Genomic DNA, 144179 nt, shown 5'->3' with positions numbered 1-144179 from the left:
TTAAAAATTAACTTGTAGCAGCTTAAAATATATTAAAAAACTTGTTTTTGGGTTAGTTATTCTTTTAAATAATTTCCTAGTAAATATCTACAAAATTTTATCAGCTCAATATTTAAAAAAATTCCCATGATTTATAAAAAAATCAGATGATGTATCCTTTGTAAATAATGCAAAATTAATTTTTTTCTGATAACAAGGATTAAGAAAAATAAGCATGTATAAGATTGGTGATTGTAATACCTTTATAACTATGTGGTTTGCACGTATTGTTTTTCTTGTTAATTAATCTATCGTGTTTCCGTTAATAAATTCACATATTGTGAATATAGAATAGGAAAAATGCAATTATAAAAATTACATAAACTATACCAAATATAAATTTTGTGTTAATCGCTTTATATGTTGAAATAGTACTTTAGTATACAACGAGAAAAAGCTGATAAAGAGGTTTGTTTAATTACATTAGTCAACAGAGCTATGTAATGATGATGTGGTTACTATAATACTACGCTCTACTACTTGTCAAATAAAGACGGTATCCAGTTCAGTTAAACTTACTAGAAAGTCATTTATTTGTTACGTAATTAACGTTTACGTGATTTTAACTGACCCTTACACATATTCAAACACCTAATTTATAATTTATTTAGAAAAGTGGTTACTTTAAGATATGATTGTCTTCTTTTTCTAAAAAGTTATCAAAAAAAGTAACTTTTTAATTTAGACACCAAAAATATTTGGAAAACAAATTTTTCTTCTTATAATCTTATTTTAATATAATATTATTATACGAGAATAATATACATGCAGAAGAATATATTTGAGAAATAATTTTAGAGATTGAAATAAAAGAAAAATTAAAAATATTTCCGAAAACTCTTTGCTACAGAGTTAAGGCTAGCAAAACATTTCTGCCAGATTTCAGTAACCCCGGTGAAATGAAGGTTTTAATGAAATTTTAATGCATTATATAAGGAGTAAACTTGATATTTTCTGATAATTTTTAACCTGAAGAATCAAATAAAATTATTCCAAGAACTCCCGCAGGTTTTATGATATCCAACGAAAAATAGAAAAATTTGGTGGCGAAAAACACGATTTTTTTAGGTTTTAAGTGCAACAAATTTGTTAAACGACTAATAGTTGAGTAAAATTTATTAAGAAACCTCATTCAGAATTCAATCCTGGCAAAACTTATATAATAAAATCGATAAAAAAAGAAAAAAAAAGAACTTTTATTATTAAAAACAAAGTAGAAGAAAATTTAACAACGAATGTTATGATTTGTAAAAATTAAAAACAGCTGTAAATAATAAATCCTTTCATTTAGAACAACGTGTCACGAGGAGAAATTGTCTAGAATTTTTAAATAATTGATTTCAGAACTGAGTTTTTTATGTCTTCTTTGTCATAGCAGTAACGTAAGTGAACCCAATAAAATACTTTGGGGGCAATATTGGCTCTGAAGAAGCCGATCAACGATTAAAAATATCGATTTTTGGAAAGTTTTAAAATTGTTTTTCGTTTATCTAAAATTTAATATTATTATATGTTTAACACTTTGACTCCCGTGAGTATCTCACAGATACACAGTAAACATTCACTGCTAGCCCATGATTATATCCTGGATACTCAGGTAGAGGCACACTTCAACGGATCGTGTATTTAGCAGCCACACAGTTAGCATTGTTTTAAATGGTTCAATCTGTTCGTCTGGTCCCTGGCAATAAAAAAACGAGTTTGGGTTCTAAAAAATTCAGCAGTTGGCTATTGAAAAACAGCTGCTGCAATTGTGTTTTCTTTGTTTACAGTCAGAACGTCTAGTGCTATTCTAACCTTTATAATTCGTTATTTCTTAGTTAAACAGTTGTGATTGTTTCGTGAATTGTGTGGTATATTTTATGTTTATAAAATGGATGAAGAAGAGATAAGAATGGAATTAGACTGCTCTTATGACAGTGATGATAGCTCACTCAGTATTTTTTGCAATCTAAGTGATACAGATGATCCATCAATTCATACCCCTGATATGACTTCTGGAAGTGACAGTGAGTGTACGGATAATTATTCTAGGTCTACTACAACAACTAAGAAAAGGAAGATGCGTTTCATGCTATGAAAAATTTTCAATAACTCATGATAGAAGTTACGCTCAAAAGCATACATCACAAGTTCGCACGACCTGCCCTTCATGTCCAAAAAAAAAATTCATGTGTATAAAATGTTTTTTGATTATCATAAGATCATAAGCGCTTCAAGAAATTGTTTTTGTGACATAATACAAAAGAACGCTTTTCTTTATACATTATTTCCTAAGTGTTTCTAATTTTGTAATAAAACTGATAGATTTGCTTTCCATGTATCTTATTGTTTTTTTCCTTTCATATTACAATCTTTTATTCCATAAAACTTGTAACCGTTTCACTTTATGTTTTCATACTACAATTTCTAACCAATTCTAAAACATAAAAAAAATTTTCTTCATTGTTAGTTACATCAGTTGAGTATTTCAGGAATACTCACGGACTCTGGTGACATTTTCATTGCAAAACTCTTATATGGACCGTGAGTATCTATAAAACACTCACCTATAAAACCAAATATCTGAAGAAAAAAAATTTAATCTGTTTTTGTATCAATTTTGGAACACTAGAGAGTCCAAAACTGAGTTAAAAAATTTCCGGGTTCTGGGGAAGATTTACCAAATATATCCCTGGGAGTCAAAATGTTAAATAAATTTTCTATAATAATATAAAATTTCATCATAATTTACTCTACATCCCAGAGAACCTAGGTGGTTTTTTATTGGTTTTACGTTTTTCTGTGGTACTTGTTTTAGTTTCTTCCACTTAAAATTTTAAACAAAAAATCAAAAAATCTCTTGTAAGGTATTCATTTTTTTTTTGTTTATTTAAACATGTAACAATAATAATAATATTACTAATAATGCCCTGAGGTAGGTAATCCCCACGTCCGGAACACAACATCTACGTTCCACGTCCAGAGCGGCAACAGCTGTACTTATGTACAATACTTATAGCTGGCTAACGGGGCTCCGAGTACATTCCTCGGATATATTTCTTTTTTTGACCTGCTTTCATCTTCAGGTCACAAGACGGATTGGATTTTTCGGCCACCTGCAGGATATGAACAATTAATCGATTAGGAAGTGGATACATACCATATTTAGAGCTGGCGATGTGGGGGTCAGGGTCAACGTTATTGCAGGTGTAACGGAGACCCTTCCGTTGCCCACATGCCCCCTCCGATGGTAAGCATGTAGCAATGGTGCCTATGTATGTCGGTGCATGGATCTCTGAAACCTTCGGTGAGTAGAAACCTGGCGTCAGTGTAGAGATTGCGTATCCGCTTTCTGCCAGGACATATGCCGGTTCCACCGGAGTACCGGATCGGACCTCCAAGGTTAGTAGCCCTGGAGTGGGGGTGTACCCCGGTGGCTAGCCTTGCTACAGAAGGGATCAACACCAATGGAAACACTTGAACAAATAAACGTGGCAGAGGGTGCACATAAACACCCTCGTTTAGAAACCTCCGATTCACCACAAGCGAAGAGGAAAAAAGTAAAGAGAGTGATAAGATAAGAAAAGATGCTGATAAAATCAGTAAAGATTTAAGAAGAGCTTTGTTTGGAAATAATGTTCCCAAACCAAGACTTTTGGTCATTACGAAAGAGAATGGTAACTTCCAAAAGGTAAGTCCATTCTTAATCGCTAGAGAAATTGCTAATTGTGCTGGTGGTTCTGTCAAGGAAATCCGAAAGACGTTTAATGGATTGCATGTCAAAACTATCAACGACATGCAAAGCCAGGTAGTCCAGGCGTTGAAGAAGGTCTCGATGAATTTGCGGTATCTGTCCACCGCATAGCACACTAAAGAGGAGTTGTTGTTTGCCGTGATCTTCTTAACTTTACAGAAGAAGAAATAGTACAGGAAATGTCTAGTCAGGGAGTGACACATTGTCGCAGACTCACTATGAGGAGAAATGGTGAGATTCTTCCTTCGGCCTCGCATATTTTTTGACATTCAATAGGCCGAATCTTCCTGAAAAGGTACGTGCTGGCATCCATCGGCTTGATGTACGGGCATTCATTCCGCAGCCGATGAGATGTTTTAAGTGTCAACGTTTTGGACATACTGCAGCTAGATGTGAAGCGCAGGAAATTTGCGTATGCGGAATGAAGCTACATGAGGGTGATCCATGTAAAGACCCTCCAGTCTGCATTAATGGTAAAGGGCACCACAACTGTCGATCTAGGAACTGCCCAGTATACAAATTAGAAACAGCCATTCAGAAAATTAAAACGCTTCAAAAAGTTAGTTACCCTTAAGCGAAGAAAATTGTCAATTTACGAACACCTAGACCATCGACTACATATGCAGAAGCAGCTGCTGCTCCTCTCACATCTAAAACTAACGTGAAGCAGTTGCTTAATACGATGGCACCAAGTCTTGCGACAATGATAGAAAAAATCATTGATTCCAAGATTGAGTCGACTCAGCAGACACAACAAAGTAAACATGAGAAGGGTCATTCCCGGACTGATGCCATTGTCATAAGACCCGTACCAGCGCAGTTTAAAAAACCGGCAAAACCTGCGATTATAACGCCATCAATTGACGTAATGAAAAAAAGTCTTGAATTATTTGGCAAAGAAAAAATGACCACTCCGTCTTCGAGTAAGAAGGCTAAGGAAACCTTGAAAAAAGTTCAGGAAAAATCTGTGTCTACCGAAATGGAGGTGCAAGTCATTATTGAGAAAGCACCAGACACAGACGATATTATAACTGTACCTATAGAGCCTCCAAAAGCTCAGAGAGCAGCTACAGTGAGAGCATCTATGTCAGCCAGCCCTAGCACAGCCTTAGAGATTGAATCCAGCTCGTAAGCCGCCGAAAGTGCATCGCTTGCTAGTTTACATTCCATAGCAACGATGCTAACAGCACCAACAAAGCTTTCAACACCTGATGTAAGCCGGCGAACGTCATTGGCATCAGAAAGAGAAGAGGATGCCATGTCCGAGGCCTCAGATACACTCTCATCAGAAGTTGAGGCCGTTCGCAGAATGGAGAAACAGTGCAAGAAAGGATGGCCGAAATGAAAGCCTAGACGGTGAATATTGGATTTGAACGCGTATTAGAATATAAAATTTTGTACCTTTTTTTAATTTTTTTTGAAGTGGGACGGGGCTAATGACCAAAGTAGTCGATGCCCCTAAAAACCACAAAAAAAATGATTTTACAATAAAATTTTACCATAGATTATCCCTACCCTCAAAAAAGAAATCTTCGGTAACTTTTTCATGTATCATTTTTTTTTTATTGGAATTTGAAAAGTAGAGATATACAGTGAAAAAATGAATGAATACAACGTTAAAAAGAAATATTTTTTAAGCCAAAAAATAAAATATTTCCTACTAATCTGCCCTTAAATCTTTGTAGAACAGTATTAATTTACAGAAGGGCGGGATTTAGCCTTATTTATAGAAAGAGCTCCAGCTTATTGACAAAAAGCATTGCCTCTTCCCCTTCCAAACTTGCAAGATGTTCATCTTCTACTCTTGAAATGTTCTTTAATACGCCTGTCCATTTTCTCATAACTAATCCCGGCTTCGAAATGCCTTCCAATATCTTTCTCATTTCAACAGAAAACCTATTTCCTGTAAATAAATATTTCTGTTAACGAGTAATATCAACAATATAATTTCTTCCACTTCCTACAATAAAATATTTCGTCCTAATTAAGGAATTTTACGAGTATATTAATTAAGGAATTTTACACTCTTTGTGAATCCTTTTTTTTTTTTAAAAAAGGGGGAAAAATCCTTTGAATATATCGTATTTCTTATGAATTGTGTGTTATTAAGGTATATAATTGGTAAAATTAGAACTTAGTTAGAAAAATTTTTTCCACTTTTTATTGTACATATTGATATTTCTAATGATGCAGTAATTACAAACAAATCAAAACGGTAATTAATCATTCACCTACTCTTGAGTTCGATTCCCGGTATTATTTTTTGTACGTTTATTATCATGATTACCGTAATAGTTAAAAAGAAATTTCGGGGATCTAAAGGACAATATTAAGAAATTACGATATTTACAACTGAATTTATATTTTTCTTAACATTTATATTTGAATATTTTTATACATCATAAAATTAAAGGGAGAGGATGAACAAACATGTTATTTACTAGAAAGTTTGAGGCAGTTCTTACGCAAGTGATTCATTAATTAAATATTTTTGTAACAAAAGTATTTTTGTAACATATATAAGCTAATTAACTTAAAATCAATGATCCAGTAATTTATTGTACTCGTTCTTAATACAAAAAAAAAATACATTTAAAGAATTTTGGGCCGGTTGAATGTTGACTACTCGGAATGTTTTATGTTTACAGTTTACTAATGGTTTTGTTTCCACAGTACATTCGTGCTCTTTCTGTTATCGACCCTTTTCCTTTAATCAGTTTTTCCACATTTTGCTTCAGGATGAGTAAGATACGCCCATATTGAGGATACCCAGATTTCTAGATCTGTTATATTATTGGTGTGATAATGAAAGAATACCTCTGTGTTTTTCTGATAGGAAATTAGCACCTATTATATAAAAATGTAATAACATAATTAGTACATTTTTTTAAATAATTTTAAAATAACTAAAAGAAAGAAATAGGTTTCATTAGCAGCTACTTTTTTTTTTTGTTATAGATGAGTCTGAAAAATGCCATTTACGCACCCCCCATAAATGGGGGAGTGTCGGACACGCACGGGTTCGGCTTTATGTTATTAAGAGCCAATGTGTACCCGGACCCTACCGACTAAAACTCATATTTCAACGTTTTTCCTCCACCGGGGTCGGTCCTGCAGTTTACCAGTGTGCCTGATAAGGGGCCCGAGGAGAAGCCTATAAAACGAAGAAGAGTGCCTAGAGTGATTTGAGCGATGAGGCTGCGTCGGAGATGGAAAAATTAATTAAGGAGATAAAGGGACTTCAGAATCTGTCTAAAAGTCATCCCACGACTAAGAAGACTATTACTCTGTCGGTGAACAGAATCCTTAACCTCGCCAAGGATGTTAAAGAAGTCATTGAGAATTTGGTGGTCAAGAAAAATACGTCTGACAAATATACGGAAACGGTGAGAACTGATCTGGATACACTGCTGAGCATGTTAAAGTCCGGCATCATTGAGGAGTTTAAACAAGTGCTTACTGGGACACCTCCCAGTAAGCACTTGTTTTAACTTGATTAGGCCACCGCCTAATCAGGCATATGAAAGGGTGTCGGAGAAAAAGGGGCTACCAGACGAAGAGGATCCTCAACCCAAGGTATACATCCTGGAACTTACTGGAGATAGACGGACCCCCTTCGTGACTCATGTTTGTGGGGTCTGCTCTGTGCCGACGCTGAAGCTCAACAAGAGTGCTTTAGCCTCTGGTTCCCTCATTCGCAGTGTGGGTTTTGTAGGATACTAGGTGAAGAACTCACTTCACCTTTGTTTTAGCAGTGGGCGGTGAAGGAAGACATCGTCGACAGTATTCTTCTGAGTCTTAACAAGATTTATGCTGTGGAGAATCGCCCGTTGATTTTCTCTACAACTAAAGGGAAACTAAGGGGAATTGTAAGGAAGACATTGGATTATTAGGCCAGACGACGGTTGATTGACTGCACGCTGTACCTCACCGGAGAACTGGATAAGTCTGTTAGACTTATCGTGATCAGCCTAAAGCTACCACTGTGCTTGTACGACAGGAAGGAACTACTTATGCTGATTTATTACGCAAGGTTAAAACTTTTGTTGGGGATGCTATGGCTAAGCGTATACTCTCAGTACGCCAAGGACAGGGTGAAGATATCGAAGTCCGGCTGGTTGAAGGACACAAGGTGACTGCCAGCCTTAAGGAAAAGATTGCTACTCAGGCTCCTGACGTCAAGTTCATTGATAAAGGACTATCAACCAGGAGGGCGATAGTGCACGTAATAGATTTGGCGCTGAGGCTGACATCGTGTGGGAGTTATAAATTCTTGAGAATTTGACCCCCCCCCCACTCGATATTTTTCTGAGGGGTCCAGGGTAGTAGGGGGAATTTGGGGTGGGGGAGGTAAAATGTATTCCTCTAAATCTGAGGTCGGATTTGGAGGGGGTAAAAATTTTGTTGGGGGGTAAAATGTGCGGTCGGGTATGGATCGCGTAGATCCAAGATGGATTTAGGATTGGGGATACGGATATGGAGTTATAAGGAAAAGAAGTTCCCCGGCCAGATCAGTAACGCTGTGGAACTACAGAAAAAATTCTGTACTCACTGGCTCAGGAAAATTTTCAAAGTCCTTATTTACCAGAAAGATGATGACTTCCTGCAGCAACTTGTCGATCGACTTGGAATAATATTCCAAGGTAATAAGGTAATAAGTTATGTAGAACCAACTTCAATGTATTTCTTATGGCAAATACAAACCCGTAGAAAAAATAAAAAAAGCTGTATTAATCCATGTCCAAAATTCACGAAAATTCGCAGGCACGTTCACAATTTACTACCCAACAATGTAAAACCAACAAACTAATAAAAAAACACCAAAAAACCGAACTAAATAGCAAAAATTGCAGAGCGGAACAACAGTAGTTCTACACCCTATGAGTACTCCAACTCGACTTATTAATAGCTTAAAGAAAAATATAAAATTAAAGTTTATCGAATTAAGTGAATTATTTTATGAATTAGACGTATTCTAAAGTGGAGGTACATAAATAAATGATAAAGAGAAGCCAACCTTATCTCTTTTAGCTAAAGGCAATGATTTAAAAGGAACTAAAATGGAAACTTAACTAGAAATATCTAAGCTTTAAGTAATTTTAAGATTAAAAACGTTTTTATAAACTTTAAACAAATCGTATTACTTCTTATAAATATGCATTTCTGAACTACATACTAAAATCTAAATATTATGCACATAATTCAAAATATCACTCACTATATGACATGCTATTGTATGACACCATAATGTTACGTAACATGATTCTTTGTTATTCTAAACTATTTTAAATTTAATAAATTAAAAATTATGAATTATTAATTTTGATTAATAGTATATTATTTTGTATATTTCTTAAAATTGAACATTAATTTCATCAGTGTAGTAATTGTTTTAACATTTTTTCAGCTGATTTTACAAAGTTGTTTTTGTGGGTAATTTTGTAATTGCAATATATTTATTACAAATATAGTGTTTACTTTATTGTAGTATATTTCTTTATCTGAACTAGTTTACATAAAGAGGAAGAGGGTTTTTTTTTGTTCGGAATAAACAAAAAAAAAACTCCCCAATCTTTCGCAACTAAATTTTTACCGATATTTCTTGGCATAACTGTGAAGTAGATATATCTTATCTCGAAAAATGTCTAAAAAAAAAATAAATAAATATATATATATATATATAAATAATCTAGTAGTGGAAATTTGTCGATTTAAACGCAAACTTTAATAAATTATGAACTATGAGTGTCTATCCCTGTGTGGGCTCGGTTTGAACTAATTAATTATGAACATCTAGAAATCAATTTCAAAATTGTTTAAGTTTCATTCTGAGTTTCTAGGGTTAAAATTGATTTTTGAGTTTTTTTGAAACCCTGTTATTTTTTTTAATCTCTCAGAAAAAATGAAGAAATCAATTTGAATTTTAGTGAGTGTAATCTTCATATCAATGAACCAATTTTTAAATTTTTGAAACCTTAAAAAGGGATGAAGAAAGGTAAAAACATTTTTGGACAATGATTGTAAGTTTTTCCAATGCTGAGTAAAGTAAAAGAGACATTTAGTAGATTTGGGCTTGCAAATACTCTTCACATATATATTTAAAAACCGTATTCGGTTTTTTTTAAATTCCGATTTTTTTAAGCGGTGCGAAGGTATACGGCGCTGTGGCTCAACCACCACAACCACAGCCACCGTTATTGTATGTATGACTGGCTTCAACTGCCTGTGGTTAGTTGACTAATAAAGATAAAATAAAAAGTTTGATTGCTACGGGAAACGCAGTAACCATATAGCGTGCGTGAAGCTTAGACGGGGAGCTAATATATATATATATATATATATATATATATATATAAAATAAATTCACCCGTTACGTAATAAATCTGCCCATTATGATCGCACGGGTATTTACATTACGTCTTACGAATGCATTATTTGTGAAAGATGGCATTAAGTTTTTTCTTTAGAAAAAATTTTCTCATCGCTGCATGTTTTTGGGATGTAAGGATGTATCAAAATTAAATGAAAGTGGGTAACTCAAATCGAAGGATAGGGTGAGGGTGTCGGATGAAGTAAATATGTAGGGGTTAGAAGATTAGAAAAAAGTAGAAAGAAATTATGATAATTAATACATATATATACATAATAATTAATATACATGATAGTTATACGAAATACAAAAAGAATTTATTTTTTCTTTCGTGATAATAGAAATTCTATTAATTGAAGTAAACAAGAACTTGAGACTACCTCCAAAAGAAAAGAAAATAGTTAAACGAGAATGAGTTTAAAAAATAAACCCGTTTTATATATTTATTTTAACTATTAAAATTAGCAAGTATAAAATAATTTGAATTTTTTCCATTAATTAACAACTGTCTGTTTGTTTCTTTATTTTTCTACAAAATAGAACTGTAGAGTTTCGTAAAATTTCAAACCAGTAATTGAGAAAGAAGGAATAAAGTACAAGAAAAAGGAGTTGGTATGAAAATTACAACCTATCTTTGGAAGAACTGTTGGTTTTTTTAAAGAAAAAACCACTCATGGGAAATTTGAGATGTAAATCTATTACTTTTAAGAGACACTTTTTAATTTAAGAATATACCTCAATGATTAGGACTCAAACGTTTGTGTGTATCCTGATTATTTTGAAAAGTAATTCGAAAAAAATTGAATAATGAGAACTATTCTCTTATTTGAATGTTATTCGAATTAATTATGGTATAATTAATAAATTTAAGTGGAAATAACCGAAAGATTTCTTAGAATTAAGTCAAAAATGAATCAATTTTCTATCAATCAATCTTTAATATACACATATGTATATTGCTGTTTGATGAAAATGTTAATTTCGTTGTGACATTTTCATTAGATCCAAGCTGAAAGTAAAGTTGGCTAAATAAGGTTTACGAGCACTTACTGTCGGAATTAGTTTACAGGTTGATTTAGTCTGTAGTTATTAATCGATCCAAGTTTTGTAATCGAATCGGATTAAACGTAGCGTACGCTTCTTAAGCTAGCTGAAAATTTCACCCGCCAGGATATTTCTCATTGACAGCTTTTCACAGCGGAATTCCAAAGTTAATTGGAATATTTTCTAAAACCTTATCTCACTTCACAACGTCATTTATCCTTTTCAATTGCCATTAGTATATCAGTCGATTTTAATGCATCAATTTTCCTCGTCATAAGACACGAGCAGCTTTTGTGACCACTGTACGTTACGTTTAATTTACTTACAAATTTAAAATATTTTCTTCCCCTTTATTGCTAATCTTTCCTCTACGATTGGTATTATAGCTGCCTTACCACTTTTCATTAACTTTATCTAATGCGTTAACGTAATTGAAATAAGTCATGCCTTATCATCTACCTCTTATTTTGCAAAATATCTTACTTCGTTTCACTTTATCCTATTGCTATTGCTCTCAATTACTTTAATAGATTAGCAAATGCAGTTTGTATTACAAACTTCACAGAAACTAAGATATTAATTATATGACTGTATATTTATGTTTTCCGTTATCTTATAAAGGTTCAAGAACTGCTTAAGGGTTTAGTTAAATTATTTTAAAATTTTAATCAGTTTTTTATATTTTCTCTTCTCTACCTTTGTTTGCTGCCAAAACCATTATTTTAACATGTTATATAGCGCTAAAATTTGATACGCACACGCACAATAAAACCATATAAGTGTAATATATACAAACGAAATTGTAAAAATTTGTTTTTCAAGGAACTAAAAAACTTTTAATAAATTCTTTTTAAGTTGATATTATCTTGAAAAGATTTGTACTATACTTAAAAAATATAAATGCTTTTTTTTATTAAATATATATTTAATATAGTTTTTCTACCCTAAAATGAAACAAAGAGTACCTGAAATAAAAGTGCCTGCACATTGGAAAAATGGACTATTAGTTTCTGATAAAAAGTGTAACTTCATTAATAAATCAACTTTTTATAAGTTGTCCTAGAGTTAAAAAACAATAACTATTATTTAACTATAACATTTTCATTTGACTCAGACTTGGAAAAATCGGAAATAAGAGAAGAATCGTATAATATTTTTATTTTTCTATGTTATATTTTTCTGTTTTATTTTAACAATTATTTAAAATACTGGTAGGAATTCAAAACTACGACAACTTTAAGAGATAAAGTCATTCAAAATACATTTACAAGATGAAAAATGAGTTAAAATTAAAAAAAAAAAGAAGAAATACAGACAAATTACTATAAGTAATGTAAATAATACAGAGTAAACTAAGCTATCAGGAATATGTATTGTTTTTCACCTAAAATTTTCCAATAAATTTTTTTTAAAATTTACGTAAAAATACTTTGCAAATTAGAATGACCTTTGGCTGTTATTACACTTTTTAAAATTCAATACTGTAGTAATTGTCATGGAAAATAAAACTTTGTCTTGATTCTATTTTTGTATAATAAAAAGATATTAATTAATTGAAATTTATCAGGAAAAAAATAACTTTGGGTACACCAGAAGTATTTTATCAACAAAATAAAGAAAGGATAATCAAAATCTATGCATTTCAATGTGGTAAATTTCAAGCACAATTAAAAAAAAAAATACATTCACGTAATTGAAACGTTTTTTCTTTGAAATTAATTAAAAATGATGCGATAGTCTACAAAGTTATTTAATTCTTAAAATTGTAAAGATAATTGCGTTTACAAAGATAGTTATGTTTGTAATGATACTTAGGGTTCAGTAGGCTTCGCTTGGATCCTTCAGTAGAGAGGAATAGTGACTTTTTCAATTTTTTTTTAAAGATTAGTATAAATACAAGTAATAACTGAAATTTAAAATAAATTTATAATGATTCATAGTAATTATTTTAAAAATAGTTTGAAATTTTTTCACAAAATATACATTATTTAAATAATAAATATCCTTTGAAAAAATATTGATTTTACAAAAGTTCAGAAGTTGTATATTCGTAAATAAAATAATATTGTTGTTTTTTTGTTATACATAATTGTAGCCTGGTTTAGTGGTTCAAAGAATTTTTTAAAATTATTTTTATTTTAATGGACAAGATCATAAAGTACCAAAAGTATATCAGTAGGTAAATTTTCAGCTTTCCTTAAAACCTTAAAAGTTAGGGAATATCGTAGTTATTTTTTTTTGTTATTTATTGCAATTAATAATAAGCATTTGAAAAATGCAATGAGCTTCATTTTATAAACTCCTATTTAAATTGCTTAAAAAATTAAAATTTAAATGATTTATAAATCTAGTAAATAAGTACTTAAGGGGAAATAAGTTATTTCAAGTTTATTGTATTACTAAACTTTTGCAATTAAACTAATTTGTGATATTCATTTATTAGAATGTTTTCAGTTTATTAACGAAGAACTTTTGTTTAGGTTTTAATGAATTAAAGTATTATTAAAAGCAAGTTTTATTAATTTTAAAAAGAAACTTTAATAAATTTTAACGGCTTTCCGTGAATGAATTAAAATCATACTTTTGTTTATAACAGGCCAAGGGAGTTTTAAACGAAGCATAAAAGTTTGTTAAAATGATAAAAGGTGTTTCTCTAAAACGAGTGAGGCGATAAATTGTGAGACTAAACAGAGTGAAAAACTGGATTATAAAATAATAAACCTTTCTCCCTGCGATAAATACATTTCAACCGGTGGTAGATGCTAAGTAACGAGAACTGAATTGTATTTTGGCGGGCGTAAAATATTACAGTAAAAATTAATATCAAGCGGGAGAAAGAGACGGTCGTCCCATTGTTCCCATAAATTGCGGTTTCCCCCTAAAAACTGGCCCACAAACCAAACTCGCAATTATTTATGGTCGAAGAAGGTCTCACTGCCTTATAGAATAATTTGCGGCTCACTTACGGTGCAACGTTTTTCCACTTTTCCTCCAGAGCTTCAGTAATATCGAGGAAAATTGTTATTTATTCGTGTAGTTCGGTAAGGGTAGGCTTTTTGTAACGAGCTATAAATTGTGGGTCGACTTGCTCGGCTTTTTGTTTTCCCTCTTGAATAGTCACTTGTTCCGACTATAATCGGTGCTCTTTTTCATTCTACTCTCTTCCTTCGAAACGGCCAAAGTTTTATCAAACCGAGCCAACATTACCCCAACAGATGACCATTAAAACTTTACTTCCCTATACTACTTGATCCCACCTTTTACTAAAAGCTCCTTACTCCATTTATAAACACCGTATTACGGTTTAAAATGAAATGCGCTATTTAAAATAACTTATTTTTTCATGTACCTACTTTTTATACTTCCTATTAATACTATACATGTGAACTCGCATATTTTAAAGAAATATATTCAAAAAAAGAAAAATAAACTGAGTAATTAAAACAACGGTATTATATAAATATATGGTATAAATAGTTGGTTTAGGAAATATATTAAGTGTCGTCTTTAATATCACTTAAGTAGTGTTAAATACTAATAAAATTATATACCCTAATTAAATCATTTATTTAAGAATCAATACAAATGAAAATAAAAAAATTACTTAAAAAAAACGCAAATAGAAATCCAATACTTTTATAGTATTTTTTTTTTTTTAAATTGTAACATTTAAACGTTGATGTTAAATTAAATATTACAACTAAAACTACCAACAACTTTGTAACCTTAATTTTATAATAAAGATTTCAATTTGAAGAATAATCAAACAAAATGTTATTTTATTCTTAACTTTCTGGGTGAGTTGTTTAAAAGTCGGTTTTATGTAACTAATTTTCTTTTATTTCTGTTTCTTTGTACGAGGTAAAGGAAGTATAGTGATCGCAAAAATTTAGATTTCCAAATTTCAACGAAAATATCCATTTTGACTAGTTTCGGCGTGACGTCTGTACGTACGTATGTACCTCGCATAACTCTAAAACAATTAGCTGTAGGAAGTTGAAATTTTGGATTTTGGACCTTTGTAACATCTAGTTTTCCACCTCCCCTTTTGATTGCAATCGACTGAACCAAATGTGTTCGAAAAAGCTCAAAATCTCAAAAATATTTGGATTTTGGACTTTTTCTTAACTGCAGTAATAAGCTCTAATTGAGAGCTTTTCAAGGATAAAAGTGGTACTTACTTTCATTGGTTCTAAAGTTATAGCCAAATAAATTTTTAATTAATGAAATATTTGGATCTTACGGGAAGGAACATCGGGTCAGGTATAACATTTTCACACACGCTACAAATCATTCACCTCATCCTGTGAACCAATACCAAATAGTGGTCCCGGAGGTTAAACAAACAAAAAAAGAAATAAAAAAAGAAAGGTTAGCAAAAATGCAAGGGTAGGTTAACAAAAAATACATGCTTGTTTGATGATTGTTGATTAAAAGGGCAGAAAGTGAGAAAATTATAAGAATTTAAAAATATGAATACGTACTCGTATAAACGACGTGACTTCTACTGAGTTTGATAATTAATTTTTTTTTTTTAAATTATTGATCTAATATATTTTATTCAAAAATGAATACAAGTCATGAAATTTACTAAAAAAATTCCTATAAATTTAGGTAAAAGGATACAATTACCATTTTCTATAAGTATTAATCAGTATTATTTCAGCTATAAAAAAAACAACAAAAAAAACTATTAACAGTTTTTAGGAAAATTTATATATATATATATAATAAAAATTATAATGACTAAGGTCCCTGTGCACCCTTAACGCAAAAATTGTTGAACACATTTTAATAAAACTTTACCAATTTATACGTTAGAGGCTTGTCGCTATCTTTAATGAGAATTATTACGATGTTCCAAAAGGGGTGATTAAGATATTAAATACATTCATTAAAGGGAAAAATTTATCGTTTTATTTAAGTTTGCTATTTCTGTTATCATCGTAACAGAAAAAGTGTGTGTAGAACTTAATTTCAAATCTACACACTAATCATCCAACCTAATTTGTGAAATATTCAATATTTTAAATATTTTATTAGTTTATTATTATTGCAATTAGCTTAAATAAGAACATTAGCGAACATGGATGGGGTTTGATTGTTTATTTAAACGTCGATATTTATTTTTCAACAGTTAAAAAATTATGCCTTCAAAATTGAAAAGTAACTTTTCTTGTTATTCAAAGTTTGCTAAAAGAATGAGAGTATTATCAGTCCTTTGAAACACCTGAAGTGCGTGATTTTATAGATTTATATTCATTATTATATAGAATTACGGTATAATTATTATTAGTGAAATTAATACGGACAAAATTCGAATATATTGAATACGAGGCTTCACGTGTCAACTTTAACAGATTTCCATAAATTTTTGGATTATATAAAAATGCATATTGTACGGCATAGAGTTAACTCTGAATAATGTACAAGATGTATTTTGGATTAAGATTAATATTATTAGGATTATTATAATTAAAAAAAAACAAAACAATTGCAATTTGGCTAAAAACGTGTTTTCCAAACTTCCTCACTTTCGTACCGTATGTTACGCAATTTCAAATAACGCATTTGTGAGGAATTTAACTGCAACTAAATTTAACTGGAAATTTATGGCTGCTTGAGTCTGGGCGTAGCGCTCTCTGTCAGCTCCCAATCGAGAATCACGCACGTCAGGTGTTTCACAGGACTGAATTACTCTCATTCTTTTAGCAGGCTTTGAATAACAAGAAAAGTTACTTTTCCTACTTGAAAGCACATTTTTTAAGTTTTGACAATCCGATATCGACAGCCGAAATAAACAATCAAAACACATAAAAGTTCGCTAATGTTCTTAATAAGCTAATTGCAATAATAATAATAAACTAGTAAAATATTTAAAATATGAAATATTTCACAAATTAAGGTTGTGTAAAATGGGTGTAGATGAAATATATAGATGATATGGGTCTATAACAAGAACCATTTCAAACACTCCAGTTAAGAACCATATACTTCGCCACGGCTTCATCTTTTTCAGTAAAATCTGTTTATCAGAAAAAAAAAAAAAAACATTTCATACTTAGATGAGTACCATAACTTCTTTATTCCTTGTGCGAGCACTTCCTTAACTATTATCTCAATGCAATTTTCAAATAAATATTAAATAACAGCGAGTAGATATTTACTGAAATCCTCTGTCTAGGTATCTGAATTTATTTTAGAGCTTCTAATTTTCACTTTACTTCTGAATTATTCATATTAAACTATTAACACATTTATCAGGTATTTTCCCCTTTTTTTCTGAGTACTATAACAGCTTATTCATACAAAAACGTTAGCGTTGATAATATCCACAAATAAAAACTCCAGCTCTTTTCTATGTTTTATTATATTTTCTATCAGCAACTGTCTATAAAATAAATAGTAATTAATTTTTTTAAAGATATTTAAGCAGCTGTTTTAATATATTTATAATTATTAACAGCTTTTAAAATTATTTTTCGTATTTCATAAGTTATTTGATAATAATTAAACAGAGATTTTAACACTTTTTGTGTTTTTTCTTTAAATGTAACGTAATAATAAATAAAAGATAATAATCATATATACAATAAAAAAATAATAACTTAAATTTTTATTTATGTGGCTGATGTAATATTATTTGTAATTTAGTTAGAATTTAATTGCTTAATCCTCAATATGTACCAACGAATAAATTTGTATTATTCAAGCAATTGTGAAGAAATTTGTTTAAATATTCATCTACTTCTTGAAGATCATAAAATCGTTTTAAATATTTACGAATTATTAATAAGTTTCTCACTAGAGAACAAACTGAACGATGGGATTGTAGAAGTTACGGAGAGAAGGAATTATAAATTATTGCAACACTATACACAATTTCACTTTATTTAATATGGTAAAGTTTTATCTTTATTCATTAAATTTCATTAAATATATGTTATATATGTATCATTACTTTTTATTAATAAACAATAATGAATTATGCATATTAAATATTGTGAAATTACCTTTTATTAGTTTCAAAATTACCAATTATTTTTTTAATTTATTAATAATGATTTGATTTTATTTTTACACAAATAATCTGAACTAAAATCTTTTTCTTTCATTTAGTAAGTTATAAAAAGCGTTAATAAATCACTATGATAATTAGTTACATATTTATATTTATTCTCTTTCAACTACTTTTATTCACACACATTTTACGTTTACATAAGTTTTACGATAATTATTTGCGAAATATAGAAATGATGATGAAAAAAAAAATACAATCAATAAATTAAAATATTAGTAGTATTAGTTTAAAAAAAAAAATATATACACATATATATATATATAAACTATCTTTTAACATAAATGTAAAAAAAATATCCCTTACTTTTTTTAAATGATATGTGATATTAAATTATTAGTCAGTTATTATTTTAATAGATGTAATAATGGTCCTACTATTTTTCTACTCCCTTTTTCTGTTTAACCTTCAGAACGTCGTAAAGTATTACTTCAGAGGATGATATGCATGTAAATGAACTGTAGTCTTGTACAGTCTCAGGTCGACCATTCTTGAGAAGTGTGGTTAATTGAAATCCAACCGCCAAAGAACACCGGTATCCACTATCTAATATTCAAATACTTATAGAAGTGATTGCCTTTACTTGGATTTGAACCTTAGAACGCTCCACTTCGAAAAATCAGCTGATATAAGATGACGAGTTCCCCGCTAGACCAACCAACACGGTGGGTCCCACTTCCTTTTTTTTAACCTCCGGGACCACCGTTAGGTATTTCTTCAGAGGATGAGATGAATAATTTATAGCGTGTGTAAAAATGCCATGCCTGACCGGGATCCGAGATTCAAACCCGAGACCCGGAGGTCTCGGGTCTCGGGACCTGTTCGATCTGTTCAAAAATTATTCGTGTGCATGCATGTTGGTAGATCCTTTCTGGATCTTATTTATTGTCAGCATTCTTTTCAGAATGAAATCATACATATAGTAGGCATTTTCATAATATGAAATATAAAATTTAGGATTTACATAATATAAAAAAAAAAAATAATAAACATAAAATAATGATGCAAAATATTTAATAGAAATTATTGGAAAAAAAGATAATACAGATTAAATTTATAGAGAGAATATTTATTAAATTACTTTACCAACTACTTCTCAGTAACAACTCTCCAAAAGTTAATGTTTGGTGTGTTACCATGAATAATCAATTTTTTGGATCATTTGTTTTTTTTGAGCAGATTATTTCAGGTATAGATATTCGGAAATGTTACCCAACACTTTGTGTTTCCTAATATTGAAGATACGGAGGACGTAATTTTCCAGAACTGAGTCCTTTCACAATATGCAGAAATTGTGCAGACTGCGCACGGCAGGTTCCCAGAAGGCCGGATATTTAGAGAAGATTCCATCGCTTGGCGACCAGGAAGTTCCGAATAGACGCAGATGGATTTCTTCTTTTGGAGCTGCGAAAAAGACATCGTATACCAAGAAAATATCGAGTCACTATACCACCGGCGGCGGCGAGGGATTGCTTCCTAAAGTCGTCCTCGCCAGAGTGTTAATTATTAGTTTGATGTATTATGTACTATAAAAGTTGATCATACTAAGCTGCAGTGAGAATAAAAAAAAGTTTACACTTTGTACTTTCATGAAATACATAAATTTGTCTTTCTAAATGTAAGAAAGTAAATTTAATTTAAAAACGCGGTGTTCGGTTTCAAACATCTGGTATTAAAAATAAAGAAAAAATTTAAAAACATCTCATTTAATGGTTTTTCATTTTCATATACACGTTTCTAATATTACAATTTTGGACATACATTTTCTTCACGTAAATTTTAATGAATAATGAGGTAGGTGAAATAATATAAAGTACCCTATCAGCTGATTGAAAAACTAATAATTATAAAATTTTGATTACCAAAATAGCCTATATACCTAAGGTGTGATTACTTATCATTAAGTACTTTTGTGCCGGCTTTCGTGGCGCGAGTGGTAGCGTCTCGGCCAATCATCTGGAGGTCTGGAGTTCGAATCCCGGTCAGGCATGGCATTTTTACACGTTTTACATTTTCACTTCTTTCACTTTTTCACTCATTTCATCTCATCATCCGATGTAATACCTAACGGTGATCGCGGAAGTTAAAGGAATAAGAAAGGGTATTTTTGTATTTATTCTACTACAACCTTTTTGTTTTGCATTTCTTTTTTTTTATATTATAATTTATGATAAAAGACCAAAAGGATTTATTATTCTTTCATTTATGCATTAGTAAAAAAATTAAAAACGATTAATTCCATTTTTTTTTAAATTAAATATCACATCATGGGGTATTTAATATTTCTGAAATTCAAATTTGTTTTGTCACTTCATTAATTATTTATGTTCAAAGGACATGAAGAGGTTATGTTCTTGTGTTCAACACTCGTCAGAAGATTCCTTCATCTTGAATTTCTTCTCCTTCATTGCGTCAGTGTTCCATAACTGAATACACTTAATTACTCCTTGCCTGAGATACCATAAACTCTCTTATAAATCCATTCGTATGATTAATCACCAACCAAATAACTATGAGACACATATATATATAACCTACTGAATATTCAAAGTTAGTACAGCCTTTTGACTACTATAAATATAATGTGTATATAAAAATTTCTTCACGTCTATGCTTGTTTCTCTTCCATTAGTAAAATACTCGAAGTAATAAGATTTTCTGGGTACTTTCAATACCATTCGGAAAATTGCTACTTCCGATATAAATCCATTAGGAAATTGAAAATAGTTTTCGCTTTGTTAAAAACATTATTTAATACTGAAATATGTTAAATTAAAAATGAAATTAAATTTTTAGAATAAAATTTAGAAACGTATACTGTTTCTAAATGTTATTCTGATTATTTTATTAGAGTATAACTGAAAAAATATATTATTTTTATTGAGATATAGTACTATATAATTTTTTTACTTAAAAATATTATATATATTTTATATAATATATATATTAAACAAAAATTATTAGACTTTGATAATTCGGGTAATACTGTTAACAGCAATAAAGTTTATTTCTATAATTTTTTTTTAATCAAATTAGAATTGATACTCGTTATGTGTAATTTACTCAAAGAAATATATTTAATGTACGGGTTAAAACTACCAGCCGTTTATATTTAAAACTAATAAATAACTTCAATTAAACAATAAAAATTATAAATGACAACAGCAAATGAGAATGGATGATTAAATTATAACAACATATCAGTTTTGTATTTAGACTGCATTATCGACTACGGTGTACGTTAGACTTTACCACTCCATCTTCATCGAAAACCCTCCTTATTTGATAACACTTTCAATTACTTTGTATAACTGTAGTAATTAAACTTTTCTTTATTTTCCTGAAAAATTGAATCACATAAAATGTTAAATTTTACTGATTTATTTTATTCAAAATTAATAATTTTCTAAAAATATACAAATGTCTGCTTCATATTAACTGTAAATTAAAGATTGATTTGTGTAAATTAATTGTGAAAACAAATTTTTAAACAAATTTTAATTGATCGTAAATATATGTATAATTAAAAGCACACACACACACACACACACACACACACACACACACACACACACACATTGCATTATATTTTTATGTTTAATACCTTTCTAATAATAGTTACAGGATAGTTTAAACATTAGATCGTTTTATTAAATCTATACTATAATATAAAGAGGAGAAGGGTTTTTGTTTGTACAGGATAAATAAAAAAAGCAACTCCATCAATCGTATCCAATTTTTACCTATGTTTCTTGGCATAACTTAAAGGGTTTTAGATATATTTTACCTCGAAAAACTCAGTGGAAATTTGCCGGTTGAAACACAAACTTTGATGAATTGAATTAATGAACTGTAAACTGTGAGCCTTTATCATTGTGTGAGCTAGATTTGAACTGAGTGATTCGAATCAAGCGAATGAATAATATTAGAAAAAAAATAGATTTACGTTAAAAAAAATAAATTAAAAAAAATTTCTGTTTAAAAATAATGGACTTCGTGGGGACTGCGTGTGTGAGGGGATCGTAGAGCAATGAGGTGATGCGAGCACCTTTATGCTAAACCAATCACAACCGTCAACCGGTAATAAAGGTGATGACCCTGGGGCGCTGTTTTTGGGGGTGCTCTTGTAATATGTCTACAAACAATTGTCGATTTTCAAAACTCAAACGGGTTATTTATTAATAGGTTGAAGGCTAACTTTTGCATGCTTCAGGTACACTTTCGATTAAAAAATCACGGTTATCAAAAATGTATATATATATATATAAATATATACATACGTATATATATAAGTCTATCTGTTTGTTGTTATCGCATCACGCGAGAACCAAACGACCGATTAGTTTAAAATTTTCAGGATATTTTGTGTTATCCCAGGGAAGGTTTTAAGCTATCGACCGAGGCCCTAGCTCCCTTGAAGATTAAGGTATTAAAAATATCCATTATTTCTTCACCCCCAAGGAGATGAAGTCGTGAATTAAAGATATTCTTTAAGAAAAAAATAGATTAATCCTTTTAGTTCATTATTATATTTCTGCCACCATGAAAAAGAAATAAGGTTATTTTTCGTTTCTTTCTTCCCAGAGTTTGCAAGTTTTTCCCCTGGAAATAAATCAAAATAGCAGAAAATATTGATATTAAAAATAACCAGGTTTAGAGAAATAATCCAGTAAACCAGTATAACCATTTACATTAACATTTTTAAAACCATTTATATTTATTTATTTTATAAAAATAATCTAACCAAACTTAACCTATACTCACGTTGCTCGCTAATCTTGACTATTTAACAGAAATATTTTAAATAAATAATAAATTCAGTAATTATTGGAATTATTTAAATAATCAAAACATTACTGTTAAATAGTCGAGGGTAGCGAGCAAAGTGAGCATAGGTTGGGTTTGGTTAGATTATATTTATGATTATAACAAATAATTTTTTTTTTTTTAATGAGTAAAAATGTTAATATGGATAATGTTTAAAATGACGGGTAAAAAACAGCATGTTAGTGTGTTATCGGGTTATTAGTTTATTTCTCCTGACTGTTTATTGTTAATATCAATACTTCCTGCTATTTCGAGTTATTTTCAGGTGAAAAACTTGTAAACTTTTGAAGGGTAGAAAAGAAAAAGTACCGAAATAAGTTATAGATTTTTCGTCTTTAAATGTCTGTGTACTTTAATTACCATAATTCATATTATTGTATCTTTTGTAATTTTGTTTCTTTTTCAGGTTTCTATGTATAAAGACTGAATACTATAATTATTATTTATCAGCATTATTCTCACATGAGGATAACCTACAGTGCGGGGTCCAGCGGGTAGAGCCCTTTGAGTAGATGGGATTGGTAACCGCGGGTGTCTGCGGGTGTCCAGGATGCCGGTTCCCCCAGAAATTTGGGAATGGCGAGTGAAGAAAGTTCTGCGGCCATGGGGTAGGCTTATTGGCCCCGGGAGGCCCCGAGGAGCATGTTATTTGGCCCTGGAATTCGCCTGGGCTGACCTGAGCCCCGAGGGCCCAGGTTCTGGTTAAACGGGCCGGCTAGTTAGGATGTATAGTTTTAACATCATTATGCCTGACAGGGGTAACGAGCTCGAATCCCGGTCATGCATGGCATTTTAACACGCTACCTGTCATTCATCTCATCCGCTGAAGAAATACCTAACGGTGGTCCTAGAGTTAAAAAAAGCAATCCTTTTCGGCACGCCGAAAGGCGGAGGTAGATTTCACCGATGCTAAGTAGTGTATAAAAAAGATTTCCACCTTAAAGTTAAGAAAAAATTCAAATTTATTCAATACGACAATGGTTGCATGTGAAAAAAAGTTTCTCATGTTTTGGATACGACAAGCCCCATCTTCTTACAATTCCAACAAAATTTTGGTCATAACTTTGGTCACCCTTGCCGTAAGGGTTGGTCATAATGAAATTGTTTCAGCAAAGTTTTAGGTAATGTTTGTAGAACTAGAGACCACTTTAAATCGATTTGATTCTGTGCCTGTTAAGGGAGGTATTTGTCTTCAAAACGACATTTTTTTCACCCCCTGAGCCAATGTTTGGTGATATCAAAAGACTTTACTTATATAAGTTTTAGGCTCTTATCCAAAGAATAGTAGAAACTTTAAACATGTTCGATATTTTACTTATAAAGTTATAGCGATACATTTTTTTCGAAAAAGCTCCCCCCATATTTCCACCCCCATGGTCCGAACTTGACCGAGATCCTTTCTTTCCAGTTTCGAGTGTTATATTCTTCCTAAAATCGTTTTTGTCTACTACAATTATTGTTATTATTATGATGACTATGACTACTTAACTTATTATCATCTATTAGTCCACAAAGTGAGCCTTGTAAAACTGAATATATTTTATTCAGTTTTATACTTCATTGTACGAAGTAAAGAAAGTATTATGATCGTGGAAAATTTCGGTTTTCAGATTTCAACGGAAATATACATTTTGATCATACCTGATTCCATTTTTACTAGTTTCGGCGTGACGTTGTACGTACGTACGTATCTAGCATAACTCAAAAACGATTAGCCGTATGATGTTGAAATTTTTTATTTAGGACTTTTGTAACATCTAGATGTACACCTCTTCTTTTGATTGCAATCAACTGAACCAAAAGTGTCCAAAAAAGTCCAAAATCCAATTTTTTTTTGGATTTTGGACTTTTTCTTAACTGCAGTAATCAACCCTCATTGAGAGCTTTTCAACGATATTTCATAGTAGTTCTTATTTTCATTCGTTCCAGACTTATAGCCAAATTAAACTTTAATTAATGAAATATTTGGTTCTTATAAGGGCAAGGCACATCAGTTCGGGGCAGACTCCATATTCTTTTCTTTTTTAATTTTTTTTTTATTTAAATGTATTGAGTTTTTAATAATTATTAACCTCTGATTCTAAAAAAAAATACGATAAATAATAATTCAATAATAACAATAAAAAAAATATATATATAAACATCAGAAGTTATTAATGAAATAAAATTTTATGTACTCATTTAAAAAAAAATGTGTATATGTAATTTAATAGGCATACAAATATGTATTTTTGTGGCTACATCAGATTCTTTTTCTTTAATTTTTGTATATTTCTTTATTTGACTTCATTCTGTATCCGCCTTTCTTTTTTATTCGGCCATGAATCGCTCTTAAATTTTTTGTTTCAGTTTTTAAAAGTGATTTCAGATTTTTAGTGTTGGAGGTTTCTATCCATTAGGGGCTTCAACACTGTATTATAATGTCTCTATTTTGCATCAATTGGTAAATCTTTCTTGTTTTATTTATTTTTTTTTAAAACTTTCAATCTCTGAAAAACTATTTTTCTGCTTTCAAACGCCTTCTTATTCGAACTTCTTGAGGTTGTTAATTTTCCTAGATATTTAAATTTTTCTGTGTATTATTTTTTTCAATATTGGTTTCTATAGATTTCTTTTATTGCTTAGAGTTTGTTATTATTCCTATTTGACAAAAGGAGATTTGTAAAACAGCTTTTTCGGCATTTTTTTAAAAATATTTGTCGTTTGTTTATTAATTATTTTCAAGATGTCAAATATTGAAGAATATGCAAAGGATAATTTAGAACATATGATGAAGTAGACAGGCTGAAGTTATAAGATTGGTATTGAATAGAAAGAGATGGAAAATAGCGTCAAACCGGTCTGTCAAATTAATGATGATTAAAAAAAAGAAAAGAAAAAAGTCAAGTATTCATACTCTGTAGTATAGTTTGAAAATGTACGTAAATATTCGTTTGAGGGTAAACCTTTCACTAAATAGGGTTTTTATTCTGTACTATTATCTTTTTTAAATTATCAATTTTAGAAACAACTTGAAAGATACTTAAAAATTAAAGGAAATTTTTTATCTCATGGCATAAAATTTCCATCTAATTTTGTGGAATCTCTAATATCACATGTACTGTAATAATAGAGAATTTGTTATTGAAGAATTGTGATTTAAAACAAGTTATTATAGGTGGTTTGATTTTTATTTGAGTTGATGAGAGCACTTGTGATTTTAGTGGTAGAATATATAAATAAAATATAAAGAATTGAAAAAATAAAAATTTATTTCATGTATTTATTTAAATATACTTGAAAATTAATTTTTTTCCAAAAGGGAAAATTACATCCGCCAAAATTGACATATTTTTGTTAAATTTAATCGTTTAAAAAACTAAGCAACGACCAACATTAGGAACAAGAATTTATTGTCAAATTTCTTTTTTTTTGTAATTACTAAAGGTTATTTATTATATTAAGTTTTATATATAAACCTTTAAGCATAGTTTTCTGAATGATTTTCTTAAAAATATAAATGTAAATTCTTTTTTGTAGTATCTCATTTACCGGTGTTATTTAGAATAATTAAGTCTTTAAATCACTTAATTCTTGTTTTTTATAAATAATTAAAAATTGTGTAATTCTTATTATCAATTGGATACTTTGTGGAATTTTTAATATTTTATAGAAAGAGAAAGTTATTCATTTATTTTAATAGATAAATAGACAATTAGAGAACACCGGTACCCAAGATCTAGTATTCAATCCCGAATAAAAGCTAATACCTTTATTAAGATTTGAATCTAAGAATATTGACTTCGAAATCAAATGATTTACGAAGACGAGTTTACCAATAATTAAACCCGGTGGGTTAAATCGCTTTTTAAATAATTAAGAAAAAAAATAATCTTATATTATTAACTTAATCTAAGATATATATTTCATCAAGGATTTTGGTAATTATAATAATAAACATAAAATAAATTTTATTTTAATGATTTTATTATACCAAAATAAACAGCCAAAATGTTAACAGTATAGCCAAATTGTTAACAAATGTAAAATCTTTTGTATAATTTATTTTTTTATTCAGCCAAATATTGTAGCCAAATCTGTTATTGTATCAAAAAATTAGCAGAAAAAAATTAATTACAAAACAAAATATTATTTATAAAGAAATAACAAAAAATCTACAACAGGCCATAGTAAAAGGAATATAAATTACTTAAATTATAGTATATTTTAAATGTACAAAATTATGAGCTTACCAATACTACCTACCACTTTTAAATTATTCTGTTATATATTATTATTCTATTATTCTATTATATATTTATTTTCTTCAAATAACTTTTGAGCAGTTAACTAGGAGAAAGTTTACACTTTGAATAATAGCATTCAATAGCTTATTTATTAAAAAAAAAACAAAAAAAAAACAGTATTTTATATAAATTTAAAGAAAAATATATTCAATAATTTTGAATATGATTTTTTTTGTAGTCGATTTTTATCTTGTTTTTTTAGTTTTCTGTTCATATTATCTAATAATTATTTTAAATTTCTTTTATCATAGAAAATTAAAATATATTAATTTCATTATTTATACTTTTTTTAATGTAACATTTGTATTTTTTTTTGAAGTAATTGTTTGTTTATAACTTTTAAATATGTTGTATATTTAAAGATTGGTGTTTAATGAAATCATATAATACATAAAAATTAAAAAATCTATGGCACATAGTTTTTTCTAAAGCTTTCTTTCCTGTACTTTTAAATACAAATTGTATAAGGTGAAATGATGATTCAAATAATACATTGTATCAGAATAATTTATTTTACAAATTATAAATTTATTTTTCATGAAGGAATATCTTTGATATTTTAACATATTTAATAAAACATTCTAGAAATTAAAAACGTAAAAACCAAATCTTACAGTTTTTTCAACTTACCATCTAATATAACTATATTTCTTTTGTTATTATGAATCAAAAGAATTATTTATAATTAAAAGTATCTTTTAATTACGTAAAACTTTGATGGAATATATTTTAAAAAATTGTTTAACTTTTTAATTTTGAAAATTGATTTTTCAATAAAAGTGGTATGGAGAAAAGTGTCTGGTAACGTAACAATATCAAAATATAATTAGGCCTGCTGTATAATAGTATTCCACATCTTAAAATGATAGTGTTAAATGTTAAGAGAAAAGTATTTTAAATTTGTATAATACATAAGTAATTTAAAAACAATAAATTAGTATAAAATCCAAATACATAAATTAAACAATAATGTAAACATGCGTAAAATATATAAATTTATTCGTATAGAAATATATTGGCCATTGTAAGTTGTGGTACAAAGTTTGCGGGTTTTTTTTTTTGTTTACTAAACCTGTTTCTAAATAGAAATTTTTTAAATTTAGCTACCAAAATATGATTTGTAATTTTCTTTTTCTATTTAACATTTAACAGTTCCTTGATTGATGTGAATTATATATTTTTTTGTATTCATAAACACCCAGTTGCTGTTGTCATATCATTCAATATTTTATTTATTCAATTTTATTAATTTATTATTTATATTAAATTAACGTGGCTGTGAAAAAAATATGTTTATTACATGTTCCATTGAATTGAAATGTTTTAAAATGAATACTATTGCAGAATATTGGCCAAAGAAAGAATGATTTTAATCGATGTACAAAAATCGACATGTTTATTATCAAAATAGAATATAAAATCAAATAACTACCAGTTTCGTTATAATTAATCAAAACAGGATTTACTGATTAATATATTATATACTATATAGCGAATGTTCTTTATTTTGGAAATTTTTGCTATGTTTAAGGTTGGATCTTTTATGTATATCAAGATGTTTTGTCTCCTGAATGATATGATAACTGCAAATGTTTCAGCGTATTATAATTATTATTAATATTTAAATATATATATATAATGTAACTGTAAACAAATTATTAATATTAACAAAATAAGTGTACTTTGGTTTTTTTTTCACAAAGACGCATATTAATTTTATTAATTTTTTTAAAATTAATTTTATTTTTTGTTGCCATCCTGTCCCTTTTATTTATCACTATTTTTAATTACAATTCATTTGTTACAGTATCTTTGATGTATAATTATCTTTTTTTAAGAATTATAATTTAGGTAGTTATTTTTTACAATATCTGAAATATTATGTGATATTTTTTTGTAGAAAAGTTTTATTTGTTTTATTGCATATAAATTTAAAATTGTTATTTTTTTTTAATGTTAATTTTTTGTAATTTACATTAGTAAGTAACACATTATTTTAGATTATATTATTATAACAATACGCAAATGAAAGTGTTGTAATTTTCTTTATCGATGTTTGCTTTATGTAATGTTATTAGTGTAGTATGCAGAAATACAATCCGGGATTTTAAATTTTCAATAATATTTCACATCATGTCTATCATTTGTTTTTCAGTATTGGATTATCGTGGAATAAGTATATGGTTTTAATTAAAAATCCAGGTAAAAAGGTTTCACAAATACATATTTTTTTTATCAAAAAATACATATAAATTGAGAACTCAAGATAGAACTTATAAACGTTATATACGAATTAGATATCATATCATGCGCCAAATAATTGTGAATTAGAAAACAAAAAAAAAGTTTTTGTTTTATATTATTTTTTTATCATGATAAAGTTAACATTTTATATTATATATCTATATTTTTTGTATTTCTGCCAGAAATAATAAAATTATGTTAATTTTTCTAATTCTAATCTTTTTTGTTATTGTTTACTTATTCCTATTTTCCGATAAATTTCTACGGATAATTAGATAAAAAATTTACAATAAATCAAATTTTTGAGGGAATATTTTTTTTCTGTAATAACAATAAATTTCATTCACAACTTGAAATTTTCTGTGTTCATTTTTAAATTAATTAATTTCAGCACAAGAGTAGTAGGCGTCAAACATAAAAAATTAAATATATATAAAATTTTACTTAATACATAAAATCCTAGTATATATGTAATTGTTAATCACGTCTAAAAATACTTAAATTTTATGACATAAAACTTATTATTTGTGATTTTTTATAACTGGCTTCAAAAACATGTATTTCACTTAAATTTCTAAAGTTTAACTGTTTATACTACAATCTTATCATGTATTATATTTTTTAATTGCTGTTTTAAAAAAGGAATTTTATAATTTTAAGAGCAAAACGGAATTATACTGTAATGTATTTTATATATCTAGTGGGTTTTATTGTACATTTTAAGAATTTATAAATGATCGTATAGCTGAGTTTTTTCATATTTTCTAGATTTCTTGTCGTAAAATAAGTTGTTAAAAAATTAAATGTACTTATTTTTAGCCTAACTTTGATTTATGTACGAGCATATATTTATAATTTCATTTCCGTATGGATCTTATAAATTATTTTATCAATTTTTACACCAGTTTAAAATTAATAATTAAAAAAAAGACATTGTTAGACTATTTAAAACAACAAAAAAAGAATATCGTTTATTTAAATCATTAAATCCAAGTTTCTAGTAAAACTTTGGTTTTTTGAATATTTTTGATAGAATTGTTAAAATATTTTTAGTTTCCATAGTGGGGATATATTTAGATTTATATCTTGTGTGCATAAAGTTTAGTAAATAGAACGGTTAAGAAGATAATTCAAAATAATTTAATTTTGGTTGATTCACCAATTATAAACTACGACATCATATTGTTTATTTTTTATGAATGAGTTTAATGAATGATATATGGTATTGAACAAGGAATTGTGCTAGTAATTTCTTCTTTTAGTTTGTTGATTACACCGATTAATGTAAGTCACTATAATTATTTTTCATATAGTGTTGATATATTTGCAGCTTTATTCAGAAGAGTTGTAACATAACTAAAATTGAAATCTAAGGTTTAGGATAAGTCTAAAGTACAAAATGCGTTTACGCAATGAACAGACTTCAGGATCCCTCATCCCTCAGGAACACTGTGAGCTTCGAACAATAATAAATGACGGGATTGTAGACAGAGTTTCGGTTTCCAACAGACTGTTTCCTTAAGCACTCCGGGGAATTAAGAAAATTGAACAAATATTAGAACTTGGGAAAGTTTATATTGCTTCGGCGCGCTGCGCGATAAAATAAACATGGCTCGCTCCTCGTAAAATCAGCAACAAACTTCCTCCAAATCGAAATTGGCCGGGCGAGACAACTCTCCCCCCCTACGTATAACAGTCTAGCCCCCAGCCACTCTCTCGTTCATTTATTGTTTATTTATGGCAACCGGGGTCTCTAACTTTCTTGTTCTGCCTTTAATGTAATAAGACATCTCTTACTAAAATCTATCTCTTTGCTTTAAATTATGAAGTTTAAATCACTGCTATTATCTTGTATTTATCTCATTAAAATCTCTTTTATTACTGTAGTATAATCAAACTTTACTTGTTATTTACATCTTTATGTTGAAGATTTATACTTTGTACTGTAAATTCATTGTAATAAACTCTTATCGAGTATTCAGATACGTAAATTAAATTCTACTTATCTAAAGGATATCCATCTCGCAAAACTCAATCATTCAAGAATACTAATTATATTAATTTTCATATATAGGCAAGTCTAACCATAAGCTATTACAAATTATTCCAACATTACATTTATTTGAGTTAAGAATTTAATTGTCTAATATAAGTTTTTATTAAATATTTCCTATAAAATTTTATTTATGACATATATTCTCCTAAAACTCTCACGTAATCATTAAAGAAGGAGTTTTTTTTTTAAATTTAAATTAACTATTATTTTTTCACGTTGTTAAATATGTTTGTTTCATTTTTAATTTAAATACAATAAAACTAGCTCTTTTACATTAAAAAGTTATTTTACAAAAAAAAAAATAATAATAATTTTAGTAGCCCGATTTTAAGTAATTATCTTTTTAATGCTATGTTAAATGTATTTTTGTATTTTATTACGTGTTGAAGATAAAAATTATAATAGTAGTTTTGTAATTTTTTGGCAAAAATACGATTTTTGCTAAATTTGTTTTTTGTTTATTTAGTTTTTAATTTATTATTAGTTAATTTTTTTCTTATAAGGAAAGTATTATTCGATAATTTTAAGATTAAATGTATAATTTATTTTAAATTGGAAGTTGACATCTATAGATTCATTTATTTTCAAATTACTTATTTAATTTTGCACGTATTATTTTCGATTACAATATATGTTCCATATATATGTTTCCAGCTGTTTAAAACAATTTTATAAAAGTTATTTTTAAAAAATACATCGTTTTAATTTTAGCATTTTTTATGTAAAAAAAAAATGACTCCAGAGTAGTAAAATTGATTGGTATAATTAAATACCCTTCGCGATAGACGAGATAAATTGTTTCAATATCACCTACCATAGTTCTATATTACTCTTATCATTTAGCTCTAAATTTTTTTGACCACAGTGAAAATGTTACAAGATTAAATCTTTATAGAATTTTATACGGTATGGCTTTAGAATAACAGTTAAAAAATTTAACAGTATAAATTTCAACAATTTAACGAAAATTACTACGTAATATAATTATTCTAGACTTTGCATAGCTGGTCAGTGCAGATTAAGACCGTAAGTAATCACGTGAGATAAGAAATACAATATTAATAATTGTGTAATAATATTGAATTATGGCTAATGATTATTTTTGTATTAAAATATTACAACGATGTAAACTTCTGGATAAATATTTTTAAATTCGTTACGAAATTAAAATTTTGTACGGCTTTAATAATAATGATTTATGTTATACATTTTTTTTGGCAATATATTTTGCAGATTTAGCTCTTATTACAAAGAAGAATGAGGGTGGTAGCAACGAGTATATATGAGTGTGCCTGTGTTATAAAGTAGACTACTGGTCGGTATAATGTTAAAGGATGTAATGCCTATATTGTACATTCATGAAGAAAGTTAGCAGTTATGTGGCTGCTATCATTAGCTCGTCTCCCATCCATAAGTAAATTAAGTTGCTATAGATAGTAAGTTATTGTATGGACCGAGTGAGTAGTTAGTTTGCTCAAACTTAATCATATTTGATTACATAAAACATCGTCATTTGAAAGTTTTGAAATTGTGTTCGGTGTAGCGGACAATTTGAGAGAAACTGGTAGGGTATGTTGAATTGTGTAGGTAGGTAGAAAATAACAGTAGTAATGTGTTAACTTTTATGAGTGTTATAAATGTTTTATCAGGTAATGTAGTCTATATTTACTTCTGTACTGTTATCTATTTTGTTCTCATACAAAGTTTATTCAGGTGATGATGACTTATTCACGAAATAATTTCTTTATTTTGTAAATAATTTTTACGTATAATATAAACTTTTAATTTTGCTTATATTAAATTTTCATCTCCGGTAATTTAGTTATCGACTTTTACTTTCACCAATATTAAATACTAATTTTTGGTTTCTGGCAATTAATCTGTGAAGAGATTACGTGTTGTACAGTTCTAAAGGTAAAATGTTATAACCTTTAAATCATATTTCAATATATTTTTTTATTAATTAAAACAAATATACAACCGTTATATTTTTAAGTAGATTATTTAATTTTTTATAAAAAAAAAAATTCTACAACAGATGAAAACTTAAAAACGTATGAGTTATTAAAGGTTATAAATACAAGAAACCCTCTCCGCGCATTTATAACAGAAATATATCTAAAATTGAAATTTATAATGAAATTTAAAAAGTCATACACCTGTTTACAGAAATTAGTAATTTATTGAGAAAATTTAAATTAATTAAATTAAAATTATTATTAAAATTAATAATTATTAATTATTATTATTATTTATAATTTTTTTTAAATATAATTACGTTCGCTAAGAAGTTATGCGGTTTCCCTCAAATTATAGACAGTGGTTAAATAATCATGTAAACATTTTTGCAGTTAATCTCCTAGGCCGCAGGGAGGGTGTCCGGCAATTGAAACGCGTGCATATGTTGGACTTGAAGGAATCTGAGTGACTCTTAAACAGGTTCAACGCCACATACGTACTGAGCATCTTCCTATCCTTTGATGGGGAGCTCTTTGCGTTTATTTCAATGAGATTGTCATATTACTATTTGTTTGTCTTTATTGTTTAGTGATGTTATAATTTTTCTTTTATTTGTTTTTTATTAGATCTTTGTGAAGTCTTGTATCTATGCAATCTTATTTAGTGCGCGTATGTTTTTTATGTATATGAATATTTAAGTATGTTTTATTAAGAGTGTTCGTTGGAAACCCTTCATTTACTTCTGGTTTCTTATTCGGAAATAATTGTAAATAAACGAATTGTAAGACAAAAAAAAAAAAGTGTAACAGAAAGTAATAAACATTACAATTAAAAAATATGCACCCGCTTTCTTATGTTGATGGATACGCTTAAACTTTAAAATAAAAAAAATATTTTGATTTAATTCATGTAATATATGTTTAGTGTTTATCATATGAAAAAGCATTAAATAAAATCGGATTTAAGAGCAATTTTGATGTAATTTTTATGTATTTTAGTGATTATAAGTATTTTTATGTTTTAATTGTTTCGTTTTAATAAATTTTAAGGCTATATTAATTCCAAATAATAAAAAAATTTAATTGTATTTTTTATGGATTGTACAAAATACGGTTATGTAATGATTGATGTAAAATTACTGTTTTTTTTTTTTATTTTATAATAGTGTTTTGAACTTAAATTTAAATTTTCATTGATTATTCATACAATTCATGGGAATGTGTGCAATTTTTATTTTTTTAATTTATTATTTTTCTTTTTACTTTTTATAATCAAATATAAAAATGTAGTGAAAGTAAGTAATTAAGTTCATTAAGCAAGCCTATTCAAAAAAAATAATAATAATAATAATAATAATTTGCTATTTTCAACTGTACAAATTCAACTGTATAAATGGAAAATTCATGTTTATTTTATTTTAAGATTTTTCTGATTGCATTTTTAAAAAAAAGAATACTAATTAATAAGTAAATTTATTTACTATTTACATTTATTTATAATTATTATTGATGTCTAATCTTTTAATTACTTAATTATGTTTTATATTTTTCTGTTCAAATAAAAATTTATAATTTTAAAATTAATTCAATGTATAAAAGATGTTTTTATGATTATTATTGGATGATTTATTACAATTAATATCAATAGTTTTTTTGTTTTTAATTACAAGCATAAAACTAATAAGAAATGAACATAAATGTATGAAAAATTACATTGCTGTTACCCACATATAACTACCGTAATAACCTCTGCCGTTATTAACGAAATATCTTCATTTGCAATATGCTAATTACTAATTCAGATACTCCTTAAAACTGTCAATTTTTATTCAAAATTTTTGTATTTTTTATTTTTAAATTATTTATCAACATTTTGTTTTTTTTAAATTTTACATAACTTTTATTCGTTATAATAATTTAAAATGAAAATTTATTATATCCAGATTATAAACAATAACTAAAATAATATTTTTTAAATCTTCTTTTTTTCAATACCAGTTTGGAGAAATAACATTTTTGTATTAATTATATATTAAACATAAATTTCGTTGATCTGAATTATTATTTTTTTTAATGTATTACTTTATTTCTATCTTCTTAAATTATCTTAAATAGTTTCAGTTTTTTATTAAGTTTAATATCTATATATTATTAAGCACATATGTCATTCTTCTTCTGCTTTATATTTATCGATCAAAATTAATATAATCTTATAAACAATTATATCTTGTAGATGTATAATTTTTGTTGCAGTTTAGAAGATTAGATTGAACAGGTGAGAACAGGGTTTTGTAGTACAACGCAGGACCAATCGCTCCCGGATCAAGGAGATCTAGTTTTTGCTCTTTACATCGGTTGTGATAATATCGGTTTGAGACGGTAGTGTGCCGGTATCATTAGGCTTGTTGTAAGTTAGAGTCGTCAGATCCCTTTGTGTCACAGAGTCGCAGTCAAAGTCATTAAAGAAGTTGCACATCTCGTCAATAATTATTTCAACACAGACAAAGCGGGAAGAAATTATTCCAGCCATAAATTACATGTGGAGTCGGGACCGGCGTTGAAGTTTCTTCCCGGCAACCATTAGTCAAAAGATTGAAGTAGCGAAGGTGGGTGGCACGGGGGGGCACGGTGGAGCGAAGAAGGGGGAGCGTCATGTGAAGAAAATTGCTTTCCCTGCACTGCTCCGGCAGGGTTTTAATAAATGACTTTGAAAGGCAATTACACTTTCTTCCTCTCGCTCTTACGATATCTTTCTCTCTTTCCTTCTCATCCGCCACCTCCTTCGTCTTTTATCATCATTTCTCACTAGCACGCCTTCTTTGACAAGCCCTGCAAAAACACATCCGTCTGCTGAGAGGGCGTTATATATGAACACCAACCTTCTCTAGACAGATCCCATTCCCGAATACATTCACACTTCCCTATTATGCATGAATAACTTGCGCCATTAATTCAAATCCTCTATATATTATTCTGTACTTATTTCTTCGCATCATCTGCCCGAGTACCAAGCCTTACCGATAGTCTTACTATTCGCTGTTACGTAAAATCCACTGAAAACCGAAAATTGTTACTTTCATGAGTTATAGGGTATGATAAACGTTATTTCACTTGAAATTTCTATTCATATGCCTAACACAAAGTTTAGTAGATATTATTTATTCGAAACGGTTTTATCAAACGATGTAAAATGTTTTTAACTAGAAATTTCTCGTATCAAAATATAATTTCTAAGAAAATTAACGAACGAGTTTTCATTTATACGTAAATCTTGTTATGGAATGACAAAGACTATATTACGATTCGTTTGTACTTAAGTTTAACTTATACGTAGAATATATTCCCTAAATAGAATTTACTTAAGTTACAAAAGTAATCAGTTACAAAAGAGCGCCCAAACATGAGTAGTATTTAATAGATGTAATTAATAAATGTATTATATTATTTTTCAACTTAGTTCCAAAAAATAAATTACATAAATATAATTTAATTTTATGTGTTTGTATGTTTATGTACCTTCGAAAAAATATTCCCTATTTTAAATTAAGAAATTGAAAAAACAACGTACTGTATGATTTTAAAGAAAATAATTTTTTCAAGATAATTTTTTAAATCATGATTTTTGAATTAGTTAAAGCAATAATAATTCGTCTTTTATCGGTTTAATAGAAAAAATATATATATAAATTTTATAATTATAGTTTACTTGCTTGAATATCTTCTATATGTTTTACAAAAAAGCGATTCTTTTTTTAAATTAATTAATTTCAATATTCCAAATGTAAAACCTATCAAATGTAATAATTAAAAAAAAATATATATAGCCTTTTAATATAATTTATTTACAAATTATAATTTAATTTTTATAACTGTAAAATTTTACTATCAAAATTATAATTTTTAAGACCAAATAGTTTATAATTATTATTATTCTTTAATAACTGATTATTTTAGATAGTGAAAAAACAATTTTTTTTAATATCTTCTAGGAATTGATTTATTTTATTACCAGTCCAATTAATTAAGTGATATTAATTATTAGTTAAATATATATATGTTTTTTTTTCACACGTGTAAGGAATCTAATAATGTTTAATAACTGATACATGTTTTTTCCCCTATTTTTTTAACTTCAGTTCTTCAATACTATTTTTTTATTCTTAACTATATAAAATATTTTGTTTGTAAAAACGTTTTCCAAATAAAATAAATATTTTAATTTTCGTTGAAGATATTTTAAACTATTAGAATACTTCATAGCTATAATATTTAATTCGATGACGGTAGTATTTTGATTAAGTGGGTGATTAGTTTTTATCGATTATTTTATCTACGAATAACTTGGTTGTAGTTAAAGGTTAATTGCTAATAGATGATATGATGTATTCCTAATTTTTGAATGTTTTTTTTAAATATTTATTTCATTTTATCATTTCGGAATATTTGTTTCGTGATATATCATGGCACAACGGTGAAGATTTTTGACTGTAGACAGGCATCTTGACTGGAAATGATGAATTATTTCAAGATTTTATGAGACGGTCGTTTTTCCATACATCCCTTACATTAGATTCGTTTTTAATATAAAAAAATAAGTGTACTAGAACTTTATTTTATAAACAGGATTGTAATTTATAAAATAATTGACGTAATTTTATTAAAAATTGTATTCGTCAATAATAATTCGTTCTTTTATTAGAAGAAAGACAATAAATTTTTTATTTGCACATCTCTTTTTTTGTTATGAAAGAGGGCACATCAACAACTGTAATCATTAGCCCTGCGGAAATTGGTAGCGTATGAAAAGATGCCATGTCTGACTGAGATTCGAACCGCTGACCTCCGCGTGAAATGCCAAGACGCTACTACTCAGCCACGGAAGACGGCTATTTATAAATGTTAATTATATATATCGGGATTGTAATTTTATTGTCCAGAGAGATTTATCTTTGCCTAGTATATATTCTAATACCCAAATTTAGGTTTTTAAAATAGCTACTTATAAATACAAATTTTAATTGAAATTTGTATTTATTAATTAAGTTAATTTTCTCGATTAGTAGTACGTCTTTATATTTCAATAAAAATTGTAATTTATTTAATAATGTAATAGTTTTTAATGATGTATTCTTTCTTTAGTAACTGATGCAAAATTTTACTTTTAATATGTTTTTTAAATCTCTTTTATATTATAGATTTTCTACAAACTACAATTTCTACTGGAATCATATTGTCACCTTAAGAACACTGTACATTTCTTATAATAATAAAATATCGATATTAATAATAATATTACAATTTTTGCTTAATTTGGAACAATTACATTCATTTCAGTATTTTACTCAAGTATACATACGTACATATATATAATATAAAGCTGTTAAATATAAATCACAAAATTCAAAGGAATATTTTTAAAAGAATTAAAATGATTTCGTATTATTTTATATTAAAATGGTACTAACAACGTTTTAATTTCTTAAAAATAATAGATTTAATTTTTTTTAAATTAAAAATAGATGTAAATGTCGAAAATTATGCGACTTATAATAAATGCATTCTTTTAAATTTTTTTTACATTTTTATCAAGGATAATATTTTTTCAATTCCTTATACAAAAACAATTTTTTCATAATTTTATTTTAATTCTCATTAGTTATTAATTAAGATTTTTCCCCTAGTAGGTTAATATGTAATATTAATTACTAATCAAACTGTAAAATATTAAAAAAAAAATTATATGCTATTTCAGTTCAATGATAACTTACCTAATAGTCAAATAAACATAACAGATAAAACTTATTAAATTTTACAGAAAACTTATATTTAAAACTTACTAAAAACAGAAAAAAATTTACCTCAATTTTTGGAATTTTTCCTGAATTATTTTATCAAAAATCATACAACATTAACTTTTATCAAACTGGTTAATTTAATAAATTTATGTTTTGTAATATTTTTCGAATTAAATCTTCAAAATTTATTTATTGTACAAACTTATTGTATTTTTTTAATACTTTTTCAAACTAGGTAAGTCAATTTTAAAATTATATGTTATTTATTGGATATAATAAAAGAATTTGGTTTTTAATTAATTTTTATGATTTTACTTAGACCTACTATCTTAAAATTACATGTAATTTTATGTCTTTTTACATTACAATAAATAATGAACGTAAAATGTTATTTCTACTACAATTGTACTTGGATTGAACAGAATAAACTTCTGTTGCGTATAATATTATTGTGTTGTAGAGCTTACAATCTCTACATGATGAGTGTGAAATGATAGCATACATTCTTCCTGTAAATGTGGTTTTTGGTTTTTGTATCATAACTGTTTATGTTCATGCGGTATAAATGTTATGACATTTGTTTGTAGATGAATGAATACAGTATGATATTCTGTCCCCTATTTTGTAGTTATAATAAATCAAAAATAATAATAATAGAACGTAAACCAAAACATGTCTTGTGGTTTTAACGCTATACCCAATAGAAAATTGTTCCTAGTACTAGCAATTGAAATCGTTTACATAATTTACTACATTTGTTTTTATCTGTTTTGCTAAAATATATTTGTGATAGTTTTAGTTGGCTAAAAATATTTTTTTCTTATATTTCCATTGATTGTGTTTAAATCCTGAATTAATACATGTAGTTATTATAAATTACAAAAATCTGTTACACTTTAATATTTTTTCCAACCTAGAAAATATGTAAAAAAATACGTTTAAATGAGAATTGATTTTTATGATTTCTTACAGTTTTATATAAAAAGAATATATTTTAATTGATATATAATATAAAAGATTTTTAACGTATAAAATGCGTGTTGTTTTATAATAAGATATTCACGTTTTTAAGCTCTATTTTCAGTAAAGTAAATATATATATTAAAAAAATAAAAATAAAAATTATTTTTAATTTTTATTATTTTTAATTAAAATTAAAATGCTGACAATAGATGCATATTTTTAGATGATAACTGCTAGAGAAAAATTATTTTCATTAATAAATATGTTTTTTTTTACAGGTAAAAATAATTTTTATTTTTTGGGGAAAGTTTTTTAAAAATTATTAACATTTCATGGGATATCGTGTTTTTCTTTTAAACTACATAAATAAAAGTTTAAATTTTGAAATTCTTGCTGCACTTTTCATATAACTAAAATAGGTTAGGTAAATGGCGGATAGATTAAAAAAATATGTAATATAAGAAAAAAGAGGCTCATCTTCGGGTTTCTTCAAATAATAACAACTTTTTAATTGTAAAAATCCTGAGAATTGTAAAATAAGATTTTTATAATGGATTATTTTATTTATTTTAACAAGTAACTTATTTTTATTTTTAGAATTAATTGTTAAAAATTATTTAAGGAAAAACAAACCTTTGCTTAATCTTTTAATCCCACTGGAGTATTAAGCTATATGAAATATATATTTTCTAAGCTATATGAAATTTATTCTAATGATATTATTTTCACAAAGACCGTTTTTTAAAAGAATTAGTAATGATGTTTGAGTTGATCATTACGTATATTGTGTCATTGTATATGAAACATGGTGAAATCATAATGCATCTAATGATGTTAGGCTTGTTCCTCTGCAGACGAGATAAGTGACAGGAGGTTTGCCAAATCATAGATAATATTCTTTATTGTAAATAGGTTTTAAGAAAAGGTTTTATATTGTATGCGTTTTTAAAAATAGTAATTATGGTGTTTAACAGTAAAAAAAAAGAAGTTGTTCTTTTCAGTAATGTCTGTCATTTAAGTCCCGTTAAAACTACTTTCCTAGTTTAACACCATGTTTTTTCTTTTACAATAATAAAAAAAATGTTCTATTCAATTAAACAATTATTTATAAAAAAAATTGAAGCTTTTAATTTTGATTTACGTAATTATATTTTCTATAAATTTTACTTAATTTACTGACCTAATTATTATTTTGTATATTATAATTTAATCCATTACCTTTTTTTTTAATCTGGAATATTTGTTACATATTTCCTAATTATTGTTTTGTTATAGTCACCAAAAACTGGAATCAATTACACTGAATTAACTTATTTTAGGTTTAACTATAATAATCGTATTTTGTTTTTTGAGATTAATTTCTTTGTATGGATATGGTTTTTGTTTTATTTTGTTTTTTGGAGCTACTTGATTTTGTAAAAATTAATTATAGAAGTTTATTAAATTTAGATTATAAAGTACTTTTTTTATTGATTTCATTTGGAAACCTTAAGATATAATTTTATTACTACATTTTCTGTTACTAAATCCCCTTTTTTTTTCAGTTACTAAATCCCCTTCTTTGGATTATATTAAGAAAAAATATTAAAATATAAATATTTAAAGCTATTTAATCTTTGTTTTGGGGTGAAATACATTATTATAAAAGATAATCTACTGAGTTAAAATGTTAGACTTGCTTATTTTAGAAAGGGTTTTTGTACTTTAATAAGAATTCTTATCAATAACATTAATAGGAACCAGTAGATATTCTGGTAGAAAATGTAGCTTAAAATAATTTTTAAATGTTCATCATTTCGAATATAATTTGACCAGTACTGTTTTTTTCTTATTGGAATAGGAAAATTGTAAAAAGTAAACTGTACCTTAGGAAAATAAAATTTGAAACATAATCTTTTCTTCAGAAATTATATCTTTATGAAATATATACTAAATGCATTTAATTGATTTTAATTTTATATTTAAAATAGTTTTAGAAATAATAATAATAATAATTTTCGAATAGTTTTATGTTAAGAATAATTTTTATTTGCCAGGAACTTAAATGTAATTACATAATTTTTGTTAATATCTTTTGTTACTTTAATATTGATTAATATTAATTTTTATGTTTTAAATACTAATTAATTTAAAACCCACGGAAAATTTCTTTAACGATTTTACCAAATGAACAGTAGTTTATAATCTGTAACCATTGAATTAGTTGCTTTTAAACTTTGAAAAAGTTATCGTGACAAGTTAAATAAAGATAAAATGAATAATTTTATATTTATACAAAATATAATCATATTATCTTATAATATAAAACAAATGAATAAGAAAAAAATTTCCTATTTTACTGAATCCAAAATAAGATGTACGTCTGTCTATAGATGATAAAAGCTGGAAGTTTTTTTATAATTTTTCTGTTGTAAAATGGCATTTTATGTTTTTTCCACTAATTAAACTTGTTGATCTTTTGAAATTTATTTTTCATTAACTCTTTTTTGTACGAGAGAAAGCATACAGAATCATTTTTTCCCAGGATCAGAATTCTATTTCATGGAGAATATTATATAAAAAAGTAGTAAGGGTATTATTATTTATATTGGGATATGTATGATACATTTTGTGAAGTAGTGTGAATTTCAAGCAAAATGAACTTATTTCTAACAAACATTAGGAATTCCATTCATAGATAAAAACAGCTAATTTTTTCAATATTATTATTATTATTATTATTAATATTATAATATTATTATTTTGTTACTGTTTTTGGAAGATGGATATCAACAAATATTTTAGAAATCAATTGTAATTGAATGATATATTAATTTAGAATTAATTTACGTAATTTATACCACATTTTTATTTCTGTTATTTCTACTAACTTATCAAGGTTATTAAATTATTTTTTTTTAAATGCCGAAAATGTAAAAAAAGGATCTTGTAATTTAAAAAAAAGAGCAACAAAAATTTGTTATTAATGTAATTTTTATGATGAATCGTCATTAATCACCGTTACTATTTATCACGATTTAAATTGATCCTTTTGAAATAATTTTTTTTTTTTTTATTTTAATTTCTAAGCATACAACTTTTTGCAATATTTTTTTGGTTTTTTTTTGGGGGAAAATAATAATTTCACACGCACGCACACACACAGACACACATACACATTTGCTTTGAGATAAAAGACACATAAAAATGCATTTTATTATTTTTTTTATTTTTGATATATATTCGTATGTACCGTGATAGTTTCATATAATCGATAAAAAGTCATTCAAAATTACAATATTTTTAAAGATGAATATTTTTGTTCATACTACGGGAATGACAATGTGATCAAAGTTTTATTCAATAATTAATTTTTTTTTATCTTTGTTTGAATGATTGCCCACTATAAATATATATAAATTAAAGAATCTTTTTACTTAAAATATATATATATATATATATATATATATTGTAACGATATCCATTTTATTTGAATTGTTTTATTTTAAATATTTAACATTAAATTGTGTTTTTAGTATTTTTTAATATTATGAATTAAAAAATATAATATTTCATAAAATGAATTAGCAAATTTTTAAAATAATTATAATCACAAGTTTTTGGATAATAAAAAAAAAATATTTATGAGATATTCCAAAGTTAAAAGGGGTATAATTGGACAAGTTGTCAACTTTGACTAACAAGAGAAGCTTTCGTCTTCTCATTTAACTTGAACGATACAAACATACAATAAATTACATAAATTCAGTTTATATTCTGTGCTTCTACAAAACAACCTGCAGCAACACTACCACCCTCCATTCTCCTCGTCATTTTGCCAACCTCACTAGCAAATCTCAACTCTTGCTCTAGGTAATTCAGTTGTGTAATGTAGTAAGAAAACGAATACATACAGGTTTCTGCGTATGTAAACTTCTAAGTGTGTACGTGTGTGTGTTTGTTTGTTTGTGTGTCTGTGTGTGTGTGCGTGTGCGTGTGTGTTTTTATACTTTTAACATAGCATTTAATGAAGCATTTTTTTAATAATTCTTTGACCTATAATTTTATGGTGGAAAAAAGTACAAATAATTCGTTCTGCAACCTATTTCTTTTTAATTATTTTCAAAAAAACAGCCTATTTAAAAGAAGTATACAGTTAAGATAAAAATAATTTGGTTCTTTTTATGGCAAAATACTTAATTTATGGGTTGTGACATTGCTTATAGAAGGAAGGCTTTATTATTATGAAAAATGCTATTCAGGCATATTACAACAACTAATATTAATCTTTGTTATGCTTTTTTTATCCTTTGCTAATTTACAATACGCTATTAACTAAATGTATTTATTGAATGAACTATTTTAGAATAATCATATATTAAACACAAAAATAATCATAGAAATGATAATTAGTATTAACTACCTAACATCTTATGATATTAAAATTGATTTTAATTTAACTACACACAAAGATATTCGATCAGAAAAAATTTTTTTAAACATATATATATATATAATATTAAAAAAATCAATTTTTCTCATTATTTAATAACGTAAATCCCCTTATTTCATAACCCACATTTTTTTGATATGCTTATAATAATATTAATTTTTATTAACAAAAGTAAAAATTTCACTTATTGATGATAAGTATATTTTTGTTATTGTGTGTGAATGTACCAAAAAAAATAATTTTCGTAGTATGAATTATCTTAATTTATATATATATATTTAACATTTTTTTATATAACTTTCCATCATTTTTTTATCTTGTTTAAAGGTTGAAATAGTTAGTCAAAAAAATTACATAAATATAAATTTTATATTCATTCTAATTTATATAATTTTTTCAAATATATCCAAATTTTTAATATATAAAATTTTATGAATTTTAATTGGTAAAAATTATTTCGAATAATGGTATTTTATTTATAAATATAAATGTTTTATTCTGTAATATGTTCTGCTTTTTAGAATATGAAATTGTTAATTTGAAATTTTTTATTTATTATTTCTCGAAAGATTATATATTTTTTACAACTTTGTTATTAACCGCCTTTTTTTTAACAAGTACTTCGACTTTTAAAAATTTTATATTATTAATATTTTTGAAGAACTGGTATATTTTATATATATATTTTTAATTTTAAATATGCTAATTTAATTAAAAATGTCATTAAAATACAAAAATACACTTATAATAGTATTTATTATAAGTACTATTATAATAAAATGTTCTTGTATATTGTTTATTTCGTAGCCCATATTTTTTAGGACTTTAATTATCTCTGATTATATAAATATATTTTTATTTGTCTACACACACGCGCGCGTGATAAATGTTAAAATAAAAGTAATTTTCATAGTAAATGTGGTAGATTTGCTAGTTATAAAAAGTAATTTTTTTTCAATAGTTAGATTTTCGTAATAATTATTTATTTTATTTTTTATAAAATTTTAGGTTATTGTTATAAAATAAAAGATCACCTAAAATTATTAATAGAAACAATTATGTTTAACGAAAATAGAAATAAATATATAGCACATTCTTTAAGTTTTTTTTTTACAATATTATTTTTTTGTAATTCGAAATAAATTATACTTTGTTCTTAACATTATTATATATTAAATGAAATTAGATTCAAAAGTAATTAATTATTAAAATTATTTTATATAATTATATAAAGATTTTAAATTAAATAATTTAAAAAATGTAACTTTATATTTTCTACGTACATGTTATAAATTCAAAATTTTATTAGCATGAAACTTTCAGTTATTTAAAAGATATTAATAGAAAATAATAATGTTAGATATAATAAGTGTATATGTGAAATATGTATGGAATTTCTTTTCTAGATTATAACATTATAAAAATACTTTTTTTATTATATTATTTAGATAAATTCTTTTTTTTTTTTTAGATTTACTTTCTTTAAAATGAAGATGCAAATTTAATATATTTATATTTGACACACAGACGTACATAGAAATAATTAAGCAATGTATTACTTTAATCCGTAATTTAAAAACAGTTAACGACGAAACTATTACTTAGTAATTAGAATTTGTTAGTAATTTTGTAATATGTGTATTGTGTACCCTACTTAACTTTCCTTAGAAATATTTTTAAGTTGCATTTAGGTAAATATATAGATTTGCAATGAAATATTTACGTTATTATATATTTTATTTTAAAGTAAATATTGATAAAATTTTTAATAATCTTTATGCATTTATTTTTTAATAATTTACCTTTCTATAAAAATTGAAATTTTATTTTTCAAGTTCAATATGTAATTAATAAACTGAAATAAAATACTAAAATATGTTAAATTTTAGTTTGTACTGGAATAAATATGAAACAGTATTAAAAGAAATGATTTTTTATATTTTTAATTAAAATAATTGAAAAAAATTATTAATCTGATTTATTCCTAAAATAATCATAATAATACTATTTTAAATGTTTTAAACTAAATTTCTTCAGATACAGTCTATTATAAAATAATTAATATAGGCCAATATAATATAACTTATTTCTAATTAATTTAATTTATTTAAAGATAATTTTTAAAGAAATTGTTTTATTAAACGTATTTTTAAATTAGATTTTGGTATGTGGTAGATGATTTTCTTAATTTTATTTTATTACTATTTTTAACAAATTACATTTTCTTTTTTAGGCCAGTGTAAAAGTATTTACAAAAGAAAATTAAACTTATAATAAAAAATACTTCTTCCCTAATTTTTTTAGTTAATCTAATGAAAAGAAAATTAATAGATTTACTTTAAACGATATAAGATTCTATTACTTTTATAATAAACATATTAAAATACTTAATTTAAAAATTTTCTTACTAAAAAAAGAAAAAGAAAATTGGAAATTTGTTTAAAATCAGCTGAAATTATATGATGTCATTTTAGGGTAGGCATGTTAGGTGTATGTTTATGCAGAGAAGATTAGTTATGTTGTTATTGACGTGTAGGAAATTAGGGGTGGTACAACTGAAGCAATGTGGGGTGTTGCAGTCACTCTGAGTTGTTGCTTTAGTTGATCAGTAAACAAATGTCCTCCATATTATACAGGTGTACTATTGTTGAAATAGTTTTTGTTATTTTTGATGCTGATAATCCCTGAAAATATAAAATAAATAATAATTATTGTTTTATTTATAACATATATAATATAAAAATATGTTTCTTAAGAAAAAAAATTAACATACAAATTATTACATAATCAATGATTTGTTTTGTGTTACATTACGGTATATTTTACAATGTGCTAAATAAAACAGGCAATTTATAAATTAAATGATATAAATGCGGAAAATAATCAGTCATCAAAATTTCAGAATCCAGATCCATATTTAATTAAAATATAAATATGCTACTTTTAAGAAATATGCTTATTATTTTTGTTGTTATGATTCAATTAACGGCACTGTATTTATAAATATTAAAAGAAACCCAACATCTGAAGCGAAATTTTGTATAAATTCTGTAATTGAGATACAACATTTTGAATGGACTCTTAAAGGTTAACAGTTCACGTTAATAGAGAAATTTGAGATAACAAAAAATGTTGTTGATCATATAGACGAAATGATAAAATATATTTTAGCATTTTCTTCCAACTTAGCTTCGCAAATAGCATAAATATGGTTTTACGTAGGGTACACAAAACACACACACACACATATATATATATAAAAATAATAGAAAAAAATGTTCACTGTAATTTGAAAATAAATAAAAAAAACAAAAAGAAATAATGTAATGTTACCGTGAAAGACGGATTTCGGGCAAATGTCGATATTGCCAGTAAATGTCGACACATACCTGATACGTCGGTGAAACACAGATAGGAACAAATAGATAAAGAAAATGCACTCAAACACAACCGTATGTGTGTGTGTGATTTTTTATAAATTATGTAATCCGGATTTGAGTTTCTGCCAGCTAATTTTTTTTTCACCACGCTACAACAGAAACAACCATCAGCAACTGTTATGTTATTACACTTCATCGTTTTGTTGCTGTATGAATAAATAAATAAATTTATGAAATATTATTAAACATATTTTTAATTTATTCATTGTATCATTATAAAAAAGTAACAATTAAACTTCAGAAATTAATTTATTCGACTTATTGTACGGATATCTTAAGCATTTTACAATGTATAAAATACCAATTACTGGGCTGTATAGATCAGCTTCACAGAAAAAATGGTTACTGTAATTTCTGGCATAAGAATTACCTTATCGAAACTTAAAATTTAATTTTAAAAATTAGGGACTACTTATACTCCTCAGGTAAAATAAAGATATTGTAGTTTTTCATGATAATTATATTAAAATAAAATATATTTATTTAAAATAAAAATTTTACTCTAAATACTTCATTAAATTTTTTTTTTAAATTAAAAAATAAGGAATGAATAATATAGCTTTATATTTTCGTACATCATCAATATTACTAGTGAAGGATCAAACATTTATTTATTTATAAAAATTTTTAATATACATTGTCTTACTGAGGATTATTAATTGTCCGTTTAAGCATTAACGGTGAAACACTCATCGTCTAAATAAATAAATAATTCATTTTAGCACCTTAATTATTAGGAAAGAAAATAGTTTTCTCCCAGAATCTATATACTGTCCCAATGTTATTAAATCGAGTTAAAAGAGTACAAACTCAATTTACCGACATGATAAAAACTTAAATGAACTATAAATATGTAAATTAAAAAAGATATCCTTGATTTTTAATGTATCACTAACAAGTTTTTTCTGCAACAGCTCACTGAATTCCATGTTTACGAGTATATTATTTATTGGTCATTTTTTTTTTACCACAATTCCATATGAGAAGGAATAACCAATTTTAAGTGGGAAAGCCTAAAGTTGAGTCAAATCATTTTTAAGGGCATTGATAAATAATTTTTTTTTTTAAATTCAGTTAAATGAAGTTGGTGAAAATATTCAAGAGCAATTATTTAAGAGGTACTGTAGACCACTTTTAAACTAAATATTAAAATACGAAATATGACAATTTTGGTAACAATTATAAATTTCCTTTTTTCTTAAAAATATTTTATTTTCATAGCCCTTTAGAATTACATATCTTTGCCCTAAATTTTCTTTTTAAAATTTTTATGTTCCCCTTCCCCTCCAAACTGGGTTGGTCAAATGGTAAACGCGTCATCGCAAATCAGCTGATTTCAAAGTCGAGAGTTCTAAGGTTCAAATCCTAGTAAAGGCAGTTAATTTTAAACGGATTTGAATACTAGAGCGTGGATATCTTCTTTGATGGTTGAGTTTCAATTAACTTCACATCTCAGGAATGGTTGACTGTACAAGAATATACTTCATTTACTTTCCTATATATCATCCTCTGAAGTAATATGAAGTTATTCTTTCAGTGGTTCCGAAAGATAAATTGAAAAAAAAAATTACCCCTCCCTCTGTGTTCTTGGAATATGATGTTCTTGTAAGGTTTTTTAAGGTTACCATACTTTGTTAACACCAATATGCAAATAAATAAATAAATATATATATATATATATGCACACACACACACACACACACACACACACACACACACACACACACACACACACACACACACACACACACACACACACGAAATGCCATAGAATAAAAAAAAATTATCAAGATATTTCTGGTTTTATGAGTTAAACTGTGTAATAATGATTGCAATCTCAGAAATGTTTAATGTGCGTGTTTACGTTAGCGAAACGTTCCTACAGATACTGCCGCAGCCTTGAAGTAAGTGATATGTATATTTACCAATAAAATGATGTCAATAATTTGAAAAATGAACGAATAACATAAATTCACTTACGAGAAAATTATTTTTGAAAGGAAACGAGAGTGAATAATTTGTGATGAAATCGACAAAAAGAAGAATAACGAAAATTGTAATTTGGAAAGATGGAATTGTACAAATTACCAGTTAGTAGATTTCTTTGTTTATTGACATTTAAAAGGATATAATATATAAAGAAGATATCAAAAGCAGACTTGCACAAACTGAGAAAAATATTTAAAGAAATAACAAACAGAAATCTACAAATATAAACCTTGGTTATGGAATTATAAAGAAATCATGATGATTTACTATAGAGTGTTGTTCTTTAAAATGTGTTAATAAAGAATAGTAATGGACTGATTGAAAAAACTTTAAGGAACATTAGGAAAGAGCTGGGAAAATATTGTATGATATACCCAGCGACGCCGGTCAAGTTCCTTGTACAGCTTTATCATTACAAAACGTTTTTAAAATGAAAATATTCTCACACCCGAAAAAGTTTTTTTTTGTTTTTTTTTTAAATTGGCTCTAAAATTTTTAAAAAATTGTAGACATTTCTTGGTAATCCAATATGTGATGTAAAATTTTTCAAAAAAATATTTAGACGAAATGGAGGTAGTGCAAGAGAATAAAAAATATGTATTTCAGTTTTTAGAGGTGAGGTTGATTTAAAAAAAAAAATGATTATTTATAACGAATTGAAGGTAAAAAATTTGATTTAATAAGATTTTATTTAAAATACCACTGAAGAAAATCGAGACAAAGTCGGATATTGGGCGCCTCCTGGATTTCCCTCAAATAAGTATGTTACTCAGTTTCTTTCAGGACACGGTGCTTTTAAGGGGAAGGTTGGCGCAATTCGGCCTGGTGGATTTAGGTTTATGCTCGCAGTATGGGGTACCAGATGATGCCTGCACCGCGCTGTATGAGTGTTGAAAGTGCATTGGTGCACGGCCCCGATTGGGCTTTATTTGCTTCTTGTTCCTTTGTTTTGTTTTTATTTCTTTTATGTTTTTGTTGTTGAGGTGGGCTAAAAACTAACTTTTACTTATTAGGGTAGGTTGATTTCAGTTCCTTCACTCGATATTTATGTATTTCAGTCTTATTTAAGTGTTCAATTGAGATTTAATGTTATAATTTGTAATTAAAAAATTATTTATTCATTATATAATATCCAAACAAATTGTGTTTTTCACGAGTTCACGTTAGTTAATAGTACACCGAAGAGAATCCCGCTTGTGGCATTCACATCGGTAGCATCCTGGCAAAGGAGAGACTGAAATATGCCAATCGCTGAGGTTTTTGAAGATGACCTCCGGTAAAGTCCATCAGTGCTAGGTACGGAGATTGTGGCGTGGCGACCAGAAACGTCACATAGTGGGACTCTTCCCCTTCGGGATCAGGATGAAGCAAACTTAAATTGGTTTCTTCGCGATATCCTCCACCCGTTTAACGAATCTTGAAAATTTAATATGATCATACCCCCGTCTATGTTTGACCCAAATTTTAAGAAAATCGTTTTTTTTCAATTCTGAGATATAAAGCTCAAAGCAGTGCGACACATATACATTCTTCCCCACATAAATACATATGCTTTTTTAGTCTAGATGGATCTTAAAACGTAAAGATTTGCAAAAATCCGTATACCCTAATTTTTTACATGATCATCATACTTTCCCTATTGTAATGCATTTGTTATTCAAAAAAGAGAAAGTTACCAATGAAATCTTACAAAAATAAGACTGGTGAACGATATATAAAGGAATCCAGGCTCAGTTAATTTGGTTCTAAGGGTAAAGAGTAAAATTACAAGAAACAAGACCGAATACAAGTATTAAAGGACATTAACAAAACTACCTGACGTTAAAGAGAAAGTATTGATTGTTCTTATTTACCATTAATTATACATTTGACTTCTGATTATAATAATAAGTGATACTGTAAAATATTTAACAACTATCCACAAATGATAAGAAGAAATTTCTCTTAAATTTGCATAGGAAAGGACCTAATTATGTTTATTCTATATGCTTTAAGAAATTATTAAATGTTCATTATTTTCTGTACATTTTAGCCGCACATTATTACATAAGATTTAATAATTTTCTTTTCACCAATATTTATATTACAAACTTTTGTCAACTAGAATAAATTTTAAATTAAAAAAAAAAAATTATTGTATAACAGGAAGACGTTTTAAATGGAAGTAATATATCTTACATACAATATTTATAGAATATAACGTCCGTTTATATAATTTTAATAGCTCCAAACCAATAGATTATTCGGATATAAGCTTATCAAAATTATTTTACCTACGTTTAAATTAATTGAATCAATCTATATTTCACGTTATTTTAAAACAAGTAGGCTTCAGATTAAATTAATCCTATTCAAAATTTGTCACTCATAACAGAATACATTTACTAAACCAAACATAATACACTCATCTATTTATAAATATTTACATATATATATATATATATATGCATACATAAATACATACATACTAGTATGTATAAGAGGTGCGTTTGGATGTAATATATACGTATACATACATTTATATATTACATACACGAAAATGTATCACCAATTTTGTCTATATATATACAGACAAAATGGACACAAGGCGATGGGAACTCACAACTGTTCGCGGGTCAATTCTGCCAATGGCTACATATATATATATATATATATATATATATATATATATATATATATTCCTATACAGTTGATCTCATTTTGATAACGGATTTAATTTGCATTATTTCCATCCGGATCATCTATATTTGATATCCTGAGTCTGAACGTTCGTGCCTAATGCACTGATTGACAGCACCCCTCTTTCTACTTCTCCTCATCAACCCTATTTTCTCCCTTTATAAATATATTTTGTCCCAATAAATTGAACAAAAACCCGTTTATTTCTCATTAAAATTCGTACGTACATTTTTTTTTTAATTATTCTGAGAAAAAATTGTTAAATTAATTGCGATTTGAACTTCATATAGGACATTAATATATATGTATATATATTCCAGCATGTTGAAGTATATTGAAAATAAATATCATAAAAAACTCTCTTCGCTTCAATTTAATTATTTCGTATGTTTGTACTTTAAAAAGCCTCAATATTAATATTTGGTGTACGGGTAGTTATTTCCAGTAATAACTGATGTATATATTTTTCAATTCAGATAATTCAGTTTGAAATCGTCTGTTGTCACAATGAAGAGATAAATGATATCACTTTTACCGTTTTAATTAAAGCAATCTAAAAAAAATTAATTGAATATTTTTCCCTCCAAAAAAAGCCAAACAAATAGAATTTTTAAAGAATATGTAATATTTAATAAATGTCTCGTTTCATTGTTATAAGTAGATTTAAAGTATAAGATTGTTAATTATTTTCCTATTTGTAAGCATAACAAAAAATAAATAAAAATATTCCTCTTTATAAAAAGGAAAATAATTTTTTTTTTTTTAATTATTTGAGCATAAATGATTTACGATGTGTATTTATAACCCGACTCGCTATTAAATTTATGTAATATAACTACATCAAATAGGGAAGGAACTATTATTATGTAGTTGATTAATCAACGATAATTAAAAGCAAATAAATCAAAGTAGAAACAAATTTAAATATAAAATAAATACATCGAAAATGTAGTAAATATCCCAGTGAGGAAAAGTAGAAAGAACTTTTGCGCAGTTCTGAGCAAGAAGATAAAATTTTCATTTCCGACGCCGTCATTATTTCGCAAGCAGAAACTCACTGATTTTCAGAGTGCAACACTCAGTATATGTGCAGTTAACGAGTAGAACCTACACACAAACATTAATTTTAAACACGCTCACCAGTGTGACTCACTGCATAAGCGCGTAATAAAAATAGGAAAACTACTGCACAGACAATATAACCTCAATTTGAGGTTATGTTGTCTGTCAGGAACGACTTAACCAATTTTCATCAAATTTTAACATCCAAAACTCCAGATGCACTACAACAGCATATTTATATTTCAATGGAATTGAACAAGTAGTTTTGTAGAATTTTGAGCCACAAATTTTAACATGGGTATATATAAAAGTAAATTACATTTTAAATGAATGGTATTTTCGTACTCCTCATACCTCAAAACGTAAAGAAAATTAAATTTCACCTTCCGATCATACCGTACGAATGAAAGTAATACCGTAATTTTCATCGAAAAAGATTTTTGAAGAAAATTGTTCATTCAGTAAAAAATGTACTAGACAGAAAATTATAACCGTTTTACAAATAGATTAAGGAATATTAAAAGAAATACAAATAAATAAATAAAATTTGTCAGTTCTTCAAATTTACTTATTTAAATTATTTTTAAAACAGTTTCAAATATAAACTGGATAAAAAATATTTTAAATTAATATTTATGATTATAAGTTCCATTCTAATAATAAATTTAACGGAAATTACTCGATGAAATATTGTAATGCTATCTTCTAACTTTCTGCAGCTGATTAGAGGTAGTATTTCTTATTTAATGTCTTGGAGGCAACCAAGACGGTGAAGATATTACGGATGAGAATGCTAATTTTCTAGTGCCTGCCAAGAACTATTGGGTAAGTGACATTTCTGAAGATCTGATTTTTAATACGAAGTAAAATATGATTGAAATGATTGACTGGAAGGTTTAAGGAAAAATTTTTAAATTTATGAAGTACACTTGCAAAAAGAATATAATAAAATATAAGTTTAAAATTCGGGTATTATTTAAAATTAACGTCAAAGATTGTATCATTAGTTAATGTTACTCTTAGTAATAGAAAAATTTCATGGCGAAATAGAAACGAACAAATTTTTCACAGAATATTCGTCAAAGTAAAAATCATGAAACTGTACCACAGAACTTGTATGTCTATAAAAGTCTAAAAAAGAGTATGTCTAAAAAAGAGGAAGTTTGAACAAAATTGGTTTAAAATTACTCATACATTTATTGAAAAATACAAATATGTAATCAAATATGCAATAAGTAGTTTATTAAATATAGCCGAAGAGAATTAAAAAATGTTAAAAAAAGTTTTCATTTTAAACCTAAAAATAAATGAGCAAAATAATTTTTTTTTTCAATTTTATTATGTATTGCGTAGAAATAGCAGCAGAATTTTAAAGCTAAAAACATTTAATACAACTTAAATGAATGATTTTCGAGAAAGACTAGGAATACAGACAGCAGTAGAAAAAAATCAAAATCAAGTGTTATTAGACATTTTATATCAGGATGATTAGAATTGTCAAATTTTTCTATAATTTCATTATTTATATAATCTATTTTAGTATGAAATCATGTCACTTCCATAAATCTATGAAAAAAAAAGATTTTTGGCAAAAAAAGAGTTTTTTTATTGTGATAAAAATTTTAAAATAGTTACAAATTTTATTACTTTTTAAAAAGTTTGTTTGTTTTTAAAAAAAACAAACTTTTATTGAAAATTTAATGTTTGTCTTACTAATATAATATCAAATAATGAATTTAGTAAGTTTTAAATGTTATTTTTTAATTTTTAAAAAAGTATTAAATGTTAAAAAAAAAAAAAAATTACTTTCTTATATATTAAAAAATTGTTTTTTCATCACGTCAATTAAGATATATATTGCGGCTAAAAATCATATGAAGCCGTATAAGCTTTCAAGTGAAAAACTGCTAATGATTATCGCTCCACCACGAAATTTAGTGAATTAATTTTTTTTATTATAATGATAAATGTGGTAGTTGTATTTTATGATGCCAAAATCCCTTTTTCATTTCTGAAATAAGTAAAGACAACGTTTTTTAAATTCAACAAAACGTTTTCGTGTAGGATTACTTCAGTGTTCGTTCATCAACGACATAATAATTTAAAAAAATTGATTTGCTTAAAGAAATATTTATTTAATTCTTAAGAATAGAATTATTTTATTTAATAAATGGTTAGAAAATTTACAAAAAAGTTCAAGATTAAATTAACAATTGTCATTGAGTTATTAATATCAGTTATATATTGAATCAGTTCTTTTGTTGTTCTGATGGTGCAGAACTTTTATACAAATAAAAATAAAATTTTAAATAATGTTTATTAGTGTAATTTCATCTATAAGTGTGATTTAATCTTTATAAATGGCACCGGTTTGAAGGTTTAGGTGAATGAAACAGTAAAATATCTGGTATTATTCTACGTGTAAGGTAATATTCTCGAAATAAAAGTAATGTTTGGTAATAAAGAAGGTACCAGTTCAATCTGCACTACCAAAATTTTCTTTCTACATTGAAGTTGCCGGGCTCGATTCTCCGGAAGGTTCTGAAAAATATTTAATGAGTCAACCCGAATAAACTTATTGTTAATTAATATATTAATAGTTATTTCAATAAAAAGAGAGAAAATATTTTGTATGATTTTCAAATATTTTTTAAGTCCTTATAATACATATGGAATAAAATTATTAAAAAAAATATTTTCTGTGGTCTAGTGATGAATAAAACAGTAATATATAGCCTGTATTTTTTGGATGTATAGATAAAAATATTATATATATATATATATATAAACTTATATATATATATATAAATATAAGTATATAAGTATAAGCAAATATAAGTATATATATATATATATATATATATATATATATATATATATATATATATATATATATATATATATATATATATATATATATATATACTTATATTTGCTTTTTATAATTTCAATGAATAATTTTTTTAAAACAAGATTGAACTAAAAAGAAAAAAAAATTATTTTCCACTACGTTTTCAATAAAATCTTTGAAGCCTATTTTTTGAAGACGACACCAAATTTTAAATGAATTTACGAGTGCACGCTATAAAGATTACAAAATTTATTGCGTACATTAATTGTAAATATATATATATATATTAATATTTAGCTTATAGGAATGTGATTTTAATAAATATAGTGTAATTATTTATGATACGTTAATTGCATATAATCTATTATGTGTACTTAGTAGTAGCTGTAATCTTTTAGGATCGGATTTGTTTTAAAATTTAAGATCAGTTAGGCTGTTAGGCTCGTTACCAAGTACCGTTAAAGTACTTATTGAGGCGTTGTAATTAGTGTAAGTGAACGTTAGTGTAAAGCGTATGTAAATGGAACTAAGATCGATTATGGAAGTTATTATCAAATCTTACACTTTACCCCTTCCTTCTTTAATGTTAACTCTCTTCATCTCTTAATTCTCTTCGTTTTATTCTGAACAACATATAATCTAACTAATTATATACAATTTTTATGAAAAATAATTATAATTACAGACGATTTTTCCTGTAAAATTTATTGAAATAATTATTTTCTATTCTTTAGAGCAGTAAATACACTTAAGTGTGACACGATTGCTTTATACTTATATTTGCTTTTTATAATTTCAATGAATAATTTTTTTAAAACAAGATTGAACTAAAAAGAAAAAAAAAATTATTTTCCACTACGTTTTCAATAAAATCTTTGAAGCCTATTTTTTGAAGACGACACCAAATTTTAAATGAATTTACGAGTGCACGCTATAAAGATTACAAAATTTATTGTGTACATTAATTGTAAATAATTATGATATTTAGCTTAATAGAAGAAATCGACTTGGGAATCCAACTGTAGGTTATGTTAAACATTTCATTTGAAAGGAATTCGTCGTTTTCTATATGTGTAAGAGCCGAGTACAGTTTTTAATGATTCTATCAAAGGCGTATTGAAAAAATATACTTTTTTCATTTCGATGTATTATTTTTTAAACAATTTTAAAAGAATTGTCTTTTTGAAGTCATTCAATTTTTTTTTTTAATTATAAAATTGATTATTTTTAATTTTTAAGTTAAACGATGATATTTTTTGAACGATGATATCTCTACAAAAGAGGATGCGTATAAAAGTAGAACACGATTACGTAAGTTTTCTAAATCATAAATACTTAGAATGGAACATTTCTCGTAATATATTTTTTTAATGGTCCAGTTCCACTCAGTATTTTCCAGGTAATTATTTTTATACGGATTTGAATACTAGATCGTGGAAAACGGTGTTCTTTAAGTGGTTGGATTTCAATTAACCATACCTTTCAGGAATGGTCGACCTGAGATTGTACAAGACTACATTTCATTCACTTCATACACATACCATCCTCACTCATCCTCTGAAGTAATACCTTAAGGTGGTTCCGGACGGTAAACAGAAAAAAGAAAGTTCCACGCAGTAACGTATTAAATCTCAGCGTGGTGCTACCACTGGATCGTCTTGTATTGTTTAAAAAAAAAAAATTATCCAAATTATTCGAGTTGGTGAATAGTTACATCGGGTTAAACAAACATAAAATTACATAAAAGTCAAATTGAGAACCTCCTCTGGATGAGATTGTGAAGTGCTTTGGGGCAATGAGTTTCCTGTTCCTGTTCTATGTAGTTATAAGGTGTCTGGGTCCAGCTGAGCCACAACGATCAGTGATCAACAACAACAAGAACAATAACAAGGAATAATTTGTTTACAGTTCATTGCAAAAAATGTGTTAAAAACAAGCAAAAATTGTGTCACATCAGTTACCATCATCCAAATGGTCCGACCGACCCGGATAATTATTATAGTGTTAAATCATTAATTTATGGCAATCAAAATCTATCTAATTGTCAGAAATTTCACGATCTCAAATTGTCTTTAAGGGAACGTGCCGCCAGTGTCTTTTAATCTCTAGAAGGATTATCCGAAAATTATAAAATTGCTCGGACCTCTTAGTGAAAAGGTTTCAAAACAAAAGGTATTTAATCAACAAACACGTGCTCAGCCATTGTCAGTTTAAATAAATTAGACAAAAAGTGTAGTTCTAATTTTAGAAAATTAATTGTCGATGTACAAAAACACATGCGTGCCCTTCATACATTAGCCCAACCCACTGAACACTGGAACACTCCAATAATTCAGTTGATTATCAGCAAGTTGGATAAAACTACTCACCGTCAGTGGGAATCAGAGATAGATTCTAACAATGTGCCCGTTTTATCTGATTTCATAAAATTTCTACAGAAGATATGTCGAATCACAGAAGCTGTTGAATCTAAAATAGCACCCTCATTAAAACAATCTCAAACCGGAAATTCCCAATCAAATCTCAAACAAAATTCTAAAATGAATATATCCACGTCTAATTACTTATCTTCTGTAAAGAAATGTTCATTATGTGACAATTCCCATCCACTGTATTTGTGTGATAAGTTCAAATCATTATCCATTAATGATAAAGAAAGGGAAGTGCGTAAATTAGGACTGTGCTTTTATTGCCTTTCTTCTAGTAATCATAAAATAAAAAATGTTCTGCAGGCTCATGCAAACTTTGCGATAAACGTCACAATACGTTATTGCATTATTCAGAAAAGACAAATAAATCTTTGCATCCTGAATAAAATACATCAATTTCCAAGGCTGAATCCAGTAGTCAAAATCAATCAAATGTGTCCACATACGTATGTCATGCCAAGGTGTTCCTTCTTCAGTGTTGTTGTATACTGCTCTAGTGTCTGTTCTCGATCATCGTGGGGCTCCTCATCTCTGTCGTGCCCTATTAGATTCAGGGTCATATTCAAATTTTATGACTGAGAAGGAGGTCAGAAAACTGAGCTTGCCATTTGCAAATGTGTCTGTAGAAGTGAATGGAATTGAAAAATCTACTATCAAAACTTCTTAAGTTGTTAAATGTGTCATTAACTCAAGATTTAATACATTTTCATACATTTTCCTTCACTATTGATTGTGTAGTCCTAACATCTATTACCCACTGTGTCAGTTGAGAAATCAGACATGAAAATTCCACCTATTATTCAGTTAGCAGATCCGCATTTCAATCAATCGAGTAACATTGACCTGCTCGTTGGAGCAGAGTTATATTTTCTTGCTACGTGACGGAAAACTAAAACTTCACGATTCATCTCCAACCCTTAAAAATAGAGTGCTTGGTTTGATCATTTCTGGCAAGGTAACGATCAATACTATTTCGCACATAACCACAGTTTGCCATCTACCTACACTGGACGACATCAATAAAACCATACAAAAGTTTTGGGACATAAAAGGCGGTTGCCCTGAGAAGCAGTACACTAGAAACGACAAACTGTGCGAAGACTTATATATAAATACAACTTTCAGGGATGATCTTGGAAGATATTGTGTGCAAATTCCTTTGAAAGGTGATATGTGTGAGCTCGATGAATACAAGGGATTCCGCATTCAGAAGATATTTGTCATTAGAGAAGCGTTTATCTCTTAACCTCCATAGATACTTTCACAATACATCCAGTTCATGAAAGAATATGAAGAGGTAGGACATATGAAGGAAATTACAACGACTGAAGCTAATTCATCAAAGACATTCCGTATCATGCAGTCTTAAGGGAAGATTCCAAAACCACAAAATTACGGGTAGATTTCGATGAATCGTCAAAAACAAGCTCCAGTGTTTCATTGAATGACATCTGAATCGTTGGTCGAACAGTACAATCAAATACTGTCAGTATTGTATGAAGATTCGGAACACACCCATATGTTGTAACTGCTAATATAGAATAAATGTATCGTCAGATTAACGTCCAATCAGCTCAACAAAATTTACAATTAATCTTTTGGAGAAACCAGCCAGAAGATCCTACTGAAACATTTAAATTGCTGACAATCACTTATGGCACGGCTAGTGCTCCTTACCTAGCAACTAGCATTGGACGAAGAATCCTTCTTTCCAGTCGCATCGAAGGTAGTCGTAGAGGATTTTTATGTGGATGATGTTATGACTGGAGCCAAGATAGTAAAAGAAATAAAACAACTACGGCGTGATTTAAATGATCTGCTTCATCGAGGCGGTTTTCATCTTAGAAAGTGGAGCGCTAAGAATCCAGACTTTCTATCTGACGTTCCATTAGAAGACGTGGCTAAGGGTTACGTTGAGATTGATCAAGGCATTAGGATTAAGACACTGGATCTTATGTGGAATATAAGACAAGATGTGTTCAAATTTTCCTTTCGTGAAGAAAACACAGCTGTAAAAGCAACTAAACGCACTATTTTGTCGGCAATTGGAAGGATTTTTAATCCCCTTGGAATCATAGGTCCTGTAATTTTAACCGCAAAATTAATCATGCAAAAATTGTGGTCCTATTCACTAGAGTGGGATGAAAGAGTACCTGATGAATTACTTAAAGAGTGGACCCAGTTTCAAGAATCATTGCATCTGCTATCAAATATTCATTTCCAAAGGGCCAGAGTCCCTAAACAAAAAGGTGTTCTAAAGTTAGAGTAAGTTAGAGGAAGTTATTCGCAGATGCTTCAGAATCCGCATATGGTGCCTGCATATATCTCAAGAGTAATGACCATGATGGAATAATCACTGTTAATTTACTCACGTCACAATCTCATGTCGCAACATTAAAAAAAATTTCATTACCCAGAGTTGTTTGGCTCGTTGTTGTTATATGAACTATGCAAATCAACTGTTAATGCATTAAATCTTGAAGTTGATCCAATTTCATATTACACTGATTCGACTCTAACATTAGCATGGATTAAGAATCTTCTCACTGGACAACATTTGTTGCTAACAGGGTATCTAAGATAAAGTAACACCGATATCAGTTCGTAGAAGCATTTCGTAGAAGGGTCAAAACAATCCTACTGACTACCTGTTGAGAGGCTTTATGCCAGATGACATTACAAAGGCGGAATTGTATTGGAAGGGGCCTTAATTTTTGTACATGACACAGGACTCTTCAGAACAACCAGTTAGTCTACCAACTGGCGATCAAACTCTTGAGCGTCGTCGTTCAGTGTTATCATGTGTTACAGCTGAAAACCAAATAATCAATTTAAATAATTTTTCTAGTTTTACAAGGTCTCAAATTGTAATAAGTTACTGTTTACGCTTTATTAATAACTCTCAAGCACAAAATTTGCGCCTTCGCGGTCCATTATCAGCTTCTTAACCTCGGTTAGTAGAGCGTGCACTGGCGAAGATTGTGTAAAAGGAATCGTTTCTAAATGAGCATAACGATTTGCAGTTAGGAAAACCACTAACCAATACCCGCAAACTCTTTTCTCTAAGTCCATTCTAAGACAAAAACAATGTAATACGAGTTGATGGAAGATTAGAGCACTGAGATTTAACTCCAGATGAAATTCACCCCATCGTCTTACCAAAGAGTCATACATTTACTATTTTGATTGGCAGACATTTGCACATCAAAACGTTTCATGCAGGGCCACAGTTATTATTAAATATTATTCATAAAAAATATTGGCCGATCAATAGCAGGAGTTTAGCTAGTAAAATCTTCCGTCAATGCATCACATGCTTTAAGCTAAATCAAAAACTTCAGACACAAATTATGGGTGATTTACCAAGATCAAGAGTTCAAACACCACCTCATCCTTTCTATACCACGGATGTAGACTATTGTCGTCCATTTCACGTTAAATTAACTAAATTAAGAGGAGCTACACTAGTGAAATGTTATATTACACTTTTCATTTGCTTAAGTACAAAGGCTTTACATTTAGAACTAGCAGAGAATCTTATTACAGAGTCTTTCTTGACAGCACTTCGAAGACTTATCTCAAGACGGGAGAAACCCAAAGATATGTACTCGGATAACGGTACTAATTTTGTTGGTGCTCAGCAAAATTGCTAGAACCAGCTAATTACAAAAGAACGAGGAATTCAAGAGTTCTGTCTTTACCTCTCTATCCCGAGAAGGAATAACGTGACATTTCATTTCACCCAAGGCTCCAAATTTTGAAGGTTTATGGGAGTCGTCAGTCAAACTTGTCAAAACACACCTAAAACGTAGCATGAAAACATCAGTTTTAACTTACGTTCAGTTTGTAATATTGTAGAGGCGTGCATAAATTCACCCCCATTAGTTCCTTTGTCAGAAAACCCAACCGATCTTGCTCCTTTAACTCCTTCTCATTTCTTTCTTGTGATGTACGCACAACTAATCCTGAACCTTCCATATCTGATCTTCCAGCAAATAAACTACCTCACTGGCAAGAAATCCAACAGTTGTTGCCACACTTCTGGTGATCGCGAGACTACTTGAATGGCCCACAGTAGAAAAGAAGTGTCTTCACTAATTCTAAGTGTCTTCACTTCACCTAATTTAAGGATTGGTTATCATCATCATTGGTAGCATGGTTATCATCAAGGAAGACTTTCTTCTGTTACTATTTTAATATTTTTTAATAATTATAATATTTTTAAATTCTAATTACTATTATAGTGTGTGTGTGTCTGCCCGCGCGCGCTTGTGTCCGTGTTCTTTAAAACAATAGTAACAATTATAAATAAAACTAAATTTTTTATCAAAATACTATAGATACTCAATCAATTAAATTTCTTAATTATTGTTTAAATATATAAAAACATCTACTTTCTTGTAAAATAATTTCTTAAGACTAGGTTATTTATTAATCCTACATTTATAATACCTACATTATTAATTTATATTTCTTTAATCATTCCCTGAAAAACATTCTTTACATAGCTCCTTCTTTCTTTCTTCTGTACTTTTAAAATAGTTTTCTTTTCTGAACTTTAATTATAAAAGCCAACTGGAATTTTTTTGTTCAAGAAATAAGAAATTTCCAATATAAAGCATTGGAGAATATCGATGTTTGCCAGATATCGGTGTTTTACTGTGACGTATGTAAGCTTGCATAACGTACGTACATCATTCTAGAACTTCTAAAATTTAAAATTGTGTATTGTGGTTAACGGAAGTTCTGAAACGTTGGGTTTAACCTGGAAATTTGAAGGATAAATAAATAATTATTTTAAACCTTTTTTTGAATCACAATTCATTAGATATTTTCAGATGATCAGAAGGAATGTTTAATTGTTTTCTAAATTAAAAGACTAAAAGATTTGTTTTATTTGGATTTAATGTCTGTTTAATCGAAAACTATTTTTCTATATACTTTTCGTTGATGTCAATGACTCGCTAAATTTAGTAATATAATTCTTATATTAAAATAATAATTAATTAATGTCGATGAGATCTATTTACCCGTTTTATAAGCCTAATGTTTTAACCGTTATATTTTATAAATTCCGTAATATCTGTTTTGTTTATGATTGTGTGTGTGTGTTCATTTTGTTGAGGGATTATATTCAGTGATTTACATACGGTTTCCATGGATACAGGGATTAATGTACGAGTATATCAGCATCGTATATGTTTTTGATTGAGTTTTAGTATAACACTAATTTTACTTATTATTATTATGAGGCGGTTTTTTTATAAAAAAAACATTCCATATTTTAGAGGTGCAATACAACGGTCAAACCGTGATGAATATTTTGATAATCCGTACAAGATGTATATTAATCATGTATTCAAACAATAAGTCATGGAAATAAATAACATCATATGCATTGTTTAAGAATTACATTGTTTTATAAATGTTAACGTTGATGGTTTTTTGGGGTGAGGTAAAAGGGGTTGGTTGCAGAATTGTACGGCAAATAATTAGTTAAGCTCGATGGGCTTGGAAATAGGACAGCGTTTAGACTTTGCTATAGAAAATGTGTACAAATGACGAGTTGGAGTATGCCATTTGTTTGCTAGAACATTTGTCAACTACACTTAACGAAATGAAGAGTTGTCAGCGCTAGTGTAAACGCAAAATGCATTGTGGTTATTGGTACTAATGGGTTTGCAGATTGTATGGATACTATAACTAAAGTACTGTACCCGACACTCATATACTGAAAATACGCCATCTATACCTGTATTGCACCAGAGTAATTGTTATGACTTTTGAAAACAACAAAAATAATACCGTAGATATATATGCATAATACTTCTATATGTGTATAAATAAATTTGAATTTTTTTAACCGCGTATGTAAATGGTATACCATCAAATGTGTTCATTATTAATGGCGACTTCTATAAAATATTACAGAAGGCATATAACTCTCCTTTACAATATAGACCTTATTAAAAATCTAAAGTTACAAGCAAATGTATGATTCTATACGAAGAATTAAATTATAGAAAGTTTCGGTCTTCAGATATTTGTATTTCTATGATGTACTTCCTGATTACTCCATTTCAAGTAACCTCTCTCATAATCACAACATACTAATAACGTCATACATTTTTATCCGCTAAATATATTTTTATATTTCCTCTTCTTCATTAATTTTATCCTTTATCCTAATCTTTTGTGCCTTAATATATCAATCAGATACCTGCTTTTCCTTCTATCTTTTCCTTCTAATAAGCAAGCAGAAAAGGCCGATCTGTTTGCTTCACACCTAGAGGTAACGTTCCGACCCCACGATGCAGAGGGCCCCAGTGTTGTGGATGTTAACGACTTTCTTGAGAGCCCGATGCCAATCAGCTTGCCAATTAAACCGATCTCTGCAAGGAAGATTCGGAAATTAGTCAAAGAAGGAAGACGATTAAGGGAGGCCCTAGGCTTCCACTTAGTGACGCACAAAATGCTTGTCATGCTACTTCTTAAAGGCGTCGAGTACATCAAGAATTTTTCTGCGGATGTCTTATTTCCCAGCAGAATGGAAGGCGTTGCAGATGGCGATGAATTTGAAGCCAGGGAAGCCTGCACAGGAAGTTTCTTCTTACAGACCAATTAGCCTGTTACTGGTCTTATCTAAATTGTTTGAGAAGCTACTACTGCACAGGCTTAGGCCAGTGTTGGAGAGTAACGGGATAATTCCGGACCATCATTTTGGGTTCAGGTGTCGCCATTCCACAATCGAACAATCCCATACAGTCATCAGTGGGTGTCTAGAGGAGCAGAAATTCTGCTTGGCGGCGTTCTAAGACATCAAACAGGACGTTAATAAGGTATGGATACCTGACTTACTCTACAAGTTAAAGCTACAACTTCCTCAACCCTACTTTCTAAACTTGCGAAATTATCATGAAGGGCGTTTTGCTCACGTGAAATGTAATGACGAGTTTTCAAGGTTCTTTGAGATTAGATCTGGTATCCTTCAGGGCTCTGTGCTGGGCTCTGTGTTGTATTCCATATTCGCTGCGGACATTCCGGTCCTTGATGATTGCATCGTCGCCACGTTCGCTGATGACACTGCTATCCTGGCCGTTAACGAAAACCCTGGCCTAGCCTCAAACCATATTGTTTGTAGCCTAGCCTACGTTGTTTGTAGGTTCTGGCCTGGCAGAACCTACAAATGGCGCTGGATCGTGTGTGCATGTGGCAAAAATGTGGAGGATTAAGGTTAATCAAGGTAAGTCGAGTCATGTCATATTTACCACGCGGAGAGGTGACTGTTCCGGTGTGTACTTCGATGGTGTCTTGATCCCACAAACGGGGACTGTGCGGTATCTGGAACTTCACCTGGATCGGAGTTTGACCTGGAAGTATCACGTGTGGATGAAGAGGAAACAGCTAAACGCAAGGTACAGGGAACTTCATTGGCTGCTACGGAGGAACTCAGGCCTCTCGTTAGCCAACAAGATCTTTATTTATAAGGCTATCCTGCGCCCAATCTGGACGTACGGTGTAGAATTGTGGGGAACGGCTAGTACTCGTAATGTGGAAATCAAGCAACCATTTCAGAACAAAGTATCGAGTGTAATTACCGAAGCTCCGTGGTTCACGCGGAATGATGAAACTCAGGTTTATCTGGAGTTCCCATCGGTTCCTGAGATTGCACAACAGCGCAATATCAAATACCTGCTGAGGCTTGAGAATCATGCAAACCACTTTGCAATTAATCTACTCGATAACAGCAGTTACGTCCGACGGTTGAAACGTGCCCATGTACTCGACTTAGGGTCTGCGTAACAGTTTGGAATCTAACATCGTCAAGTTTGGTGGTGTCGTATCTAATTTCTTGTTACTTCTCTTTCTCTTTCTCTTTATTTATGATTAATGTTTGTTTTGAGGATATATGGTGCTAAAATTAATGGTTTGTGATTTATGACTGAACTTGAAATTTCATATTTAACTTTAAGTTTGCTTGCAACTGTTTATTGTGTATTATTTATTTGCGGGGTTCCTTAATGACCTTCTTATCACGTGCTTTTGTCATGAAACTTACTTATGGCTCCGCAGGAGAGCCGAATATAATTATAATTGTTACTGAGCAAAAAAACTTAACACATTTCAGGCTTCTCTATTTTCTTTGTTGAGGTTTCCATGTAGTTCATGTTTCGTTGTCATAATGCTCTATATTTTTTTTCATACAAATATTAAACAAAATTTTAATTCCTACATTTATTTGATTTGGACAAATATTTTTTTTTACAAAAACTCTCCTTGATGGTACACGTCTACTTTTTTTTAATTTTCTTTGTTTTGTCTTTTTTTTTAATATTACCAACTAAATAAGAAAATTTTCCTCTTTCTTTTATGTTCAATTCTCCATCTTATAATTATTTGTTTATTTTCCTTCTTTCTGCAGGATTTCATTACCTTACGTTTTTTGTTTTTCATTTATATTTAAGCAAAAGATTAATATAATTTTTGACTTGTCTAAGAAATTAATATTTTTAGGCAACACAGCAATATCATCGAAGATTATAATCATCTTCGATGATCCTTGGTCTAATATCATATTACATAAATCACCATCTATAAAATAACAATGGGTAAACCTTGGCTGGTTTTGTCAAATTATCGAAAGTTATCTGCACCTTGAAAAATATTCTATTTCATACTGCATTATATATTTTTAAATAGTATATATTTTATAAACACCTTTATTTTACAAAAAATAAAATAAAATAAACATGACTTAAAAACTTCTGATAATTATGCTATGCATTTCATTTAGTTACTTTCGTATAGAAGTGGTTAATAGTTTTATTAACTATCATTATTTTAATTCCATAGACAGAGAAAAATACCCAATTAATATATTAAAATTTTACTTCAAAAATAACGTAATGAATACTTAAAAAAACTGTAATTAAAATTCTTTTCCCATAAAATTATATAAAATACAGACAAACGTGATATAATTTTTTAATTTTTTTATTTTAGAATAAAAAATGGAATCATAGAACATATCAGTGAGCTGATATGCAATCTGTTTTTATGAATTTGATTAATTTTTTCGAGGTATAATTACAACGAAGATGGCAGGGCTTCTAGTATTTATTAATATATTTAAAAAAAAAGTTATTTAATAATCGTTAAAAAATGTCTTGTCATTTATCATTAGATGATCAATCTATGTTTTAAAAAATGAATATATATAACAAAAAAGAAACAATCTATAAAATAATAATTATGAATGTTATTTTTATTAATTAGTAAACACTATTAGTCAACAAACTAATAAACTATTAAAATTAAAACGCGTGCGTTGGTGCGTACACACACTACGGAAGCCAAGCTTCTTATGCAATATTATATTAATTATTGATGGTGCAAAATAACGTATCCGCAATATACACGAATATAAAATTTTTTATTAAGAAGAAATATGAACTAACAATAACACATACTACAAATAAGACAGAACGCACGTACACGCGGGTATATGAAAATTGTGACAGAGAGAGGGTCGAGAGGAGGGAGTGAGCGCGCTTAGCTAATACGTGTTTAGTATCGATGTATATAGATAGTGGGTGACGCTTTTTCGTGACGCTCGTTTTTTCTCAGTTGACTCGCCATCCCGAAGCCTGCGTTAAGAAGCTTCGCTTCAATAAAAACACACACATCTTTTATTCTTCATTTTGTTTCGCCACTTACTTTTGTTGGTTCTTTGCTTTGTTTCACTGTTTCTTTGTTTGATTGGTAAAATTATTTGTTAATGTTTTATTTGTTTTTTATGTTCTTAGCTTTAATAATGTTCCTTGGACTCATTGTTTTATGCACTTATTAATGGTTGTTATATATTTATGTATACTGTAGAAGATATATATATATACAATTCTTTGAGGGATTTCAGTGGAAATTCCTCTTTGCATGTCATTTTTTTTTTTTATTCAATTTTACTTAAGGTTCCAGTAAATTGAAACCCATTTTAAATTAAATGCTGCATAAAAAAAATATACGAGGTGCGACAATAAAGTAATGAGACTGATTTTTCTTTGCATGATGTGGCAACCCTGCAGCTTGCGTAGGCACACTATCTTTGACCTTGGTCTATAAGCTACTTCTAGTCCAAGCGGCACATTGATGCAACTGCTCAGTCATGAGTTGGGCTGTAATAAGTGAACACATGTTTGTGTCTCTGGTTACAGAAATGAAACCATTTCTTTTTGCGTTAAATTGGGTGAAAACGCGACGACAACTTATGGTTAGCTTCAGAAGGCTTTTGGAGAGGAGGTTATACCAAGAGCTCAAGTTTTTCGGTGGCATAAAATTTTCAGTGAAGGCAGAACGAATGTTGAAGATGAAGACCGCAGTGGACGACCATCAACCTCACGGACAGATGTCAACTTGACCAGGGTGCGTGAAATCGTACGATTCGATCGAAGATTATCCGTCAAAATGATTGCAGAAGAACTCAACATCAATCGAGAATTGGTTTGTCTAATATTAACTGAAGATCTTGGTATGAAAAAGATTTGTGCAAAAATGGTCCCCAAAAATCTTACACAACAATAGCGAGAAACATGGAAAAATGTGGCAGCCGATCTGTTACAGCAACGGAAATCAATCCAGATTTGTTGAGCCGTGTTATCACTGTTGATGAAGGTTGGTTTTTTCAATACGATCCAGAGACAAAACGCCAAAGTTCGCGATGGTGCTCAAAGGGATCACCTAGACCAAATAAGCTCGCTTGTCAAAGTCAAAAGTGAAATGCATGCTTGTGTGCTTCTTCGATTCCAAGGGAATTGTTCATAAAGAGTGGAGTGGGTGCCTCCTGGACAAACAGTTAACCGATATTTCTACAAAGAAATTTTAGAAAGACTTCGTAAACGAGTTCTTCGTGTCCGTGCCAACATTGTTGATAATTGGATTCTGCATCACGATAATGCGCCATCCCCTACTGCTCTGTCAGTACAGCAATTTTTAACCTGAAAACAAATTTCAGTACTACCACAGCCACCTTATTCACCAGATATCGCTCCGTGCAACTTTTTTCTATTTCCAAGAGTCAAAATGGCGGTCAAAGGACACCATTTTGAAACAACACAAGATGTTCAAAAAGCTGTGACGAGGTTCTTGGAGGATATTACAGAAGATGAGTTCCAGAAATGTTACCATCAATATCAGAAGCGCTGGAATAAGTGTGTGCAATCAGAGGGGAACTAATTTGAAGGAAACAACATTTAGGTAACTGATTTAAAAAAATAATATTAAAACTTTTTCGTTAAAATGCAAAACGGATGTAAAAAATTACGGTTAAAAAATGCCTCGTCTGACCGTGATTTAAATTTATTATCTTTAAATACCTTTCATCGGAAAGGTGTAGCATAGATATTTTTTTTGTTTTTACTTGCATATATTATATATCATTCAAAGACGAAATCCGTAGTATAATCGATAAAAAAATATGTATTTTTATACTGTCTATATGTGTTAATATTATATCTTATGTTACTACACTCGGTGTAGTTATTTTCAGTTAGAATAATCACTAATAGGAGGTTGTTGAAACAAAGGTACAAATATTTATATATGATTAAAAAAATTATTAACTGTAATTATAAAATACCATAATCATGTATAATAATTTTCACTAAAAATAAAAAAAAAACTATTTTTGAATACGTATAATAATTTAAATTTATTTATTAAATTCAAAAACCAACCCTTTTCACTTATTCTGTAATATTAACTAAATTCAAAAATTAAATAATTTAACTAGATATATATAGTTACCAGGTTCTCATATTCAGAAATTAAAAGGTTTCCAGAGAGAAAGAAAAAGAAGGATATATACCTGAATAGATAGATGGAAGAAAGGCGAGAACAATAGAATAAAAGAATGAAAACCTTTTGGGAAAAGAAAAAGAAGACAAAATTATGCGACCTGATCCGTAATGGTTGGAATGAAAAGAAAAAATATGTAGATCCAGAAAATATTTTAGTAATTATATTTTATATATTAGAAATATTAATGGAACGTATTATTTATTATTCAAATTAAACATTATTAAACCAAGACCTACGTGATATATTTTGTATGCATACACAATATGGTAAAACACATATTATATTTTAAAATATTGTGTTCACCAAATGAGCTCTATAATTATATCACGTTATAGATGAGATTACGTTAGTGTTTCTTCTAAGAGTTTATGTTCTACAAAGACCGGGTTCTGCGGTTCAGTGTCGGGTTTCTTAGTTGCAGAAGACAGTGTAAGCTGGAGTAAAGGCCCGCGCGGAAATATTGCGCGGCTCATATTTCAAAGCCTTATTAATATAAGGGCTGGAATATTCCTTATTAAATCGTCTTGACTTTAATTTAATGTATAAAATATGATATACCTATGGCGCTGCAAGTTCCTCGCCTCGCCTCGCTTCTCACAAACTTTCTTACCGTATTAATTAATTTTAAACTTGTCCAAGTCTTAAATTATGAAATACAAAACGGCTAATAAGGGGGAACTTGTTATGAATTATGTACGGATAATCTTTCTTCATTCCCTATTCAGACTCGTTCTAGCTTCCTACCCGTTTCTCTGCACCGCCCTTTTCCTTCCTTTTTGTCCTCCCTACTCTCCGATATATAGCCCTCTAAAAAAGATCTAGCTAAATATTTGGCTCTACCCTTCCACGAATGCAATATCGAGTTCCTGTAAGATATTATTCACCTTCGACCGGGGGAAAGGCGGGGCAAATAAATAATGCCGATATTCCACCCTTGCGCCAATTTTGTAAAACCGCACCCTTCCGCTTTTCCTTGTCTGAAAACAGTCCTTCTTTCCTTCTCATTAGAGTCTCGAGAAAACTCCATTTGTTTACTCTATTCTCCTGCGTATCTCAAAACCGAAACTAAGGGAAGGGTAACTTCATACATAGGCTGCACTTCATTACGTTATCTCAGCGTCCTTTGTGTTTTACTAAACTTTCCACTGGTACGAATAGAAAGCTTTAGGATACGCCTCTGAAAACACACCCGCACACATATTCATACAAACACACACAGACATAAACAAACAACTCTCCCATCGGTATCAAAAGTTTTGTGATCACATCGTCCCCTTTAATGATGACTCGACGACATCTCGTGTTCATATCCTAAACTACTTTTTCATTAATGACGCATACCGTCTTGTAAATGTAGACTATATGAGAAAATACACTACTAAATATATGAAAAAAAATATTTACACGTTAATATAAAGTGTTACATAACGCATTTATGAAATATGGTATATTCATATTAATTTTAGATATTCATTTTTATAAATAAATTATTGGTTAGAGGTTAAACAAATATTTTCATTTCTTTACAATTATGAAATAAAAGTTAGATTAATTTTTAATTTAAAAAAGGGCAATTTAGCAATTATAAAAATAAATTTTAAATTTTTAGTTGCCTTTATTATTTTTACTAGAAATTTGTTCTGACTTCATTAAACTCCATTGCAAGATTTAGCTGAACTATTTGCAGTCCCCTTAAATGTTTGTGATTGGAATAGGCCTTACGAAGAAGTTGTATAAATAGCCTGATGTAAATATACTGACGGAAATATCTGCTAAGGTAGTGTATCGATGGCATCCTGACAGACACCAAACTGATGACTGTGTCGTGTTATCAAGTTTAGAGTGTCGACAAGACTACCTCCGGTAAAGCTCCTCAAGGCTAGGAAAGGAGGTGTAGCGACCGGGATTATCACAAAGCGGGTGTCTTCCCTTACAGGGGTCAGGATGTTATTTATATATATATATATATATATATATATATATGGCAGGAAGGTTATATATATATATATATGGATGAGATAAGAATGTTTGTAATATGTACTTAAATCGATCAATGAAATATTTCTGATAATTAATTTGGTCCATCCATCTACCTTGGGTAAAAGTCTCGAGACGTTATTTCGCGGAATGGGAGACCACTCATTGAAAAGGGCGTAGAGACTTCGAGAGAAGATTGTTTATCTTCAAATATTGTAGTTACTTCATGGATAGATCATGTTTTTCTAATTTAACCCCTTATTCTTGATTTCTTCTTGCCCCATTTTGAATTTTGTCAGGGTAGTTCAAAACTTAGTAAGACACTTAGAATAATGGAACTTATAGAAATAGGTGTATTTTTGGTGTGATCTGAGGGAGGCAAGACTAACTGTCAACCTGTTTGGAATATTGTGTGTGATGTGAAGACAAAAATATAAGCATTATAACAATCACACGACGTGTAAAATTGGGCCTCTTAAACTAAAAATAAAAATGTTACCTACTTCAAACAAATGAACAAATTAAGTTTGCTATATTTTTTTCGTTAATATTTTCAATAAGATATTTATTCGCAACACAATAAAATAAACATATTATTCAGATTATTTTTACGTTTTTCTGCTATTTAACTTTTCTTTTGAAACAAAACCATAAATGTTTGGTGACTATTAAATCTCTTTTCACCTTGATTTATGAATAATTTTTTTTAACTTAAATTTAAAATTCGATATTTTTAGAATTAAATTTAGCGTTGTCAAATAATATTGCAATTAAAAATATAAAAATACTCATTTATTTGATATTTAATTTAATATTAACTGTTAGACAGTTGCCTACTTCAATGTAATTCCAGTTTTAGCTTCTGAATTCATAAATCCTGAAGTGGTAACGTTTGACAGTAACCACTATTTTATAACTCTTGATTGATGACACTTTGCTAATGCTGAGAAGGCTTTATAAAATAGTTTACCTTGGTACAAAACAATTCAGATCATCTAAAAAATAATAATAAATTAATATCATTCCAATTTATCAGTTTTAATTTTTAAAAATGAGCAATTTATATTATAAATCATTGAAATAACCTATCTATTTTTAATATAAATAATGGGAAAAGTCTCTAGTTGCACATACGTGTTCGGGTAGATGCATAATTACATAAATTTAACAGTCCGTAAGAAGTAAAATTGAATGGAACATAAACTCATTTTATAATTATAATATCTGATTAAAGTCAAATTTTAAGTTATAAGCATAATTTTCTTTTAATCTGTATAAATGACTACAACACAAAATATCAAAAAAGAGATTCGACTAGAATTTAAACTGTATAGTATATAAAAAATATAAAACTTAATCAGGATTAAATAATGAATTTTCTACAGTAATGTCAAAAGGTTCTATGAAAATATAATTAAGATATAAGTGCTTAATTATATAATTATTAATAAATAAAAATATTTTGACTTTTCATACTAGGTTTCTTTTTTTCTTATAACTTTATAGCGAAAGGAAGTTTAAGTTGCACAAAACTTATGTAATTCACCTAATGGAAAAACAAACAAAAAATTACACGAATAACTGAACGATGGATTTAATAGTACAAGGTTTTATCTCTATTGAATGAAATACAGTCAGAATTTTCAATTTCTACTAAAAAATCTGTCTAACTTTAAGTTTTATATTAATAATATAGTATTATTTGATATCAGTTAAAATTTTTACAAGTTCTTTCCATTAAAAGTTTAAAAAGTTACTAAATTATTTAAATGTAATTAAATATCCATGCAATTTGTTCTCATTAATCCAGGTAAGGGTCACTTATAACTACCACCACCAACTGATCTTTTTTTTAAAATCAGTGTCATCAATTCCAGATTAAATGAAATAATGATTTATTTTGATACAAATATTGGTTTTGGGCAAGATGTATCCAGAATAGACTGGTGAATAAGAATTTTTCTCTTTTTTTTGTCTACTCATAGTCTTTTCATTTACTTTTTTCATCCTAAATGAAATAGATTATGACCTAGTACCGTCGATAAAATTTTAACCAAAAGAATACCTTTAACTATTCTAAATCATATCAAAATAGAGTAAACTATATTTTAAATTTCAATTTGGATTCTGAAGTATTAAAAACTGTTTGATAGCATTCTTACTAAAATTCATCCAAATTGAAGGTTTATCGTAATAGAAATAATGTAACTATTATAATATTATATTATAATTTTGAACTATCAATTTTTTAAATAATTAAAGTCATTAGCACCAGTCATCAGCACCAATTATCATCAGTGTAATGTAACTGTACCGGTAAATTTATAGTCCTGAACAAACTCAGGTCGACTACTGCTGAGACGTATGGTTAATGGAAACCCAACCACAAAAGAACGATATCCACGATGAAGTATTCAAATCGGAATAAACTATCTTTATTAGGATTTGAACCTGAGAAGTTGGAGTTCAAAATCAGCTGATTTACGACGACGAGTTTACCACTAGACCAACCCGGTAGGTTACAATCAATTTTTTATTTTACATGCATTTTTTATGCATTTAAAATCAGTTTTAATTGCATCAACTATGAGTAATTTTTAATTAAAGAAATTAATTAATACTAATTATTTAATCATAAGCAAACAAAATTGTTGTCGAATCATAAAGAAAAACAAAAAAAATTATGTTTATAAATAAAACGAAAGGATAAAAAATGAAATTTTGCTTTACTTATTAAAGTAATAAATAAATTTCTACGCACAACAAAACTCAATAATGAAGTATATACGAAACACAATGTTATTGATAATTTTAATACAAAATAATAATAATAATAATAATAATAATAATTGTAGTTTAAAATTCAAATAGACCTACCTGTTATTTATCTGGGAGTGTGATGAATTTTGTATAATTTAGTTTAACCCTACATTGCCGCATTGAGGTATGAGGTAATGAGTTCAAAATATAATCCATGCGTCTCTTTTGAAATTTAATTTTCATATTTTTGATGATTACATCCTCCTAAATGTAGGGGTCATATTAATTTGGTATTGGTCCGAAATCTGTAAAAATTAAAATAATTTGTTAAAAACATATTTTAAAAAAGCTACATACCATAAATCAATTTCAAAAACTACAGTAATTATTTCATTCTGGATTATCATAAATTATAGACGTCATTTACTTATTAAATTACATTTTAATTTTCAACAATCAATTTTAATTGTATCGACTATGAGTAAATTTTAATTAATATTTAAAATAATTAATTAATATTAATTATACATTAATAAGCACCAAAAATTGTTCTCAAACATAAATAAAAACAATAATCATCTATCTTTATAAATAAAAGAAAAACATTATGTTTTAAAATTATTTAGTAATTAAAAAAAAAATTATGGTGGTTCGTTTTGGATGAGTGTGATTACAAGAATGGAATAATTATAAATTTTTTTTTTAAAATTGCTTTGTACTATTTCGTCATAGTTTAATAGAACTAAATAACAATTAATTGAGACGATAATATTCAAACTTGAATACTGCGTAGAAGAGGTAATCATTACGTTGGAACCGTAAATCGCTGCCTAAAACTCTGCCTTGAAAATAGTCCAATGGTGTAATTTTAACTTGTCGAGAATGCTTTAATCCATTTATACCAAATGGAAAAAATAAGATCCACGCTAATTTTTCTGCTTTCATTCATGCTCTACGTTGACAATGTTGTCACGAGTCTTCCTTTTAATTTCATTAAATTTTCATGAACTTCGAGTTCATCTTCAACATCTGGTTGTACACAGTCGATTGGAACCATTACTGACGTTTGAAATGCTATATTTTCAGATTGTGCTTGTAACAGCTGTGTTAAATGGGTTTGTTATTGTTGGATTTACACTCTTTCTTGAGTGTGCAATTCTTCTGTAACATAGTTTTTTATATGAACGGAAATGTAGTAGATATGCGTGTAAGTTTTTCAACGTATCGCACTCAATCACGCATGCCCGCCAAAACTCATCTGTATACATATATGAGTGATGACGAAATGTAATAAATTCGAAACTACAAAAACTCCCGTACCAAGTTTTTGTCATTTTTTTTATATCAAACGGCTATCGGATTTGTCATATGCGACCCCAAAAAAACCCGCATAGCAGTTTTGCAAATTTTTACATCCGCACTCTTCTTAATTTACCCCCGTAGGGGGAGGGATTTTTGCAAAAGTAATGGTCGAATACTGTATTGTCACCCGACCTTAATAACTGTGCAAAATCTCATCAATCGGCAATGTCAGGAAGTATGTTAAATTAAGGATGAAGATTTGAGGACAAATATGAAAAAAAGAATCAATGTGAGTTAAAGAAAGCAAGTAAAAATCCTATCACGAATATTTTATTACTGTTTCTAATAATTAATATTGTATATCTATTTATATTCAGCTATAATCTTAAAATGATTATAGAATTCCTGTGGAATACGTTTATATTAAAAAAAAAAAAAAAATAATGAACCAGACAGTACATGGTGAACAATTAATTTCCAAATAGGATAATTTCGTGCAAGTTCAAGTTAAGAAATCATTCGGATAAGTTCATAGTTTAGGGTAACGTAATAAAATCACATAGATACTAGAGTCGCATTAATTTAAATAGATCATCTCATATTAATATGAATTTAATGGGCATCAAGCCAAAACGTCAAATAACATCACCAGAAAGGACAGATCGACGATAGGAAAGAGGATATATTTTGAGGAAGAGTCTATTTATGATAAGAATTCCACTCTAATGATTTTTTTCAGTTACGCATCTGGACTACAAAAGGTTCCGTCTTTTTTTTAATTTCTAAATATTTTTATCCGGAATAAAAAAAAAACGTTATTGATTAACGATTTTGAATTAAAAAAATTTTTCTCCCAGGTTCTAAAACTAAAACTTCACCTACCGGGTTGATCTAGTGCTGAACGTTTCATCGCAAATAAGCTGATATCGAAGTCGAGAGTTCTGAGTTTCAAATGTTAGTAAAGGTATTATACAGATTTGAATGATAGATCTTGAATTCTGATGTTCTTTGGTGGACTGGGTTTCAATTAACCACTCATCTCAGGAATGGTTGACTTGAGACTGTACAAGACAACATTTCATTTACATTCATACATGTCATCCTCATTCATCTTCTAAGTAATACGTTACGGTAGTTTTGGAGGCTATAAAGAACAAGAAAGAGAGGTGCTAAAAATTACTTCTCTTAAAGAACATGCTCAAGCATTTATAAAAACGTTTTCTTAGCATTTTGAACCAAATACTTCAGTTACAACTGATTTCCAATAGGGCGGTATCTTTACAGGCTGTAATAAAAATGAGGATATAATCTTCCACATACAAGCTTAAAAACTTTTTAGAAAATGATTGACCGAAAACAAAGATTAATCATTTTGACTAATATTTTTTTTAATCATTAATTTATATTTTAATTAAATATGATTTATTTATTTAGTAATAAAAACTATTCTGTACCAAAGAGGTTTTTAACCTACGTGTTTCAGTAAATGATATTTTCCATTTTAGAAAATGTTCTTCATAAGATGCTTTCATCTTTAAAATGTGGTATGGGAATTAGGTAATTTTTTAAATAATTTGCTTTACAATAAGAAAAAATATGAGAAAAAACAATAATAAAACACAGTTTAAAAATCTAATTAGTAATAATAATAAAAAAATCATCTTTGCAAAACAGAATCTCCAAAATTAGAAAAGCACAAGGTTTAACCTAACACACCTACAATAAAAAAGTACCTTTCAATATATTCCAAAATTCGCCGTTACAAAACAGTCGTTCTCCCAGATGTATTAGAAGTTTGTGAAACATTTTTTAAATTAGAAATGAAGCTAAAATTGACCATCTAATTAAAAAAAATAATGCAATATAATCAGAAACTGTTTAAACAAAAATTACCAGAAGATTATGGTTTGGCGAATTCTTACTAAGGAAAATTTATACTAAGAAATAGAACCTATTATTAGCGTGATGTAGAAGATAAGGATATCTCAATTTTTCCACATCTTAAGAATGCCTAAGGGCCGAATTCTGAAACAACTGGTTCTCAGAAATTTGGAAAAGAAAAATAGTAGAAAACACGTCAGAGAAATTAAGAAGGAGATTGAAGAAATTGGACTGAGGATCGAGGAAGCTTTTCACAAAACAAAAAAAAAACCAAGTCTTAAAGAACACAGATTCCCTAAGGAAAACATCCAAAGACAAAATGGAGGTTACAGACGAAATGCGGGAACAAAAATCAAACCGTCTTAAAACGTACTGGCAGAACCGGAAGTTTATTGCAGTGAATTCTTAAAACAACATTGGAAATTGATTGCCTAATGGTCCAATGTGGCCTAAAAAGAAAACAAAATTATAATATGTCTTTTAATTTCGAATTTTGTGAAGTCGGTACCAAAATCAAAATAATTATTAAAATAATTAGTAACAATTTCATCTCTTAAATTTTTACTTTTATCAAAAAATCGAAAATTGAAGAATTAAAAAGGTTTTTTTTTTTTAATTTTTATTGATCCTTTTTATTTAAAAATCATTTTAATTAATTTTTATAAATTAATTTATTAGGTAGATTTCATAAGAAAGCTACCTATAGGTACCATGATTTGACTTCCGGAAAATTTTGACGTATCTTCACGTTTCATATTCCCCAGATTCCAAAAAACCCGTCAGCTAAAAATTTTTTTATATATATTTCACTTTTTGTGAATACGATAACTGCCGTAATTTTGCGCCAATAACTTTCACATTGTTCTTTAAAAAAATTAATTCCAAAATCACAAAGTTTGTTAATGGCTAAAATCGGACCATGGTGATAGAAATGGGGTGGATTTTTGGAAAAAAATATCGCTACAACTTTCTTATTAAGTAAAATATCGAATTCCTTTGAATTTCCTACTATTTTTCTGATAAGGGCCTAAAACTTATATAAGTAAAGTTTTTTGATATCACCAACCATTGGCTCAGAAAGTGGAAAAAATGGGGGTTTGAAGACAAAAACATCATACCTCCTTTAACAAGCACAGTATTGAATCGATTTAAAGTGATCATTAGTTATCTAAACATTATATACAACGTTTGTCTGAAGCAATTTTTGATATGACCAACTCTTACAGCAAGGGATGACCATAACATAAAAAAAACAGAAAAAACAAAATATCGCTATAACTTTCTTTTTAAGTAAAACATCGAATTCGTTTAAAGTTCCTATTATTCTTTGGATAAGGGCCTAAAAATTATTTAAGTAACTTTTTTTTGATATCACCAACGATGGCCCCAGGGGTTGAAAAATGGGGTTTCGATGACAAAGAGAGTCATACCTCCCTTAATAGACACAATATAGAATCTTTTGACTGAAACAAATTTTGGTATCACCAACCCTTACGGTAAGAGATGACCAAAATGTTGCTGGAATTGTAAGAAGATGGGGCTTATCGTATGCTAAATGTGTGAAACTTTTTTCACGTGCAACCTTTGTGGTGTTGAGTAAATTTGATTTTTTTCTTAACTTTAAGGTGGAAATCTTTTTTCCCCTACTTTGCACCGGTGAAATCTACCTCCGCCTTCCGGCGTGCCGAAACGGTTTTTTTTCAAATTAAATTTGATTCCTGATATTTAGAAAAAGGGCTACCTATATGAAAATAAAACCATTTGCATGAAATGAAAAGATCAGGAAAATACTATTGATAAAAATAAGGATATATCGAAGAGAAACAAAATAAACAGTTTAACTAGCACGACCTAAATTTTATGTAAAATAGAGAAATATCCATAATTATTTTTATTAATAATAGTCATAGTAAGTTTTTCTAACAATAATCATAAATTTAATCATTTAAATTCTTTGAATGTAATTTTAAATACTATAAAACTTAATGTAGTATTTTATTCCTGAACAACAATCCTATATAAGTCAATTATATCGGTAAAAAGTTTTATTCATTCAAATTGTGCCACGTGAGGATGAAGAGAAAACAGCTGAGCGGAAGTTAGAGGGAACTCCAATGCCAGGAACTCAGGCCTCACGTTATCGAACAAGATTTAATCTATAAAAATTGAAATCTGGAAGTACGTTGTAAAATTGTGGGGAAAGGTTAGTGCTAGGAATATGGAAATTATACAACGATTCCAGAAGAAAGTAGCGAGGTTTACCTATGCGCCACGGTTCACACGGAATTCTCATAATTCCGTGTAATAATAATAATAGTAATAGTAATAATAGCTCCAGGTAATCGTGAACTGAGGTTCACGATTACCTGGAGCTCTCGTCGATTCGTTAGATTGCACGGCAGCGCAGTGCAATACCTGCAGTGACTTGAGAATCATGTAAACCACTTTGCAATTAATCTACTCGGTAACAACAGGGACGTCCGACGGTTGAGACAGGTCCATGTATTCGATTTAGAATTTGCGTAACAGTTTGTAATCCAACACCGTCAAGTTTAGTGGTGTCGTATCTACATTCTGTTTTATTTCTCTTTCTTTTCATTCTTGATTTTTATTTTTTGTTATGTTTTTTATTCTTTGGTATTAATGTTTGTTTTTGAGTACCATGTGGTATTGAAATTAATGTTTTGTGTTTAATAACCGAGCATGAAATTCCATATTGGACTTTAAGTTTACTTGCAACTATTTATTGTGTATTACTTATTTTGGAAGTTACTTAAGGGCCTCCTTATTACGTGCTTTTGTCAGGAGACTTACTTATGGATCCGCAGGAGAGCCGATGGTAATTATAATTGTTATTGAAAAAAAAAATTCAAATCGCCTACTTACACTGTTTATTTTTCATTTAAAATAATATCCTACTGAAATAAGTGATCATCATCTTCTCTTTGCCTGATAAAGAGCCTAAATTAATTTCATAAGGAGATTATTTTACTGTTTCTCTTTTCTTTTCTTCTTTAAGATTATTTAAGTTTTCATTTGGGTTTTACGAACTTTTTAACATTTTATGAAGTGAATCTGTTCAAGTGAATTTATACAAATGAATGTCTTATGTATTTATAAATTATCTTTTATTTATATCATATTTTAACTTTTATCTTATGAAAATATGTTTATGAGGGGATTCACTGGAAACCCTCATCAAGCGCTTATTGTAATTCTATTTACTTATGGTTTCATCTTGGGACCGATTGCAAATAAACAAATTGGGGCATAAAAAAAGCATTAAGGATCTTCTATTTTATTGAAGTGATTTGAAAAACACCGTAATAACAGTCGTTAACTAATATGCCGCAATTAACAGATTCCGGGTGAAGTTTTAGGTGAAATTCATATAATGTTCCAATTAGATTGGTTTTCGTTATGTACCAGAACAGTATTATCTAAATCAATAATGGTGGAAAGAGTAATTATTATAAATTAAAAAATATTGATTTGTTTTTAAATACATAAAAATATAACTCTATATATATTCATTCAAGTTTTTAAATATTTTTAATATTGTTAATAAAAGAGAAGCATTGTTAATATTAGGAAGTCAGCCGTTGAAATTGATTTTTACACTTTGGACTTATCACCTGGAACTGGATGCTTAGCGATATGTTTGTTTTGTATTTTGAATGATGAGGAGTTATTTTGGACGGGTGAAGGTTGGAGAGTCGGCAGAAGGATTTGAGCTGCTTGAAGTTAAGGGTAGATGGGAGGGGTAGGTCGGATATGGAAAGGGGTATGAGGATGGCATAATTAAAACATGTTTTAAAGTAAAGAGAGAGGAGGGAATGTTATCACAAGCCGGAGTAAGCTACTCAAGTTATTCAAAGGCGCCATTCTAAACGTATGCAAAGCTCAAGGCTAGTAAACAAGCCCACCTCTCGCACGACTTTAAATTGTAAGAACAACATAAAGTTTTAATTGAACCATCCAGGTATGGAAAAGTTAAGCCAACACACTTGATTGCCCGTGCTGCTTTGAGCGACGCAGTGAGTAATAGAAGAGTAGATCCGCCATCTTGGGTTCGTTACTACCGACTCCCGCTCATTTCGCCTCATTTAACTACTAAGATGGCCCCTATTTATCTTTTCATATTTAATGTAAAACTCCTCTCTTTCCACTTCAAATCCAGTTTTCATCCCCCGTTCCGAATTTGAGAACATTCTAAGGACCTTTCTTTATTTATGTTTACTGAACTACAATGTTACAGAGAAATACATAAACTTTTGATGTTCTCTAGCAGCGAACGTTTAATTAAACCTCATTTTGTAGCAACATGGATATATAATATTACCTTAAGTATATTTATTTACACTCCGTAATGTATGTTTTATCTTCAATTTACGACAGCAATCTTATGAAATCTATAATTACAGTATTTACAAGATGATCTTAACTTAATCCTTTTATTAAAAATTAGTTATTTATGTTAATCTTCAGATAATTAATTATTTATTATACATATTTAAAAGAATTACCGCGATTTTATTTTCATTATGAAATCTCGTTAAAAGGAAAATTTTACAATAAACAATTCTAGGTTAATCATACACCTGTCATATATGAATGCAAGTAAACATCGTGTTAATAAGTAAGTCACAGGAAAACACGGTAAAAAAATTTTGGCTTGTATACAACAATAATTATTTACAACAAACATAAAAAAATAACATGTATGAATGTAATATTGCTTTAGAATAATATAAAAATATTAATGATTTTTCTTCTTTGAACTTATATTTTGTAAAGCTATGCTAGTTTTCTCCAAAGGAATATGTATATATATATATATATATATATATATATGTAAAATATATATATATATATGTATGATATAGAAATATCATATATATATATATATATATATATATATATATATATATATGAAAATTAACTTAAATGTAATTTATTTAAGTTTATTTTCCTCTTGATAGGATAGAATTAAATATAAAAAGACATATTTTAATTTAAAATATTATCTTTATTAATTCTTGGGTTAACCAATCAACAATACAAACTTATAAATTAAATTCACTACGTTTCACTTAGAATTCTCTAAGCATCCACTGGTGACAATAGACATTCATACAATATAATATAAAATTCTCTTACATACTGACATGTAAAAGATGTAAATTCTCTTACATATAATATGTAAGAAAATGTTGTATGATGCTATAATTTGTATTGTTACCTGAGGAAGCTTAGAGGATTCTAAGTGAAACGTAGTGAATTTAATTTGTAATTTTGAATAGTCGATTGGTTAACCCAACAGATTAATAAAGTTAATATTTTGAAGTAAAATATGTCTTGTTAATTTATATACATATATATTTATTTTTATTTTTTACTATTTGTTCCGCGTTCATCCATACCTAAGTGTTATTTTTTTTTTTTTTTAAACTAAAATTTTATTTTTTTAAAACAAAATATTTTATGTGAAAAGAATAAATAAAATACAGAAGAAATATTTTCATGAAAAGCAAGAAATATGAAAATGAGACTGACCTAAAAAAACGCTGAAAAAATAGACATTTTCTTTAATTTATTTTTTTATTTTTTATTTATAGCTAACAAAACTGTTAATATTCACAGAACGTCGAAATCGAATTTATCATGCACCACACAATAATTTTAATGGTATTTGTAATAAACGTATAAAAGCGTTATTTTTTTTTTTTGTAATTTTCATTTACAATCGGTTAAATTTTTGTTGAAATCTTAAGTAAATTACATCATATTAAAATATATTCACATTAAAGAGGAATCACTGTTGAGATTGCTCAAAATTACTTCCTATTGTTAAATAGAATTTCTGAGGGTAGAACTTACACAAGATAGTTTTGAAGAACTGTATTTGTACAGTGTAACAGAAAACAAAACAAGAATAAAAACAACAAAAAATAAATAATAATAACAAAGAATAAATAGATAACAAAAACAAGAATAAAAAAATGACAGATTGATGAAACAGGTAGAAAAGAACAAATAAACCAAAAAAGTTAAAAATGAGTGTGAAAACAGAAACAGAGATGAAGGGAATAAAAGGATTGATTAAATAATGCACAACATTCAGCGGGTGTAATTACTGTATAGAGTTACTTAAGTCTAGAACGTGTAGTCGCTTAAGTCTTTTAACTACCTCACCATTGTCCAGAAGGTTAATTGTCCATTCAAGTGGTTAATGCGGTCATTTAGCCGAAGTTCATATTAATAATGTAAATATAAAATTTGAAGTATGTTAACACATTTCTTTTTGTCAATGTCCTAAATTTTATCATGGGAGACAAAGGACCATTTTGTATTAATTTTAATATGGGTTTTTTATTGTTTTAGAATCTTGTAAATATTTAAGACTTATACGTAGTCTACTGTACAGAGTATTTCATACATTTTACTCATGAAATTAAAAAATAATTATATTTACTGAAATAACGAGTACAATGTTACAGAGTATTACTTAAACTTTTGATGTTCTCTTGCAACGAACATTTAATTAAACCTCATTTTGTATTGAAATGAAGTTATAAACCAAATTAATATGCAATGAATTTTTTAATAAATTGAAAAAAATTTGATATGTTTGGTTTGATGTTACTGTTATATTGTAATTTTATAGCAACTATTATACTGGATATTAAATAACAATGACGTGTTAAATTCCAGCTCCCCCGTGACTTACGATATATTTATAAAAATTTGATTAAAAATCAATAACTTATTTCTTCCTGAAAAAAGGAAGATTAATAAATTATATAGATAACTGATGTGTTTTTTTTATGACTTAAGTACCCAATTCCTTTTCTTTCGAAAACATTCATTCAGAATATAATCCAGCTATAATAAAAGAAATATTTAACACACTACAATATTTTGACTTAGTAGCAAATGTGGTTACTACGAATTGCTGTATTTTGTAACATAATATTTAATGACTATTAAAAAAATAAATTGGTTAAGGTCTAGTTAACTATACATTTCACGAAGTAATTGACTTCATAAAAGTTTGATAAATATAAAATCGATTTTATACTAATAACATCATGGTACACCAAAAACTAAAATCGAGAACGATATATGCAATTTTTTCAAATCGAACGAAAATAATATTTTTATTAGTTTCAAGTTGGATATCAAATAAAATTTTTTTAATTATGATTATTATAAACTTTTATAAAAAAATCATCCATAAATTTAATAATAGTTTTCAAGTAGCTGACATTTTAATAACAATAATAATTAAATTAAATTTTACATTTAAATAATAATCATATAAATATAGAAACTGATACGATGAGTTAATTAAATTCATAATTTTTTCTTTTTGAAAGAATAATAAGTAAATTCTTTTCAGTTTTTGAGATCCTCTTCCGTTGCTGGCTGAGGCCTATTATAATAAAAATGACAATATTCCAGATCATAAATTTGGTTTAATAGCTGTAATTCAACTAGTGAACAGATTCATAGAATTTTTATTATTTTCTATGGATGTCAGAAAAGGAAAGAGTTAGATCGGCAGCTTTCCTAGATGTGCAGCAAGCCTTTTAAAAGGTATCTGGTCGTTTTTATAAGTTAAAATCTAGCCTATCTCAACTTTTTTATCTGAACACTACATAACCACCTTGAAAGAGCTTTTCACTAGGTAGGTATAATCAGGAACTATCTAGCTTTCTACTATTCATTCAAGAATTTCACAAGGTTCAGTATTGGGACCGATTTTGTATCTAATCTAGACTACAGATCTTTGAAGTCTGGACTTTGTGACAATCGCATCGTTTGCGGATAATACGGCTATCTTGACGGTTGACAGTGATACAACTCTGCCATCGAGTAAACTACAGTCCGCACTGGACCTTGTCAACAAACGGCTATGTAAATAAAATATAATGATAAATCCGGCTAAGTCACATCACGTAACGTTTATATTGGGGAAAGATAACGCACATGTCCATCAGTATAGTATTTACATCCCACAAACGAACATTGTATGATATCTGAGGTTGCAACTAGATCTTCATTTAACGTAGAGAGATCACATCAAAGAGATAAGAAAACAATTAGATACTAAATTTAAACTAATGTAATGGTTGCTGGCAGGAGATCTCCTGTATATTCATGAAATATTTTACAACTGTACAAAGTATACGTTAAACCAATGTGGAGCTGGGGCACACGGTTATGGAGATCATCTTGTAACAGCAACGTTGAGATCAACCAGAGGTTCAAAAACAAAGTGTTCAGGATCTTAACAAAAGCGCCATGGTTGGCAAGAAATGATGAGATTCACGAATATCTATCAATACCATATATTCGTGAGGAAATCGAACGTAATAGTATAAGCGCAAAATATGTATCTAAACTAAATGAACTCGTGAAACACTTAGCAGTGGATCATAGTAGGGATATTAGACGTCTAAAAGGGCGAAAATTGTTAGACCTGGGTTGCTGTGTACGATGGGCCTTTCAGATATATAAGATTTTTTCTTAAAGGACTAAAATATCAGTTATTACTGATAATATAGTTTATACTGGATTTACATTTTTATATTATTTTTTTATATATCTGCTATGAGTGGGAATTCAGCCGCTGATAGGAAATACTTTAGATCTATTGATATACTGTTGTGGTGTGGCCAATCGTGTTCTTATCTGGTGTTATTAAATTATAAATCATTCTCCAGTCTGCTGTTTGTGTTGAGTTTACTTCTTTGCGTCACTTGTTTATTGAACTCCTTTTAATAATCTTTCCTATTGTATCTCTTATTTTTGTTTTTTTTTTTCCATTGTGATTCTTTTTGTAGGTTTTGTTTATACGCTTGTGTTGGTAAATACTGGTTGCAAAGAGAAGTAATGGTGTTGGTATTTGACGAGGAGTATGTCTGGGTACTCTTCATTCATATTATTATTTGTCAATCTAATAAATTTATAGTTTCGATTGTAAATTAAATATGAAAAGATTATAAATATTGTACAGCAAAAAAAAAAAAAAATTCTTAAAAAAGGTAACTTAGAAATATACTGAATAAAACATAAAAAACTTTCTGTAACTTTATAAATTTAATTAATGTGGTTTGAATAATTACATTTACAAAATATAAAATAATAAATTTAAAAAAAATTGTTTATAATGAATCTATTCTTTTATTACTTATCTATGAGAATAACTCTTATGCCCCTAAAAATATGGCCTACCATAAAAGCACCCATCCCATTTAAGGATTGCTTAGGAAAAACTAAATCTAAATGTTTCTTGTTGTTTACATGAAACAAATTTCCAGTTCTGTATAATCAAACAAAGCCAACCAGAATGTAGATTATTTGCCCTCTTTTATAAGGGATTTCTTCACATTTTTTACCAAAGAGACTAAATTATACAAAATAAAAAATAAAGTTACACTTAGAAAAGGAAATTCTGATTATTATCGTTAGTATCTCAGATAATAATTTTTTAACTGTAATAAAAAATAATTTGTTCGGTAGTATAAAATAAATTAATTTACGTCCATTTTAAAAGACTATAATCCCGTATCGGAAAAGATATTTAGCATTTTGAAACCCTATTAACGATATGCAATTTAGAGAGAGACATATAATATAAACTAATATGGTTTCTCTTTTTTTATTAGTATTTTACTTACGGTTTTGATAAATTTATTTAGTAAAGATCTCTTGTAATACAATTGTTTATATAAAAATATTGTATAGTTTTTTCTGATTACTTTTTTTTTGAATACTTGCTTATAAAAATACTTACATTATACATAAAGGAACCCAAAGATAATTACTGAAACTTTGCAAAAATAGACTTGTAGTGTATAAAAAAAAAACTATATGAAACGAAAACGGAATTGTAATATCCAGAAAGAAAAATATTTGTAGCTTCGTTTATAAAATTTGTTTGAATGTGAAAATAGTAAAAATAAAGTTTAAAAATTATATGTAAATTATTTATAATTGTATATAAATGATTCATACAAAGAAGATGATAATCAATTCACTTCTATTCATTTGTATCATTTGAGTTATTAATGCAATTAGTTATACGAGTGTATTATATTAGAAACGGTGCACATGCCTATCAATATTATTCAGAATTCAGTAATTTACACAATTCTATTATGTAATGAAAAAAAATCAGTTGTATGGTTTGCTGAATTCAAAACTACGATGTAGTAACACAGAAAATTTCAGTTTTCACCCTTAATTTACGCCAATCGTTCAACAGAATCAATAAATTTGTCGTTATTATTTGCATTACAAATAGAAATAATCAAATTACGAACTTCATTCAATCACAGTAAGGTATAAAATATAACAACTCTGTTTATCTATATTTGGCAATAATTATTCAATAATTGATTTGTCATCATCAGTGTTCTATACATAGATAAAATCCAAAAAGGTTCATTAAGGACGTATTCGTTACTCCTTCCTTCATGATCAATCAATCGATTTGAATTGTTTCATCAATTTGTTAAAATTTTGTCTAACCGCTTATATACGGTCATGATCATAGTTACAACAAAAAATATTTATTTTTCATAAATATATTATAAAATGGTTATTTATTTATCAATTTCTGTCTTTTAGTATTAAAAAATTAATAAATTATTCAAAATGCTGGTCTTTTGTAATCGTAATAATAAAATAAAGTATAGATATAGTTTAAACTGGATTTTAATTAAAGTTTTTAATTTATTTCTAGTTAAATATTCATAACTTTTTTAATTAACTTATATACTTTTATATACTATTGAAATTAAATAATGATAATTGAAAAACTGGTATTATATAAACTACATATATATATATATATATTTCTTTAATTAAAAAAATTACTATCTATTCAAATTTAAACTAAAAAATAAATAATAAAAAAAAGTTATTAAAATGAACATATTAAACAAATTTTAACTTAATTGGATACAAATTTCTCTGAAATACCTTTTTTTAGTTTATGATTTAACACGTACATAAATACGTGACATTTAGAAGGAATTTAAAAAACAATGCAGAATAAAATGGAGCCTCTATTTTTATTTTTTAGGTGCTATAACTGTATTGGTTTTGAATGACCTGGAAATCGACAAAGAAATTTCCAAAAATATTCCATATCTAGCTTACCAATGAAATCAGAATAAAGTGATATACCGAAGCCTTAATTTAGCCAGTATACTATTGTACATCACTTGTCAAGCCTACTGAAATGCGGTAAAATTCAGTTGTACAAGTAACACTTTTACAATCCTTTTTTGATAAAACTACACTATGATACGGTTCTATGAATTGGTCTTGTGTAATAATTTGCCTTAGAAAACAGTTAACTGCTATAAATAAAAAACGAATTCTTTTAGTACATTATATTGACCTCCCTGGAGACCTGAAGATAATGTTTGTCGTAGTTTTTTCATTTAAAATATTTAATTGAATTCTTAATAATGATAGTTATTGTTATTATTATTAATAATGATAGGAAATGATCATAAAGAAATCTTCATGAACATTTCCAGAGGCGTAGTTTGTAACCTTGACATTTAATAAAAAATCATTCCGTAAATATGTTTTCAGAAATCAATAATTACGTCCAATTATATGATCGAGAAGAAAAACTTCCAAATCAGTTAAAAAATAAATAAATTTAGCATTCCATAATAAAATACTAATGAATTGTATTTCTGTTTATTTATACATAAATTTTTTATGTATTGTAGTGGAATTATGCTTATAGTTTGCAATAAGCCAGTTTATTTCTAAAGAAAAAAGAAAAAAGAATAACTTTAGCATCATTTACAGGTAAAAATGTTTATTTTTATGTATCAGAAGCCTACAACGTTACTTGATCTATACGTTTAAATAAAATAATGTAATCAATCCCCAAAAAAATAAGAAATAAGAAAGAAATGAAAGCTTCAAAAATATGAAAATTTAAACTGTCAGTTTAATTTTCTAATTAAAGCAGAATAATTTTATTTGATTATCAAAAAATTAATCACCTCTTTATCCTTAATTAATAAAAATTATATTAAAAATGGTTTATATTAAACATAAATCATAATAAAGATAATAACAAGGAAAATAAATTTGGATAAGGACGCATAAAAGAAAAAAAATAATGGATGCAAGATGAGAAACGAGAAACTAGATTTTTATTTTGTCGCATTGTTTAATTTACAATTGGTTCCAATTTACCGGGACCATAATGTATATCTGAATAAAATAAAAATGATATGCAATGAGGAGTTTCCATTGAAATCCCTCAATATATATATTATATATAAAAGAAAACAAGGAAGAGAAGGATAAGAAAACAGATAAGAGATGGACAACAATGATAAGAAGAAGAAAGAGGAAGATAAGGAGACAAAGAAGGATTAGAGTATGTAATAGAGGAAGCAAAGGAAAAAGAGTGGAGATAAAAGTAAAGCAAAGGAGAAGAAACAGATATCGCAGAATGTCAGAGTGGATAGGTAGGTAGAAGGAAAAATGGAATGAAGTAAATAAGAAGAATAATGTAAAGTATAAGTAAGGGAGAGAGAATAGAAATAAAATAAAACTGATGATGAAAAGCATAAGAAAAGATAGGGAAAAACATAAAAAATAAACATTGAGAAGGAGATGAATGAGAGGTAGAAGAATAAAACGAAGGAAAAGTGTAAAAATAAGAAAAAAAGACTACGATTAGTGAATGAAGAAGGATAATTAAAAGTATAATAATTAGAAGAAGAATGGTAAAAAAAAGGTAACAAAGGGGTTAATTCATTTTCAGATAAACATGTGGTTTAAATCTCAGTCTAAACACTCAAACATGATGTAGTGTTGACATATATTATCTGGTAGTCTAAAACTCATGAAATATCGTACATTCTAAAGCATTTGTTTTAAAATCATTTATTACTTATGGAATTTAATGCATTAAATCAGGAAAAATATATCTGTACTACAAATTTAAAGAAAAATCAGAATTTATTAAAAAACTCAGTTGTTTAATCACTTTAATAAATTTAAATCAGTTAATGTTAATGTTTTTATTCAGTTACCATCATGGTTACCCTACCTAGCTTACCCTACGTGGTAGAAACAATAAATGAAATGTATTGCTTCCTAACAGAAAGGGGTACAATAATATATTGCTTAACGTATTTATCTACCGTTCTTAACGGTTACAACGTTTAAAAAGCAAATGAAAACCAGAGGTATTATTCAGGGTTTCTTTTTTATATTTTGATAACTCAATACAAAACTAGTCAATTTATCTTGGTAGTGGTATAACTGAAGAACTAAATATCACACATACTTTAGATTGACTTTCTACTGCGATTTTATACCTTATAATCTGCACAGTGACGATGAAAACCGGAAAAATATTGTTTTTCACTTTCTGTACACATGCCATTTTCTAATTCAGTTTGTATATACCAAATCATCTATAAATTTTGAGATGATGGAAACTTTTTTGAGGATAGCAGATAAATAAAACAATTTAAATATAAAGGTAGAAATGACCCTTTGGATTAAACTAATTATCTGGGTTACGTTTTGATGTTATATTATTTAATCTTGCCACTTGCTTAAAACACGCAAAAACGTAATTTTTGTTTTGATTTTTTTTTTTTTTTTACTTATATTATCTAATTGTAATTATTCTTATTAATGATATAATGACACTGTCATTATACACGTGGGTGTATGTGTTTTGTGGTTTATTTTGCTTAATAAATTAGACTCACCTAAATTAATAACATTTTTTAAAATAGGGAGGGATTTGAACTTTCTGGGAATTTTTTTCAAGTTTTTATTTTCTCAAGCAACATATACGATCGGGAATTGCAATATTGAAAAATTAAAGTCAAATAGGTAATTTTAAGGATTTACTTCCATAAACATTAAAATTTAAGATTTAAGATTTATTTATTTATTTTTTTTTGATAGTTAACCTATAGAAATAAATATTATTTTTTATATATCTTATTCAATTTATGAGGCATCATCAAATTGAAATCTAGTTGGAGGATTATCAAATAACTTCAGACGGAATATAACACTCCCACAAATAAAAAATATTTCTATTAGTTTATATATATATATATAATTTCAGAAAAAGTTGGAGAGATCCATTGCAGAGATACCGTGGTCGTTCGGGATGAGGAAACTTACGAGTATTTTTGATTGACTTATGTTCGTGACGTCAAACGGCTGGGTTTAAGTTGCATACAGCGATTATATAGTCATGTGAACTTTCTAGCAATTAAGTTAGCTCCTAAGGTGTGTCGGTTACCATGATCGACCGGGGAATCTGGGGTCCTTAGGATGGGATGGGGCAAAATAAAAGACCCAGACTCGGCTGCGGGATGGGGGACCGAAGGCGACTTGGTCAATCCCGGTTCTCCCTGCTCAGTGGTTAGAGGCCTGAGACGTTAAAAAGTATTGACTGAGACCCGGTATCGGGGGAGGGCCCGGCAACGACGTAATCGGGTCCGGGTACACCTCTTCCTGGTGATTAGACGATCCATCGGGTGGCTGAACTGGCGTGCCGGAAGTACTACCGCTAGGTGGGGAGTCTCTTAGAGTTGAAGGACGCTCTCTTGGGCTGAGCTTTACTTGATTGTATGTTCGCTCCAAGGGAGTAAGGGATAATGAAAAAAAAACTTAGCTCCTAGAATTTTCTAGCAGAATTTTTCTAGAATTTTCTATTTCTTAGGCAACAGTGAAGATGTCCGGCGACTGAAACGCCAACACGTGCTAAATTTGGGATATCTGAGCGAGACATTGAACATCAGACATGTGATAAACGTCTTTACTAAGCCTTAGTAAGGAGATTAACGCCTGTCTATTTCTTTCCGTAAACTGATTTTGCAACTATTTTTTTTATATCGTTCTATTTTATAATAATATTATGGATCCTTTTGTTTTTTTTTCACTAGACTACTGTGATCTCTTGAATTTTTTGATCCCAATTAATGCAAGTGTGTTTGTTTATGTAGAAATTTTATGCATCCATAATTTTTCATGTAAATGCTTAATTATGTATGTACGCTTTATTGATTGTGTTCATGGAAACCTTTCTTCACTTATTCTTTTCTTTTCTTTTTTATTTCTTGCAATTTACTTGTGATTTTATAATTGAAAACCGAATGAAAATGCACTATTTGTAAGACAAAAAAAGAAATATACAAATATATGTGTATATATATATATATATACACATATATTTGAGCAATATATTGCTCAATCAGTAATTTTTGAATGAATAATTTTCAAGCTTTATTAATTGTGTAATATCGCCAAAAATATTATTAGAAAACATTAAATCAAACAAGTTTGTTTTATTTTTTAAATAATTCATAGTAAATAGTTTTAAATCAATACCATGACTGTTGTATTTATTATTTTATACATTCATTGGGCGTACTCAGCAAAATTAAAATTTAATCTTATGGGTAAAATTTTAACTAAATATGCTATTTCGTTAATTTTTTAGTTATTTCTTAGTGCTAGACTTACTTAAGACCCAAATTTTCCTTTCGGTATTTTTTAAAATAATATTTTTATTTATAATCGCATCAATAAGTAAAGTCATTAGCGGTATATCCAGTGAATGTACCGGTAAACGTGTAGTCTCGTACTGACTCAGGCCGACCATTCCTGAGACGTGTGGTTAATTGAATCCCAAACACCAAAAGACAGTATTACCCACGATCTAATATCCAAATTCGTATAAAAGCGACTACCTTTATTAATATTAGAACTCTCGACTTCAAAATCAGCTTTACGACGACGAGTTTTACCACTAGATCAACCCGGTGGGTTCTGTCGGTATTTTGTTGCCGTTATTTTAAGGATTAAGGAATAAATAATTCTAATGTAAAAGACGTTCTTCATGTTAACTGTTGCATTTATTAATTAATTCTATTAAACATTTCATAATTTGGTGAACTTCTAATTTTTTTTTTTAATATTTCTTTGCATTTTTTATAGAACATAAAAATGTTATTTAAATCTAAAATTTCTGGTTATTTAATGCTATATAAACATATTTGCTGTTTATCGCAGCTAGAACTAGCTAAATGTAAAGGAAAAATATCTCTTTCCTATCAAACATGACATCTAAATAAGTTGTTATTTGAGTTAACCTTTAATACAAGGGTAGGGGATAATATTATTATATGATATTTTTTATATTTCAATCTACCCTAGAAATCTTTTTTCTTATTTATTTTTTTCTGAATGAATTGCATTTTATTTTACAAGACCTCAGTTTATTTTCCTCTTAACTGTTAGTAAATGTAATTTGTAGTTATTAAACACAACCTTCAATTTTTTATAAATACATATAGCTTTTAATTGAATTAACTAATAAGGGTATAATTCTCATTTTATTTATTATGAAAATTTGTAAGGTAAAAAATGTTCATCTTCCTTGAAGGGATTAAATTTTAAATATTATGTCAGTACTAGAAAACACAAAAAATCATCTCACCAATTTTTTTGTTTTAATAAAAACTAAGATTAAATAAACTTTTTAAAAAACTCTAGTGTTTTACATAACTCTACTCTTAAAACATAGTAATTTAAGAAGTATTGTTTATGTAGCAATAAACATGAATTTTGTTGCATTTTATTTGTTTATTTTTTGTATTTAGAATGTTTATTTTAATTAAATGGAATCTGAAGGGAACACGAATACCTAGGACAAATCAGGGGAGCTTAAGGCAGTAAATGTTAGTAGTTGGGTGTATTTAGGTTTAACGACCTTATATTCAGCTACAACCAGTAGAATTTAAGCTTCTACGTTTATCCTTGTTACTTTCTACTCTTATGTTATTGGACAGTATTTTAACCCATCTCATTACTTTAGATTTTCTTCGTGTAGTTTTAGTTTTGTTTAAAGACCATGAAATAATTGTTTAATATTTTGAAATATCATAAAACGGTTATTTAGAAAAAAAGGATATTATAATTATTTTTTAATGAAATTAGTTTTGTATTAAATTTAATCTTTGTAAAAGCGTATTATTTTGTATGGGGGTAGAAATGAACCGTAAATACATTGAAATTACTTTAATTCTTATTTTTATTTCAAAAAAATTATTATAAATTTACTTAATTATAAATTTCTGTTACTAAAATAAACAGGAAAAAGGTTACGATAAATTGAGCTAGTGAAGATAAAAAAATGAACTGAATAGAATATGTAATAAAGCAGAAACTAAATTTTGGTTAGAGGTTAATTAAAATCAAAAGAGGGAAAAGATATGAAAGTCCAACAACATATATGCAGGAGCACAAAATCAAAGCGAAGGGAAATACGGGCAAAAATGAAGAGGATTGCGTAGGCCGAAATTGTAGAGAGCTGACATGTAAATAATTATGTAAATGAGAAAATACAACACTTTAGTAATCATATATACCTTCGAGCCATCAAATAAATCACAAGAAATTGTATAGTTTAAACAGAGGAAAATTAAACAAAATTCTTATCAAAAAAGTAAATTTAGGTTGGTAATAAAAGATTAAAAAGTAGTAGAGAAAAATTAACAACATCTTACGTTGTATTACTCGACTGATTTAATCAATTTTAGATTCATTTATTGATGTGTTAAAATTTACTAAACCAATTTCATAAAACCAAGGTCAAACAATTAACTTTAATCTGAAGGGCTGTAGTGTGTATTTGAAGTTATATATATATATATATATATATACATATATATATAGTTCAAATGTATATACATATGCATAGAGAGATAGAGAGAGAGTGAGCGTGAGGGAGTGAGAGATCATGGTAACTTGAAATCACAGAATTCTCCTTACGTATCTCTTTGACATATAATTAATAAGATCAAACAGTTTAAAACTTTAAAAGGTTACTTCTCAACTCTTTATTATATTTTTATAATTTAAGTAAGTCATAAATTATAAAAATTATATGTCAAATAATAAGAGTAGTTAATCTAAATTAAGATAAATCATTAAAACAAAATTATAAATAATCACTTTCATATAATAATACGTTTCTCAGGTACATACAATGTTATTTTACTGTTGTGTAATAGATATTTATTAAAATTTTTAAATAAATATTTTCATGAAAATTTTAATTTACTTTCCTACATTATCTTTTGTCGAACATTAAACGAAAAATATTAATTTCAAACGTACCGGAATAGATTGTATACTTAAAAATTAATTCGTATTCAATAGTTATAGATATAAAATATAATTTAGATTATACATTTATTATATATCCCTTTAAAATATTCAAGTAAAGTAAAAAAGATTCTAAATTTTCTAAAACAATAACATTCTGAATAATGACTTATTTAAAATGTTATTGTTTCAAAACTGAGAACCATAAAATGACCGTTGGAACTAGGGAAAGAATGTTTGTCTAGATGAAATTTAGAAAATATCCTTAATTTCTAAAAAAATTCTTAATATCATAAATTGTTTTATGAAGAAAATAAATTATTTTAAAAACTATTTAGAATTAACACCAATTTTTTAACTGTAACAGAATTAAGAATAGAATAACAGTATAGCAAGGCATATAAGACAACCTATCTAATATAAAATTATAATAATAAAAAAAAACTGAGTTTACATTTTTACTATCTTAGTTGCGGTGGATTTTTTTTTTAAATTTATAAACAATTAATTTACTTCTTCTTTTACACACGTTTTTCCAGGTTTTTTTTTTTTTTGATTAACAAGGGAAATTTGATAGATATAAGTAATCAGATCAATTTACAAATGTATTACTGGTAATGTTAAACGGTAATTCCCCACCTGTATGAAATAATTCCATACAAAATCAGGATTTAAAACTGGAATTTCTGAATAAAAAAACAAACAAATAAATACCACGCGATTACCCTGTTTAAAATACATTAAATACATTAATACTGTTTAAAATACATTAAAAAAATAAATAAATAATCATCACATTTAAAACTATTTATTTTCAAAACATTTAAAAATTCGTCATATTCTATTTTTGTTTTAATTGTAGCTTACACAGGCATAAGGAGATTGATTTTATAATATAATAATAAAAAAGTAAATAAATTTAATTAATTTTTTTGTAACTTGAAAAGTTTTTCTCGCTGTATTTTTAATATGATGTAAGGCGTCATGCCAAAAAATTAAGTTAAGATGTAGAATAATCATAAAAAGTGGAAAATGATAGTTCAGAACCGATCAAAAAAATTTATTTAAAACATGATTAGATTTTATAGATTGATATCTATGAAAGATATATTAGAAAAATAAGTTTTCATATAACTTTTCGTATATATATATATATATATATATAAAATAATAAACTACTGAGGAATTTTAATTATATATTATAAGAAATTGAATTAAGTATCGTAAAAAGAGAAATTAATAAATTAACACTTTTAGTAATCACTATCATTATTATTATAAAACTGTAGCAACATTATATTTGTCATCTTATGAAAATCGTTCAAGTATTTTTAATTTTTAACTTTTTATGTAGTTTTGGATGGATATATTCTTTATAATTAAGTTACTATGAAACTTAAATTTAAAACTATTCTTTTCTGTTTATAATAAAATTATATATATATTCGTCTCATATATATATATATATATATATATATATATATATATATATATATATATATACGTATATAAAAATTAAATTTAAATTATAAAGATAATTAGTATCTCAACAATTCTCTCTCTTTTTACTCTTGACCCTCCGGAACTACCGTAAGGTATTACTTCAGAGGATGAATGATGATGATGATGATGTGTATGAATATAAATGAAGTGTAGTCTTGTACAGTCTCAGGTTGACCATTCCTGAGATGTGTAGTTAATTGAAACCCAACCACCAAAGAACACCGGTATCCACAATCCTAATTTAATCATACATTACTTGTACACACACACACACACACACACACACACACACACACACACACACACACACACACACACATACAAATAAAGTAATATTGTGTTGAATAGATAGCATAAATAATTCATGAACATAAATTGAAATTCTCTAAAATACAACAAATAATTATATACACATGGAGAAAAGAAGGTTTAAGTATGTAAGTAAACATACAACGTACGAAATAAAATTGTAGCTTAATTAAATATTATATCTTATGCATAAATAAAATTGTATTCTTATATTAAATATTTTATATTCTCGTTACACTGAAATTTACATCGTACTATGTAATATCTGCTATATTATTTTCCATTTGTTATATTTTATTTTCTTCAAGGCCTTTTAAAAATTTACTTATCCGTTTATTTTATGCAATACTATTGATTTTTTTAATTTAAACAGATTACATAATAAATCATCTATTACAAAGAAAAAAATCTCTTAACAAAGAAAAAAATCTTTGCTTGTCTGTTATTATTTAGGTGATATAAATTACAATATATTAAATTAATTTATTTAATACAATAAATTAGTTTAACTACACCTTACATTCTTAATAAGCTATTTATATCAGTATAAGTCTAATTAAAATATAGTCCTAAAATATAAATAAATACAAAAATTATTTATATAAGAGCCTTGAATATTCGTAAATCCAAACATGCATAGTTAAACAGTATATTTATGGATTAACCATATAAAAAATTTACAAATTTTTATCTTTAATTCATAGCTTACTGTTATTTTGTATAATAATAAGTGAATAATAACGATTGTATAATAGCAACTGCGTAATGATAAATATAAGAAAAGATTTGGAAGTATTTGTTTATAAATGAATTACATTTGTTGAAAGTAATGTTATTGATTTTAGAATTAAATATGAATTTGCTATTTTTGTATATTTTCTTGGAGAATAATTTCCTTTGAATCGAAATAGATTGTTTTCTATAATTAGATCTACAAGTAACATATTCTTTTATAATTTAAAATCATTTAAAGTGAAGTATTAGACAAAACGAATGGAATGTTCTATAAATACATCGATGGCATAGAAAAATCGAAAAAGCGAGCGCAGCGCTGGTGTGGTAAACAGAAGAAAGAAAAGAAATACCTAGGATCGATGGAGGGGGACGTAGTGGGAGAGTACGCTTATAAAAACATGGCCCCGTTAAAACAGAGCTCTCTGTCTTACTTACCTGGACACCTGAATCGTACAAAAAACTACACAAATTTAACTACTCCTAGTGCAATATACTGAACAACTACCTGTATTTTGAGGACAGGACGGCTGTAGAGTGCAAGCTCTGGATCAATTTAGAAAGCAGGGACGGCAGCCATCTTGATTCTCAACCCTTCCCCTGTAACTACGACCTTCTCTTAATGCGATCACCCTGCTGCCTGTTATGTTGTTTTGAAATATTGACTGACCCCTGATCTGGAATAGTACATGTTAAAATTAGTTTATCCATAATAAATAACAATATTCTTCCTTAATTTAACTTGTAGTATATCGCATCTTATAATTAAATATGCAGTAATCTAACCCTAACAGTTTCTTTCTTTTCCTATCTTTTTGGTTTAACTTTTTTCCAATTTTTTTTTCAGTTACAATAATATTATGTAATTTTTTTTTTTTGTATAATATAACTGTGGATTTAATAATCAAGAAATTAATTTTTAGATAACGACATAGATCATAAAATCATCTATAAGCATGTTTTATTTAATAAAATATTTTAGTAAAATATATAAAAGAATAGCAGCTACAGTATAATCAGCACTTCAAAATATAAAATTAGAAGTCTATTTTTAACAGTTAAGGGAGAATAAAATTATTTTATCACAAATTATTTATTGGTTAATATAGAAACGATATGGCTTTAGCAAAAAATTAAATTATTTTAGTGAAAATAAGGGCCTTTTTTTATTTTCTTTGTTGTGAGAGGTAAAATTCAAAATTTAAGATGATATATCTTTTTTTTTTTTGTGAATTTATTTACTATCAATCAGCTTCCGCAATGAAGGTATAAGTAAGTCAGATGACTGACCATTACTTGAAAGATGACCGCCCGTTGATAATCGTCAAGTAATACAAAAACAATAGTATAATATAACAAACAAACAATAGTATGACATAAATAATATAACATTTGATAGCGCCTTTGAATGTCCAATCAACATTAACCTTAAAAAATCAACATAAACAATAACTTTAAATAGAACAGTAAACGAAACAGTAATTTTGAAACATCCAAGAAACAATAAATGTGAGCACCAAGCCGCCAAATCGGATCATTATAACGGGCCATCATCAATGTCAAGGGCATGGAGCCTTTTTAGCCTCCTAACGTCCTCGCTGTTGTCTTGCAGATTCAAAGACAGATCATTAGCGTGCTTATTCAATCTGAACACACACCTCAAAACTAGACATCCAACTTCCTCACTAACATATGTATGGAATGCCTGTATAGAATCGTGGATCTCAGCATTCCTCGCGAACCACGGCGCGTGAGTTGTGTTCCGTAGAAATTTGTTCTGAAACCGTTGAATGACCTCCACGTTGCTGATACTGGCCGTTTCTTAGAGTTCAATGCCGTACGTCCATATCGGTTTCAAGAAAGCCTTGTAAAGCAGAACCTTGTCGGACAAAGAAAGTTGTGATCTCTTACCCAACGCTCAGTACATCTTCTTAGGCTTAACATAAAGCAAATTCCTCTTCTCCGTAACATGATCCCTCCATGTTTGATCCCTCCAAACGGCGATCAAGATTAAAGCCCAGGTACCGTACCACGCTGACTTGAGGAATCCTAACACCAATTAATCGACCGCAGGGCAATCTTCCCTTATCGTGAACGTCCGGATTAACCTTAATCCTCCATGTAATATTTAATATTAAAAAAAATAAAAATGTTTATTGTTATACAGTGTATTAAAATTCAGGACTTATTTTAATGAACTAATGGTAAAATAAACAAAGAAATATAAAAATTATAATTATTTATGAAAGTAATTTTTATTTGTGATATGTGTACTAGTTACTTTGATGTCACTGTTAATGATCTTTGTAATACTGAATAAGTCTATTTATTTTAACCATGGGCTAGAAACAAACCATATAAAATATCAAAGCAAAAAAAAAAATTATCTACGATAATAAAAAGGGTCTACTACCTTGCAGTAAATAATAAATTACATCTCCTGAATTTAGAAATTTAAATATATATATATATATATATATATATATATAAGTAAACAATTTTAAATACTGATTTCATATTGTTTTTTGGAGTGTATATGAAGATTTTAAACAATATTGAAATATTTTCAGCTGTTTTAGGAATATTAATTATGAAAAATTGTTATGATAATCAAAAAACTCATATTTTATGCGAAATTAAGGATTATAGGCACAGTATATCAAAATGTATTGAATTAGTCTCTCATAATACGTGTACGTTATACTGTAAGTCGATTGAGAGGGAATAAACATAATTCATCTTGCTTAAGTTGTAGATTAACAATAAAGAGGATGGACAAACATGTTTGTAATGATTTTTTTTCAGTAAAATTTTTGATTTTTGTATAGTTATATTTCTAATATTGAATGAGTTTTAATTACCAACATATAGATTTTTTTTTTTTTTTTTGATACTTGTATTTAAAATTTATAACTATGATACTGGAGTTCTGCACAAGAAGGCCGACGTTTAGTTTCCGACGACCTATCTATTTCGCATTCAGAAACGCATTGATTTGCAGAGTACAACGCCTTACATACTTTGGACTAACAAGTAGACCATGCCCACAAGCATCAAGTTTAACTCAGTCACCAATTTTACTTACTGCATTAAGTGCGTATGAAAAATACACTACTACACAGTCAACATAATCTCAAAATGGGGTTGTTGCGTACTGTCGACCTTAAATTGAGCGTAACTGGAGAACAATTCAGCCAGTCTTTATCAAACTTTCACTTGCATGACTTCAGATATAGTAAAACATCATATCTTTATTTTAATGAAATTGATCGGATAATTTTTGAGATTTTCTAGTCACAAAACTTTATACATAAGTATTTTCGTAGCCCTTAAACCTCTCTCTAAACGTAAAGAAAACTATTTTCACTCTAAATCATACCTTACAACCGAACAAAATATCTCAGTTTGAGTTTATATGGTCTTTTGTGTACGTTGAAGCAACTCAGCAACGACTCAACCAAACTTCATGAACATTTAATATGCACACCTTCAGAGATACTACTTTAGCATATCTAAATTTCAGTGAAAATGATCTGATAGTTTTGAAGATTTTTGAGCCACTAAATTTTGTACGTACATAGGCATTTTGTGCGTACGGAAAAACTTTATAAATATATATAAGAAAGCATAATTTTAAATGAATGGTATTTTCGTATCCTAATACCTGAAAACATAAAGAAAAATGAATTTCATCTTCTAATCCCATCGTGCAACCAAGGTAATACCGTACGTTCTTCCAAAAATTGATAAAAATAATTACATGTAATAGAAATATCCCGATAATCAATTTTTTATTAAAAAAAATATTTTTATTACAGGTATAGTTAATTAAATTTTATTTCTTCTACATAGTTTATAAAAAAATCATGATACTAAATTATTTATTTGTTGAGGAGCTTTTGATTTTAAAAAGTAAATCGACTTGAAGCAAGTATCATAAGACTTAATTATATAAGGAGTTATTCATGAAAACAGTAGAAATCCTGTTACGTCAATGAAATCTACTTATTAATGGTTGATACGTATTTAAAATAAGAAAAATATCGATTTTTTTTTTTTTTTGTTAGTAGGCTACTATATAAATTTAATTAAAGGGAAACCGTATTTAATAGATGCCTACCGGGCTGGTCTAGTGGTTATCCGTCATCGCAAATCAATTAACAACTATTCGAAGTCCAAGGTTCTGAGTCTCGAATCTTAGGAAGCTAGTTAGTTACTTTTATACCTAATCTGAATATAGAAAGTGGATACCGGTGTACTTTAATGGTTGGATTTTAATTAACCACACGTCTTAGCAATGGTCGGCCTGATTCAGTACAAAACTGTACTGCATTTACATCATACGTATCATCCTCATCTCATTGGGCCGTGGGGGGTTGCTTATTGTTTACTAGTGAAACAGATTTCAACGTTAACAATAGGAAAAATAAAATGATAAAAAAAAATATTTAATGCATATCTAATATTTTAAATATATTATACATTTCTGGAAAGCATATCAAAAATAAAAGATTTTTCTTTTGTATATTATAATCACAACTAATCTAGATTGAGATCATAGAAAATGAGATCAAAAAGATAAAAGATGAAAGCAAAGGAACATAATTTAATGCTGAATTAAATAAAAACAATTATTTAGAATACAAGAATGAAAAATATAATTAATCAATAATCAATAAAATGATTGCATTTCAATAAATTTAAATTATCATTTAATTTATTAACGGAATAAATAACATTATATATATATACATAAAATGTATTACACACATTTGCATTAAAATTAGATTTGAGAAATTGTTTATAACAATAAAATATATAATAATTAGAATTAAAATTAAGTTTTTATTTAAACAATAACCTAATGTTATTTTCTAGATTATTATTATATTTATATTTCTACATTTAAAATAACATTTCCTTCAGTAATTTATTTTTCGTTATTTAATTAGTATCACTGTATTGCCGGCAATAGTATTTTATGAAAGTACCTACTACACTAAAATACGATGTAACTTTACTAATAAAAACGGAAGGATTTGTATTAAAATGCAAATTCAATAAAATTATAAATAAAAAACAAATAAATCATTGCAACCGTTTCGTTGCGACAATTTCATTTAAATAATAAAATTGAACAAAAACCAACAGAGTTTAAATTTCCATACCAAATTAAAATTAAATTGATATTTGTATCTATTTAATAATTTATTTTCAATGGTTAATTAATTTCTTTATATTTAGTTTAAACTGTTGCTTAAAAATGAATGAATTTGACTAAATTAGCATTTAAATAAAACCATACTTGTTATAAAATCATTTATTTTTATTACTGGAGAGTTAATATACCTGAATTTTCGACCTAAATATTATTACCAATGGAATGATTGTGAGATATTAAAAAAAATAATAAACAAAATATTCTAATTTATTCCATTTAATATCTAACTAATCAATTTTTCTATTAATAAAAAAAACAAGGTTTACAGACTTTAAAAAACAAATACTTGCCTTATAACCTTTCCTTTGTTGTCAGATTTGACATTATTCAGAATTAATTTTCAATATCAATATAATTGCTAATTCTCATTATTGTCAATTGACTATATATATATATATATATATTTATTAATTTTTTTATGAAATACCAGGTTACAGAGTAACAACACAGTGATATAGTGTTAACAATGCTCAGCAGAGATGCCAAGGCATCTGTACACAGTCTGGTATGTAAGTTTAAATGTACCGCCGGTAAATGTGTAGTCTTGAACAGACTCAGGCCAACCACTCCTGAGATGTATGGTTAATTGAAACCCAACTACCAAAGAATACTGGTATTCATAGTCTAGAATTCAAGTCTATATAAAAGCAACTGCCTTTATAAAGATCGAACCTTACAAAAATCAAACCTCTCGACTACAAAAATCAGCTTATTTTGTGATGACGAGTTTAACCGCTAGATATAAATATATATTTAGATATATATTGTGTCCAAGGAAGAGGTGTACGATTTTGATTTATTATACTCGCCCATTCGCCCACAGATTCTACTGAAACTTGAAAAAACCTTTTAACGATGGTTATAAAAATGTTCTGTTGAAATTTAACTTCCTTCGAAGTTAAAACATAAAATATCAATTGCAGATAAATCACTTTTTTATTCGTACCAAAATAACCGGTAAGAATGATTAAAAACAGATGATATATTGTTATACAGCTGTTTAAATTGAATAAAACAAATTATTAGTTAATCATAACCATGAATAGTTATCTAACTGTGTTTAATTATTCTAGTTCTAATTATCATCTGTTAATAATAATTTTTAGCAACTATTTTGTAATGAATAATAAATGTGGTTTATCTGAAATTTATGTTTTTATTTGAAATCCGCCATTTTGTTTCTATAAATCCTAGAAGGTTGAAATTTTCACAGAACATTTTTAGAACCTTCATTAAAAGATTTATAAAATTTCAATAGAATCGGTGTGGTAATGGGCGACTGATAGTAAATCAAAAGCGTATACTTCTTCATGGAACATACGATATATAAATCTCCGTTACTTTCCACTGCATTTTTTAACCTCTCTTTGATAAATAACTAAACATTGATAACATAATGATATATATATATATATACAATCAAACTATTTCGTCTCTTTACAAGGTTTTGTTATAAACTTACCTTCTATTCTATCCACGTTAAGACATTCTTGTTTCGTACTTTATCAACACCTCCTGTAATAGAAGATTTCGAAGTTTTTACCATTCTGTTTTTCCTAATATCCATATTTCATTATCATCAACTTATACTATCCACATAAATAAATAAAACAATATCATTTTAAATTCTAAGATTTTTATTCGACATTCATAAATTTAATCAAAACTTTCATAGTTTTAATCTACTTAAAATCTTATATAACAAAGAGTTCAAATATACATTATCTAATATTTCATCGGTCGAATTTCTGTTTTTGCCTGATGAATTAATTCTCCACATAAGCTTGCGATAAGCTTGTATATAGGAATATGTAAGTTAGCTATGAAAATTGCCTTGTCTGAGGGAAATTCGAATCCTGGACCTCCGGATGAAAGGCCGAGATGCTACCAGTCGGCCTGTGTACTATTAGTATCTAATGATGATGATTGTTTACCGGTTTAAATAAACGTTATTTTACTTAATTTTTAAGTAGACCGGGGAAGTGTATTTTCTAAAAATACTTAAAGAGATATTCCCCGATTAATTTCGCAGTAATATTATTATCATCATCAGATGTTTTAAAATGATCTTATGAACGATTAGAATTTTATAACAGTTAAAAATATCTATTGTATTATACAGTGATTGAAACATAGATAAATAACAAATAACAAACATTCAAAAATAAAATAACAGTAATTATATTTGGTTCCAAATACAGTTCCAGCCCACCGTACTGGTATACTGATTAACTTGTCGCAAATTAGTTGTTTAACAGCCAATTTTGGAATTCAAAGGTTCTGAAGTTCAAATTCTAAATAAAGTTAGTTACTTTTATACGAATTTAACACTAGACAACTGATACCAGCTTACTTTCGTTGTTGGGATTCAGTTAACTACACGTATTAGGAATGGTCGGCCGAGTCTGTACAAGACTACATCTCATTTACATTTGACACATGTCACGGGGGAGGGGGGGCTGTTTATTGATCACTAATTGAACAGATTGCAACGTACACATTAGGAAAATAATATAGGCTTATAACCTAAACACAATTCTAGTATTACTGGTTGGAATAAAAAGAAGGATGTAAAAGATATAATAAATAAAATAAAAAAACCAGAGAAATTCTACAAATTTTGATATCGATTCTTCTAATTTTGAATACCAAAAAAAGATAATTAACAACCAAGTAAGAAGATAAGAGTATTTAAATTAGAGTATTTTAGAAAATAAATGACGGAATTTTTATATGACTTTATACAACAGAATGAACAAATTTAAAATAAATTAAAACCAAATGAGATATGCTCCACTAATATTCGTTATGAAAAAGAAAAAAATGGGAAGATGAAGAAAATGGGAAAAAGAAGGAAAAAATAATTAAAAGAAGGTGGATATAGGAATAAAAAAGCTAGAGAAAATAGAGGAAAACTGAAACGTTCTAATAAATAAATTATTAAAATATTTAACACACATTGGTTTCAAATATTATTTATACAATTATTTACATATTACTTATCTTTAAGTTACAAAGAAAAGTAATGGGAGATTTATTTTAAAGTGCAAGCCAAAACTACGGATTTTTTAAATGCTACGAATTAAAAAAATTCTTTAGAACAAATAATTTTCAGCCAAAAAATAAATAAGAATATATCACACAAATAAATTTATCATTATCAAATCATTTCACATTTCATCATCTTAATGAAAAAAAAATTAATATGCTTTTTTTTTATAAGTATCAGTTTGAATAAAACTATATTAATTAGTTAAAATGTTAAAAGAAAATCTAGAAAAAAATTCAGAAGTGAAGATAAGCTCTCTTATTTCGTCATTACCTATTAAGCGTAATTTTTTAAGATTTAGAAAATTTTTCTTTAAAAATTTCATCGAAATTGTTACATTGAAATAACATTTATAATTGCAGCCCTATTTACCAATAAAGTGGCTGTAATTTTGTTTATTTTGATGGTAATTATATTCTATGTAATAATTTCATATGATTAAATGACAGGTGCTGCTTACGAAATTGCTACTCTTTAAATTATTAATAAAAAATTGTAATTAAAATTACAATCTAATTTGTTACTTTGAAGATATATGAAAAAATAAAAAAAGACCCGTTGAATGTACAGCAGTTAATAATAAACATTAAGTATTAGGGTGGTATTCCAGCCGTATATCCATCCCCCCAGTCAAAGTAGAAAGTCCGTTTCTCCCTCTCTACGAAACAAACCCTAACCCTCTTATAAACGCGAATGTGCAAGTAGAACTTACAAACGCTCACACACAAGCAACATCCCAATGATGTCACTGCTCTTCGATGCAATGGAGGGCAATGGTCGATCCACGTTGATGCGCCATTAATTCTTTTACACTCTTTATACGACCACTTTTTTCTGTTTTATTTTATAAATAGGAATATCCTGATTAGAACCTCCTATATAATATTTATATATTCTTCTCTGTTTTTTTACAGTAAAAGAATATACTTTATAGATCAAAGGATTATTAATAAAGCGTAAAATATAATAAAAAAAAATTTACTAAAAATTTATACCTCACATTGCTATATCCTTTAAGAAATAAAAGTCATTTTATCAGTATCATATAAGTCCAATTATATTTACATTTTTTCTTTTATTCTTATATTTATGGATATAAGCATTTTATTGTTTGTATTATTATTTAAAACCAAATTTTTATTGTCTTGGAAAAAAGCTATTATAAATATTATTATTATTGTAAAATTATATTTATATAATTAAAAAACTATTCTTTTTTATAATTGTAATCAATCTCTGAAATCTGATAAAAACCCAACAAATAATATAAACCTGAATTCTTCCTATAATATTAAAATTTTCTGTATCCATTAATCAAAAATTAAAACTATATAAAATAGACTACCTGTTTAACAGTATCTATTCAAATGCTAGAAGCTAAATTTTATTGTTGATCAGTTATTGCTAACCTATGAGAAAGTAAAAATTTTTAATATGTTTTAGAAGGATGTCTTTTTAATTTATTTTAATAATTTTTACCATTTGTATGTAAATTATTTTGTTTAAAATCGTATCACTTTTCCTATCCAGTTCGTGTGTTATGTTTCTAATTAAAGTTAAACTTTTCGAATTTTTGTTTCATTTTAATAAGCGTTATTTACATGAGTTTTCTCAAATTAAATTCTGTAGAAATTTAATTAGAAACTTTTATTTGTTTAATGGTAAATTAGCAAAGTCATTTTATTCAAAATCTAAAAAAGTGTATTTTCAGACAAAACCTTTTCGTTTGTACCTCATTTTTCTAAAAAAATTTAAGTAAGATATAAGTCTGGGACCACTTCTATTAAATTTCTTAGATCAAAATCGATAATGAAGCATAAGCACAAATTTACCCCTCGATCTGAACCCCAAGAATTTTAGTACGGTTTAATTTCACAGAGGAAGCAGGAATTTGGGCTAAATGTATCGCGAGCCGAACTCGCTAAAGAACCCTTTTTCTGGCTTTTGTTTATATAAACCTCTTTTCTTATTTTGGCTATAAAATCATCTTTCAAGAGAATGATGTGTTATGTGGAATCACTCTATATCTGTTTTTTACAATGTATATCAAGCTGTAATTTACTAACAGAAACCTTATTTACGTTAAGATTAATATTTATAATTTATTTAAATCCTGTTTATGATTTATCTTCTTGAAAATTAGAACTTACTTACTGTACTACTTCCAATCCTTTGAACATAATTTTTAAATTAAGGTTAATAATACTCATATGAATTAGTAAAAAATAAAAAAAAATAAAAAAAAAAACAATTAATTAAAATATAACTTTTAAACTTCAGTTAAGTTAACGTAAAATAGTAGTAACTATATATTTCAATATGTTACATAATATTTGTTTTTAAACCTAAAAGCATAGAAAACATAGGCTGGTTTATACGTATATATCGATTACCAGCATTAGAATTCAAAAGCTGTAAAGCACTGTACTGTTCTGCATGTCAAAGCAATGCACATTACAACAGGGTGTTGCAGTTTGTAGGGCAATATTGCAACACAGTCATAAAGATACACAAACACATACGTATACAGATTGTGAGAGAGAGAGAGAGCGAGTGACAGAGTTTGAAATGGGGAAGGGGTAGTTTGAAGAGAGTCACAAATTACGTGGATGTGCATACACTCGTATGTTGAGTACATATATGTGTGAGTTAACACTATATGAGTTTACAAGCTACCGCACCAGAGCGGGGTCCTTTAATAAGGCTGATTTTCTCCACCCAGTCTTTGGTATTTTAATATAATCTGTAACTACACTATAACAAACAACAAACTATGCAATGCGGGCCTATATTATGCAGAACTAGTTTCAATACAGCTACAGCTACATTATTAATGCAGAAGTGTATATTATATTGTAATTTGTTAGGAAATATCTATATTTCTACTAGGTTCTGTAATGAAACTTATTCTAAATGGCCTGATATGAGTTAAAAACGAATAATTCACTACAAAAAATGGCATAGTCATCGTTAAGAATAATAATTACTTATGAAATTCAAAGAAAATGTAAAAATACATTGGGCGAATCGTTGGCATAAATATTAAACAAAGATTCAATTTACTCATAATTATTTTGGTTTAGTTGTGGAAAAATTACTTAAATATAAATTTACGTCTTAATAGATTAAAAAATCACTCTCGAAGGCTTTATAATAATAAATTTAGTTTATGAAAAGTATGTTAATAAAAACAATGTTGTATGATCTGTTTATTACGCCTTAATTCGATTTGTGATCTGTTATAAAGTATAACTTTAAAAAAAGGCAAACTTTAAAGGTAACTTATTAAGGTAAAAACTTATTATTTCCAACTTTATATTAAAATTTTAACGTATTAATTAATTTATCATAAACTTAAAATGTTTACAACTGATCGGTTATACCCTGATACTGAAGCAGCACGAGATTCAGTCACTGCATAAATTTATTTACTGTTATTTATTCATAAAATTACACAACTTTTTTACTTTTTTTTAACTCATAAAACCAGAATTCCCAGTAACTCTACCTGGAATTCAGAATAAAATTTTTATCAATACCTTGTTATATTAATAGAACTAGATTATTTATTTAAATATTTTTATTTATAGTCGCATCAACAATTAAAGTCATTAGCGACTTATCAGTGCGATGTAACTGTACTGGTAAATTTGTAGTCTTGAACAAACTCAGATCGACTAATCCTGAGACATGTGGTTAATTAAAACCCAGCCACCAAAGAACACAGGTATGGCGCTATCTAGTATTCAAATCCGAGTAAAACATTTTTTAGTATTTCAACCTGAGAACATCAACTTCGAAATCAAATGATTCATGACGACGAGTTAGCCAAATTGTTTATTAAATATAACATAAATGAAAGAACACGTATTCAATAAATATTTTTGAAGTGCATTTAAATTATTTGATAAATATATAACATGTTCTTGTTTAGCTTTTGAAAATAACTTTTATTTTAAATCTTTCTTGCCATTTTTAGAGTAAAATGTTTGACTTTATAATAATTCACATTTATTTCATTTATAATATTGTTTTTTGCATTTTTATAGAACTTTGTTTATTTATTAAATGTTATATTTTTATTGTAATACCAATTCCCAAATATTAGCACAAATCTTTGACTTTAATTTCTTATCGGCTGCATAAAAAGCTTCTTACGTACGTTTAAATACTCGTATTTATGTGTTATAATTGATTTAAAATATTTTTTTTTCTATTTGTTTAATGTAGCAAACTAATGAATAAATAATAAGAATTCAATGTCAGGTTTATTAATAAAAATTAGGAATGCTTTCTTACTGCATTTTTCAATAATTTAAATACACTCTTGGATATAAAAAAAACAAATATTGATTCTTGAATTATTATTGATTTGGATTATTATATTAATCTTTACAGCTTATACCTTAATTACCCGCCGGGTTGGTCTAGTGCTGAAATTGTCTTCGCAAATCAGCTGATTTGGAAGTCGAGAGTTCCAGCGACAAGTCCTAGTAAAGGAAGTCGTTTTTATACGAATTTGAGTACTAGATCGTGGATACCGGTGTTCGTTGTTGGTTGTGTTGATTAACCACATATCTCATTAATGGTCGATCCTGAGACTGCACAAGACTATACTTTACTTAACACTCACGCATATCATCTTCATTCATCTTCTGAAGTAATACCTTACGGTGGTTCCGGATGCTAAACAAAAAAAAAGAACACCAAAGAACAACGGTATCCACGAGCTAGTATTGAAATCCGTATATAAAAGTAACTGCCTTTACTATGATTTGTACCTTAGAACTCTCGACTTTAAAAATCAACTGATTTGCGATGACGAGTACATAATTAGCCCCAACCCGTTGAGGGGGGGGGGGGAGAGTGTATAATGTGTTTTGAGAGAGATATATGAACTTATGAAACAATCATTTCCTGTGGCTAAACAAGAAAAAGGAAATGTTATATCTTAGTTAATCACAGGGCTGGTTACACAGAAAACTTCATTATTTTCAGAGAAATAAACTCTCATTGATGCCTGTTATACTTTATATACTTGCATTACATCCTTTTCTTCTAAGCGCACAACGAAAAATCTTCATCAACTGCCGGATACGATATTTATATAGTAAACATGAATTAATTAAAAAACTAATCAACAATTTTAAAAATACAGCATAGATGGGAAAAGCCTATGACGTACGTTAAAAGCGAAATAATATCTCAGTGAATACAACATTAAAAAAGTAACTTAAAAGAACAACAATAAAATCCGGAATACGCCAAATGGCATAAACAGACGATAAAGACTGAATTAATAATCAAATTTTTGAATTAAGGTTGCTTTTTACAAATCGCAAGATATTCGACATCATTACATTGTTCTACAACGTACTTTGCAAATTAACCCCTAGTTTAAACTTGTGACACAATCCAGTTAAGTTAACAATCCATATGAAGTACACAATGATTAAATCGTAACATTTGTAGGAAATAAAACCTTTCGAATAATTTTTATAGATTTATTAAATTCCTATGGTGCACAACTTCTGGTCCATGTAAATATAAATTTGCAGTGGGAGATATATTTGTTAAAAGGTATAATTGCTATTTTTTCTTCAAAAACAAAAAAAAAAAAATAGTATCATATTTCAATACATGTATTCCTGAACTTCATCGGCAGCATTTAACTTAATCCTTAAAACATCGTGAATTGTATAATATTAGGCATATTAAAGATTCGAAAAGCATACGAACTTCTTATATGTCAAATATAGTTAAAGTGCCTAAATGTTCTCAAACATACCTTTCTTTTTTTTTTCTTTTTTTTGCTGTTTAGCCTCCGGTAATTACCGTTTAGATAATACTTCAGAGGATGAATGAGGATGATATGTATGAGTGTGAATGAAGTGTAATCTTGTACATTCTCAGTTCGACCATACCTGAGATGTGTGGTTAATTGAAACCTAACCACCAAAGAACACCGGTATCCAGGATCTAGTATTCAAGTCCGGGTAAAAATAGCTGGCTTTACTAGGACTTGAACGCTGGAACTCTCGACTTCCAAATCAGCTGATTTGGGAAGACGCGTTCACCACTAGACCAAGCCGGTGGGTTTTCTCAAACATACCTATATTTTCTAAAGTTAACTAAAGAAACAAGTGGTTTTAACAAATGATAAAACATATAACTGCCTGATTAAAACATATTTACTTAAAAAAATTTGATGTGGACACTAGATTACTTCCTTGTACAACTATGAAAGTTCATAAAATTTTATTTTCCTAATAAATTCTGTTTTTTTTCATATTTTTTAAAATTTTATTATTGAATTATTATTTATTGTAAAACCTATTTTACAATCACAGGTTAATTAATAAATCATTATATTTAAATTAAAAAACAGTTAAAATAAGGAAACGAAGTCGAATTCTAACCGATGTGCCTTCCCCTTGTAAGATCCAAATATTTCTTTACTTAAAATTTTATTTGGCTGTAACTCTGGAACCCATGGAAATAAGTACCACTTGTGATATATCGTTGAAAAGCTCTCAATGAGGGCTTATTACTGCAGTTAAGAAAAAGTTCAAAATCCAATTTTTTTTGGATTTTGGGTTTTTTTGGACACTATTGGTTCATTCAATGTTAATAAAAAGGAGAGATGCACAACTAAATATTACAACAGTTCTAAATCCAAAATCTCAACATCCTAGGGTAATCGTTTTTGAGTTATGCATAAACGAAATGTCTTTTCGTATATTACATTTGTATATACGAAAAGACATCACGCCGAAACTAGTCAAAATGGATTCATGGATGGTCAAAATGGATATTTCCATTGAAATCTTAAAACCGAAATTTCTCGCGATCACAATACTTCCTTTTCTTCGTACAAGGAAGTAAAAATTAAAGCCTGCAGACATTATATAATAAAAAAATTCATTCCGTTCAAATGAAAAAGTATCTATTTGAAATTAAAATCAACCAACATTTAGAAAGATGACTTAAGTTATTTACACGACTGTCCAAAAAAAAGAGTGTAATGCGTATTTGTATGTATGTTTGTTTGTTTCAACGTAGCAGCTCAACGGTTGAACCGATTTAGATGTATGACCCCGTGTTGAAATTCTTTCGTTACCGGAAGTGTTATGACACTTCCGGTCATAACCGGAAGTTATATTTATATTCTATGGACTATATATATATATATATATATAGTAGTGGAGATTTGCCGTTTGAAGTACAAACTTTAATTAATTGAATTAATGAACTATGAACTATGAGCCTCTGTCACTGTGTGATCTGGATATGAACTGAATGATTCAAATCAATCAAATGAATAATATTACAAAAATTACAATACATTAAATAATAATAAATAAATTTAAAAAAAATCTGTTTAATAATAATGGGTTTCCTGAGACTGCATGTGAGGCTGGAATGGTGAGGTGATGCAAGCACCTTGTGTAGGCAAGAACAATCATCACCATCAACTGATAGCAAACGGAATGCTCCTGATGCGCTGCTTTGGGAGGTGCAATGAGGTGTTCTTATGATATCTCAACAACAGTCATCCGATTTTGAAAATTTAGATGGGTTTTTTGTTAGTAGGTTGAAGGCTAACTTTTGCATGTATCAGGTACACTCTAACTCTCGATCTAACAGATAACGGTTTTACGGAAATGTTGTTATATATTCGTAACCAATCCCCAATCTTTCTAAATTCAAACGGGGTATAAAACAAAATCAGGATGAAACAAAACAAGATAAAAAATTAACTGAAATACTCAGAAAAATTTATTGGCCTGCTCTACGCCGTGACCAGCAAACTCCTATATATGGTCTGTGTAGATTTCGACAAAAGTTTGAACACAGGTAATGCTGTCGATCGGATCGAGGATCGAGCCTACTATTATCAAATTTTATGCTTTACGGGGACAGAGCAAAGTGGAACGGCGTAAGCTGACACTAATATTGTGCTTGACTTTTACGTTGCATAAACTACAATGGACTACTCTTCACATCTTTACCAACTAACAGGCCTACGTAGTACTGAGCCGTGAGACAATTTGAGAGTTTAGCCATTAGTTGTTTGGATTCCAGAAAATTACTGTAAGATTCGCACTATAAAAATTTCTCTTGATGAACTCAAACGCTTGAGAAATCTGTAAGTTTAGACTAGTATAAGCCAATTAAATAAATAAATTGAAATGTTTACAGTTTCCTCATTTGGCTCAGTACGTTAAATACGTTATATCCATAAGTTTTCGAAACGTGAATTTCCCGAGATAACCACTTAAAAGTAACAAATAATAAAAAAATGTGAATAAACTCTGAAGCTCAGAATAGTAATTTTCCTATATTAAAGAGATCTGAATAGTAATTATTCAAAATTAAAGAGCCCCCGACTGCATTTAAATATTTTCGTTGAAGGACAAAACTTTCTTATCAATGTAAGGCCTGATGAGAACTTAATCATTAGACAACCTTAAATGCCTGCTATTCCTACAACATGAAAAATATATTAAACAAATTAAAACTGTCTGAATATTGATTGGACACCCATTGTTTTCCTTAATTTAATACTGCATAATGATGTTTAGTCCTTTATTTGCATACCATGTATTCTTCTTTTTTTTAGTTCGATTTTTTGTCGTGTTTTTAGTTCAATTTATTTTTGGGGGCAGTCGTGTTTTTTTAATTTTTGTAAATGTTTTTATTATTTGAATAATAGACATGGCAATTCTTCGCTATTGTTAGATTTGAGTATATATATATGTATATACATAGATTAAATGAACACAATTGAATTTGATAAAACATAAAAAAACTAAAAAGAACTTCAAAAAATATAACCTTTCACTTTATAAAAGTCAGAATATAAATAAATCCAATTAGCAAAACAACAGCACTACCTATCGGATTTAATTCAAACCACCCTCTAAACACAGTATTCGGTGGAAAATACCTTATTAACGAAAAGAGATACGGCTGCAAAATCATCAGAAATAATACTGAACATTAAGAAACTTACAAAACATTCCGGAACTTCACAAAATTTAAACTTTCACTTTATAAAAGTCAGAATGTAAATAAATCCAGTTGTCAAAACAGTACTATCTATTGGATTTAATTCAACCTACTCTCTAAAAACAGTAGTCGGCTCAAAATACTCAAAACTTTCTACTGGTCAGATCTAGGATTTCAAGAGCTTTAAAACTTTCTCTGGACAATGTGGAGCATTTTTCAAAAACTCACGCGTAAATCGGTCTAGTTGTTTTTTAGTCTATAGCGGACACACATACAAACATTGCCTTTTATATATATAAAAGAAGAAAATCGTTTATTTGTTTGTTTGTTTTATAAATATCTCGACGCCGACGCCACCTAGGGGGTGCATTTTTTTCGCAGAAACATTTCTTTCACGTAACTAATATGTATTTTGAATAAAATCCAAATCGGACCATAAATGCAATGTTTCCAAATAACTCAACCCCAGCACCAGCAAGCGGTTCAAATTTTTTCAGAGGTATTTCTTTCCATGTAAGTAACACATATTCTGAATATGAGCCAAATCACTCAATATATAGACATTTTCAAAATATCTCAACCCCAGCGCCACCTAGCGGCTCTATTTTTCGCAAACGTATTTCTTTTCAGGTAACTAATATATATTCTGAATATAAGCCAAGTCGGACCGTAAATAATATTTTTCGAAATATGTCGATGCTCAGCACCACGTAGCGGGTCCAAACTAATTCAGAATCTTCGGGGCATGGGCAAATCAACTCAACAAAGTTTCATCGCAATCGGAGGAATGGTATAGGAACGCATACGGGACAAGCAAACATTCATCATTACTTTCTTGTATTACATACAAGGAAGTAATGATGAATGTTTGCTTGTCCGAAGGAAGTATTGCAGTCGCGAAATATTTTCGTTTTCAGATTTCAACTGAAATATTCATTTCAACATTCAATATTCATTTCAATATTCATTTTGACTAGTTTTGGCTTGACGTCTCTACGTAGGTATGTATCTCGCGTAACTCAAAAACGATTAGCCGTAGGATGTTGAAATGTTGAATTTAGGACTGTGGTAACATCTTGTTTTGCACCTCCCTTGCTGATTGCAATCGACTCAACCAAAAGTTTCCAAAAAAGCTCAAAATCCAAAATATTTGGATTATTATTGTAATATTTGAATCTTGCAAGGGGAAGCCACATCGGTTCAAATCCGACTTCATTTCATTTTTCTTTATTAACTTTTATTTTAAATTTAAATGTATTGATTTATTAATGATTATTAACCTCTGATTGTAAAAAAAAATTTGCAGTAAGTAATAATTAAATAATAACATGAAAACCAAATATGAAATAATAAATTAATAGTGAAATAAAATTTTATATACTTTAAAAGTTTGCATATATAATTTAAGAGGCGTACAATTTATTAGGCGTATCTGTGTCCATATAAGATTATGACTTCCTTGTACTAAGTAAAGGAAGTATTGTGTTCACGATATATTTCGGTTTTCAGATTTCAACCAAAATATCCATTTTGACCATCCCTAAGTCAATTTTCACTACTTTCGGCGTGACTTCTGTACGTACCTATGTATCTCGCATAACTCATAAACGATTAGCCGTAGGATGTTAAAATTTTGGATTTAGGACTGTTGTAACATCTAGTTGTGCACCTCCCGTTTTGATTGCAATCGACTGTACCAAAAATGTTGAAAAAGTCAAAAATACAAAACATTTGCATTTTAGACTTTTTCTTAACTTTAGTAATAAGCTTTCATTGAGAACTTTTCAATGATACATCATAAGTTGTACATATTTTCATTCGTTCCAGAGTTATAGCCAAATAAAACTTTAATTAATGAAATATTTGGAACTTACACGGCACATCGGTTTGAATCAAACTTCATCTCTTTTTTTTAACTCTTTTTTTCTTAATTTGAATATATTGATTTATTTATAATTAATAACTCGTGATTATGAAAATACTTTTACAATAAATAATAATTCAATAATAACGTTAAAATAAAAAAAGACAGAATATCAAAATTAATGAAATACAATTTTATGTACTTTTCATTAAAAAAAAAAAAAAATATGTATTTGTAATTTAATAGGCGTACAAGAAGTCATGTTGTGTCCACATCAGATTTATATATATATAAATATATATAGAAGATAATAAATTAATTCATCGTATAAGCTGGAAGTTTGTGCATGGGATTATGAAACGAAGATTTGCAGCGTATGAGAGTACGCTGCAAATCTTCGTATTTGTGATTCTAAACTGGGACCTCCGGATAAAAAGCCGAGTCGTTACAATTCCATCATGAAGTTCGGAAAATTAAACCAAGGATATTTAGTGAAGTTTAAGAAATGGGTGTAAAACAATTAGCTTTATCTAATCCCTTACTAATGTACAGTTTAAAATTCAATTGTTTTACTACAGAAAAGGTTGCATTAAAGTTTTACTTTTTAGTGCGCTTGGCATTCTTTATTATGATTGGGAAATATGTACAGCACTAGAATTATTTTTTTTAATGTTCAGTTTGCTGTAATGAAAAGAACGAGGATGTTATTTTTGTAGGTTAATATCACCTGCAATTTGGTAATCTTGGAATTCTGATATGAAATCGTATACTTGGCTCAGTAAAGAAGTCTATGGGAAATTATTTCATTCTTTCCTGTCGCTAGCATGCCTTAAATAAATAATTTATTAGCAAGAATAGCTTTGTATTTTTTGAGAGCGAGTTATAACTCACATTAAGTTGCCTAAAATTGATACTCTTATGGGATTTGTCAAACGTACAGTTTTATTTCATAGTGCACTATTTTAATTATTTTTGGAAAACAATTCTGTTAATAAATCTATAAAAGTTTTTTTTAGGAGTAAAACTTCCACGGATTGAATCAAGGATAATAAAATAGGATATCACACTGGCAGAAAAGTAAAATATTATTGGTTATTTAATGAACAAGATATAATTGATAGCATATCAAGGGGGGTTTTTCTTTATAATAAATAATTCGTTAAAATAAGTTTATAAGAAATTGCTTGGTTTTATAAATAAAGATTGCATAAAGGGTTAATGTTTAATTTATTTAATATAATATATTTTATTATATTTCCGGGGTCAAGACCAGTTTACATTCAAGTTTCATCTAAAATGTTTAACGATTCGTTACGTTTCCTATATATGTATGTGCCGTAATACTTAGCGTACAGTAAGCAGGCAAGCAGTCTCAAGTCGTAACAGTTACTTGTTGACAATACCTAGGAGAGAAGAGCGATTGCGGCGCGCTCTACATTATAATTACGTGTCTCATTACGTATAACTAGGTTTTTCCTCGCTGGAAGCGTGTTGTGAATGCGAGTTTAGTTTCTCTTGCGCTAAGATGTAATTATTACATTGTCCCGATCACGCTTGGCTTGTCACTTTGTGTCTTCTTCGTACTCTCCCGTTCCCTGCTATTCCTCTATTTCCTTACCGACTTTCTTCTTTCTCATTAAGAAGATGTCGTTCAATTTAGCCTAGTGACATCACAACGCAGCAGTATAAGATAGAAAATTAAATTAAAATCTTCCTCCGTCTCTTCAATTTTACAAGGACAGAACGTCGTGTGTACACATCGCTTTTGATATCGCGTGCGATACGATTGTTAATCACGAGCCCTGATGGGACATCAAATATACGTCTTTGTTAATATACCTGACACTACTGCGCCTTATACATCCTCTGGATTCTTATTAAACCCTTCCTTATCGTTTATTTCCCTCTGTAAGTTGACATTTCCCTTGCTGTACCAAAAATATCTTCCTGGAAGCATTCAAGCTGTATTACTGCTGTCTTATTATTTTAGACAGGCCTGTCACTGATAATGTGTCTAAACTAGAAGGAAATCTTAGCTGGCAATGTTTTAGACGAAACGGCAACTCTCATTCTACTCCTTATTCTACCGTTTCTACTCTTCCTATTTAAAGCTCTTTCTGGCATCATCTGCATGTACTATGTCTATAAACTGCCAAGCTGTAGCAGAATGACAAGTGCTGGTATGTTTGCGCCTCTGTTCATTATATATTTGTTCATCATAGTAGAAATCCCTTACTTGCCTGCCACTAAGAAACATTTTCCGCTCTATATTAAGACATTCATTTCCCTTCATGTTTAATAGATGAATTTATTACTGTTCAAAGACGTTTACAGACAGATTTTGTAAAATTATTTCTTCATTTAACAGTATAATGTATTCCACGAAAATATAAATTTAGGCCTATTATTATTGTTCATCATGTTGTTTATGTTAATATTTACAAATAAATTTTTGAATCCATTGTAATTTATTTTTGTAAAAAACTAGTGTAATAATTTCAAATTACTAAAAAATCTTAAATAGTTGTTAAAATTAGTAAGAAGTGAATGAAGATCTTTTATATTTTGTTGTAAACGTTACAACTAAATATTGATTTACGTTACTAACACCATTATCAGTTGTTACAAAGGAAATGATTAAAATTTAAAAAAAAACTGAAATAAAACAAAATACATGAACATTAAAGTAACGAATCTCTTGCTGTGACCAGTTCAAGTTAGTAGCAAAATATATTAAAATATATTGATAGAAATATATTTTTACAAGTGACCAGTCTTTTTCAGTTCCTTGTACGAAGTAAAGGAAGTACTATGAGCGCGATAAATTTCGGTTTTCAAATTTCAACGGAAATACCCATTTTGACCATCCCTGAAACCATCTTGACTAGTTTTGGTGTGACGTCTGTATGTACGTACGTATGTGCGTATGTATCTCGCATAACTCAAAAAAAATTAGCGGTAGAAGTTGAAATTTTTATTTAAGACTTTGTAACATCTACTTGTGCACCTCCCCTTTTGATTGCAATCGACTGAACCAAAAGTGTCCAATAAAGCCCACAATCCAAAAAAAAAAAATGGAGTTTGGACTTTTTGTTAACTGCAGTAATTATTGACGATTCTCTCAGTTATTTTATAACTAAATATAATTTATTTTAATCGTTTAGTATAAGTAATTATTGAAAAAAAAAAATTGCTTTTGCGTTTGCATACGAAAAAATATGTTTGCAAACTAGAAAGTGCATTAGGAATTATAAAAAATGTTTGCAATAAAAAATCTAAAAGTCAGGAACTACAATACGGTTACAAAACCATAATGTCTGATCGCCTCCGAATGCCTAAACTTAAATTTAACAATGGAGGGGCTAAAAAAAGTAGATAGTATAATAATTCGGAAATTTCTGTGCCCAGATTTAAAAAATGATAATTGTAAACTGAGACATAACAAAGAAATTTACCAGCTCACACAAAATTTAATAATAACAATGAAAAAACGAAGATTATTTTTCTTTGGACACCTTTTGAGAATGGCCAATAATCGTCTTTCAAAATTAATATACAATTATAATTACTTTTATGAAAGGAAAACTGTAATTAATTGGTTGAAAGAAGTTAAAATCAAACTAAAACTCAAAACATCTCAGTAAATGAAACATCAGACAGAAAATTTTACAAAGAGAAGATTAAATAATACAGAGTTTTCAAGAAAAAGAAAGGCAAAAAATAACGGTACTCAAGAATGGTCGAAAGAAAGAAGAAAACTGTAAGCTCAAAGAATTAGAAAATTTTGGGAAAAGATTAAAAGTACAAAGAACGTGAACAAATTGGAAGGTTATCTTTTATAGGCCAAAATCAAAAAGAAAAAAAATATAAAAAATTAATGCTCAACCGAAAAAAAACAATAAAAAACTATTAATATTTTGTATATGGGCATAACCTCAAAAAATCAGAGTAAAAGATTACTAAAGGTTTTAATAATTGACTATTAATTTCTCTTATTATCAAAATATTTTTTTTCTTACAAAATAAAAATATTAAATAATAATAAATAAAAATAAAATTTAAATTTTAAATTAAAAATTAAATTTTTTTTTTATTTAAATTTTATTTAAATAAAAATAAATAATAATATTTTTTTCAAACAAAAATTGTTTGTCAAAAATATGTTTTCATGAAGTATTCTTTTTACCCGCGCAAGCGATAGTGTCGGGCTCTCACCGACTAAAACTCCTTCCCCCGGCAAAATGAGAACACCGTACCCGCTAAGAAGCGTAACACAGTTTCCGGTTATTACCTTCCTACCAATCCGGTAGCCCAAAGACAAGGCTCCGAGAACCTCTTTAAACCCTGTCCACCGCCTGCCTGACAGCTAGACTGGCCCATTCCTCGCTCTTTATCTTATTGAACACCACTATGTAAGTCGGACGAGAGCTCCAGATCAAGGTCGCATCAGGATCATCGCATTATTAGCCTCCGTAATGAGCTGTCCCGCCTTAATCTTTTTTTCATTGAGAAGCTCCATTACACGTCTGCAGAACTTCCTTAATCTTCTTAGAGTCACCCGGATCACAACAGGCCAAATCATATATCAGAAAGATGTCTCTATCGTAAATAGATAACACCAACACTTGCAGCTCTACCGTGTTCTTATAAAGCTCTGAGAGCCATCTCTTCGCAACCAAACGGGTGACCTCCGCATCAGGTACTCCCTCCTCTGAGAGAGTCTTGATGTCTATCACACCGGCCTTGTTGTCGGTCTGAACGGCAACAGACGCACACAGACGTAGCATGAAACGATCAATATCTCCAAGCTTTCCTCTTAAACTGGTAAATTTCAAAACAAGCCTACTCGGCCTGCTTCCACCTCAGCCTGCTTCAATTTTCTCTTAGTGAGCTCGTCTACGTGACAGTGATCGTTTTGGCAACGTCTATAATCCTTTCAAAAAGCGCGTCGAATTTAAATCCCCTGTCTGACTGTTTGATTTCTCTTTGCTTATGCACCTAGGTTTCTCAACAAAGTTGGATCGTTCCAATGGAATTCCGAGCCGCATTTGGTCTCCACGACAAACGCCACACACAGCCGCTCCGTCCCCACAGATAAATAAACAAAACTTTCCATCAAAGTCGACAGTAGGTGAATTTCGAATCCTCGGGCTTCACTTGAAAGAGTCATCCATGACTTCAAGATATGAAATTATCACCTTCGTCGACTGGAACCCTGCCTAGCAATAAAGAAGGACAGAATTGTTTACGCAGACTCTAAACGCTCAAAAACGGTAATGTCTCAGGAGAGTTAAACTACTAACAGTATAGCGCAAGTTTCCAGGACGTATCAGAGCACCTTACAAAAATCAAAAGAGAGAATATCCTATAAAACTCATAGAAAAGTGCGGAACCGGCAAAAATGCGTTAGGATAATTGTGTTAAAAATTAGTTGGGATAAAAGCGCTCCAAATGTTCGTTTGGAAATATTGAACGTTACAGAGTGATTCAAAATTGACATAAAAACTTTAAAAGTATATAAAAATTTATTGAAATAATTTACAGAATCGTCTGAAGTCTCATTTCATTGAAAAATACTAGTTTTTCACCCAACATTCAATTAAGTTCAATATCTCTTCCATTTGTAATGGTACATACATCTCACCTGAAGTCAATTTCATTCCAGATTGTAGCCAGCAAGTCGGTCGTTAGCTCTAGCTAAACAAGATCAGTAGGCAAAGGTGGTACGTTAACCCGATCGAGTATCAAGAAAATCTCGGACTTCTAGGCGGTAGTGAAGAGGTTCTCCGTCATCCTGATAGTAACGGTGTCCGCCTTGGTCATCATCGTCTAACTGAGGAATTAGAAAATTTTGAAGAATGTCCAGATAAACAATGCCATTTACGGTTGCCTCCTGGAAGAGGATCGGGCCTTAGAGTCTTTGTTTCATTATGGCACAGCAAACATTGACCTTAGCACTATCACGAATGCAAAGTTTCATGAAGGTTTTCGCTACCCTAAATTCGGCAGTTGTGGGTGTTCATCTTCCCACTGATGTGAAACTTTGACTAATTACTAAAAATTACATTGTTTAAAAACGTATCATTGTCTGGGATTTTATCTATCATTTCCCCTCAAAACTGCATCCAAGCAACTTTAACGTTATCTGTAATGTGTTGAATCATAGTTAGTCGCGTGGCTTCAAATGCTATCGTTTACTGTAATGCGCACCAATGTTTTGTTTATGAAATGCCAGTCTCGCGTGACGCACGTCGAGTTGATTTGTTCGGACTACATGCAAAGCTTTCTCTGAGTTCTTCCACAGCAGCTTCAGTGCAGCGTAGGCGTCCTAGTGATTTTGTATGTTTAACAGAACAGCCTGTCTTAAAGAAAGTTTGGTGTGAAGAGTAAGTTATACGCCTAGTAGGAGGCTTACTACCGTACTCTCTACAAAAATTACGTTAAACTGCTTTGCTAACAGCAAATCGTCAAACCAAAACACAGCGAACACTTTCCGCAACAGTAATTGTATTCATTTTTAAAAACACTGGAGACAGAATTCGGTTCTAATAAACTACTTGAGTGAAAAGTTGTATTTTTTTTATGAAATGAGAATTCAACCGAATCTATAAGTTATTTGAATAAATTTTTATATGCTTTTGTAATTTTTTGTAGTCCTTTTTCTGTATCCCACCCAATGAGGTAATAAAGTTCCAGCCTAACAAACCTTATATATTTTTAGGTTTTTTATTCTTTTTTTGTTGTAGCCTTTGAAACTACCATAAGGTATTACTTCAGAGGATAAATGAAGATGATATGTATGAATAGAAATGAAGTGTAGTCTTATACAGTCTCAGGTCGACAATTCCTGACATGTGTGGTTAATTGAAACCCAACCAACAAAGAACGTTAAGGTTATTTACTGTTAAACTCTTAACCTGAATTTTACTTAGTATTCGGATTTAGTCATTTATTAAGTCTATAAAAAGTATAACCTTAAAACTAACATTAAAAAAAAAAAATTATGTTCCGGTACAGTTATTACAAATGGACTTGACCGTGTTATCAAAGGGAAATATACGTAAAAACATTTACATAATAACCAACATAAGTTATGTTTTAGTTAAGTTGTTTAAGTTATGTTATGTTTAAGTTAAGTTTACACCGGCGGAGCCACCGATCATCACGGTGGTGGTCAAGCCAGGGGAGGTCCTACGTTGATCTCCTCCGCTCCGTGAAGCATGTAGTGTCGCCGGGTGAAACCGGGGTCCTCTGTACGGAAGAGCCATGGAGAGGATCTCCACCTCCGGGTGCGAGCCGACGGTGGTGCGGCCGAACAGCTGAACAGAGATATCGCCGAAAAAATGAAGGGCGCTTCTACGGTCCTAGCTGGTATTGGTGGTGGGAGGGTCCACGTCCTCGTTAAGGATGTGGATGCTCTCACGATGCAGAATGAGTTTCTCAGGAAAATTCGTAAATAACTGGAGAGTCGGTCACTATAGAGGTTTTATCAATGCAGCCGGCTTACGGCTCAACACAAGTAGTAATATTAGCTGTGCCGCTCATCCCCTTGCGAGCAAACTGCTGTCTGATGGGCGTTTTCTCATTGGGTGGGTGGCCTGTCGGGTGACGTGGCGTTCCTCCGACGAACTCTTCTTTAGATGCTGGAGTCCTGGCCACAGGCCATGTTCTGTAATGGCACAGATAAAAGTGCCCATTATTTTACGTGAGGTAAGGCCGGCCATATACACAGCCTTGATGATCCCACAAGTTGTATGGTCATGCACCCGGAGGACGAGGATGCAAGACGGGTCCACCTGCGTCCGGAGTGTCTTCACAGTAACGTCATGGTGTCTTTGAGGGACAGATCCACCCGAGTAGGGAGACATTGGTCTTCCTACTTCAATGATGCACTCTTTTGGCATGCTGTTGGGCGGAATGTAAGACGATAGTCACGGTGGGGCATCCCACTAGAGGCGAAGCGTCAAAACCGGAGTCCCGGTGGGGATTTCCCTTTTGGAAACACCTCATTTGAGGCATGGTATGCAAAAAGGCCGAGTCCCGGCTGTCTGGGCGGGATCTAACGTCCTTCCGATGTAGTTTGAGGCGAAGGCACCTCCCCCGGAGCTGAGTTTATGCTTAATTGCTGGTCCGGCTCCGGAGAGCGGGGAAACTACAGATGTATATAAAAAAAAAGTTAAGTGTCAACACATACAAAAATTTCTAAAATATTAAGTCCAAGCAAAAAAACACGGCCCGGTTCAAACAAACGTGTTTATTCACACAACAACCGAACTAAACAAAAATTTGCTTTTCAACAACAAACAAAACAAAAAAAAATCCCTTTTGGCACGCCGGAAGACGGAGGTAGATTTCACCGGTTCTAAGTAGGAGATAAAAAATATTTCCACGTCAGAGTTAAGAAAAAACTTAAATCTTGAATACGATTTAAGATTTACTCAATACGACGATCGTTTCATGTGAAATAAGTTTCACATGTTTCGCATACAACAAGCCCCATCTTATTATAATTTCAGCAATATTTTGGTCATCCCTTACCGTAATGGTTGGTCATACCAAATATTGTTTCAGACAAAAGTTTTAGGTAATATTTAGAGGACTAACAATCATTTTAAATCGATTCAACGATACTGTGCCTATTAAGGAAGGTATGTATTTTTTGTGTTTGAATTCCCATTTTTCCCACCCCCTGTGTAAATTGTCTGTGATATTGAAAAACTTTACTTAGGTAGGTTTAAGGCCCTTATTCAGAGAATAGTAGGAACTCTAAACGAATTCAATATTTTACTTAAGAAAGTTATAGCTATATTTTGTTTTTTTTTTCAAAAAAGCTTCCCCATTTCCACCCCCATTGTCTCTGATTTTTCCCATTAACAAATTCGACCGAGATTTTGGGTCGTTAAATTTTATGCATCAATTTGAACGTGAATGGCGCAAAATTACGGCAGTTTTCGTGTTCATCAGAAAGTGAAATATATATATATATATATATATATATATATAACATTTTGGTTTTGGTTTTGGGGTCTGGGGTATGTGGAACACGAAGATATGTCGAAATGTTCCGGAAGTCGAATCATGGTACCCCTTTCAATAGGTAGTTTCCAACAGGTAGCTTATGAAATCTGCCTAAAACAACTAAACAAAAAATACACTAAAATAGCAATAAAGTCAGACCATACTACAGACACGTCCGATTTAGCCAATGCCCCCTAAAGTGTCTTATCGTTTTAATGAAATTAAAAGATTGTAGACTAAATAAATGTTTTTGTTTAGTCTAAAAAATTAGTTTATAAAATTTTTCTTGATGAAAAAACTATAATTCTTTTATTTCATTTTCATTTTTTTATGATAACAAGATGAACATAGTTAAGACACGTATTTTAACAAAGAAGAAGGGATTAATGAAAAAATCCGAAGTTCAGTTGTAGGCAACTGAACTCAAGAGAAGCTAATTTGGAAATAGTACACCGACAATTAAATCACAATGCTCTGACATCCATAAAGACAATGCAGAGTGGAAGGGAAAAATAAAAATTAAATGGAGATTACATTTGGTGAAATAATAAGGAAAACGATGTTTTTTTCTTTGTAAAAGAAGAGAATGACCTCAAAATAATATAGCTACTTAAAAAAGTCATAAACTACATAATAAAATAGATATATTAAGGGTAAAATAACTGCGTAAGACCATGGACAAGAATGGTTTATCAACTTTTTTCAATAATTCATTCTTATTAATTCTAAAGTTAATAAAGTGGGCAACAATTAATACAAATTAAATACTTTAAATGTAATCTTGCAGCTTATAACTTGTGACAAAGAAAAATATTATTTTTAGGTAGAGCATATTCTGGTGAATCATGCTTTGAGTCTCTTTCGTATAACTCTAGGAAATACAAGAAGAAAAAATACATGAAACATATCTCAAAAAAAAAAAAATATATATATATATATATGTAGTCCTGTCCTTTTTCAACAATTCTAAATGTCTAGCGATTGTTTGTAACATAATACAATTAATATATTAATTGCATAGGCTAAGTATTTAGTATTTATTTCATTAATATGCTAATTATAACTATGTAATACATAAAACAATTGATAAATATTAAAAATGAAAGAACTCACCTGCCAAAAAAAAAAACATTGCTGACAAACATTGCTCTTTAATATAGGGTAATTAAAGAGCGTGCAACCGGCAATTTTGTGCAGAGCTCTTGTATATGGTACAATCATTTTTTTTTTAATTTTTTTAAACATATGGTTGGATATATATATATATATTCATACATATTTATATAGACCATGAATCACATTCCCAGTTACGTAAGGATTTCAACGCGGGGTCATACATATAAATCGGTTCAGTCGTTGAAATAACATACATACACACATTCTAAATATATTGCACTTCTTTTTGGTAATCGTATAAAAATTCTTGTTCGCTAGTACTTCCGTACTGCCACTTCATGTATCAGCCAGGTAAGTAAATATACGTTCAAATTGATTTCGAGATACGTGCCTAGTTTCGAGATCTGAGTTTGGAGAAGCATTTTATTTAAACAATTAACTCAAAGCTAGGATGATTAAATCATCTACCTTTGAATTTACTTGACAACAGTGAGGATCTTAGGAGGTTGAAGAGACTCCATGTGCTTGATGGGACTGTAATGATGATCCGGTTTGTTGGAGATAACACTTCTTGTAATTACTTTTATTTTATTTTCGGTTATTCAAATTTATGGATGCTTAGTTTATTATTTATCTGTGGTTATCTTAAAGTTAATGTTCTATTTATTTCCCTTTTATTTACGTATCCGACTTGATTAATGGTGTGAAGATATTTAACTATATTCTCAGATACTATCAAATATTATGTTATTTCATAGTTTTATCTTGTATTTATTCATATTAATTATTTTTTACTCGTTGAGGATTATCATTAGATGATCCTATTTCTAGTAATAGTGTATCATACGACTTACTTACAGCATCGATATGGAAGCTGATTGTAAATAAACACTTCAGCAAAAAAAAAAAATATTTTTTACGTATAATACTTATTACACATTCACGTGTAAATAATGACAGATAGAATGGTGAGGAAAGTATTTACTAGAGGAAACTTTTCACGATGTTTTAGAAACCGTAAAATAAATAATATATATTAAGTACCTTATTACACTTGTTTGTCTAGGAGAAAGTACAGCTTAGAAATATGTAATACAGAACTAGATGATGAAAATGTAACACATGCTTTATTTACGTAACCAAGCAAGTAAAACTAAACGTCAAATTTTTTATTAGAGTGAACAGAGAGAATTTCTCCGTTATTAAGGTTGTAGGTTTTAAAATAACGTAAAATGCTTTGATTTTCTGATCATTGACTCCTTAATGAGAGTTAAGCTGAGTTTATCATTTACATATAATTAAAATCGATTTAAATATTATTTTCAAAAAAATTAAATAAATAAAATAAAATGAAAATTTATCCTTTACTTGATTACTAATACTTGGTTTTTATCATACTGACCCATCTAGTAAAAATCCGGTTTTATTAAATAACTAACAAAATGGTCTATTATTAATAGAGAACTAGTTACGGCTTTGATACTAAGACTTGTTTTTAATAATACAAAATATATTTATAAACATGAACCAACTGACCATACTTTTTTTAATTCAATGACCAATTGCTGATATTTTAATTTATTTGTTTAGTAGGCCGGTTTTTTTTTAATATAAATGAAAGGATATAACCGGACTGGATTAAAGAAAACGAAGGGTCCATCCGGTATTGGAAACCCAGTTTGGCAGCTGAAAATTAAAAACTGGATCGGAAAAGAAATTCAATCAGTAGAATTGGGCTTGTGTCAACTTATAATAATAAAAAATGAACGGTTGGTCAGAGGTAGTTTATCCACTACGGAACAAGTCCAGTCTGGTTTTGCCTCTTATTATGCTAATAAAACCCGTACCTGTCCATTTTCATATATTATTAGTTTAACGTACTCAAATACTTTTTCAATGAATTAACTTTATAAAATAATTATACACAGGACATGCATCGGCGCAAATGTGTCATTTGAAACAGTTTCGTAAAAATTATCCTTTCAATTTTTCCGTTGAGAATATGTAAATATCATATAGATAACCTACTTTGCACATCTACTATCAATTACTTAAACAATCGTACTGTACTCCTCCACCTTCTTCTCAAAAAGGTTTGATGTACTTCACCTATATTTGCAAAAGCGTCAAAATTTAAAATTATCTTTCCTATAGGGATTAATTTTGTTATATATTTTACCCTAATGATTTCAATTTTAAAAATTATAATAATTTATTTGCATACTGTTTTGTTTAAAAAATAACTTTTTTTGTTTAACCTCTAGGACCACCGTTAGGTATTGCTTCAGAGCATTAAATTAATGATTTGTAGCGTGTGTGAAAATGCCATGCCTGAGCGGGATTCGTACCCGGAACTTCCGGATGAGAGGCCGAGACTAAAAATAACAACTTAAAACACTTTATACAAATAAAAGTATCTTAACATATTGTTTCTATTGCTTAAAAGACAATAACTTTCTACTTAAAAAATATATTTAAAAAAGTAATAATTCGCTCTTACCTTTATTAGTTTTTTTTTTTTTTTTTTTTTTTTTTTTTTTTTTTTTTTTTATTATTAAATAATATTTTGAAATTGAAATATCTTTCAATTAGGTATACTGAAGCAGTACTTAGTTTAAAAAAATTATAGCTGTTAAGAAGGGGTTGATCATATTTTTTTCAAATAATGATATCTTTTACAACTAACTCTTGATTGTAAAGAATAACTTAATGTTTTAACGAAATTAAAAAAAAAATAGGAGGTTCTCAATTCGACCGCTGTGGTTTGTTTTATTAACACAACTGTTACAGAATAAAATAAAGGGTAATTATAACAGAAATTATCTATTGATATAAATATACATATATACGTATATATTTGAAATATACAAAGGACACGCACACACACACACACACACATATATATATATATATATATATATATATATATATATATATGTGTGTGTGCGCGCGCGTATGTGTTTATTCAGTTCAATTCGGACAATTAAACGTGAAATTTGAAAAAAAAACCTTTCACAAAAATATATGTCTTTGCATACGCATTTAGCATTTCTACTAGGCTGGATTTTGCTTATTTTCGGCAGGAACAATGGTTTTATAGAAAATTCAGTTTGATAGTGAAATGGATTCTAGTAATTTTTTTCTTTTTAATATAAGGAGTGCAGAGATACGGGTGTCGTACCTTGATAAAAATATCTAAAGTTTAGATTTTTTTATCTTTTCGTTGCCCTTTTTGATACTAAAAATATTTTTAAAAAAATCCTTTAATAAACAATCTTTCCCTAGAATATTTCAAATATAAGAATTTCATTAAATAATGGTTTTTACTAATTATAATATGATATCTTAAATATTTAAAATTATACGTGCCTAATTTAAATACTTGAACTTCACTAGTTGGTTTTTATATATTAAATTGATATTGATGCTATTAAAATTTTGTAGAAAGTCCTTTTATGGATGCTATAGTAAACATATTATTTATTGTAATTCAGTAATAATGTCAAAGTAATTTTTTTCCTACGTTTTTGTTGCCATTTCGATATAAGTAATATTTAAAGAGAGAAAAAATTAGAAATCGCTCTCTCCCAAAAACATTACAATATACTAATTTTACTAATAATGAACTGATTTTTACTAATTAAGTTGTAATGTAATACATTACAACTTAATTATTATTTGGTAAAGTAAAATTAATGTGAATTAAAATCTTAATTTAATGAATCTTTCATAGGATTAGAGAAGAGAACGGTCAGTTATTGCCCATACCTCCAAACTTCCTTAACATTAAAGTTTGAAATCTAAGAAACGTAACTTCTACGAGTATATATAAGATATTACTGCCAAAAAATTTTTAACTTATAGTAAATCTTTTGATTGGGCGATGAGATTACCCTAAATTTGGGAAATTTAACTAACTCATTGCTCTTTGTTTTAAATTATTTTGAACCCTCATTATTCCGAAAATTAATACTTCAGTTATTTTTTTATTTACTTTTTAATAAGAAATTTTTTGTGTAAGTATACTATAAATAAGATAGGAAATACTTTATCTAAAATTGAACCATAATAGAGTGATGCTGTAGCATTTTTTGTACGATTTTTTGTAGTTGTTTTCTTCATTAAGTTTTTTATTATCACTGATTATTTTTGTTTCTTTTTCGCCTAATGATAAATAGCCAGAAGTAATTCTAATATTAAAAATATTATTTTATGAAAATTAACTGGAAAACTTAAGGGAAATAATATACCTTGACATACAAATAACCTTAGATCTTGCTTCAATAATAATAAAAATAAAATATTTTTACTTCGTTTGTCTATATTTCTTTTAAAATGCATATAATTTACATTTCTGTTTATTGGAATTTCAAACAATTTGATTTTTTTTCATTAGTATGCCAAAATTTTAATTCCATAAAATAAATCCGAAAAAAATTATTTAATGTTTTAGTCCAGTTTTTAATTTAGTCGATTTTAATTAAAAAATAAATAAAAAAACAATATTGAATTATATTTTGATTTCAATCAGAAAGCTTAACAAGTTTCTTTATCTATATAACTTTTTAATCACTTCTCCACCTTACAAAAGAAAAAAATAGAAAAAATAATCGTAAAAAATTATTTAACCTCCAGAAAAAAAAATTATTTGAATAATATATGAATATAAATTATTAGATCTATTTTGTTATACATTTTTTAAATATTTTGGGTTAGGTAATTAAGTTATTAATCCCTTGTTTGTATGTAACTCCGTGCTTGTCAGGTTCAACAACTCTAGTATTTAGATTCAAACAAGCAATAAATACAATAATGATAGGTAAATACCTATCATATACCACGACGGCTGTAGTCTATTTTATATCTACTGTTGCTCACAGCTTGAGGGTTTTAACGTGGTTTTAGCATCAATTAATTATTTATTTTACTATTTAAAGAAACTTATAATTTAGGTTTAAATTTTTAATACGTTTAGTTCAAAACATATATTTTTGTAACTTCTGTTTAAAACTTTTACGTATTAATTAAAATACGTTTTAAAAACTTAAATCATTGAGTTTTTCGACCCCAATTGTTTGTCTTTCAAACATGATTTCTCAAAAACTACTAAAAGCGTAATTCTGAGACATTTTTTTTCAATTTCTCTAAACCAGATTTAAAAAAGAACACAAGATTTTCCCCTTGATTTAGTTTCCAAAAATGACAGGCTTGTTTAATTTTACCAAAGGCATAGAAATCAGAAAAATCAGAAATCTTTCTGAATTCTGAAATATTTTAGCAACCAAAATTCAATAATAAAGCGTCCTAAGTACATATCAACTTCCTTCTTTATTTTCACCAGTAGAACATATCCTGAGAGATTGTTTTACACACACACACACACACACACACACACACACACACACACACACACACACACACACACACACACACACACACACACACACAAACACACACACACACCCACACACACACACACACAAACACACACACACACACACACACACACACACACACCCACACACACACACATACATACATACATACATATATATATATATATATATATATATATATATATACATAGACATATACTAGGCGCTCAAGGCTAACTTTACTCGCTCTTTCTGTTTAGCCAAACAGGAACTAGTCTAACTAGGCTAGACATCTCTAGATCCCCTCGCTGATTTCGTTATCCACGCGGTTGCGAGAAAAATACTGACAAATAAAAATTAAAATCTGAAAAGCTTTCTTTCCTCCAACGGTTTCCTTGTTCTTGGCATAGAAGATTCTACTGTAGACGAACACATTCCTTTTGATTCCAATTTCCATTACATAGAATACCCTATATCTCTGGAAGAAATCAAGGTAGAGAGCTGATAATCAGATATATTATAAAACGGATAGTCTATTATTTTTACGTCGAAGAATGAAATCAAAGACTAATTTTAAAACTTCTTGTTAGATACAATTAATCTACATAAAATTAATGGAAATGCGTTTTGAAAATTGAGAAGTGTTAAACGAGAGAAGACAAAGGAAAACACCAGAGCTAAGGAAGGGGTATGATTTTATGCAGAAAGGGAACGATACTAAGGGCGGTAATCAAAGTTTAGGTCGTAGTTCAACAGAAAACATTCACAACGTCACTCCAAAAGGAGCTAGGGAATGGCTTAAAACCTGGGATTACACGAATGTATTCTGAAAATTTAAAAGTAGTCGGTTGACTGGTTTTAGCATGATGGTACAAACGGACATATTTGCCACAAACATTCTTATTCGTATATATATATATATATATATATATATATATATATATATATTCTATTTTTATTTTTTATTTTTTTTAAGATGTATAAAAATGTTATTTCATATGAAATGACCGCACGTATTTAATATGTTGCTAAGAAAATTTATTATTCAATAAAAGTTTTAATAAAAGGAACATATAAACTATGTAAGCCCTAATATAACTTGACTTCATTAAAAATTTCTTACGTATTTAATTACAGGAAGCTTATCTTAATGATTTATATTTATAATATTTTCTTTTTGAAATACTTTTGAAAACTCCATCAAGAATCTTTGATGTATGAAAGTTAAATTTTGAACTGCAATAAAATATATACACACTTGAATAAGAGCTGGGTTGTAAGTTAGGGTGTTGATATATATCTCACCTCTGATGTAAATATTCTCTGTAATATCCTTTGAATTAAACCTTGATATAAATCTCTGGTTCATCTCTTATATTATATACGTATATTTTACTTGTTTTGTTACACGAATAACATTAAAAAACTATTCAAAGTACGACTAATTTTAAAACTTTTTGTTTGATACAATTAATCTACGTAAAATTAATGGAAATGCGTTTTGATGACTGAGAAGTGTTAAAACGAGAGAAGACAAAGGAAGACACAGAACTAAGGAAGGCGTGTGTTTTTATGCAGAAAGGGAACGACGCTAGGGGCTGTAGAGTTTCTTCTCTGTGTGTGCACACAGTTCTAATTAGAGAGTATAGTTGCGATGGTCCCCGGGGCTGCTCTGATAAGGCGAATTGTACCTCATTTGTTTCTCCTTTATCGTTATTATCGGGGAATTTTCCCGAGGCGCCACTGGAGGTGTTTGTCTTGCGAGTGGATTATTCGAAACTCATTCGCTCTCTCACTCGTTTGCTTTCACCGTCTCTCTTACTTTATCCCTTTCTCTTTTATTCACCCACACTCTCTTACTTCATATCTCTATTTCTCCTTCCTTTACTCTTACCTAATCTGGCTGACTGTGTTCAGAGACTGCCCTATCAGATCCCTGGGGTTGTCGAAAACCTTTACGGTCCACTGCCGGAATTCTACGACAAAAGTATTGTTTACTAAATCTGAATTATATTAATAATTGAGGGAGTAATTTCTTCATGACATCTCATAATATGTATTTTATTTAACGTACTGAAGAAAAGTATACCTTAAGTTGTAAGAATCTAATGTTACATTTTACATAAAATAATACTTGCATTTTGTTTTAAATCTTCAAACACTTCCGCCAGATTAATTTCAAGAATACTTTTTTATAGTAAAAAATTTTTGTAATGTAAAGAAGTAGCGTATTTTAAATTATATTATATAATAATTTTTACTTTAGCAAAATCATTAAATACTCAAAATAAATTCCATAAACGATTTACTTTGCCTCAAAATTTATTTACAATCAGTTTCATATATCTGTTTATTGAAATCATAAGTAAATTGGATCACAAAAGACAAGAAGATAAGTTTCCATTAAAACTCCTCAAATTTATACGTACAAGTAGTTTTATACATTATATGCATGAAAAGTAATATACAGCGATTAAATTATAAACAAAACTATGAATAACATATCAAAAAATAATACTTTGTACTGCAACTTTTTGTTAGACAACGAAAACAGTGACCTCCAGCCTAGCAACCAGTACATCTCTTAAAATGTAATGATAAGCTGCTTTATTTTATCCTCTCACATGACGTTTCTATGTTGGATGACGGTCTATATGTAGACGTACATAGTGCTTGGTCAGCATGTGGAATGAAAAAGCCATTTAGGTGAACTCATGGGTAGTCCTCTCTACGCATTGGATACTTCATATGACTTGATTTGTCGTATAGCGTATTTGAAGTGAATAAATTTAGAGAAGAGTAAAATTTAAATAAGTTATAAACATTTTATGAATTCACACAAATACTAAGCTTATTTTTCTATCGTAAAACAATATATATGAATATTTTTAAGAAAAAACAAAATACATATTACTTAAGCGCAAAGCCGTTTTCTTGAGTTAAGTACGTACGTATTACGACAAAAATATCTTTTCATTTAAAAGTAAATTTTATTTGTACAAAATTAAATTTAGATCTTTTATTGTAATAAAATTTTGTTTTATAATGTTATTACGGTTTTGTTTTTTATTCATAATTTATTTCGTTATTATACTTTATTTGATTTTAAGACAGTAACGAACTACTGAAATACAGAATTTCATAATTTATTTTCTTAAGTAAATAGGAGAGATCGATTCGCTTTGAAGTCGCAGTAATTATAATACTAGTACTATTACATAAAAAGATTAAAGCACAGACTACTTCGTTGTACGTTGTAACTTGAAATGAAATCCAAAGGAAATGGAAAGTAGAGGAGCTGTAGTGATTCTATTCGTGCCAGAAAGTGCGAATGTATTTGTGTGAGCAAGAAGGGATGATAAGAAGTTTCAGAGAGAGGCTTCTATACTACGGCAATTGCAAGCATATTTGTTCTTTTAAGTCGTACAGAGTTAGATAGAGTAGGGACTGTTCAAAATAATTGTAAACCCGGCTTTTGCTAAGAGGATTAATGAGGTGTACTGGTGGAGGAATTAAAAACACAAATGTAAAATATGAAGGTTTCTTGCCGGCAATAAGGCCCAGTGGAAGGGCACAGATTTTAATTGCTTTTTCCCCTGCTGCTGCCGCTGCTGCTCTTGTTCCAGCACTTGCACGTATATTTTCTCGACTTTTCCACCCCAAACCACCCTTCTTCTTCTTCCTCCGTTTTCTCTTCTTTTCCATCTCACTCCCTTTTCTCATTTCGTAGCTCCCACCCGGCATCATCCCCTACCCTCTTCATATAAGTCGGCCATTTGTAATTTCTATGCTAAAATCTGCGAAAGCAAGGAAATCCCTGACAGAATGTGTTCTTTTCTCCATTAGGGAGACGCCGTCTGGAATAATCGTAAAGCGCTATTCTTATACTTATTCGTTTCCAGTATTTCTCTTAGAGTTCTCAATAAACTTTTTTTCATCCACTTACATACGCATAAACGAATGTTGAAATTTTATATTTAAAAATTTTAATCTAATTTTGTAAAAAGTTATAAATTGATTACCGCCTACTAATAAATATTTTTATTCTGATTTTTAATTTATAACAACAATAATGTAATTGTTTTTAATTCTTTAACTATATAAGAAATATATCAAAAAATTCCAGTAAATGAAACCTGGAAACAGGATAATTTAATTTAAATAACACACGTAACTTATTTTTTGTTTTACAACTTTTGAATACGTATTTACTTGCATTCAAAATAATAATTGTCGAGTTGTTCTAGGTATTCTAAATCTATCTGCTTGCAAACGTATTTAATATTTCTTGTAACTCTTATGTTTTAGGAGGATGTATTTTTATTACTGGAGGCAATAAAATGGATAAATACAGAAATATTTTATACTGTTGGAATATTGTTTTTATATTTAATTTTTGTTTATTTTAGGTCAAATTTAAAATGTTTTTTTTTTTTTTTTATTTTAACTTCCCGGACGACCGTTAGGTATTGCTTCAGAGGATAAGGTGAATGACAAATGTACCACGAAAAAATTCCATGCCTGACCGGGATTCGAACCCGGGTCATGTGGATAAAGACGCTACCACTCGCGCCACGAAGGCCGTAAAGTCAAACTTATTAATTAAAAAATCACTCTTATATATAAAAAATTAGATAAAAATACATCAGAACAGAAAGAATATTTATTTTATGAATTTAAATTTTAATAATTATTTCTTTATAAATATTTACCTATTTAAAATTATAAATGATTTAATATATTATAAATTAGAATAATTTAAGGTAGTAAGCGCGTTAAATTGTTGATTTCAATCAACTGTTCCAATCTATCTTATAGTTATTAAACATATGAGGTACCTGAGGTATAAGAAATAGTGTTCATAATAACTTTCCCTGAGAGTAATAATGTTGTTTGTTCCCGACGAGATAGTTAGAATCTATGGCACCCCTCCGAGCCGAGTTTATGTTAGTTCTGGATCCGGCTCCAGGGGGCAGGGAAAAATAGGAACAAAAAGTAATGTTGTTTATAAAATTAATATCTCTATAATTAAAATAATATCACATATAGAAATGTTAAGATTATCTGAATTTTATTTAACTTATTATGCTAATGTACAATGTTGTATTCAGTTATGTTTTTTGCTTGTAGTACTCCGCTCTTATTATGTCAATTTCTAGAGTGATAAGTGCATTTTGTCAGATCACTTATAAGCATAGTGTTAAAATACTGTCAACGGTAATAAAATGTTGTTTTTTATTTTTTAATAGTTTAGAAAACAAAAATTAAATTCTATTTTTTCTTTGAAAAAATCAAGTTGAAAAAATATGAGAATGAACTTTTTATTTCTTCCTGATAAAAAATTTAATTATTCAAAGGTTTTTATCCTGTATAAAATGTTTATATAGGGTTGCAATTCCCCACATCCCCATTTGTCTCTTTAATTCCCTCCTTTCCTAAATATCCCTTCTATTCAAAATCTTCTTTTATATACTGTCCTTATGAACTGCTTGTTAATGAAGGAACTAATCCCTTAAAATACTTAAAACTTTATTTCACTTAAAAACAACATTTTTCTCTCCTTATCATACGTCTAAACCATTTCATATATCTCTTATGATACTTTCAAGAAATTTCACTTATACCTTAATCGTTTCTCATACAATATAATATTGTAAATTTTATTAATTAAAGAAGCCTTTAAACAAATTTAGATAATTATGTATTACTACTTATTTAATAAATAATGAAAGCACGAGAAGTGTAAATTCACCTCCCCAAAAATTTAGATTATCATTATTTTAAATAATAATATCAAACATAATATTTATTTTATTATTACTTTTAAGCTCAAAATATTATTTAGAAACAATAATAGATATTCATTAACGTAGAACTAGAGATAAGAATTATTTATCCTCCATTCAAATAGGTGTAGGAAAAAAAAATCGTTCGTTTAAGAGCTTATAATTATAAAATGTACGATTATTGCACGTTAAAAAGTACGTTAACATTGTTTTCTTTTTTTTAAATATAAGATAAATAAAAATATTTTACAATAATATAAAAAATAAATTTTTCAACAAATAAATAATACAATAATATAAATATTAAAAAAATATTATTTCTCTTTTTACGATGAAATTGAAGAGTTTATCACTAATAGAAAGTACACATAAAGCGTATTACCTTATCCGACTATGTAGTTATTCCTACTTCTGTAATTAATCACGTGATCAGTATATTTTACCATTTAAATCATCAACTCTCTCTACAAGACAATATGAATTTGAAATTATAGAAATATATACAAACCTATTAATTTGTATATATTTCATGAAAAGTCATACATTGAGATTTTTATGTTATCGATTAGGAATTCCATATGCAAAACCATCTTTACCAACTATACATAAATTATACAATTAAAGTCTATACGTTTCGAAATTATTACCACGCTTCTAATAGAATCCTACAGACCATCATGGGAAAGAAATTATCAGTGAACGGAAAGGGATATATTGAGGAGGGGGTCTGTCCAATTGTATTGAAACGGTGAGACGAGAAAATCAAACCCATCCGCATGGATACATCAAAGCTTATCCTATTCAAATCTCTTGGAATATCTTTACCTAAGATGGAGATAGTACAATTAACTATTTAACCGTTTGATATTTACTTAGTCAAATCCCGATGATAACGTATTACAAGGACGTATTTTCAAATCAACATTTTACAGTAGACGAAAAAGAAGTTAAATTTATTTTGCAAATCAACTATTTGGAAGTGGTCAGTTGTAAGGTTAAAATCCTAGTAAAGACTGTTACTTTTATACGGATTTTATATCGTTGTTCTTTGGTGGTTGGATTTCAAATCAACCACATAACTCAGGAATGGTCGACTTGAGAATATACAATATTACACTTCATTTACATTCGTACATATCATCCTCATTCATCCTTTCAAGTAATACCTTACGGTGGATCCGGAGGCTAAACAGAAAAAGTAATAATGAGCTTTTCTAACTTAAGACAGAATAGGTCAAGAAAATTTTAATTCATTTGGCTCTTCTGTAAAATAAAGAATTTACAGATATTTCTTTTATAATGTTATGCTTTTCATGTTACTACAAACTCCTTTTCCTTAATACGTTGAATAGCCATCTTTAAACAGGTTCAGCTTTATCTATGAAAATTCTCTCTTCTAATACAGGAATTATATGGTGAGTGGAAATATCTCAATGAATTAAATAAATCGTTCAACCAGATCTTACTTTTTTCTTTTCTGTTTAGCCTCCAGAACCACCGTAATATATTACTTCAGAGGATGATATGTATGAAGGTAAATGAAGTGTAGTCTGGTACAGAAGCAGGTCCATTTCTGAGATGTGTGGTTAACCAGATCCTCCTTAATTTGTAGAACTGATCTCCGAATATTATCATTTGTATTGTTTTTAGCCATATATACATTAGAATGTTAGTTATCACTGATGAAATCAAATAACTGTCTGACAAAAAATAAAATAACAAAACACATAATATTATTAATGTATCAAACCGTAGGTCCATAAAATGAAATTTTTAAAGTACAAAATACATAAAAGAAAACCAAATATTTACTTTTTGTTTCAAAATATTTTTATTTTATTACAACAAAGACCCATAAAATTATAAGTTACTTATGAAAAAAAAAAAAATGAAAAACATCTCCAAAAAAATCTATTACAAATAAAAACTGCCTAGTTGCTGAAAAACGTTTAGCATTATTAGATTGATTGACAAAAGGTAAAAGTAGCAATTCATGTTGGTGACTTAGTTTTCTTCTATTAATCTATTGTCATAAATCGTTTTTAAAAATACGAGGAAATGTTGGACAAATTTTAAAAAGGAATTCAAAAATGAAATCTATCGTGATGTTAAATGACGAAATGTAAATATAAGGTCATTTGTCAACTTATAAAAGTTTTGAATAGTTACATTTTAACTACCCATTCTGATCTTTTAGAGAATATGCATAAGTAGTTTTAAAAGATTTTCTAAGTGATTTTTATTCGTTTCAAGGTATCAGAGTTTAATAATTTTATCTGTTTTTGATTTTTTGTTAATAATTTTTCTCAAGTTAGTTATATAAGTACGATTATTTTTCTATTTTTATTACAAAAGTGTTGTACGTATAAAAAAAATCATACACTTAATAAATGATTAAATTTACAGATTTTAACAAAGGGGAATTTTAACATTATCCTTGGCATATTAGAAAATAAATTTAAGATTAATTCAATCAAATATTTAGTGATTTAAAATATTTTAATATTTTTTTAAATTTAATTTTCTCGGCGGAGCCATTATATTTGATATAATTAAATTTATAAATAGTTTATGGTTACGTGTAATATTTGTTTTTTCCAAAGAATCTTTAATTGTACTAGTCGATTTTCAGCTAACAAACAGCATAATATTTTAATAAAACATTTTATTATAAACATGTTTATATATATATATATATATATATATATAAATATATATAATATATATATTATATATATAATAATATTTATATATATATATAAATACATGAATTCAAAAAAAAGAACATTTAGAAATCAATAATTAAAAACGTTTTTTTTTTCAAATAAAAAAGGTAAGAACGAGGTTAGTAACGTTAGTTAGAACGAGTGTTATCAATTCAGAAGGGAGGTGGTGAGGACTTCTACAAAAGAGTAAGAGGGCTGGTGGACAAGGTTAACGTGGCGCAACAAGTGGTGAAAGAGAAGTTGGCTGGGGTGAACGTTACGAGAGGAATGAGAGATAAACTGGCGTCTATAGTCATTAAGGATCTTGAGCTAGACGTTACTGAGAGAGATATATTGTCGGCTGTGAGGACCGAAGTGGAAAGTAAAGATGTGGACCTGAAGGTTGTGTCCCTTAGAAAGGCATACGGTGATACGAGGAATGCAACTTTCTTGTTGCCGCAGGTGTAGGCGGAAAGGCTGGTGCGTAAACGTAGAATGCAAATTGGATGAGTGTTGTGCCGGTTGGCAATGAGTGATTATGAGGTGAGATGTTTTCCTTGCCATGAGGGAGAGAAATTATCTGCCAGATGTGTCGGTCCTGATAGCTTGGGGTTGTGTTTTAATTGCGGCGATGCAGGACATAAGCCCAGGGAGTGTAAGAAGAAGCCTACGTGTTTGATGTGTGGTGAAGTTGAGCATAGAGGAGAACAATGTGCTAAGAAAAATGGTTAGCTTACAAGTAAACATGAATAAGACTTTAGCCTATCACGACGCCATTATGGAAATTGTGAGGAGGAGAGGTGTGGATCTAGTGGTTGTGTCGGAGCCTAATGTTAGGAAGATGCAGGATGAGAGTTGGCTGCATGATGCTACTTACAGTGCTGCTGTATGTAGTTTCAATAGTAATACTCCTATTGTAAGACATTCTAGTATGCAATCATTCTAGTTTGGGGACACGTATCCCCAAATGTTGAGTTTGGCGTTTTCGAAGAAACTCAGATCAATTGAGTAGGCTGAGAAATGCTGTGTGGATGTGATTATGTTGACTTCAATGCCAAGAATGTTGCGTGGGGCGGCGGTGTTACAGATAGACAGGATCTACTTTTAGAAGAGGAGATGGCGGGGTTGGGACTCATCTGTTTCAGTGATGGTGAGTTACCAACCCTAGTTCGGGTAAATGGCGTGTTCTTTGTAGACGTGTCCTTTGTTTCATCGGAACTTAGAAGGATGGCTAGATTTTGGT

Source organism: Lycorma delicatula, chromosome 1 (genome assembly GCF_047948215.1).
Source record: "Lycorma delicatula isolate Av1 chromosome 1, ASM4794821v1, whole genome shotgun sequence".
Taxonomy (NCBI): Eukaryota; Metazoa; Arthropoda; class Insecta; order Hemiptera; family Fulgoridae; genus Lycorma; species Lycorma delicatula.
Note: the sequence above shows the minus strand (reverse complement) of the source record.